General features: G+C 46.6%; 3 protein-coding genes across 10 annotated transcripts; 2 read left to right on the top strand and 1 right to left on the bottom strand.

Annotated features, from left to right (window-relative positions):
• Window positions 1–18,894: 18,894 nt before the first annotated feature.
• LOC8032340 lies at window positions 18,895–69,055 on the bottom strand. Of its 8 annotated transcripts, none has more exons than XM_029984666.3 (15): window positions 68,491–69,055; window positions 67,753–67,888; window positions 58,863–59,006; window positions 57,582–57,642; window positions 53,472–53,597; window positions 52,233–52,362; window positions 49,532–49,871; window positions 39,069–39,165; window positions 36,701–36,953; window positions 32,892–33,022; window positions 30,742–30,950; window positions 28,986–29,297; window positions 23,899–23,987; window positions 22,196–22,374; window positions 18,895–20,530 (listed from the first exon to the last, which is right to left on the bottom strand). In XM_029984666.3, the coding sequence occupies exons 2-15, from the start codon at window positions 67,871–67,873 to the stop codon at window positions 20,395–20,397; spliced, it is 2,328 nt and encodes a 775-aa protein (XP_029840526.2). In that variant the 5' UTR covers window positions 67,874–67,888; window positions 68,491–69,055; the 3' UTR covers window positions 18,895–20,394. The 8 variants fall into 8 exon arrangements, with proteins under 8 accessions (XP_029840526.2, XP_029840529.2, XP_029840528.2 ...); XM_029984669.3 differs by having other exon boundaries at window positions 30,742–30,932; XM_029984668.3 differs by having other exon boundaries at window positions 36,701–36,950.
• Window positions 69,056–75,061: 6,006 nt separating this feature from the next.
• Window positions 75,062–77,312, top strand: LOC120836997 (piggyBac transposable element-derived protein 4-like). The gene is made up of 2 exons (XM_040206156.2): window positions 75,062–75,141; window positions 75,353–77,312. The coding sequence occupies exons 1-2, from the start codon at window positions 75,135–75,137 to the stop codon at window positions 77,149–77,151; spliced, it is 1,806 nt and encodes a 601-aa protein (XP_040062090.1). The 5' UTR covers window positions 75,062–75,134; the 3' UTR covers window positions 77,152–77,312.
• Window positions 77,313–84,708: 7,396 nt separating this feature from the next.
• Window positions 84,709–110,389, top strand: LOC8032342 (parafibromin). Its single transcript, XM_029984672.3, has 15 exons — window positions 84,709–84,873; window positions 85,392–85,497; window positions 86,350–86,388; window positions 86,486–86,567; window positions 87,716–87,771; window positions 88,240–88,325; window positions 88,471–88,681; window positions 91,848–91,946; window positions 95,607–95,682; window positions 96,466–96,642; window positions 99,314–99,401; window positions 100,181–100,318; window positions 103,240–103,331; window positions 108,659–108,800; window positions 109,799–110,389. Exons 1-15 carry the CDS (start codon window positions 84,725–84,727, stop codon window positions 109,845–109,847), a joined length of 1,590 nt encoding a protein of 529 aa, XP_029840532.2. The 5' UTR covers window positions 84,709–84,724; the 3' UTR covers window positions 109,848–110,389.
• The last annotated feature ends 29,894 nt before the right edge of the window (window positions 110,390–140,283 follow it).

The raw sequence follows: 140,283 nt of genomic DNA, 5'->3' as shown, positions 1-140,283 counted from the left end.
TTCAGTAATGTAACTGGTGGTGGCACGACTTTTGCATCACTGGCGAATCGCTGTGTGAATGTGGACTTGTCCATTATAGAAACGGACGATCCCGTATCTAACAAGAACGACAGTGGTGTCCCAAACACTTTGACGCTGATAAAAATACGCGTTTTAGAGGCTCCCGTAATGTGATTCACGAGCTCTGCTTCATCGTCGTCATCGAAATCTGATAGAATTTGTTCAACTTCTTCGTACCGGCGCCGTTGAGAGTAAGCTCTGCGCACGCTTCTGCAAATATCGCCGAAATGACCTCGACGGCCACAGTTGTAGCAGTAAAGGTTCCGTGCTGGGCAGGTGTTATAGCTCCGGCAACGTTCCCAGCCGTGACCGCAATTGGAGCACGTGCGCCCATGACTTCTTGTGTAGTCCCGTCGGGGGGACTGGTGTCTCGCGAAGTCTTGCCGCGAACAAGTTGACGGTTTAAACTGGACCACTCTGCGGTCCGACGACTGTATGAATCCTGAGTGTCCACCTCCATAAGATTGGTCGCGACCGGTACCGCCGCAGGCTGTACAGGACGGAGCAGTCGAGGACTGTCTGTCACGCATGCTGCGGGAGGACGATCTTCGCCTGTCTGCCGGCTGATGCCTGGAAGGACGACTACTGTACCGGCGCTGTGCCTCCCGAGGTGGCTCATTTCTTGAACGGCAGAGACCGTTGCCATGAAAAGTCTTCACTTGCCGGTGATCTTGCTTCAAAGACCCTATTCCTGGTGGTAACCTGACAAGTTGCTTGAGCGTTCGCAGGCGGAGTTGTCAGTGACGCCCATTCTCGCACCTCACGTCGTGAGCGTTAAAGGTTCAGAACTGTCTGGATGACCACGTCAAATGGAAGAGCGGCATCCAGAACCATACGCTCCTGAATTTCGGTCGACGCGACGCCAACCATAAACTGCTTCCGAACCTGCTCTTGGGTTTGGTTTCCGAAGTTGGCCGGAATCGCAAGTGCTCGAAGCGCCGACAGGAACTCTTTGAGCGACTCACCCTCTTCTTGTTTCCGACTGTGGAATTTAAGCTGTTGCAGAGTTACGTTCGTAGGTTCCCAGGTAGAACCAAACATTGTAGTAACGTTATTTTATTGTTGCGTATGTTTAAATAACGTTATGTGTTATACCTGAACATTAATGTAACGTTCAAGTTAAACATATTATGTTTTAGTTGTATTTGAAACATTAGTATAACGTTCCAGTAAAACATGTAATGTTATATGTTGTGTTATTAACGTTAATATAACATCACATATGTAACTGCGAAATAACGTTAAAAATAGAACGTTTAAATAATGATTTTGGAACATTTATTACTAAGGTTATTTCTGTGTTAATATTGAAACGTTAATGTAACATCACATATGTAACTGTGAAATAACGTTAAAAATAGAACGTTCAAATAATGATTTTGGAACATTTATTACTAACGAACATTAATGTAACATCACATATGTAACTGTGAAATAACGTTAAAAATAGAACGTTCAAATAATGATTTTGGAACATTTATTACTAACGTTATTTCTGTGTTAATATTGAAACGTTAATGTAACATCACATATGTAACTGTGAAATAATGTTAAAAATACAACGTTCAAATAATAATTTTGGAACATTTATTACTAACGTTATTTCTGTGTTAATATTGAAACGTTAGTGTAACATCACATATGTAACTCAAATAATGTTAAAAATAGAACTTTAAAATAATGATTTTGGAAGATTTATTACTAACATTACTAACATTATTTCAGTGTTAATAATAAAACGCTAATGTAACTTTATTTGTAGAACAATAAAATAATGTTGAAAATAAAACATTCAAATAACTTTATTTGTAAAACAATAAAATAACGTAAAAAATATATGTTCGCCGGTTCCTTTTTATTTTTGCCCGATTTTTTAAAGGTCTTTCTGAAAAGTACTCTACCTGCCCTGTGATAGTTGCAAGGAGGTGAAGGAAGAGGATTAAGTACGGGAGAAAAGGGAAAGAAGAAAAAAGGAAATTTTTCTCAATTAATTAATTCGAGGCTAGGTGGCGCAAGCTACCGCCCGTTATAAAGGGAACAGCCGGAACAGCCAATATCCATCCATCCGCGTTCCCGCCACTGCAACTGTGGCCCCTGCCACCGCTGGTTTCGCCGGTTCGATTTCTTCGAGCGGACTTCTGGGACAGTTTGAATAGCTTGAACTAGTTTGAACTTTGAGTTACTTTGATTTCCAATTAAGCTACGTCCAGCCGCGTCCACAAGCTCGAGCTTTCGCGCGCGCGGGTTGACGATGGGGACTTTTCTCATAAAACGAGTCTGTAACGTATCGTTTGATGGCGCAAATGCACGTATTTTTCCCGCCGTTTTTTACAGTGTGTAGGCTCAACACTGGGCGCCATGACGAACGGTCACGTTTTGAAGTGCGTGCGCTTGTTTATGCTTTGGTTTGCGCTCTCAACGCTTAGGTACTCTTCGCCTGCGGCGCTCTTTCCACGCAAACACCTCGCGACGCAACATGACCATCGTCAAGCATACTTCGATCGTCTGGAGTGGAGCACAGCGGCGGCACTCACTCGCGGATTTGCTAAGCCTACCCGCTTCGGCCCGAACCCGTCACCGGCGAAAAACCGGACGTACTGCCGCCCGACCTCCGTCCTTCAACCTCATGTGTGCTTGATTCTGCTCTGTGCTGGCGATGTACCGCTCAACCCGGGACCGTGTCCTACTTGTCCTCGCTGCTGCAAGCCGCTCTACGACAGCGTGGCGGCGTTACAATGCGACGGGTGCAACATCTGGGTCCACAGGAAATGTGAGCAGCTCTCACTGCCTACCTATCGGCGTCTGTCGAACTGCACAGAACCATGGTACTGCGGCGTGTGCCAGCTGCCATCGTTCGACGACAGCCTTTTCGAAGCGCCGAAGCAGCCTGCACTAACGACGATCGCATCACCTACCACAGCCGGGGACAGACCAACGGCTCCCGGTACCACGGAAACAAGGAAAACAACCTCCTTCTGGTTCTCCAACCTCAGGTCCGTGAAGAACAAAATGCTGGAGTTCCGGGTGCTCACTGAGTCCCGCCCCAACACCATATTCGCCTTGTGTGAGACTTGGCTGGACAACTCCATTTACGACAGCCAGCTCGTCGACCTGACACGGTTTAAAGTCTACAGGAAAGATCGTAACAGGTCTGGTGGTGGAGTTCTCGTCGCCATACCGTCGTCAATCACATGCACTAGAAGACACGACCTAGACCGGAACGACCTCGAGGCCATTTTTGTGGACCTTCATTCAAAACAGGGCCTTCTACATCTCTGTGTTGCGTACTGTCCCCCCAGCAAGAAAACAGAAAGCTACGATTTGTTACAGTCAGCGCTGTCCTCCGTTACCCTCTCAAAGAAGAAGTACTCCAACGTGCTAGTTGTCGGAGACTTCAATGCGCACATTAATTGGTCAGACTTAAGCTCTCCCAAGCCCACAGGACCATCTGACACTGTCCTCCTCGACTACATAGAAACACTCGGACTTACCCAAGTATGCAGCGAGCCAACTTACGTCACCACCAATAACCAAGTTTCTTTCCTCGACCTCATGTTCGTCTCTAACCCCACACTCGTCTCAAATTGTTTCACAGAACCCAGCCTCACGGGCTCTGACCACAAAGCATTGACTGCGACCACATACCATCATTTGCCTAAATCCGGTCCTCATGCCAGACGCCTCCATAACTTTGCAAGATTGGACACCAACCACCTGAATTCGCTTATACACCTCGCCCCTTGGGGCATGGTGTTCCAAGACAACCATGAAGACCCATATGACATATGGCTCGACTTTATGCACGCCATCGAAGCTGAATGCGTCCCCTCCAGAAAAAGCCGAAACAAACCCCGAGCGCCCTGGATAACAAAGGAGATACTGCTCCAAGCCCGACGGAAGCGTCAGCTGTTCGCACAAGCAAAGCGAAACAGCTGTCCCTTTACACTTGAGGCAGCCCGCACCCTCCAGAGAAACCTGAAAAAACAGATAAGAAAGTCTCACCAAGATTATGCTTTGGACATGGCACAACGGGCTGTAAGGGATCCAAAGATATTTTGGGCCTATGTAAGGCGTAACAAACAGAACACGTCTGCTCTAAACATATGCCAGGACGGCAAGGCTCTGAGCGACTTGGAGACTGCGGAACTTTTTAGCAAGCACTTCGCCGCAGCATGGACACCACCCTGCAGCCTCTCATCACAACCAGAAACTTGCCCATCATCATCGCAGTCGGCCTCCTCGCCCCGCTTAGCCAGTATCCTTATCAACGAGGATGATGTCAAGGGGGCTCTCACCCGACTGAGTCCTTCACAGTCGCCCGGTCCTGACGGCATCCACCCTGCGCTCCTTAAAGCATCTGGTCAACAACTAGCCCCATTACTGGCCCGACTGTTCCAGCAGCTCTTGGACACTGGGTGCGTCCCCGCCCCATGGAAGCAGGCTTATGTCACTCCCATCTACAAAGGGAATGGATCCCCAGCAGACAAGCCAGAATCCTACAGACCAATCTCAACAACATCAGTCGTCTGCCGTACCATGGAGCGAGTGTTAAACTCTGCCCTACACAGATACTTGAACGCCCACACTCTTCTGTCTCCAGCGCAGCATGGCTTTCGCCCTGGTCGAAGCTGTGAAACTGCCCTGCTCACTGCTGTTCACCAGATCAGTGACAGCCTGGACAACTCCACGCCATGCGAACTGGTACAGCTCGATTTTACCAAAGCGTTTGATAAAGTAGACCACCAGCTCCTGATAACCAAACTGGAAAGCACCGGTATCGAGGGTCCCCTCCTTCGCTGGCTATCTAACTTCATCCTGCAGAGACAACAAAGTGTGACATTCCACGGGTCAAGGTCCCAATCCCGAACCGTTCAATCTGGAATCCCCCAAGGCACAGTACTTGGTCCAACCCTCTTTTCAATCTTTATCAACGATATCGTCCAGGTTATAGACTCCGCCACCATCATGTACGCTGATGATCTCACCCTCCTTCAACCGATTCAATCCCAGGAAGACTATAAACAACTGCAACAAGATCTTGATCACATCCAAGCCTGGACGATCAGAAACAAATTACCCCTGAGCGCATCAAAATCTGCTACAATTCACTTCACCACAAAAAGGAAAGCACAGAATCCACCAGTAATTTTAACTGTTAATGGAACTCCATTGGAACAAAAGGAGAACATAACCCTGCTGGGTGTCACCCTTGACAGCAAATTGAGCTTTACTGCACACGTCCACTCCGTCGCCTCACGTGCACGGCGGATGCTGGGATTCGTGCAAACTATCAGTAAGGGTCTGGGGCCTGCTGTGCTGGCGCAGCTGTACACTGCACTGGTCCTGCCCCTATTAGAGTATTGCTCGCCTATCTGGTCGCCACAGGGAGCCTCAGCTCAGGCGACACTAGAGACCATCCAGCGGCGAGCAGCTTACGGCGTCTACTGCCGAACCTGTCCAAGTCCTCGCTTTTTGCCACGGGACATCTCGACAACCCAGCTCTTGAGAGCAGCCAAGTGGAGTACTCTGTCCCGCCGGCGAGATGTAGCCACCCTACGGTTGCTGGCTCAGGTGATTGGTCCTGGGATTTCGCAGGACGACTACCTTCGCTCTGTGCCCCGTCGCAACGAACGAACCGGGCGCATAGACCCTCTCTTCGCTCGGACCCAACGGCACGACAACTCATGTCTCCTCCGGGCTGTGAGACTTTGGAGGTCCCTGCCTGACGCCATCACCAGCTTGCCCATCACAGACAGAGACGAGGTGACACAGTTCTGCAAGGCAGCAGCCAAACACCTCTAAACACCCACGATGTCTTGCATACCTCATCATACGTCACCCACCTCACTTTTCACCTTCTTCACCATCCCATCATCATCGTCCCACACTTCTCAAGCCAAGAAGCCTCGCATCGCCATCATCGTCTAGCTGGCCACATAGGCACATATGTGTACGGGCGGAAACGCCTTCTATGCGACCTGTACTTAAATGTACAAATAAATATCTATCTATCTATCTAACGGTGACTGCTGACTGATAAAGCGGACAACCGAACAGCTTCTGGACGGCGGGACTCGAGAACCGTAAGTAACCACCTTTTTGATAACCACTGTGCACGTGCTTATTTTCTTGAAAACAATCTGACGTAAACTGGTATCCTGTCGTTCTCTTTGTTTCAAAAGTAACAAGAGCGGGAAAAATGAAATGACATAGAAAACCGTTGCATCGTCTGTGCTGCCGGCAAAAAAAAAAAAAAAAGTATTATTGCCGAGAGCGTCCGCGACCATCTTGCAGACATTTTTCCGAACTCAGTTTTTGTGGCGGCGGATAGGGATTTGATGGTCGACAGAGCAGAGGACAGCGACAACGGAGCGAAAGAGGTTTTAAGCAGTGCTACCGAACGGTTTCAGTGATCTTTGCGTGGACACAGATTCAGAGTCGGGTGGTACTGAAATCCGGTCGTAAGGTCTTTTGAGCTTGGCAAGCGAGCTATAGTAGCGACATGGGCTAGGTCATCAGTGCGACGGTGTGCCCAGCAGTTTCTTTGCGATTTTGGAAATTCTTCGTGAAATTTGGGCAAATGCTAGTGAGAGGTCTGGTCCCACATGGAGACACGACTGTTTGTTTTGCCTGTTGCGAAAGCTGAAAATGTCAGTCCCCACAGGTATGCACAATGGCAAAGAGGGCAGGAGAACTTTTCGAGAACCTTGTTTGAAAACAGGTGCAACTCGCACTACTTTTTCAACAAAAATGTTTGCTATTAGTCGACAACTGCCCACATTATCTCTCCGTCATCCCTGCAAATCTTTGACAAAGGACTGAATATTGAACTAAGCGAAGTAAGTTCAGAAGAGCATGCTATGCTTACTTTATAGCACCTTGCTAACAAGTTTAGGTGTTTTGCATTTAGTATTATGTTGTTTTGTTTGCAGGCAAAGAAGTCCTAAGCATCGTGTCCAAAGCAGGAAGTGCTGGTGCGAATCTCAGCTCTAGAAAGACGACATTCTGTGTTTACTTTTATTTTATCCTTTAAAAACAATTTATTCATGAGTATTTGCCACCTGCTCAGTATTACAATAACGAATTTTTGTTTTTTTTGTCTTGCTTTCATCTAGTCATTGGTTGTGGACATTTCTTTTAAAGTCTTTTCCTAATCATGTGTTCCAGGCAGGTTTTTTAAGCTTTTTATAGCTCTATTTTTACTTTTGCAACTTGAACATTTATAGCTGCTCGGTATGAGAATGCGGAGAGCTTAAACTCCTCTGAAACGCCCTCGCGGTTGGAGTAGGATGTGAACGTTTGAGAACATTTAATAAAATTATAATAAAGAGAAACAATTTTGGTATGAAGTGAGTCCACTGTAAAACCGTAAGATGACATTTTAGTTCTTGTAGTAGCATTCATTTTAATGAGAAAGTTTGTGAGCAGGAAAGATAATCATGCTTTCTTTCATGATGGCAAGCTTTTTCCACCAAAATTAGTGCTGGCATTCTCGGTGCTATCTTTTATGTACCGCAAATTAGGCTTAAGATGGACGTCAGCTCATAGAGACTTTTTTTTTTAATCTTTTGATCCATGTAATGTCGTGTTTTCAAACTTTTGCACCCTACTCCAATCGCCAGGGCTACATTCTACCAGAGTTTGAGGTCGTTGTGATGTCTATTTTATTTTTGCGTTAGAGAAACACTGTTGAGTTTTCTCGCTCCTTTCCTTAATTATGTGAGCTTCATGAACATAATTTTGCAGGCCTTCAAGCTTCTTCGAAAGTGTGAATTTTTTTCATAATTCACTTTAATTTTTTTTTTTTTTTTAGAGGGAAAATAATTTTAACTGCATAGTCTAGCAGTATTGTTGCTGCTCATGTACACTTCAATGTTCCGAATTTGGAGAGTCAATAAATGTACTCATAAACATGTACCAAACTGTTTTCTTTTCACAGCAGGGGTGGACTGCAATTAATCACCTGGGAATCATGATGTTCGGCGCAAAAAAAAAACGACGGACATAAGAGAAAACAGACATACAAGTGTCACTCACAACTATATATATTTGAAAAGTTCAGAAAAACAGGAATACATCTATCGTCATCTTCATCACATCCACGCATGCGCTTAGCCATGTGATATACGCCTCATCTAACACATGGCTAAGCGCATGCGTGGACGTGATGAAGATGACAATGTATGTAATCCTTTCTTTCTGAACCTTTCAAGTACAGTTGTGAGTGGCACCTGTATGTCTGTTTTCTCTCTTGTGTCCATTGCTTTTTTGCGCCTTACACTATGATTTCCAACGTTCACCAACTAGCCCAACTACAAGTTCTTCTACAATTAATCACCTGTATGGTAGCTTGTTTGTGCTGTGCTAAATCTGGTGATGGTTGTATCCCACACTTTCTACCAAGGGAACACTTTTTTCTTCAATTAGTGGTGTGTCGAGTGGCATTATGGCTAAGCTGAATAAATGAATTTCCGATTATTCCTCCCCGGGAAAGTGTGAGGCGCACACAACTGTTTATGTTCCGAACAAGTGTCTTTCGATATTTATGCTTACATCTGTTGTCACAAAGAAGCTTTGTGATGGTTTAGTGTTCAATATTTTATATTATGCCTCTCACAAACACACTTTGTTCAATTACTGGGACAACCAGTATATGGCCAAACAGATTTGACAAGTTTGGGAGAATGATAAACATAGATCAACTTTTGTTTGCTTGTTTATCATTCTCTGCTTAGATCTCACTTGAAACCTTGGGTGAAGAGTGCAAAGATATTACAATAATCATAAATTAAAAGGCCATTTGGTGTAGAATCCTTTTCTGACATATATGTACAGACGTGGAAAGATTCAACGAAGCCACAGGAGCGTGCAGCCTCGAGATACTCGCGCACTTCATGACGGCAGCGAAAAGAACTAGTATCGATGGTTGCTGCAGCTAGCTGTGAAATTAGCTGCTGTCAGCATCCGTTTAGATGACCTGCTCTGCCGCCCTGCTACCACACTAACGACCATACGCCTAGAGTGGCACTCTCTACACTGCATCTCGATAAGGCTGGTTATCTGTATCGAATAAGCTGATCGTGTGTACTTGGAATTGCGGAACGCAACAGAATGTCTTTCCTTTTTGTTTTCGCTACAGTTCCAGTGAAACAAAATAAGCTTTGAATCACATCACGACAATTATATTGAACCAAAAGCATGCATCGTTGCAAATAAAGTTCTTGAAAAGCGCATTGTCTGTTCAGCTGACAAAACATTTCAATGTCAGTGTACAGTGCGCCACTTTAGGCAAATGACTGTCAGTACGGCAGCAGTGCAGGTCATATAACTGGGTGTTGATAGTCGCTAATCTCGCAGTCTGCTAGTACTTACAGGGAATAGTTCCCCACGCCACCGGCAGGACGCGCACACATAGTTCGAGGTTGCAGGCTACTGTGGCTTTGTTGTTTTTTTGGATTTTTTTTTTCGATTGTATTAGGAAAAAGCGCACCTAGCTTGGTTAGTCTTCACGAAAAAAAATGCAATTACTTTTATGAAAAAATGTTTGGAGGGACTGTTAAGAGTCACAAAGACAAACCATACATGTCTGTTTTATTTAGTCTTTTCACTGGTGTGGAATATTGAAATGTGTTAATCTGCTGTTTTGAAAAGGTCTAATAATGATTGTGCCTCACATTTTTATGCTCATTGCAAAGCCCCCATCTTCTGAGTAAACGATACTCAATAATAGCTAGGGGGTGTCATTGCTGTGTAGAATTGTTTTGGCCCACCATATATTGTTTCAAGGAGTGTTAATGCTTGTGAAACGGAAGATAACGTTACTGCACTGGTGAAATGTCTGCAAAGTTTGGAGGAACACTTCTGAACCGTAAAGGCATATATATACTGTGTGTAGGGCACATCTGAACTGAGGCTACTTCAAACACTAATTTGACTGTGTTGCAGGGCTTGCACCTTGGTAAGACGACTGAGTTACCGTACGTGACAGGTGTTGCCATGGCAATTCACCGTCTCTCGGCAACAGCCCTGGCAATGCAGTCAAACACAACTGTCTGAACCAGTCTTTTACAGTATATATTTGTCTTCCTGGTTCAGAACACTCCTCCGAACATTTTGCATACATTTTGCTGTAGTCGGTGACAGGTCAAGAACCAAGTGGAAGCTCCTCCCACCTCTTTCCTCTTTAGTAGAGCGAACGCTGGAGAGGAGGCGACCTCCTCTCCAGCGTTTGCTCTGCTCAAGTGGAAAGAGGCGGGAGGAGCTTCTACTTGGTTCTTGACCTGCCACCGAATACAGTGTGGTAATATCATGTTTTACGAATGTTACTATAACGTTTACCAGAACATTATTTTAATGTTTTGTAAACATTATATTTATGTTGTAATAACGCTGCGTAAAGGATTTATTTATGTTGTACAAATGTTACTACAATGTTTACAGTAATGTTATGCTAATGTTTTCCGGACATTGTATTTACGTTGCAAAATTGTTTTCCAAGTGTTCAAATAACGTTTATCAAAACGTTATAAGAATGTTCTGCCAAACGTTCAAATAGCTTTATACAGGCGGACATTAAGAACATTCCTCGAACGTTTGGGACGAACATAAAAATAACATTATTCTAATGTTTTCGTGTTACCTGGGTTGTGTGAACTCTGCTTCCAGAAGCATTACGGTCTCTGAGTAGACGTCTGTCGCAGGTTGACCGACAGCCGCTCCGCCGCTTGCTGTTGCCGACGTTGCTGGCGCCTGTTCAACAGCAAGCTGTGGCATTGGTAGGGAGTCGAATATCTGCTGACCGGCCTGGCCGAGACAGTTGAGCAGCATGGCTTGCCGACGCTCTGGGTCGTAGTCTCGAGCACCAGCGGCCAACAAATATCGCTCGAACATCCGAATCCACTGTTCCCATGGAATGGGCGGAGGACCCGGCTTTGTCAAGAACTCCGGAGGAAGTCGGCCAACGGACGCCATTGTCGAGGTGACTGAATGGAGGCCGTTCTATTCAGCCGCCATCTTGATTGTCGCTGGGACGAAGAAGGCTTGTCCAGCAGGATCACTCGTCGGGGCCCAACCGACGAAATCGGAGACCGAGCCGTTGCTTGCCCAGGTGAACGGTAAGGCTCAGGGACCTCCTCGTCGCCAAAAATGAATGTAGAGTCCCCGGGTGTGGGGACGTGTGTGAAGAACGACCAGTCCAGTCGGAGCTCTCAGGAAGACTGCTTTATGTCACGAGACATTCCCATTATATCCCAGAATGATGATAACATGACAGATAGGACAACACAGAGAAGAAAAGGAAGTGATAACGAAACATGATGAACACAACAACTTGGCCATATTGTGTCTTAAAATCATGGTTGCCAGTTGTCTGAAGCTTTATCTGAAATCACAGGAAACGCCTTTCCGCCCTCCACAAATGTTTAAACAGTTCGTAACAGAGCAAAGCAATATTGCGTGACCTTAACAACGAATCTAAATCTGAGGAAGTCGCACTTTTGAATCATGACGATCGGCAGTTGCGTCTGCTCTGCATACGAGCCAAAATGGCGGCGCCCACAACAATGCCGGGGAACGGAGTGCCGATACTCTAAGCGCAGCTCATTTAGTGACTCTAGTGTCCGCTGGTGTGCGCTAGCCCACTCGGCCCCCGATCCCCCTTACTTTTCTTCCCAACACATGGCGTAGAGTACGAAAGGGGGGGGGGTGGGGGGGGGGGGGGGGGGGGGGGGAGGAGACATCGGGGCTTGTGTTTCTCTGGTGAGATCCAAGGGGGGGCAAAGCCCCCCTGGGCCCGGGCTGTGATCCTTACCGAGACGCTGTTTACGTGCCATGTAACGAGCTTCTAGTAGTGGCATGTAAACAAAATAACGCCCACTTTGCCTTTACTGACAAAATGCATGGGAAATTGAATATCAGCGTGCCTTTCATTAGCTTCAATCCCCAGTTCTAATGAAAAATTAAAGCGCAGCCCCTCCCCCCCCCCCCCCCCCCCCCCCCCCCCCCCCGGGGAAAATGGAAAGTCTACGCTGCTGCCCTAACACACGATGTTTGCAATGGGCGCGTTCAGTAGCGGCCCCGGAGTCAAGGAGTCACTGACTCCTTCCACTGGACGGCCAAAAGTCACTTCCGGTGCACGTAACTCCGGGGCTTCGGAGTCAAGCTCCGAAGCACCGAGTCCGGAGACCAGAGGTCGGCATTTTAGGTCGCCCTCACTCACCCTCACCCTCACAGCCACACTCACCTAAGCCCCTCACTCACCCTCACCCTCACAGCTACACTCACCTTCAGCCCCTCACTCACCCTCACAGTCACACTCACCTTCAGCCCTTCACTCACCCTCACTGAACCTCACGCACTCACCGCCCTCACGGCCCTCACGGCCCTCACCGCCCTCACGGCCCTCACGCCCCTCACTCACTCATGGCCCTCACGCCACTCACCGCCCTCATGGCCCTCACGGCCCTCACCGCCCTCACCGCCCTCACGGCCCTCACGGCCCTCACGCACTCATAGTCCTCACGCCACTCACCGCCCTCACGGCCCTCACCGCCCTCACGCCACTCACCGCCCTCACGCCACTCACCGCCCTCACGCGCCTCACCGCCCTTGCGGCCCTCACACCCCTCACGCCCCTCACGCACTGATGGCCCTCACGCCACTCAGGCCAGCTTCAGATGGGGCAATTTCGCCCAGAAACTTTACGTCGCAACACCAGCAACACGGGCCGCCCGCGATCACACGCAGCAACCAATTGCTGCAATTTGCCATCGTCATCATAAAATTGTATTTTTCTTGCACTATTTAGACACAATTACGCGTTATAAACGTGTTTTATGCATTTAAACCTCGTTAAGAATACTAATGCACCTTTCTGAAACAGTTTATTTCCAAAAAAAAGATCGATTTCAAACCAGAACTAAGTCTTTCGGTGTCATCATCACCGGCACGAGGTATCACGTGAAAATTTTGCGTCCCTGATTGGATGCAGCCGCTTCAAACGCATTCGAATTGCTCCGAGTTGCATGGCCCTCACGGCCCTCACGGCCCTCACAGCCCTCACGGCCCTCACGGCCCTCACCGCCCTCACGGCCCTCACCACCCTCACCACCCTCACGGCCCTCACGGCCCTCACCGCCCTCACGGCCCTCACAGCCCTCACGGCCCTCACCGCCCTCACAGCCCTCACGGCCCTCACGGCCCTCACTCACCCTCACACTCATGAATTTTCCTGGTTCAGAAACTCACTCACCCCCACCTCACCTGTGAAGATGAGGGTGAGTGAGGGTGAGTGAGGGCCCTCATGAGTGAGGTTTGCCGAGGTATGCCGGAGACGGTGCACGTAGAGTCAAAGGAGCTAAAATGACGTCATTTCCTGACTGTTGACGATTTCCGGCGTTAAAAGAGGAAAAAACAAACAATATGGCGGGATAAGCTGCTTCGGTTCTGTTGCGGGTGCGCGGTTTGCTCGCTTTTGTTAATGAAAAGTGCTCAAGGTAAGACGAATAACGCGTTCGAATATCTTTTTGAGGTAAAGCTCTTTCGGAAAATGCATTGGACCGTATTTTGTTTGGTTTGAATATGCTAATAAACAACGTAAACGTTCATTTGACGCCGTGTCTTGATCGCCGTTGCACGGAAACTCGGTCCTATCTGCGCTCAACAGAGCAGAACGGGGTATGAACGCGAGTTTGGAAGCCGGTTGGACACTCACGCAGAGCATGATACTGATTAATGTTTTGTTTGCGTAGCTAAATCGGGGTGCACGTTGGCTGAGGCTCGCTTCGGCCGACAAAACCTTGATCGCCAAGCGCGGCCGAACTTCCCGTGTGTATACGAATACATTTTATAGAAAGTTCGGTACGAAGGGCAGAACAAACTTATGGCCGTATAAAAGTATCGTAACCGGCGGGGTAGATTCGCTGAGCTCTGTATTTTGCGTGTACTGACGACGATTTTTGTCGGCTTTTATAACGGTAGCTACCTTTGCACCGCTAAGCGAAGGGCTCGATCGCGTTGCATCGCTTCGAACAGCAGCGCTGATATGTACAATCACCCGCTTTTTCTTCAACGACCTTGTAAAGACTTCTTCAATACCGGCGTCAAATAAAAGCGATCGTGCTCGCCATCGTCTGCTTCCAGTTTATTCGGGGACCGCCTGGCACAGGGGAGGAAGCGGAAGTTGCGTAGAAGCAGGTTCGGAGCACGGGTTTTTTTTTTTTGCCGTTCAGTAGGCGCTCCGATGACTCCGACTCGAGGCACTCCGTTCGGAGGCAAGGGAGGCTCTACTGAACGCGCCCAATAAGTGCCGTGGTCTGAAGATGCTCGTGCTATAAGAGTATTAAAGCAACACGAGCTTTGATAAAATGAAGGCAAATGCGGAACAGACCGCGGTGCGTGTAAAGGGCATCCAAAGACCATACAACAGCCGAGGACAGCGGGACGAGTGCAAAGCAGGGCGCGACCAAAGCGGGCACTGTGGCACTCGCGGCTGGAGTGGTCCTAAGTAAAATAGAGTTGATCGTGGCTGGGCCATACTTGCGCTATCCATGACTCTTTTACAGTGATGATTATCACGCCCGCCTGCAAATTTGATAGCTGCGCTGTCGCCGCTCTCATGTCATATCACGCTATAATACGTTGCTTTTTCTTTTTGTTGCGGCCGCTATGCAGGTCGTCCGCTGGGACGTTTTATTGCTGTCCTGACAAATTTAACCAGCTCAACTTGACTCGAGGTTGGGAGATTGCACGGAGCACACCACGCTACAGTTCGGTGGGGTCCAGTAGAGTCACTAAATAAAGCTAGGCTCCAGCCCGCCGCAACCAACGGCCGAAATCCATGATTTCCGCAGTTCGGTGACCGTCAAAAATCTGAGAGAATCCTTGATTGATTCCTGTTATCGTAAAACTATGTGTGTTTAATACGCCAAGGGCTTACCGGTAAAAAGTAACCCCCGCTGAACAAAAAGTAACCCCCGCTGAACAGAAAGCCAGTCCAATTGTGGCAGCCGACCAAGCTGCAAGCGCCCATCCCATAGCCGGAGGAAATTAGCGTCCCGGCGACGCCAGGTTTTCGTTTTCTCCGTTGCGATTGCGGCGATTTCCCTGATCGTCCTGTGTACCAGCAGCGGTGTGTCATCTGCTCGTGATCCGCCTACCGCTTGCTTTTCATCTTATGTTGTACCTAGAGTGCCTTCCTGTGCGCTTCGCATAGAGTGATGCCAACTGCCTGTTTCCCTTTCCCACACCCTCTTCCACCGCCATTTTGTTCCCCTCATTGTTTCCCCGGCCGTGCGCCGGAAAGTGGCCTTTGTGTCCATCGGTCATCCCATCCGAGGGGGAAAATGCTAATCCTCCCTCCCTGGGTTCTACAACGCTGCTCCGAACTTCTGAGATAAGGTGCTTGTTTCCGGGAGGGTTATAAGCCCCACGGATCATCGCCGAGGAACAAAATGGCTGCTGGTTTGTCGGCGAGTGGTATTACAAAGGCTGGCATCACCCCAGCAAAGCGCACATGAAGGCTCCCTAGTTGTACCGCAGCGAAGGCTAGAAACACAAGCTCATAGCGTTGGCAGCTGCCCTCGAGAGCTTTTGCCGCCGAGATGCGCCCTAGAGCGAGGAGCTCGCGCTCGTAGCCTTCCCTGCGGTACATCGTAAGGTGAAATAGAGTATAGCCTTCGATCTGATAAAGCCTACCGGACGGAGCGCGCAAGCCTGCAAAGAATCGTTCTACCAAGGGGAGTCCTAATCAAGTGGCCGTGGTTCTACAATCAACCATCCATCTCGCACGTGACATCTCACGCGCACCAATTGCCAGAGACGTTGGCCACAAAATCGTTTAAACTTTTTGACTAGGCTTCACAAATATTGCAACGTGCCCTCCCCTAGTGGGACCGGACATTTCATCGAACGCCGTTTCGTCGAACGCCGTTTCATCGAATGCCGTTTCATCGAACGCCGTTTCATCGAACACCGTTTCGTCGAAGCCGTTTCATCGAATGCCGTTTTATCGAACGCCAGGGTGACATTCCCGCTTCCTGAAGCTGGTCGGAGGTGCCCATCCGGGGTTCTGGAAGTATTTGGCTCGCATCGCCGCAGAACATCAACTGACGGAAGACAAGCTGGACGCGATCCTGAGTTCCCAAGAGCCTCCTCGCCAGAAGATGGCCATAGCGGCAAGGAATGAGAAGGTCCGCCTTTTTTATGAGAACCGAGGGACCATGGCTGTGAGGGACTTTTTGAGAGTAATTGCTCATCATTTGAAACGGTGAATGACTGTCGCACGAACACATGACCCCCTTAAAGTTTTAAAATAAAATTTAAAGTGACGTACTTACTTTTGACTTCATTGAGTATTAAAACTAAAAAAAAAAAATGTATCGTTGTAGTTTTATAAATAGCACCTCAGCTTTAGCTACTGCAAGCTTCGGGCAGTAAAAAAGTATCAATAGCAAGACACGAGAGGCTAGGAGGCTCACATGGCTTAAGTTGTTGCAACTGCACAAAACCTAAGTGTCTTCTGGCCTCCATGAGTTGGAGTGCGCTCTTACCGGGAGTGCGACTTTTTATTCATTTGTTACAACACCCTCAAGGCTCATCGAGTAATACAGAAGGGGTGAACAGAACAATATGCGAAACAAACATAAAAATCGGTACAAATATCCTCATGGGTTACTTGCATCAAAATAAATTGCAACAGCTACAAGTTTGGACATCAAAAAACCTGAAGATGAAATGGGAGAATGACACGAAAATGCACTCGATCCGTGCATAAAAGAGCATCTTTCACATTTTTTATATAAAAGACATTCGATGAAACGGCCGTCAGCGATTCGATGAAACGGCTTTCGATGAAACGGCGTTCGATGAAACGTCCATTTTTTCGATGAAACGGTGTTCGACGAAACGGCGTTCGATGAAATGTCCGGGAACCTTCTCCTAGTATTTATAACCTCCTTGGTTTCATTGTCTTCTGGAGCAGGGTCAACTAAAGCCCCTTCATGTTTCAAAAGTAGCGCAAGGTGCATCGGTGCACGAGGCACGTACAACATGCAGCCCTTGGGAAGATGTAGAGCCACAAAATGAGCTACGCTTAGAGTATCAGCACTCCGTTCCCCGACATTGTTGTGGGCGCCGCCATTTTGGGGCTTGTGCAGAGCAGACGCAACTGCCGTTCGTCTTGATCACGGTGGTCTTGATTCAGAAGTGCGACCTTCTCAGCGTTATATTTGGTGTTAGGAAGCTCTTGTAATATTGATTTTCTCCGTCGCGAACTGTTTAAAACATTTCTGGAAGACGGAAAAGTGTTTCCTGCGATTTCAGATAGAGCTTCAGATAACTGGCAGCCATGATTTTAGGCCACAATATGGCCAAATGTCGCTACTCTGAAGTGTAGCTTATTTAGTGGCCCTAGGAAGATGATGGCGGCACAGCGCAGCACTGAGCTAGATTTCAGACGCAATGTTCTTCCCAAAAGTGGTGCGCGGCACATGTCTCGAACATTTCCACGATGAACGGCGCCACTTTTCTCAGGATAGACAGTCCGCGCCGTTGCGTTTTCGCCCCGACTCCCGGGAGGGTCTTTTAAGATTGTTTAGCCAGCACAGGGAATGGTGGTCACCGAGTATCTATAGACTGACATGCTGTTTACAAACAAGCCCATGTTTGCCCACACCAGGTGTAGGCACTACGCGTGCACAGAAACCAAATTCGCGTGAAGCGAAACGTCTGCGCATGCGCCATGCCATCGGCAGTGCCACCGCAGCTGCGCGACGTCAGGGCCGCGTGTTGGTCTATACAGAAATTCAATTACCCGCTAAATTCAGCGGGAAAGTTCACATCTCGTGACATAGACCTCAATCTAGTTTCCCCACCAAAATTTAGAGGGAAAATATGTCACGCGACCTTTACGTGCGAAACAATCGCACGACAAACGGTGCACGCAAAGTCGTCGTCGTCGTCTGCTTCGCACGCCGGAAAAGCGGCGAGAAAAAAAGCGGTCAGATGTAGCCATGCGACCTCCGGCCACGAGCTTCCGTGCTAGTGTTTCGCTTCAATGACTGCAGCAAAATATCTATTGGATAGTCTACCGAGGCAATAATAAATCGCCTGGAAAAGAATAAAACAATTTTGAGGTGCGTCAGTTTAATACGCAGCCAGATTGCCTCCACCCGTGACGTCACAGCAGGAGCACTACGGCCTTGATTCTAGGTGGTGTTGGTTTGCGTGAAGAATGGCAAGGGAGAGAGCGCTCTCCCTAGTACCCATGTAGGCCCTTGCGTTTGAACATCGCCGTTCTCTGCCGGAGAGGAGCACAAACAGCTACCGCCATAAAATTACAATTCTCTCGCACATATCCGTGGTCCTCAAACTTTTTTGACCTCAAGGAACACCAGTCTTTCTCGACCGACACATTGGCAGTGATGCAGTAAAGCAGTCGAGAAGCCGAGAGACATTGTAAGCAATAATGCATGCACATACTGGGAGTGTTTGGGACACAGTTATGCACCATTGAGTATTTGTCGTCTGCTCAGATAATGGTCAAATTGGAAAGGCACGGCAGAGATGGCCAAGGAAATTGGGCACGTTGGGGAACCTTCGAGTTTCTAGAAACCGTTTGAGAACCCATGTTATACGCCACCGTTTAAATTAAAGCTCGGCTTTGAATTATCCAAACATGTAAAATTTAAATTCCTTTGTGCTTGATGCTGCAAACCTGAACAGACTCCTGCTGGTTTTGTCAGCCCGTTCCCAAAAGATGGAGATTCTCGTTGCAAAAAAACAGCCTTCCTGTCGCCTGTGCAGTCAAAGGGGCAACAAGTCACCACAGGTCCACACTTCTTTTTGCAAGTGTTTTACTAATGCAAAATGCACATGTTCCATACAATTCCAAAGATGTCTGTGGCACAACCTGTTTTCAAACAAAAACTGTTGCACGGAGCTTCATTCTGACAAACAAATGAGTGTAAATGGGAACACCTACAACAAAAAATAAAAGTTGAATTATGCTTAGGACTCCTATGACACTCGGTTCGACCCCGCGGCGACTACGGAGCAAAGGCCACAAGTGCTAGAGCATGCACGTTCCAAGAAGGGAAGTGCTTTTGAAATCCACGAGCTCCAGCTTGTAGCATTTGCCACGTACCCTCCGCAAGCCGAGACGGCATACAGATTCAGAAGACGGGGACAAAAAATATATACCAAATGCATTCCTCTATCTTCAGAAGTAGCGCGAGAATGATTCTGCTCAATGACCCGAGATTCCGCCCACCCCCTAGGCTGGCACGAGCAAAAGCTACACCACACTTGCCAAACCGCAGCTTCCCGTGTACAGACCCAGAAGGTGGTCATGAAGACTTTATCTGGCTTGCGCAGTGACGGGAATGCATTAACAAGTACGAGTCTTCAATACCCGTGTCAGCCAGGGGGTGGGCGGCACATGGAACGGTGCTATGACCCTCTTTCACGGGGATCGTCTCCTTGGCAACTCTTTGCACGCACGCCTCGAGGGCGGCCCTCGCAAAACGTTGACGTACCTTTGCATATCTCGTGATGATGGTAGAGTACGGTAACCTAGCAGCGTGCCTTCGACGCGGCCTACACGAAGGAAGAATCCTAGCTTTATCAAAACGCCTCTCGCTCCCTACAGGCGGGCTCGCCTCGAACGTCTAACGGAGCAAAAACGGGCTCCGTCGTCAAACGAGGCAAATTTGTTTTTCTATAGGTAGTAGACCCTCGCGAAGCCTGTGTGTAAACACCACACAAGCATTTCAAGTATACAACATGCGGCCCTAAATTGAAAAACCGTCCTCCGATCTCTCCGACCCCCAAACTAGTTCCCCGGAAATGCACCTATACTTGGTGCTAAGACGAAAAATAAACCTAGGTCAAAAACAATGGAAAATAAATGAAGATGCTAACAGAAGAAAAACAGAAGCGACCCTTAGCCTCCGGCATTCTCTACGCAGGCCGTCGTTACAACCGGAGAAAAAAGGAGGAGCAATTTATTTTAAAAAATTTTCCAAACTTTGTCTTCTAGAGACAAGAATCAAGCTGGGCGGAGGTACAATGACTGAAGGAAAAAGAAAAAAAAAAAGAGCAGAACACCTTGTTTGACATATCAAGCAACGCATCGTGCCCGGTATAACAGCGGCGAGAACTAGAATACGGGGAAGAAAAAGACAATATAGGAAAATAGAAAAAAAAGTGTGAATAAAACTAAATCAGTTTCTTCCCCGTAGCCATCCTGTGGTAGCGATGGCTCCCGGCAGTCGGTGGTGGCGGAAAGTGGTGGTGGCGGAAGGTCGTGGTGCGGGTGTAAATGGCGGCAGGCAGGAACTAGATCTTGGGCAACTTGGAAGCCTTGACAACCGGGTTGTTCCTCTGCAAGATGTGGCGGCCTTCCGTCTTGTAGTCGTGGGAACAGTGGTGCAGCTCCGCGTAGCGGTGCGCGGCGCAGAAGTTCTTGCCGCACCTGCGACAAAGTGCGAAGCGAAGTTTTGGGGTCTGATACCGCAAAAAAGGTTCTACTGTTCGCTTTGAAACACCCAGCCGAGTGTGCAAAAAAAGCCCTCCAACTGACTCGAGTGCCAAACGTCACAAATTGACGACAGCACCACCCCATGGGGACCTTTCCCACTTTCCCACTAGCTTTGTTTGGATGGCGAAGATTTAAAAAGAAAAATTGTAGAGCCCTTCCATTTTACGTGAAGTTGGAAGATGAGCAAAGTTGTTATTTTTTCGACGTCTAAGACGATGCCTAGAGGACGGCGTCTAGGACGACCTCTAGGACGAACTCAAAAACGACTCCTAGGACAACCTCGAGGACGTCTAGGATGACCTCAAGGACGACTTCTAGGACGATGCCTAGAGGACAACACCTAGGACGACCTCAAGGATGACTTCTAGGATGACCTCAAGGACGACCTAAAGGATGACTTCTAGGATGACCTCAAGGACGACCTAAAGGATGACTTCTAGGATGACCTCAAGGACGACCTCTCAGATGACCTCAAAAACAACCTCGAGGACGACTTCTGGGACGGCCTCGAGGATGACGTCTAGGACAACCTCAAGGACAACTCCTAGGACGACATCGAGGAGGACACCTAGCATGACCTCGAGAACGACTTCTAGGATGACCTTGAGGACGACCTCGAAGACAATGCCTAAAGATGAAAACAAGGGATGGGGACCTCACTATCTAATAATGCCAAGGAAGGCTGACTCATGCTGGTAGCCCCCTCTTTTTATTTTTATTTATGCATACTTGTCACGACTAATGGGAAGTTTTTTTGTGAAAATCTGCGGACGCATTTTTTTCCCACATCCTAGAAGGTAACAGCTTCGCTGTAAAACAGACATTTCATCCATCCGTCCAGTTGAAAGGGCCATGTCGGCAGCACCACACTGGGTCATTCGAGCCAATCTGTCTTTTTTATTATTTTTGCAACAGCTAGGAAAATGAGCAGGTCCTCTTCGCTTCCATTAATGTAAAATATAAGACAATGGCAAAGCCAGCAAACCAGAGCTCCTATAACTCCCTTTCAAGTATTGTGCACAACAGTCCAAGAAATACAAAAGCAGGCACGTTATTTTAGAGCGGGAATTTTCAAACTTTTTAATCTCGAGGAACCCACTTTTGCCCCCAACAACAACCGAGATCCTCTCCTAGTCTAAGCATTGGCCCTATAATGCAGTGGAGAAGCTTAGAGACCTTATAAATGACAATGCACACACTGAGGAGTGCTTGGCCTATAGTTATGCATCAATGGGTGACTGAGGCCTGCTAAAATAGTGCTTGAACAGGAAGAACACTTGCTTCGGAAACGGGCGGCCAGGAAAATTTGGGAGCTCGAGGAACCCACGAGGGTACTCTGGAGAACCTCTGGGGTTCTTGGGACCCAGTCTGAGAACCCACGATTCAAGTTTAGAAGGTGCTGCTTCGCACAAGAGCTTGTGTCACCAAAGACACACTCTCAAACCCACAGCTTAAATAGCACGGCACACAGATTGCCAGGCAGGAGCGTAGTGAGGAGCGTCATTGCAGGAGCAATTTGGTGAGGCTCCCCGACAAACCACGCCTCGTTCGGGACGGCCTGCCCCCTCTGCCGCTGAGCGGCGGTGCAGCCCTCCTCACCTGCAGACGTAGGTGGAGGCCAGGCCCGTCTTGCGGTTGCACCAGGAGCAGCGCTTGGCCAGCTTCTTCTTTCCCTTGAGCGGGGGCAGCTGCGACTGACTAGACTCCTGCGAGCTCTCCCCCGTCTCGCTGTTCTCCTTGGGGCACTCGTCCACGGCGGAGGATACCACCTGCGGTGCCTGCACCACCCGGATCCCCTCAGCATCTCGTCTCACATTCCTTGCATTCTTGCCTTATCCTGATCTTCTCATCTCGCATTCCCTACATCTCATCCGTCACATTAACTGCCTCTCATCTTATCCTGGCATGCATTTCCGCCATCTCATCTCTAGCTTTCCCTGAATCTCATAAAATCTGGAGTTTTTACGTACCAAACCAACGAAGGGCATCTGGCATGCCCCAGTGGAGGACCGAGGATTAATTTCAACCACCTGGGGATCTTTTGGTATTATCAATCAAAATGCCGACTACATGACACCTCTTCCGCAATAAGCCTCCGTCAGATTGCGGGCACCCCGGCCGGGATTCGAAGTTGCCGCCTAGGAATCCATAGGCCGGCGCTTTGCCTCAAGACCACGCTGCACCTTGTCTTACCATTATCCCATATTCCCGAGATTATCCTTATCTTTATCCTGATCAGATATTTCTTTTATCTCCTTGCATGCGTTGCCTACATCTCAATTTCACTACCTTGTTAAGAAAGTACCTACTGCAACAATCAATGCTATGATGCAGCACCAAATGTCAATCGTTAACAATTGCATGCGCCATTTAATGGCTTTTCTTGTAACTCAAAGCACTGCAAATAAAGGACTGGGGGGAAGATAGATGTCACCCATCCCTACTGCAAAGAAGGAGGTAAATTGCTATTCGCCAGGGTTCAATGAGACGGAAAATATTCAAGAAGCGTTGAGTATTTCCCAGAGTGCAAACGAACTAAATTCAGTCTATCTTTTCAGACAAATGCACACAACCGTTCCTTAAGGGCCAACCAACAAGAAACTTTTCAAACAAACTGAGTACCCTCCTCCCCACTTTCTCTCAACCCTCTCCCACTGGTCAGGTGAGAGCAGGGAATCTTTTTTGCGCCGGTTTCAATTGAAGGGTTCGTCAACAATGTCTCCTGCCAGTGAGAGAACAATGAAAGAGGGTGAGAAGGAAGGGGGCTGACGTCTCAAGAAAAGAAAATTTTGCTTTTAACAATAGTAAATGGAAAAGTGGTCTTATCTCAAAAATATATTTTCTCAAGGGGATACCCATCATACAAGGCCGCTCGATTTGTCGTCGTTCAAACTGACCGGCATCGTTTAGTGCGTCTTCTGAACATCCAACAAAAGTTTCATCCACCTTTCAGCACCTTGCAATCATTTTCAAAACTTTTCCAACGGCTGCTCCAAGGAACACAGTATTTACAAAAACAGTCTACTTTCAATGTCCTTATAACGCACGTGGTATGCCACAAAATAAAAAAATATTCCTGAAAAAAAAGAAGTTATGCTACACGCTTATTTTGTCCCTTGCTTAGGTAGTTTCTAAACCTTTTGAAAGTAGCGGGGGGCACTTATTGTGATGGGGGCACGTGCATGGTATTGTACGGTAAATGCAACTCAACGCTCCTGGAATGCGCTCGAGTTTTGTCTCTCATCTGCTAGAAACATTGCATGAAAGCTGGTGGCACCCTGCATCCTGCTAGTGAAACTCACAGGAGCAGACGACTTGGCCCCGGCCGACGGACCCGCGCTGGTGGACTGCCGCTCAGGACTGTTCTCGGAAGGGCCGTTGGACTTGGGCTCTGCAAGACACGCGCACCATAAATAATCATACGCAAACCCACATCTTCAAGTGATCATGTTGTGCACACTATACGAAGCACTCCGGGCTTCCATTTGACTGTAAAAAAATTGCAGCGGCATACAAACCGGCCGATGGAGAGAAAGAACAAGGTTTAACTCGTTCAGTCCTAATTGGGTCACCTTTCTGCTGTTGATTCATCACGCTCATATCCTCTGAGCGGAGGTCCTTAAAAAAGCTTAAACGAGTCGGCGACTTCTGAAAAGCGCAGCAGTTTTTTTGTCGGAGAAACCACTATTCACGTATCTCTATGCTTCTCAGGCAAACTCGGTGCTTTGAATTGAGCTTCGTACCGCAGAACAGAGTTGCGGAATGAGCACCCCCATTCCATTCCCATTCCACAGAATTTAATTTTCCAATAATGCCATTCCTTTGAACTCCTAGGAATGAAAACACTGAGCCCATTCCCACACCTGAAAAGTGGCGCTTGACGGCTACATTAGGTTGCCAAAAAATAACGTCAGCATAAAGCTGACGTTATGAAACGTATAGACAACTGCAAGAATATTGTAAGGGGCAGCAAGGAAGAAGATAACGTGACAGAAATAAGAGGAAAAAGACGAGAATGGACCGATGGATGCTAGGAATAGACAGACTAAAATAGGACAAACCCCATTAACCGCGACATTTGGTGGCAGTGGAGGGATCATCGCCTATGGATACCCGATGGCAAGTGGCTGCCGCAGAGGCAAGTGAGGATGCAACGGATTCTGCAATGACAGACCACGGAGGGGTTGTACCGTTGACTAGCTGAAAGCAATGCAGCCAGTTCCGCCAACCTGCTGGAAGCCTTCGGTGGTCACCTGGCCAGCTGTCTTGCTCAAGTGGAAACCACAGTGGAGCAGCGAGTCACCACCATGAGTCAACAAGTGGATAATACTCTTCAATCAATGGAGTCCAGGGTCCAACGCCTGGAGCTGCATGCTTCCCCTGAGGCACCAAGAGAAGGGTCGAGCAACAACGGAAGTAACGTCCTATACCTTCAAGCTTCGGTTGGGGTCCACAGGCCGTTTGTTTGGGAACATCTTCTACGATATAATCCGACGACCCTGCAATTGTCATCGCCAAACAGCAAGCACTCTCCAGGAACTAGCCAATGCAGTCGAGCGTTTGACAATTAAAGTTTTTGTTTGGTTCCCCGAAACAGTGCTAGGCGAACTGTCAACGTAGGCGTTCACTGATGCGATTAACGATGCCGAGATCTAGCACTTTGTAAGACTTGCACGTCCATGCATGATTCCGTCTGCATTGGCCCATGCACTGGATGTGGACGCCACCAACTCGGCAATCGAGTCTGCACAACCTTCCGATGCTCAAAGGCATGGTTCCCCGTGGTCTACGGAGTTCACGCTCCGGAAACACTCAACGCCGGTGCTTTAACCGAAACCACGAGGAACACATTGCCCAGACTTGCCTCCTGACTCCACATAGCCAGCAGGGAAACTACCGAGCAAGACCGAAGGGGCAGGATCCCACATAGTTCATCGAGTCCTCCATTTTGTCGATATCATCAAACTACTCGAGGGCACCACAACTAAGCGTTTGCCTTCAAGGAATATAGCAAAACATCACCGCCATCATGGATACGGGTGCGGGAGTAACTGTTATCAATGCCGACTTGCTAAAATCTCGTACGGCTCTCCAGGTCTCTCATGACACCTTATTTGTTTTCTGCCAACAGGTCAGCCATCTAACAAGAGGGACAAACTAATTTGACAGTGTAAAACATGAAAACGAGTGTTACTCTTCTATTTGTCGTCGCCCGTAACCTTCAGTGGCCGGATTCTCGGTTGTGATTGGTGCTCTGCTGTCGGCTTGTCTTTCTCATTTTGCCACGATGAACATGATTGCGCTGTTTTGCCGGTGATATCCCAGCCAAAGCCACGCCATATCGACAACGACAGCACCCACGAAATGCAACAAAGAAAGTGATCTCCTCAGGAGTAGGGTGCCTCCATGAGCGCTTTGCTTAAAGGGATACTGAATCGAAACTTAAAATATACAGGAAACACCTAGAGATAAGTCAAATGGAATCAGATAAACCTGTAATTGATAATCGCATGGTCATATTTCAAGCGGATGGCTGTATTTTTCGTTCTAAATGCCTGGATTTCAGCGAGCGCTTCAAAATCAGCCGTCGAAGAGCGCGATGCATCTCGGGAGATCCGGCGCGGTCTTGACGTCATCATGACTCGGAGGGCCAAGCGTACCGTAGTTATGAGTCTTGCCACTTGGTGGCATCAGCGTGTTACAATCTCACATAGTCGAAGTACCCGAGGGCTGTAGTAGCATACTGTGGAGCCGGCGGAGCGGCTTCAAGTGAATGGTCGCCGACCAACGCGACGAGAGCGGTCGGTAGATGACATTAATAAGGACGAAGAAGCCGCCACGCCGCTACATCACCAGGCCATGATGGCCGAGAAGCGATTCTGCCTAGAGTCGTATTTGTACGACCCATCTGTCTTGTCTTCATCGTCCGCATCAGGTAACAGAGCTTATTCACAAAACGATCTTACAGCAAAACCTAAGTACCGTATTTACGAAGCGAAATTATCGCAAGTTTTTCGCACGCTACGATGAGATCCTACGACCACGCCTACGACAGCTACAAAGCTTTACGGACTTTTTGTGATCAAATTTACATCGCCAGCCACATCGCACGCTTACGTCTTCGCGACGACCAACATGCATTTCTATGTGCTCTCTGTGCGCGTCCCAACAAGAGAAAAGAAGAAAAAAAAAGTAATTGAAACTGAACACCGCGGCGGAGACAAACGGAAGAACCACGGATACCTGAAAAAAACTACAACGACAAGGACCCACCGACCAAGCGACCACCGAAGACGCTAGGCTTAGCAAAACACTTCGACGATCCGGGGCAAGACCACCTGCACACGACCGGCTGGCTTGATGAATGGAATACGCCCACGCGACCTTTGTGGACCCTCCTCGTATGAATAGTTTGATCCCTGACCTCTAATTTGGGGTAAGAAGGTCAGTCTCTCCCCCCGTCGTCCCTTCAGATGCAGCGTGACCAATGTTTCGTCGAAAAAGGAGACACTCCTATAAATTCTATTTCCTTTTTTGTGTGTGTGTTATGGAGCTCAAATAAACGCCATATGAATTGCCTTCGCGACATGGGTACGTACACTTTTGTTTAGATGTCCATTTTATTTCGACATGATACGCCAACACATGTCGAGTTAGAGCAGTTTTTGGGAGCGACTCAATGCCGGTCCAATCTTTCTCTGCCGAGCGTCTCGTCAGCATCGAGTTGCGATTGTCTAGAGGCCCAGCAGTTCATAAAATCGGTTGTGAAAGACCGATCCCGAAGCGGCTACCAAGAACGCTGACACTCTTTTACTCCAAACGTATCTTCCTGGACGTTGGCTCTCTCCCTCATCCCCGAAAAGCGCCGCAAATATTTGTTTACATGCGCGCCGCTTTGCAGAGCCGTACGGGCCGTCTCCTTTTAGCAACGATGGTAGTTGTGTTGACTTCTTAGTGATCGAGTTCGTTATCAGTTGCGGTCGACGAAGGCAGCTATTTCGTAATCAGGAAAGGTGGGCATGCGGGCCTGTTTTAAAGGGGTACTCCACCGGTTTTTTCATTGTCTCCGATTTGCTTGAAATTTTGCTAAACTAGCCAACAAACATTGCTAAAATAGTATCCCAAATATTAGGTCAAAATATTGCTTTTTCGCGAAGTTATTGAATTTACTTTTTTGGTCTTCACCATGTTTTTCAAACTGAAAGTCTCTACTGGCAACAACAACAAAGTGACGTCAGTGGAAGGCAGGGGTTAACTTTTTGGACTACAGAAGTTGTTCCCAACGGATTTGAAGCAGTTTCATGGTGTCAAATGAGTGCTTTGGAAGCTCGCTCCCGTATCCGCGCTCCAGCACGGAAGAAATGATTGCCATATTCTATTTTTAGACTACTTGCTCGATTGGCAAGCCTGCCTGCCACTGACGTCACGGCACTGAAAAGTGCGCGAATATTTGAATATTAGTTTTTGCACCATTTTCATTTGCCGATTTCACAATACCTATTATGTATTTCGCGATGCTAAATAGCATACCGGAAAGGCTAAAGGCTGGGGAATCCGGAAATATAGTTAGTTGAGGTAGCTCAAAAAATCGGTGGAGTACCCCTTTAAACAGACAATTCGTAGCGTGAATATTACATTGCACGTACACAATCTCCAAACCAGCCCAAAGAAGCGTTGCCGGAAAGACCGCCCGATACTAAAACGAACGGTGGCCAACTCTGCTGTTGCTTTCTCCATCAAAGCGCCTCGGTACTAAATTCAGGCCTAAGTAATGCCTATGAGTGGCCGTACTTCCCGCTGTGGCGCTGCTCTTACGGGCATGTTGTCGTCACGACATTCCATCGATGCTTCACAGACATCCACGAGGTGGTTTTTGGTTATCGTTTTATTCAGTTTAAAATTTGTTTTCTCGCGTTATCCTACGGAATATTGGTATTGGTGAAGTCCTACTTTAACCCTCTTTATGTTCAAGCAAAGAGATGGGCTCTAGAATTTGGTTTCCGTACCCCTTTAAGGTGATGACACCTTACCTTTTTGTTCCCAACGCTTATTTTTTTGTCACGAAGCGCATGAAAGAGCATGTCCCTGCACGAGCTCAATGCACTGACTGTGCTACGGCGACATTTTCTCTCAACGATTTCTTTGTATTTTCTGTGCGAACTTGGCTGTCGGCATCGAGTAATTCAAAGGATGGCATCTCCCTAAACAGAAGAACACTGAGGCACCCCAAAGGCATTTAGAATGCCTTTGGAAAATGCCAAAGAGACAGCAGACTGTTTCACGGTAAAGAAACGGCAATGACGCAAATCGCCAAGAGGCGCCGAAAAGCCGCAAGAACCAGCGCCATCCTGGACTGTGGCAGCGAAAACTCTGGCCGCCTGGCACTGACCGGCGGGGATGCGGCTCTCCTCGCCCTCGTGGTCTGCCGCCAGGCGCCCCAGCCTCGACAGGTTGCGCCGGAGCTCGTTGCTCGCCTGCAGCAGCTCGCCATGTACCTTGCGGAACAGGGGGATCACCGCCAGGCGTGAAGACGACGACGTCCTCCCGCCCGCCAGAGCCCAGCGGATGCCCTCCGCCCCCGTGCGAGGGCCCAGGGCAGGACTGGGCGGCTGCCTCCGCTGCGCCAATCCCGGCGACGACCGCTCCGCCACGACGCGCGCCAGGCGCCGGTGGAGGGCGTAGCCCTCCGGCCGGTTCCCCGCTACGAGCAAAGAATTGCGAGACATTTATAAAAAAAATAAAGAGGAAGTGGAGTTTCAAGTTTGTAATCGAGTGCTACGTCCGCCCAAGGCTTTAGTACCGCTCTCCACCTGCACAAGCATGAAGCTTCAACGCGTCGCAACGGCGTGCCAGGAGCACCAACCGACCCAAGGAGGCACCTCAGTTCGCTCGACGGGCTCGGAAATTTTGTTCCCCATTATAAGCCTACATTTAGGTATACGACTATAGGTCACGACCTCCAACTTTAGAGCTCTGAGAGAAAACAATGTTGACCTCCATTTAAATTACGGTGCCAGGAACGCGTCCGTGACCGGCATGTCTACCGAGTCCTCCGACGTGGTCCCTCAATTTCCCCCGGACTACGTCGAAAAAGCATTATGCTGTTGCCTGTAGCAATCCTGGCGGTGGCGCGGCAGCAAAGGTTAGTGTGGAAGACGCCCGCTCTCCCGCCCGACAGAAACCAAAGCAGACGCGAGATGGGACAACGGCGGCAACCCTCCCATTCTCTCGCCCTTTTGGCCGGCATCTCTATGACCAACCGCCGGGATCGCGAAGTCTGACGGCACGACTACAGTTGCTCCCGCGACACAATTTGTCGCCCCTTTGGGACCTCTTTCGACACGCGGGCGGGATGCAACGCCAAATGCGCCGGTCGAAGACTTGTTCCGGGCACCGTAGTTCAAATAATTATAGTATCTGCCTGTAGCCCTGAGAGGCCACAAGAAATATGTTGCTGTAGGAGAGCGTCTTCTCGTCTAGTGCGTGGGACCCCGAAAGCGGGTAGCGATTGTTACATTTTTGGTTTGCTACTGTCTTACCGCGGTCCACTAAAAAAATGATACAGGTTCAAACATGCTGACAAAAAAAAACAGGAAGCACAGAATGTGTCCAGCACAAACCACACTCCGCGAGTCATTTGTGCTAGATTTTTTTATCTTTTCACTGTCTATTCTGTCGTTTATTTTTATTTTATTCTCTTATTTTTATACCTTATTTATTTATTGATTTTATTTCTTATCTACTTTAAGTAATTTTTTTATATTTGATTTATGTATTACGAACATAGGCGTAGACTACGGGGGGGGCATCGGGGCTCATGCCTCCCCTGGTGAGATCCGGGGGGGGGGGGGGGGGGGGGGGGGGGGGGGGGGGGGGGGGCAGAGCCCCTTTCCGGGGCCGGGCCATGATCCTTACCGAGACGCTGTTTACGTGCCATGTAACGAGCTTCTAGTAGTGGCATCTAAACAAAATAACGCCCACGTTCCCTTTATTGACAAAATACGTAGAAAATGGAATCCAAGCGTGCTTTCGTTAGCTTCAATCTCCAGTTCTGGCAAAAAGGCAAAAAGGCACTGTGGCACTAGACTAGGTTACGCTTGCCTACCCTACGTCAAAACAAGAGCCGCGTTTGGGGGCGGACGCACCTTCCGAAGAGTGGACGAGCGGACTGGGTGAAGACAGGGGGCCGTCCTCCTTGGCCGAGGGCGGCAGGTCGCCCAGGGAGTCCGTAGAGAGCTCCGCCTCTCCGTCAGACTCTCGGCTCTTCTCCGGGGAGCAGGGCGAGGAGACGGCCGAGGGACGGATCGCAGAGTGCAGCACCGACAGCCGCACAAACCTAATCCGGGGAAAAAAACTGTGAAAAAAAAACAACTGCATACCAGTTCACAAATTGCAGCTCTGCGTTTACTCTTTAACGGTACTGTTTAAAGGAATGCTGAACTGAAATTTTGAGCTCACGAAACAAGGCTTGAGGGGTAGGGGGGACACTGAAAAACCCCAAAACATCTCTCATACAGCGATGTCTCTAACGGATGGCTGTATTTTTTAAAAAGAAGCGCACGATTGAACATGGCTGACGAGGTTGACGAGACATGCGACGTCGAGATTCTCATTCCCTCTCCTCCTCACTTCGTCCCCTCGAGCAGGTGAACGGAAGGAAACAAGAGAGAAGCGAGGCTGCTTCCCCTCAAAACTGTTCTAAGAGAATTGTGACGTCACATTCCTCGCCTGATCACGGCCTTCTTTTCCAGAAAATATGACCATCCGTTTGAGATTTCAATGTATGAGTGATGTTTCGGAGTTATTAGCATCCCGTTCAACACATCTGCAGGCTTATTTTGCGAAATTCAAATTCAGGTTCAGCATCCCTTCAACAAGTCCGCAATCCGGTCTTGGATGCCTCAAGAGCAAGTACCTGCAACACTGTATTGTTGTTTGAAAAATAGAAATAAAAATTTGGCAGATTTCTTTGTTGTCCGATACAATGCTGTGTACCTGTAACTGCGCAAGTCGTGCGTTTTTTGAAGATGGCTGTTCAACACAGAATCGAAGATGGCTGCTGAGCACGGAAGCTGTATATTCAAATGTTCGGAGCTCAAACATGCTACCTTCGATAATCGCAAATGAACCAACAGGGTCAGAGTAACAAACGTCCACAACATAGAATACACGGAATGAAACGGACGAAAAAAAGAGGAAAGGCTGCGGCAGTTGCGGCCCCTACGCTGCGCGATCGGCGCTGTTTAGAGCCATCTGTCAGCGGCTTTGTGCAGATTTTGCCTTCTACCCAGACCTAGTTCCTCAATCTGCCGCAACGACTCGTGTCGCTAGTTTTCTGCTACCACGGTGGAGGCTAGGGCCGCACCAGGCTGGCCACAGTTCATAAATATAGGTAGCTAGATAAGATTAACCTAGCTTAATAGAGGACAGGCAGAAGCTTGGGAAGAACTTTCAATAGTTCAGCTGGACTTTCGTTTTCAAGCACAGTGCAAAGTACAGTGAAAGGCAAAAAAAAAAACAATTTGATATTCAATTCGAAAACATCCAACCAAAACCACTATTCCCACTATTTGCTACCCTTTCACTTCAAACTCAACATTTCCTATCTGCACACGCACCCTACGAAAGCAGGCCCAGTTCACGTCTCTGGCATCTTCTCAGGAACATGCGGTCAGAAAATCCCCAGCAACCAAACGTACGAAGTTCCATTTTCTGCTCATGTCCTTACTCTCCCATTTGCCCACTCGCAATCGTTCCAAAAACCACCGGAATTTTATCTTTAATTTTGCACAGTGGAGAAGTGCCTGGACAGGACAGACACTGATAAACCTCGATTCAATTTCAATATACCGTAAAATACCGCAGAAGTGCCTGCTTCGTTCCCAAGTACCCACTACTATTAACATTTGCCAAGCCAAACTTGAAAATTCTGAAAACATACATTCAGCACCCCATTTGACTGGACAAGCGTCAAACAGTATTACCGTATTTTACGGTAATACTGTAGTCACAATGGGATGAGGACGGCAGGGAGATAATTCAGCCGTCCCGCCTCCGGCGACACTTCGGCATTTTACGAGCCCTGAACATGTACACAAAGTTGAAGCACGACGGAGGGCAACGAGCATGTGCCGGTGGCCGGGCACCCGACAGAGGTGCCCCGCAATTCTTATCCCGTTGGCGGCCACAGCAACAAACTATTTCCGCAACACGACCCCTGCCCGGCGTCTGTGCCTGGCGGCCAGACTCGCGGGAAAGGAACGTGCGGAGAAGGGGGCGGAGAGCGGTACGGTACCTGGCGGGAGCTGTCTGGGGCCTCTGGCAGTCCCAGGCGTCCAGCTGCAGGGGGGGCTCCAGCAGGGGGGCCAGGTCCCCCTCGGGAGCCTCCCGCTCCTTGGGGCCCTGCCGCCCCAGGGGGGGCAGCACCTGGGGAGGGGGCAAAGAAGCTCCGGGCAAACCGCCTGTGCCGGCAACTCCCCAAGCGTGAGGCTGGACGGAGTTGCGCGCTCACACCGGCAGCTTTTTAACCGACGGACGGCCTAACGCAGGATGCGGCGAATCTCTGGCATCTCGTCGTCTCTCTGCGGCCAATGAAGTTACAGCACCAGCCAAACAGAACGCCGGAAAACCAAGTGGAAAGCGTGAACATAAGCCACGCCTCGCATTTAAGTGGTTCGTGACTATACCGTCAAACCCATATGCATTGAATTCAAAGGAGATCGCAAAGTAGATTGGTATATCGGTAATTCCATATGGGTATAAAAGTATGTTAATTTCAGCTCCCAATTGTAATTTCGGCGCGTCTTTGCCTATACTGAAGACCGCAAAAACGGGAGCATACCAAAATGAGCATCCGAGAACCACTAAATAAAGCAGAACCTGGTTAAAACATAGTTGGTAGAAACAACGAACGCCATTGCTCGCGCATGCGCCTCGCCGCGCTTTTGCATGCGCGCGGCCACGACCTCGACAGCTTGGGCCACGGAACGTGAGAATAAAAAATAAAAAAGAAAGCTGAAGTTAGAAAAACAAGCGTGGGACGCGAAAAGAAAAGAAAGCAACTCTTTTCATTTGCAGATAAAAGCCAAACGAGCAAAAACAACAAAAGAATAATTTACATATGAAAGACAAGAGGGAAAAGAAAAGGCAAACCAGAAAATGGCTGCACATTTGGTCATTGTTTTAAAAGTGCTTAAATGCGGTAGCTTTAGGGTGGGTGGTGCTTGCGGTGGTGCCTAGGGCAAAATGACCCTTATGGTAAATTCCACTGGTAGATTCAGAGCGCTTTCCAAAATCCGCGAGGGAGGCAAAATTACACTCTGTGGGACGACCCGCTATAAACTGACGAGGGGAAGATGGACTCGCATTTTTGCAGCTACTCGCCCGAGACAATTGGCCGTCCAAAATGGTCGCTGCTTCAACTTGACAAGCCGACCAATGCCTCAACCGACTTAGCTTTCCGACGACCAGTCACAACGGTCACTGTTCAGCTGCAAAAATAATGGGCGACATAGGCCGGGTGAAAATATCCGTACCACAGAGCCTATGTCACAAATAATGCCGAAGACGTCCGCGTTTGCTCTTGTCACATAGCTTTTGAACGCCTCAAAGTGGTGGGGCACACATAGCGATCGCCATCGGTGAAGTTCAGACTGCTGGTAAGTCTTTAGTAAACACAGAGGTAACATACCATCACTTGCACAGTCGTTGCCTAATCTTTTCTTCTTTTACTTTTCATCGCACGAGAAAACGCCGACGGCACACAGTGTAAAAAGGAAAACAATCAGTGGCCGCAAAATGAACAGGCCTAACCTTACATCTGCCTCCTTCATATTTTCTGTCATTCTTTTCCTCTTTCTTCCCCTCAAGATTACAAATGTCAGAGCTTACAATTTGCCACGCTCCAGTCATGGCTTTGTACCCTTGGTCTACGTGACATAAAAGCATTTGTGCTGTCACGATCCCGCGTAAACAACCGACGGCCCGCCTGGTCCGACGACCTCGCGACCTCGACACGCATGCGCACCGCCGAGTTGAAGAAAACGATGTAGCGCGCTTCTGTCAACTTCTGCCAAGCTCTCTGAAATTCCACGGACCAAGTACGGCGGGATTGGAGGCGTTCCACGGGGCGGGTGCTGCCACAAATCTACGAGTGGAAGATGACCAACCTGAGCCGCATCTGCCAGCAGAATATGCTCGCTCCGAAAGGTGTGCTTTTGGAGTGCTCAGCATCTACGAGTGGAATACACCCTTAGTCTTTCAGTGCCTGAGATGGATGGTGCTCTTACTTCAGGAGGCACCTACAGCAGGGTTTTGCATGGAAACAGACTATGCCGCACCACTGTCACTTTGTGAGCTGCACGTGCTTCCCTTCAGCACCACTTGGATACAAAGTCCTTGCACTGAATTTTCTAAGTCACCGAAAAAGAAGCGTGCTTTCTTGCCCATTCCACTCCTCTTGGTTCCGCACGCTCTTTCTACACCACCTGCCCCTGCTCCTCCTGTTCCTGCGTGCCAGGTTCGTACCGTAGTCAGCTGCGCACTCGGCTTCCCCGTTGGTGGCCGGGGTTCGATCCCTGTTACCCGTTGCCATTTTTTTTCAAGATTGTTTAGTGGTTATGAACTGACCGACCTACACATTTCATATTTATGTGGCTCCTGACGTTGGTTAGCCCTATAAAGCTACCGCTTTAATACTACAAAATAAAAGGATATTTTTGCACAACCATTGCTGACATGCTCAACCAGCTCAATGCTTTTTTTTTCTTTTTCCTTTTAACACAGATTGTGTTTTAGACAGCCTTTCTCATGAAAAAATTGTCATGAACGAGCATCGCAACGACCGCCATAGCAAGCATCATGAACAAGTGACACGCTGGGGAAGCGTTAGGGACATTAAGGTTTTATACAAAGTTCATAAATAAAGCTTGAGTCTTTACAGGAAATGAACCTGGGTCGGTCCGGTGGCAGTCGGATATCATAGGAGCTAGCTATTAGCACAGCTGGTCTGAAAGGACAAATGATCTTTATTTATTTGCCAATGTCCCGGCAAGAGTAGCAGGTTTGGGGTGAAAATAATAAAGAAAAGAACCGAAAATACATAACAAGAAATAAACAAATCAATAAAGAAAAAAAAGAATAAGTAAAAGAAAATATATAAATACGAAAATAAAAATTGAGCAGTCCTGTGTTAATCCATGGTACAGTCACAGCGATAGCTGCAACACGTCACGGCAAAGTCATTGCACGTCGGCGTCGCGTTCACACACCGTGGGGTGCGTGATCTTTTACGCGGGTTTGGCAACGTCGACGACGGACGCCCTACGTCGCCAACAACGAAAGCAACCCCGACTGCTACGTCAACAACGGGTGTCACTTCCAGTGGTGGGAGGAGCCCGCAACAGCTATCGCCGTGAAACCTAACACAAACCAGACGCGGAGTGTGGTTTGTGCGGGACACAGTCTGCGCTCCCCGGACTTTGTCCGCACCTTCGAGCCTGTATCATTTTTTATTTGGGGCCACAGACAGTCCGAGGGGAGTGTCTTTTTCCCCCCGCCTTTTTACCCCCTTTCGCTGCCCGCAGCCCAAGCTGGAGGCACTACGGGTTCGCCCTACGATTCGCCTTGCACAGCCTCAGAGCACGCAAACCGGTCAAGGGAGCAACAATGGCGGCATTCGGGTGTTCGATGCATCGAATGTCAGGGGTGATGCAGTTTGATACAGACACACGAGGCTCCTGGATATTCAAGGGGATGTCTGGACTGTTCGAAATAGACAATAATTAAAAATACCCGGATTCTATGTAAGTGGGCTCTACTATACACAATGGACCATAGTACTGGATTTTCCACGTCGTGATGTTTCACATGTCCACGCCATGCAGTGTCATGGTGGGGACCAGTTATTTTAAGTCTTAACATGCCTTCAGCCTCATCATTCGTTGAGCTACCTACGTAGATTGGAGCAATTGGCTCCCCTAAACACTTTGCAGGAATGTAAACTACTTGCTGGATTATTTTATAGTGTTTAAAACGAGGCAAACGCTCGGTTGTTTGTTCCTTATCAGGACAGAGGAAAAAAGACTGTGTGTGTCCTAAGCCCACCTTGTAGAAGCGTCCCACGTCGATGCCCGAACCGTCTTCCGCACCGTCTCCCTTGCACTGAGGCGATGACGGTCCAACGGAGGTGGTAACGATGAGCACCTTGCGACAGCGGCCACGAAAGGCCCTGCCCGCCGCCCCCCTGGTGGCCATCTTGGTGGTCCCGGGTTCGGGAAGCCTCTTGGGAAGCGCCCCGCCGACGGCGCCCCTCGTCTGCGCGTCGCTCCCTCGTGGAAACGACACCTGGGCCGCACTGCTGGCGGAACAACCCCCGAGGACACGTACGGTGAAAAACGGCACTAAAAAGCCAGAGTTAACAGGAACATGCAACACAGACCGGGATGCACGTCTCCTTCTACCCGTTTACAGCACAGTTTTAACGCAGAATGCGTCATTATTCTGCTGGTCTTGGGTTTTCGTGCTGCTTTAATGCAGAATCTGTTTTACAATTGGTTTAGTCTGGAGCATCACCAAACCCCCGATTCCTTAATCTGACGCTCTACCTTTGCACCAGCAGAGGGGCTCAGACGAGTACCCTCGAGGCCCATTCGCGTTTGCGACTGAGCAGACGCACGACTAGCAGGCAACGAAGCTCTCAGGAGCCGCCATCGATTCCGTCCATCTCACCACAATACGGGTTTGCATTTTGCTGCTCACATCTTTTTTTACAGCGGAGCTGTTAGGGCTAGTTTCTCCAGGATCGTGTCCGGTACCAAAGAAATGTCGACACCCGTGGTCGACACGACACTCTGGTTGCCGCCGTCGCTCATAGGTGGCGGTAGCTGTTCAGAGTGTTGTGTTTGCCGATTGTCTGTTTGCCGCCGTCGCTCATAAATCGTGGCAACCTTTCCAGCCACGGCAACCAGACAACTGGTTGCTGCCGTCGCTCATAGATGGCGGCAACATTTCTTCTGAGGAAGAAGAGCGGGAACGGAAGGAGCAGCGAATTGCGCGCGCATGGTTCCGCAACCGCCGCGAAGCCGCTATCGCCTAAAGTTCCACTGCGTCGAGAGCTTCAGATTCTCTTGCAAACGAAGAGCAGATTGCTTGCCTGGAAAGCCACTGCCGAGAACAGAAGCTACAGCTCTGCTGCTCTTCTTTCTTCACCAGAGTGGAAAGGCTGAAAGTTTTGTCGCACGGCTACTCACTCGTTTCATTGGCCGTAAGAAATAACTGGCGTTTTGGACCGAATGCTTTGGAACCGTACAAAGAAGGCACAATAGCTGCATCGACATGCACTCGCATGAGCTTGCGTAGCTGTTGGTCAAAAGTGGCACAGATATGCTGCCAGGCCAAGGTCTTTTCCAGGCGCTCGTTCAAATATTGTGTTGCTTGTCACGAAGAAATGGGTACTCTTTAACAGCGCTGACCAGAGCTTCAAATGCAGAGACTTCTGTGGCCGCTACCACAAGCCGGGGTCTTGGGCAGCACGTTGGTGACATCTCCCAGAAATACACCGCAATGCCGGGTGTAAACAAACCCAACGTGCCAAGCGTCACAAATGAGGCATTACCGACTTGCTCGGCCACTCGGCGACTGGGCAACCAGTCTGAAATTGATTGGCCAGCCACTGCTCCAAACTGGTCGCTTGTACCGTCGTACAAACCATCGTAAAATGCTCACGCACGATTGCTGTGACTTGCAAGTGTGAACGCTCATTTACGGCGGCTATGTACACACCGCAAGTCTTTCAGCACAAACATGCCAACGCCTTTTTTTCTGTTTTTCTCTCAGTATTGAAGGACTGTAATCGAAACTACTATAATTATGAAAAATGCTCACCTGGAAAACTAACCTCAGTGTAAGTTTTGATACCTGCCAGTACCCTTTCAAACTAAAATGCAAGAAAGTGCCGAAGTTGTGTTCGCACTAACAGTGTTTTGCAAAGTACTTGTATTGCCGTTAAAACATCTGTCAATTCAATGTCGGGACTGGTCACGTGGCGCAACGTGATCATAATCACTATAGGTTACATGAAGTCAAGTGACGTGATGCCGTGCTGTCATGCAACGCCATTCAACATTAACACTGAATGAAAGACGAAGCTGCGGAGAGAGAGCTTAACTACTGTCGTAACCACTGTAGCCCAGATTCATTAATTTTGACACACTTTCATCAACGAGATGGGTCAAACTCGTGCCGTTCTTTCACAAACCGCAGCGGCACACCACGAGGTAGAAGAAAAGAAGGACTCTCGTCCCATGTTTTTAAAAATAAAACAGTTCACAAGAGGATGCCCAACCCACCAGATGTCTATGTACAACCACCTCTACTGCACCCACCCCACCCCGCTTCCAAACCCTCGAAAGTCCCAACGCAGCCAGGCGACCACCCGAGTGGCCGGTCCAGCATCAGCCATAAAGGTGCTCACCCTTGCCTGTGTCTCCAGAGCCTCGAAGCCTCCTTCTGGCTGGTGCCGGACGAGGGGGACACCAGGAGCTGGGGAAGCGTCCGGCCCACCTTCTCTCCTGCGGACACGTGGAAAGGGGCCCTCCAGTCAGACGAGCAGACCGTTTGAGCATTGGAAACTTGTTCATCAACAAAAATAGGGCAAGGCCTCTATATAGAAGTAGCTGGAGCCACGCAAAAGGCTACGCTTCAGAGCACAGGTTCCGAAAATTTTCGGTATTGAGGAGCACCCATCTTTCTTAAAATTGACCGCAGGGGAACCCCTCCCTCACTCTTGTCATTGATGCAATAAAGTGGTACAGAAGCCCACAAAACTTGTAAAACAATAGTAGAAATCACTAGGGAGTGTTCGATGGACAGTAGTCGATTGATGGACGGCTCGGATTGGCTAAAGTCTCGCTTCAACTGGAAGAATGTTTTACTTGGGGGCAGGGACGGTTGAGAAAATCTGGGAGCTTGGTGAACCCTCGAGGGTACTCTACGCTAAAGTCACTGGATCTTGGGAAAGTAGCACCAAGCTCCTCGTTTGGTTGCCACTTTGGTTCGTGGAACGAACAGTTTCTTCTTGGCCAGTTCATTCTTGGTGAGCCGATCTAAATTAGTTGCAAGAAGTTGCTTTAGAACGGTATGTATTAAAATTGTGTTATCCACACACCGGCAGAAAAAGCGCACATTTTCGCACTGCCACCACAAGCTTGACGGCATTGAAAAATAATTTTTAAAGCGATAGGTTTACAGGCAACACTATGCAGAGATTTCGACTACGTGGGCTGTCGTCGCCGCACGCACGAAGGGAAAAATATTTTTTTTTCCTTTTGGCACAAGGAGGGAAATCGAGTCTTCCCATCGGCCGTGTCGCTCGAACAGAGCGGAGAGGGCAGCCCTGGCGTCCCGCCAAGAATGGCGCGATGGAGGGAAAATCTTCGTGTCGTCTGCTTCAAAGTTCAAACAGTTTTCTCCAAACATTCCCCCCGTTATGCGAAATCCCACTTTGGCGGTGTCCAGTTGCTTCGCGTAATGTTGGATGGTTCTAGAAACTTCCACCATGCTCACCGACTTACTTCACGGATCACTGGTGGCAGTCGTCAGTGGCATTCATGACGGCTATGAGAATTAACCACGTCGCACCTACATACTCGAGTATGTGGCAACACCCCTCCACCCGTATGGCCTGACTATGCTACAGCTATGGCTTTCATCTCTTCGCACAATATGGGCAAAAAATATTACTTTTGTTTTTAAATATGCAAGAGGGAAAATATCACTGTAAGAGATCCGAGAAGATAAGCTTGATTGATAAGTTGACTGCGTGCCCGGTGCCAAGGACACTTTTATTGGCAAGGAACACTTTCAGCACAATCTTCACGTTACTGGTTCAGGACGGCCTTTTCGAAGATTTTAAAGAACCTAAATGGTGATTGCCATGACTACAGAGACGGTTAGCCAATCAAGGTTTTGGTCGTCTGTATGTTAGTATCTGTTTGTGTCCTGCCAGAAAGCAGAGAAGGCAATGGCACTACTTTCCCAGGATCCAGTGATCTTACTCTGAGCAACCCCCGGGTTCCTAGGAGCCCACTTTGAGAACCCATGCATCCTTAACAAAGAGCAACAACACTCGTTTTCCTCCCTGTTTAAGGGGCAACGCGGGTCTTCGGAGCCAAAAACTGCAGTCTTTTGAAAATGGCGATGGCTGTTCTTCTGAATCTACCAGACTTCTAATTTCATAGATGAATAATTGAGCTGTAAATCAATTTATAATGTCTATGCGGGCTGAATGTAATGTGCGTTGAAGCTGACTCTAAAACACTGTTTTCACAAAATAATTTTTGGACTTGTCGAAAATTTGCAGGAGGGATATCCCAGCATCTAGAGCAGATGGAAATATAGCCTCTACTGAAATGTGTAGCTAAATATGTGAAGCATACAATGTTGCAGGCATGTAGCCAGGGGGGAGGCCCATGGGGCCTGGGCCCCCCCAGAATCTTCTATGTTGCTGGGACCTTCTCTCCCCTTCTCCCTCATACAGTGTTTTGTCATAAGCGGGCCCCCCCCCGAAACAAAATCCTGGCTACGTGCCTGCAATGTTGAGAGCAGATTTTTTTAATACAAGTCTAGAAAATTTTCTATTTGATCTTTTGTTTTATTACTTGTTAGCCACGCATTGAGCACTGAACTTCAATGTGAGGTAAAATCACTAATATTGGGTTTATCTTAAAAATACTTCCAACATTCTATTCTCTACACTTCATAGTATCCAGCCATCTGTTAAAAAGGATATTCTGTAGAGCAGTTTTTTCCCTATCGTTCCTCCAAACAAAGGCAGGCAAGTTTTAATTATCTTGAGGACAATTCTGCTGACTGAGAAAATTACCAGATATATGAAATCGGCACGAAAAAACTCAACAGGCTTGTGCAGTTTCATTCGGTTTGGTCATAAGATAAGAAAAAAAAGCTCCAAGACCAGTGTTCCCCCTTAAGCCGCCACAATGTCCATTCGTCCATTCACATCATGCGTCATTTATGTGCCAGCAGCTAGTGGGCTTTAGGTGCCCACAGCCCCACTGGCACCCTTTGTGACAGTTACCGTTCTGAAATTAGAATTTTTGGTGGCACATTCGACGTTAGGAGATTGTCGCAGTACTGCTTGCTCTGCAGCGAACAGTTTGAGAAAGGACGACGAAAAGCGCTTCTTGTGTCTTCCGTCGGGCACGTCGACAAAGGCTGGCGACTAATAGCAACACCGACTATAAGCGCCAACATGGCTGAGGTGCTCTTACTCCAAAGCACAGATTTCAATTAGTGACTCTAAAAGTAGCTAAGTCCCCCAACTAAGCAATGCTTCAAAGTAACAACACTTCAGCCATCTTGCAGCCAGTTATCTGATGATGAATCTGAAATCGCGGCAGGCACTTTTCCGTCCTTCTGAAAGGGCGAAGCAATCCACGATGAAGCAAAACAATATCGCACGAGCTTTCCAACACCGCGCCTAGAGCCAAAAAAATCATATTTTCAGATTGCGACCGTCGCCAATTGTGCCTGCTCTGTGCGAGACAACAAAATGGCACCACCCAGTTGACAATCAGGGAATGAAGCACTCGCACTCTAGCCGTAGATTATTCAGTGGCTCCAGAAGTAGTCATCAGAGTCAACTATCATTAATCTGGGAAGTGCTTTCCATGGCTAGAGCCTAGAACTCTTCCTCTTCATTTCTTCTTCTTCCAGACAGTTGTCAAAAGAGCTAGAATGGCCGACAGCTTGCCGACGTGCCCGATGCTATTGCAGCAGAGCAGCAGTGTCGTGACTTGTTAGAAATGGAGATGCATCGCCATCTCCATTTCACACTGTCGCTGGCTGCGGATACCGCCGTGTTAGTGTGCCACCAAAAACGGTCAACTCCCGTTTGCTAATGCCGCTCAAATGAATAGCCACTGTCACAGCCACCAATGCAATAGTTAAGACCCTCAATGTAATAGTTGAGATTTGTTTTTGTATGAGGAAAGGCCTCCTCAATTGCTAAAAAAAATGTCACAAAATATAGAATAAAGTAATTTTACTAGTATTGTGGGAATATCTGAGTTGTTATAGTAGTCTCATCTACAATGTTATTCGATATTCGCTTCAAAACAAGCTGCAACATTTATATTTTTCGACATGTTGATCCCAGCAAGATAGCCCCGTAGAGCGAACTTCCCACCGAGCACCGGTGCACCGCGGGGAAGCAACACCCACGGAGCTCTCCTCCGCGGGTGTGGCTTCTTCGCAGTACACCGGTGCTCTGCAAGAAGCGCACTCAACGGGGCTGATTCGTCGCAATTAACACTTCGAAAAGTACAAACATTGCAGCCGCATGCTTAGGAGGAAAGCTCATTTCCAAAGTGGGGTGGATACACGCACACGCCCGATGTATTTAAAAAAAAAACAGAAACTTAGTGAATGTTAATATCTACTTTGCAGTAAAATTTTCAATATTAAACTGGCATGCATGCCTGACAACGTGTGTTAATCCTTTGACTGAAGAAAATATATAGGAAAACTATATAGTATATAGGAAAACTAATGTCTACATTCTCTTAATTAGGTATAGCTGGGCATCTCTTTAGGTTTAATTTTATGTCAATTGTGTTGTTTACTTGCCATCCCAATGTAAATAAGCACTGGACTTTTGGGGCACACAGTTAATAAATACAGTTAGATTAAATTTAACTTATCTTAGAAATGAACAAGTTGAAGCTTGGCAATACCTTCACAAGTTGAGCTGGGCTTCAGTTTAAGCATGTTGAAATAGTCAAAGGCTTACAGAAACTATTCGATATTCAATTCAAAAAGGCTCGAGGTACACGTAAGCAATTCTTACAAGTTGTGAATGCGAAAGCATGCACGTCATTCTTCCGCTACCTTATTTCGTCTGCAGTGTATTTGCACCGACGGCAGAGCATGCCCTCTCCTCGCCGCTCTGACCTTGGACATTGTGTTATCGGCGCACTGACAGACACGCAGTGCCATGAAGTGGCGGTTGTTGAAACTGATGAGCAGCGGCCAATGCGAGCCTTGTCGACGCACGCCAGCCAATGGGACCTAAGCCGAAATCCATCAGCTTTACTCTGCTCCTTTGGGATCAGGGAAACTAGGTGCCGTTTGGCTAGGCTTTTCGTGTGGTTTCATAGCAAGGAGCTGGCTTCACTAGAAGAAAGAATTTAAGATGCTGTTTGGCATGGCTTCAAAGCTGGTGACGTTGGATCGCTCCATGGGACCAGGTAATGCTTTCGTATTAAAATATTTGTCCGAAACCACTATTCGCTTTGAATTCGCTACAAACTCAAAATCCATTATTTGCACATGCCTAAATTTTACAGAAATATGCTCAACAGGACAAACTGCATAGAAAAAAGATCTCGTCTGGTTTCCACATTCAATATCCTACTACTTAAAAGAGCTAGGTAATATCTGATCTAGCTTCACACCTCCAATCCAATGTTTGAATTAAACCACAGACATGTGCACTGGCTTTCACCTCTTAAAATATATGCATCTCTTTTCCCAGACAGCCACTATTTTGTACCTATAGCTAGTTACATACGCTCTCCATTTGCCTCTGGCTTAAAGTGAGAGAAAACAAAAATCTAGCCCTTAATCACTTTCTTGCTCCTATTCATACTCAAACTTGTTGGAGTGCTCGTTGAAACAAGTTTGAGCAAATTCGAGATAAAACTCAATCGAACACACTCATACTAAAACAAGTATGAGCATGTTTGAGCTTAAATAAAAACCTTTCAAGTACAGTGTAGACCGCATATAACGTATGTCGCGGGAGTCGCGAAAATCCGCACTATAAGCGGTACCGCGTAATAACCAAAACATAAATTTTTCAGGCCAAAATACATGCCATGAGACAACTTACCTTTTTAGAAGAATTTATTTTATGTTAGATGAAAAATAAAGCTTAGTTTGAGGAAAGTCTTTATTTTACCAGACTAGTACACTTCTCTCTCAAGTGTGTCACACATTTCTGAAGAAATTAGCGACTTTTGCCTGCCGCAGCCTTTTAACGGCGTCGCGGGTTGCGGACGGACGTTGCGAGCGTTCAGGACTGCTAACCCTAATCACTTTTCTCCGGTGATGAAAACGTATTAAACTTCGCATCCTTTATACGGTACGCGCCAGTAATACCTTCAACTTGAGCACAGGCATGAAATGTTCAAAATAAGAAATCCGGGCGATGTTCGAAAACACAAATGCTTAGAAAGCACCACTGTAGTCCAAGTAAACAAACACGACGACACGGGCGTTTCTGCCGTCTTGAGAGTGCCGCCACAACATCGCCGCACGAGTAGGTGGATCTTCTCTTCTAGTACGTGCTGGGTTATCATAGCGACACACAACGAAAATTCAGTCAAGGATAGCGCTTTTACGCGGAAAGATGAGCATCCACCACGCCGTTAAAGTGAACTAGAACGCCGTCTACGTCAACGATCACAACCAACGCCATGTTTGCGGATAGAAGCAGCCGACCCGCGACCGGCATGCAACGCGCGCGAACACTTCTCCTCGACCTGCGATAGGTCTGTCGTTGCGGTTGTTTTCAACGACACGTGCGTACGTCCCTCCTTCGCTATGGCAACTGAAGCCTCTCTCTTCGCTTCTCCCAGCTTCTTCGAGCAACCTCCTTGCCCCGAGAGTGCCGCTTGCGGCTCGCGCCGTTATCTAGTGTCGCACAGGGAAGCGTGCTCGCTGCCCCGGTTGTTCCGGAAGCCGCACTATAACCGGTATTTCCCTTCGCGTGCCTACATTTTAAGCGGTATGTAATTACATGGAGTTCTATGGAAGGCAAACCGGTGGTTTAAAAAAGCCGCGTTATACCCGCTCCTGCACTATAAGCGGTTACGTTGTAAGTGGTCTACACTGTATTAACTTTTATTAACCCAAAAACTGATCATGAGATTCTAATGGAAATTAATGCTAATATCCAAATACTGCTACAGCGCACTAATGGTTTAGAGGAAAAGTTGGAAAACTTGACCACGAGGGTGACGTCGAGTGAAGACCGTATGACGGCCCGGGCTGAGGAACTTCAAACGCATATTCAAGCCCTGGAGAACAAGATAGATGAACTGAAAAATAGAGAACAAAGGAACAACTTGGTGATACATGGTCTGACGGAGAGTCCGCAGGAAAGTTTGTCCTCGTTAAATACTACGGTAGTCAAGGAAATATTCGAAAAACATTTGGAGGTATCGATAACAAGTATAGAGCGGATCCACCGTCTCGTAAAGCACAAAGAAGGTTCATGACGCCCCGTCATACTTAGACTTATGGACTACCGGGAAAAAGAGCTGATACTTCAAAATGCTAAAAAATTAAAAGGCACAAATATATACATTGGTGAAGATTTTTCATACCGTGTTCGCTCAGTCAGGAGACTTCTTTGGAACAGCTCACGAGCCAACAGGGAAAGGAGGGAAAAGGTGTATTTGTCATATGATAAGCTGAAGATAAATGGTGAAGTGTACATATGGGATGACCAGAAAAATGACAAAGTGAAACAAGTACAAACTTCCAGCCGGCGCCTTACTCCCTGCGCATGACACAAAGAGGAAGAAAAGAAGAACTAAGACTGGTATCCCTAAATGCACGAAGCTTAGTTAACAAAACTGACCAACTAGAAGCTTTAATTTATTGCTATGACCCGCATGTTTTTCTGATAACCGAAACCTGGCTTAATGATAATATTCTTGATAACGAAGTCGTACCGCCAAACTATAGGTTACTTCGCAGGGATAGGTGCGGCAGAGGTGGAGGAGTAGCTATAGCAATAAAAGACAACTTGGTGTTTCAATCCATGGAGCATGTTGGTGACAGTGAAAGTGTGTGGTGCAAGTTGGATTTCTTCGGAACTTGGATAACTGTTGGAACGGTATATAAAAAGGCAGGATCATCCTCTGAGGACTTAGATAAAATCTTGGATTACTTGATCACAAACACTAATAGTCGAAGTAAATTGATAATTGGAGGAGATTTTAACGCTCCGGACGTCATTTGGTCGGATGATGGTGTGGCTGTCCAGGGCACGAGGATGTCCGACTCGCTTCTACAATTGGCTTTCAGTCGCGGTCTACGTCAAGTTGTTACGGAACCTACGCGTGTTACTGACACTACATGTTCGCTACTCAATCTTTTGTTTGTTAGTAATCATTTCGATGGTTGTGAGGTTTCTGTTCATGACGGAATATCTGACCATAAGTTAGTATTTTTAAAATGTGATATTTCTGTTACTAAGTCTAAACACTATGAAAAGAAGATGTACTATGATTTTGGTAGGGCAAATGATGAATCCGTTATTGACTATCTTGAGCAGTGCCTCGATAACTTCAATCAGCGGACTGAGGTAAATGAAATGTAACTAAGCTTCAAGTGTATAGTGGGCCATTGTCTTGCTTATTTTATTCCAAAAAAGACAAAAAAGATAAAACGCCGAAACCCGTGGATAACACGGGAAATTCTGCACGTCAAACGGAAGCTGAAAAGGCTTCGGAAGCGTCGATCTGATTATGTAAATCAGCAGGCGAGGCAACTAAAAAGCTTAATAAAATTGGCTAAAGAAACATACCATACAAGGACGTTACCTGAATGTTAGCTATCTAACCCCGAAAAGTTCTGGCGTCACCTATCTCCTACAAAAAGTGGTATTAAACAGATATCTATTGACGGCAGCCTGGTGAGTGACAAGGCAATAATAGCAGTTAAGTTCAATCAGTTTTTCCAGTCTGTATTTACAAGAGAATCATGTAAGAACATCATTATTCCTCCCGCAGATGACATGACCAGTTTTATATCTGAGGAGGGTGTTGTTGCACTACTACTTTCACTCAATGAAAAAAAATCCCCGGGACCAGATGCTTTGCCGAATGCCTTCTTTAAAAGATATGTAGAATGGGTGGCCAAATACCTTGTACGAATATTTTCTGTATCAATCAAGGATGCTGCATTACCGAATGACTGGCTAGTCGCTAGGGTTGTCCCTATAAAGAAATCTGGCAGAAGTGACTCAATTGATAATTACCGTCCTATCTCCATGACTTGCACGGCCTGTAAATTACTATAACATATCATAACCAAACAACTCGTTTCTTTCTTAGAAATGCATAATGTTCTAAACCCCAACCAACATGGTTTCCGCAGTGGCCTGTCAACGGTAACCCAGTTGATTGAATTTTACCATGAATTAGCCACTTACGTTAACAACCGTACGCAGGTTGATGCAGTTTTCATCGACCTGTCGAAGGCGTTCGACCGGGTACCTCACCGCAGACTGATTAAGAGATTAATAGACCTCGGAGTTCCCTTTTCTTTGACTAGGTGGATCAATGCATATCTTTCAAACCGTCAACAATTTGTGGATATAAATGGTAGTTACTCAGGGCTGTTAGATGTTCATTCTGGGGTGCCCCAAGGTTCTGTCTTAGGGCCCCTACTTTTTTTAACTTACGTTAACAGTTTGTTCCCATCCAATGAAGGTGTCCCAATTAACCTAAGAATGTTTGCCGACGACTGCGTCATTTACAGTCCCTTTGTTGAAATACAAGACCAGATAAAAGTGAGTGAAGCGCTGGCTAACATTGCGTCTTGGTGTCGTGAAAATAACATGAAGATTAATATTAGCAAAACTCAGTACATGCATATAACAACAAAAAGAACTGTCTTAAACTTTAGCTATGAGGTTGCTGGCGTAGTATTGACTGAAGTAGACAGTTACAAATATTTAGGAGTGATTTTGTCTTCTGACCTCGGGTGGAAAAAGCATGTGGAGTATGTTAAAAAGCGGGCAACTAACAAATTGTGGTACCTGAAGAGAACGCTGGGTAAAACTCCCCCTTCCGTTAAAATTCTTGCGTATAAGACAATTATTAGACCTGTGTTAGAATACGCGTCTGCAGTGTGGAGCCCATGGCAGAGCTCTCTGGTCAGAGAACTCTAAGATATTCAATCGCTAGCTGTACGTATAGTTTTTTCAGATTTCAGACGAACTACGTCTGTGACCGAACTTAAAAGGGAAGCCAATATAAGCCCTCTGTCAAACAGAAGAGAGAGCCAACGGTTGAAGCTGTTCTTTCAGATTTTCAAGAACTGTATAAAAATTGATGGCTCCCTTTACTTAAAACCAAAATGTTTTTACTCTGAACGCTTGCATCACTCAAAGACCGTAGCCCCTATTAAAGCTTGAATAAATAGCTATAAACAATCTTTTTTTGTGCATACAATTGATTTGTGGAACAGCCTTCCCGGTGATGTCGATATTGATGCACTCTGTTCTTTCGAAAAAGCCGTAGATAATATTTTTCAGTGCTAAGATTGCTTTTATTGCTCTTAAGATATTATTTTTACTGTCTTTATTTTTTATTACTGCTGTTACATTTACTGATATACTGTTATTGTTATTACTAGTATTACATTTGGTTACTGTATTAATTCTCTTCTTTCGAATATGTCGTAGATATTATTTTTCGGTGCTAAGATTGCTTTTTGTTTAGAACTGTTGTGTTTATAATGTGCATGTGTGACACTGTATCACCCCACTCCTGCCTTGGCCCTATATTGGGCTGGCAGTATTGATAAATAAATAAATAACTAAATAAATAACTTGTACTCGTACAAGCATTCTCGAACAAATCTCAAGCCGAGCAGAAAGTGAAAAAGTCTTGACCGTACCAGATAGAATCCGAATTGTGGCTCCAGCAAAGGACCACAAGTCAGATTCGGAATGAGTATGAGTGGTTCCGACCGATATAAAAGTGCAATTAAACCCCTCGTAGTCAAAACGATTACGGGCAAGTTCGAACTCAAACCTGCTCAAGTATACTCTCCCCCCCTCGACGAATATCCTCACACTCATACTCCGTCAAGTGGAAGTTGAAAAGATCCGGACCGTACCGGACAGAATCCGGCTCGTGGCTCCGGCAGACGGCCTGTGGGGCAGCACCGTCTCTGGCTCCGGATCAATCCAGCAGTTGCCGCAGGGTTCGCGCCAGAGCTGCCTTCTCGTAGTTGGGACGGACTCCAGGGACGGCAGGAGTTCACGTACCTCCCCTCTGGCCGCATCTCCGGCCGCCAAGGGTTCGGGCCTGAACTCGAGTTCCGGCACTTCTTTGAGCTGGGGATCCGGTAGCACCGGCCCAGTGTCTAATAGGGGTTCGGGTTCAGAAACCGGCTCCGGCGCTGGGACGGAGCTCACTTCCGGCTCTGGTTTCTCGGGCGACTCGGCTCGGCCCTCCTGCGAGCGAATCAAGGCACCGGTTAAAGGGGCAGTCAAGTGGTTTTTGAGTTCGTGTTTTGATAATGACAGCTGAATTTAGACGCCTTAAGTATCCCTAAAAACCAAAAAGTATAGTCATACGGTGATTATTTCTTTAATAAAAATGTAATTGAAGGCCGCCAAACCTCGGATCCATCCGAAAACGAAACCACTCTCATTGGTCGTCGCACGCTTATCAAAAGGATCTCGGGCCAATGGCGTTGGACGACGTTCCGTCGCGCAGTGATCCCGAGGTAGCCGCATCGGCCGAACCTCTTTGTCATTCGAGCTTCGATCATGGCGGAGTTCTATACGCTCGAGGACCTGACGCCGTTAGAGGTTGAAGTTCTTCGGCGGACAGCCGACCTGGGGATGATTTCCTATGACGCCACTCCGACGTGCGATGTGGACGATAGCAGCGCTTCGGAGTCATGTGCGGGTTCCGAGGACGACGAAACGCAGACCTTTTCGGGCGTTCTTCGATTTGCGGTTGGGGCAAGTCGTAACCAAACCAACATTTGACATCGCAGCGTTACCTCTGGTACGTGATGTCAAACGATGTCGCCACGTTGACTTTCGCCTCGGGAGAACGGGGGGAAGGCTGGTTCAGACATGTGCAACGAGAGCGTACCTACGACTGCGTCCGTTGCAACCGGAACGACCGCACTCCGCCGCGCGTACACACACCTGCAACCACTACAACAAGCGCAGCGGGTCGTCAGCACGGCGACCGCTTCTGTACGCCGCCGTCAGCAGTGTCAGCGGCCCCTCTAAAAAAGGGGACGCACTGCTACTCAATGCCGTAACAGAATATAGACAGACAGTTTTCTAGTCTAAAGCTTTATTATTTTTTCTTGATAGGCTTGCAGGGTACAGCGAATGAAAAAAATAAAATAAAAAGATGCAGCGCCGTCTTGGACGATCACGACTCTAATACACGACATTGCAATAGAACAAATATCGCCACACGCCTTTTCTACGATTATAAAAGACAATGTAATCTTAGCAGCGATATAGCAACGTAGAAATATGATTTCGTGATCAGATAGACGTTGCGAGCGTTCAGGATTGCTAACCCTAATCATTTTTCTCCGGTGATGAAAACGCGTGAAAATTCGTATCCTTTATACGGTACGCGCCAGTAATACCTTGAACTTGAGCACACGCATGAAATGCGCCAAATCAGAAATCCGGGCGATGTTCGAGGACAGAAATGCTTAGAAAGCACCACTGTAGTCGAAGTAAACAAACACGACGGCACGGGCGTTTCTGCTATCTTGAGAGTGCCGCCACGACATCGCCGCACGAGTAGGTGGATGCTCCCTTCTAGTACGTGCTGGGTTATCATAGCCAAACACGACGAAAATTCACAGTCAAGGATAGCGCTTTTACGCGGAACGATGAGCTTTCACCAGGCCGTCCATTCCGACGATCACCACCGACGCCACGTTTGCGGATAGAAGGAGCCGGCCGGCCTGCAACGCGCGGAGATACGTGCGCTTCCGCGCATCCCTGGGGAACGGGAAATTCACCTCCCGCGGAGGAAGGCAAATAGAAAACGTAGTCCCTTGTTTGTGAAACGATAATTGCGCTATCGCGTATTCTAAACTAGAAATATTTTACGTCTTGTGAAATTATCATGCACAACATATTTAAATGAACTGAAAATTGTTTTTTTAGCGAAACTTTAAAAAGACCGCCAAAATTTTCAAACATACGATAATTTCATTGGTCCTCGCAAGTACAGAAAAGAGTCCGCACGTATTTTATTCCTGCGTGATTAATAGGCGTTTCTGCCTTCTAAAACTGAAGATACTCATTCACTGACACTTCCTTAACACCATCGCACCAAAAAGTAGCTTCTCCAAAAACCGCTTGAGTGTCCCTTTAAGGGAACATTGACAAGGCACCTCAAAGTAATTGTGCTGTGTGCATGCTTGGATGGTGGGAACTTAGCCCTAATTAGCACCTTTTGTCTCGACTGTAGATGAGGAGTTTAGACGGTGCAGTAGCACCGCTAGCATAACGCTATAGTTTTACACTACAAGACGCCAGTATAACGCTCATCCAGATCGAATCGGGCAAAGGCAGGGATTGAACCCGGAATCCCCGGGTCCTGCCATTCAAGCTTTCGCTCCCCGTGCCACACGCTGCAGCACATGAACGCACTTCCCCTGACATGGCACCTGTGCGTGCTCATATTTTCACAGACACAGACGCTAGAACAAGCGCCTCTCCATCGACTTACTTTTCCCACAAAATGCTTTATGTCGCATAAAAGGACGGCGCACAAAAGCACCCAACGCAGAGGGAGGGAGAGAGATACGAGACTTTTCCCACCTTCCTGAGCCGACAGGACCTGAGCTTCTGCTGCAGCAGCTCGACCTTGTGCCTCGTCACCAGGTTCTCCCGGTGGCGCCGGCTCTCCGATGCGCTGTCCTCGTCACTCATCTCCCGCGTAGAGTGGGCACTGCTTGCCCGGAAACCAAGACGGAAAGGAACGAAGGTTTCTAAGATGATCAGAGTCGTTTGTGCGAGTGCAAGGGTGTCATAAAAAGAAAAAAAAACTGTGACGGCGATGGCTGTTATTGCGCGTAGTAACACCCAATTTTATGCATATCCACTCTTTACTCGCTCGATCACACACAACACAACCTTGCAGTCACCAAAGCATGTAAGAAAGGGAGCGTGCCACACACGTACGAGTCAATGTTCCTGCCCGAGACTAAATCGAGACCGTTAGTTACCATTTCAAGTGCTGCATTGCTTTACAACTGAAAATACAAGCAAATAGAGTTTTATGGCAAGGAAGGTGTAGCGGCATCCCCCAGCGACCGTAAAAGTAAAGGACACTACCACCTGGCAAGAGCCTCATGGGATGGTGCACGCGCGGGCACACATGAAACAGAGTTTACTGTCCGGCGCAATGCCGACGTTTCAAATGCAGCTGGGAAGTTCCAGTGACAGCTCGCTGTAAAAACTACGCCTTCTCTCTGACTGCCTTTAAAGGAGACGTAATGCATTAGTATTTTGATGCATACGTTGGTGAATTTATTATTTGTTTATTCAACTTTGGTAATGGCATGGGCCCTCTCTGTGCACTCTTCAGCGTGCCCCGAGTTGAGCTCACGTTAGTGCAACGTCGCGTGACCTCGCGTTGCGATGTTGGGGTCACGTGACACAACGTCACGCCGCGTTGCATCAATTACACACCCATTCGGGTCTTCCCGCTAAATTCGGCCATAGAGCCGACAGAGAGCAAGCCTATGGACAACGGAGGCTCGCCTGCAACAGCGAATGTTAGAACAGTAGGCTTAAGAAGTTGTATGCACATTACTCACACACACGGTGCAGAAAAGGCCACAAAAAGCTTCATCCCACATTACTTCACAGTCCATCCATTCTCTACTCAGGCGTTCCAAAATCTTGTAACTATCCCTAGTCTGTGCCAACAACTGTTTGATACTAGAGCAAATTAAGGGACACCCCGAAAACAATGTTCTGAAATCAATGTTCACTTTCTACCCTCGTAAAGAACCGATGCATTCCCCTCTCGTTTTTGCAAGCATCTGGACCCACCTGAGTGATCCCGTGGAAGACCTGGAGCCTCCATCCACCAGCGTGTACAGGTGCACCTGGTCGCCGTCTCGCATCACCACCATCCGCACAGCTCTCAGCCGGGGAGCATTAAGGCCAAGCTCTTCCCTGTATGCACAACGCCTCCATTACAACTCCAAACCCCAAGCCCGCTGCAACTTTTCCTTGTGCCAAGTTTCCTCGTCCATGGTCAAGTTTAAATTTCTTCAAATTGGGGGGTAGGGGGGGGGGGGGGGGGTCATTTCTTCAAAGATTAATTTTTTCACGCAGATTTGGTGTTTCCTGGCACCGATTCTCAGCGTCCGACAAAAGAAACGGTGCGCTTATTGGGGTGTACGTTGCAAACGGGACACGGGCACTCAGCCCCCACAGAACACGTGTGTGAACTAAATACTTGAACAAATGCGTAGCAAACTGCTGGGCAATTGCATCACACGTGAAACATGAGGCGTCTGCACTCTCAGAGCTCTTCATCGGTTAGTTTAGAGACTCACTCAATAATGCGTGGCGTGTACACCCTACAGCGATTCCTGGAATTTAGGTACCGGAGCTGACCCTGGTTTTAAAAACATGTGACAGGGCGTCGAGTTGGCATGTACTGAATGCAGGGCGGATGTCCCGCAAGGTTTGTCCATCAAACAGCACCTCAACCCACGACAATCTGTCGCAACATGCTGAAAAGATGCTTGCTTAGTAATCTAAATGGCTGGGTTCAATTCCCGCCTGGTGCTAACGCTTTTTACTGCAATGGCCTCTTCCCCCTACTCAAGATGGTGGCCGCATCCGAAATAGGCGGTGCGACGTCATAACCTGGCTCGGCCAATCGGCTAAGTTAATTGGCAGCTTCGCTTTTTGCTTCAAAAATTTCTATACCCTCCCCCGACGAGAAAAAGCACATTTCACGTGGAAACATCTTGGTACCAACAACCAAACGACTTAAAGGGTGCGGTTCCCGAAGTGAAAAGGCAGCCTTGCAGGCAGCTTACTGCAGGCAGTGCTTTGGGTTAAGAAAAAAACAAAGCTGTAGCTAAAGATATCTTCCCGTGAAGCATGCGTTTTTCTTTAAGGACAACTCTAATTAAGGGCTTTTCAGCCTTCCCCAAGTTTGACGAAACTTGAAACAAGGGTTCACTTTTGGGGCTCATCGGTGTACACCTAAAACGAGGAACTCCAGTCGTAGCAATAACAGAAACAACTTTGCGAGGCTGCAGTGGGACCACGGCCAATTCCTATTGAGGGGAGACCCTAATCTTGAAACGCAAAATTGCAAAAAATATATATATATTTTTGAAAATTTTTTTTTTTTTATTTATAACTTACAAACCACATGTATTGTAAGTGCTACACACAGAAAGTGCACACTATATAGTTACATTGAATCAAAGTTTCAATTTGAAAGCATGTTTTGAAAAGCTTTTCCGTTTTCATCAGAATTCACTTTTTTGTCACAACACAAAGTTTTGCCGTAATGAAAGGTCGAGACATACCACTTACCGAGCAGATTTTTCCGCTGAAGAAAGGCGGGGGCACAATACAGCAGTGGCGTCAGCGCGGTGACGATGGGCACTCGTCGACCAATCGCAAGCTGCCTATTGTGGAGAGGCGACTTGTGATTGGCCGACGTGCTTGGAGAGGCGGCTCGTGATTGGCCGATGAGCGCCCATTGTCACCACGCTGACATCGCTGCTGGGTTCAGAAAGTGGTGTGTCCCGACCTTTCATCATGCTTTTAATAAAGAAATCGGCCCCGCACGATTGTAATTCTTGGATTTTTAGGATGCTTAGGGCCTGTAGAATCAGATACGACAAAGAACAGACGATCGCAAAATCCACTTTAGTGCACCCTTTAATGCAAACGACAACACGAGGAGACCACCTCACACAGCAATGCCCGCCTCCGTAAAGCCTGCTAGCAAGATGGTGGCTGCACCGGCCAATGTTTGCTATAGTCGGGTATGAATAACCACAGCCCGACTACCGCCAGCCAGTGTTCCTCCGCAATGAACAAATAGACCGGTACCAGGATGCACGTCCTGCTGAAGTGGGGATCGATGCGTACTGCTTGCCCGCAAGGACAAGACAGGCTGGGCACAAAAAATCCCTCACTTGTTGTAATAGGCCTAGAAATAGAGTGATCGCCCCTGCGTGCCCTAGGCCATGCCAACCTCTTTCTTTTTCACAAGCCCATGAGGGATGCAACTCGTCATGGCTACTGCCTTTCCTGGTTGGTCCGCAAAGCGAATTAACGCCGTGGCTAGTACAGAATGATGTTTATTTGACACATTCTTAACTTGTATCCAACTATAGCAGAGCACAAGGTGAGGGCGTGGTTCAATGAGCACACAGCTCGTCCTCGGCACACATTAAATATTTTATGCAGCATTCAGAAGGTGGCACCGATAGGTCTGCGAGCCAAGTGTCTTCCCAGCAATGTCCCTACAGCATTATTAACCAGTCGCTCCATTTCACTCAATGTTTCATGTAGCCATGACTGATGTGGATGTAAAAACACTGCAACAATGTAAGAACACGACGGTCTCAAAACACAGGCCCAACTCGAAAAAGCAAACCTACGGTTTTCACCAGCCAACACCCAATGCAGCTAGTTCTGGCAAAAAGCATTTACATATCAATCTTTACCCTCTGTCGTAAATTAAAATATAATTAAGATGTGGTCCTGCTGCTGGGTGCTGCAGGGTTGGCTCAACAAGTCCCCGTCTTGTGCCAGACCTTTGCGAATATGTATCTATTATTTCACCACCACAGAAAGTTCCCTTTCCCGTACACAAGCTTAACAATGAATGCGAGTTGAAAGCCATTTTTTGCAGAAGAGAAATTTGCACACATGAACTGTTTTAGTCTGACGAAGTTGCGACCACCGTAAAAGTCCGTAAGGATGCCCTTCCCAGAGAGATCGCCCATCCCGTTTTTCTGGCTAAATATTTGTAACATGAAAATTCAGAACATTGCCTACCCTCCGATTTCCGTCAAACGTCCCGAAATGTCCGACAGGAATCGCATCAACAGGATTCCCGCGTTTTTGTCTGCAATCCGTGCGCGTTATACGTTGTATCAATTCCCGTAACACGAGAGTTGTTCCCGCGGGTATATTTCATCGTGAAATGCGCTTCTGCTGCATCTGCTCTTTGCGGTATTTGTTCCCATGACACGCCAGTTTGTAGCGGATTTCCGCTTTTTTGTCCATGATCTGCGCACACGTTGTCGGTTCCCATGACAGGCAAACTTGTAGCGGGTTCCCGCACGTTTATTGCACCATGAAACTTGAATCTGCTGCATCCGCTACCTGCGGTATGCGTTTCCGTGAGGTCCGAGTTTTCTCACCGTGAAACAAAAATCTGCTGCGTCCGTAAACTGCAGTATCCCTTCCCGTGACAGAGGAGTTCGTAGCGAATTCCCGCGTGTTTATCGCATTGTGAAACGAGAATTTGCCGTGTCCGCGCTCCGCGGTTTCAGTTCCCGTGTCACGTGGTTTGTAGAGGGTGCTCTGGCGTTTATCAAAAAGTTTTTATGAAGTTTTGTTGTCATATTCCATAGAGATAGCCCACCACATGTTTTTCACCATTTCTCTCTTCATTTTGGGTGGGCGTGCTTACAGAATTGTACGGTAGACTTGCGAGCTCTGCGACACGTTCAAGTCAAAGCATCCCCGTCACCATTTAGATCTATGCCTCTGTAATCTCGTTCACGTTTTTGTTGTACTGAAGATTTTAGACAGTCATAGTGGTGGTTCTTATCAATATTGCAAAGCAGGTCTTGGGGCTACATTTAAGTGCTGCATGGGCAGTGCCCCTTTTAGCATTTTCCCAATACTTTCCCTTCAATTGTGCAGGCACTAACAACGAGGCTAGGGATGCCCTCTCCTTCCATCATTCTCGCAAGATCTATTCGCACGCCATATGTGGAAGAAGCAAGAGAAGACATTGGAGTCAACAACGAGGCAGCTCGTGACGATGAAGTTTTGAATTTGAATGCACGAAAGAGTCTGGGCAGAACAGAAACCAGATCCTTTGAGGCAAAAGTGTCGCTCCAGGCAGCATAGTGACAGAGGCCAGAGAAAGACAGGCATGCTTACTGTTTGGCATCTAGGTACTTGGCGACATCGAAGAGTGAGGGCCGCTCCTCTGCCGAGGCTGCTTAATAAAAGAGGGAGAAAAAGGGCATCTTCAAATGACAGTTCTGTATCTACAGCAACCGACGGCTTAAGAAACGTCGGGTGTGGCTGTTCCTGCCGCTTGCTTAGTGACTTGCTCTTGGTCATTCTTATCGGCCGTGACCTCACTGGCTGAGGAGCAATAACGAGATGATCAGGAAAGGCCACGCCCTGCATTTGTTAAGTCGCGAGTGACTATAGTCATGGTAGGACGACGCTGCTTCTATGAGGTGTGCTCAAGATGTTATCTACCGATACACGAGAGGCAGTCTTGAAAGGAAAGATGTCCCGCTGTGCGATTTACTATGAACTCAACTTCCCCATTCATGGACCGCAAATTCCTTCTCTGGCAATAACTCTGCTTTTGAGTTTCTGGTTGAAAAAGGACATATGTATTCAATTTAGTCACCAGAGAATCACTTTCACGGAAGGATAAAAAAATTGTCTCGATTGACGTGGTTTTCTGCTTATCAGGTGCCGTATATATTACCATTGCGAGTTTAAGGGGAAGGCATAAAGTTCACGTTGTGCCTGAACAAACTCCTGCTTTGGAACGTGCAAATTCTGGAGTTGGAACACTGCTCAAGCTGCATTCACGCAGCTTTTTCTCTGGCCTCCCATTCACCACATGTATCTGTGGTGAAGAATAAAGTTATTATTATTATTAAAGAATATAAACTAGCTTTTCCCTCCGAGCTTAGTAGCATTTGGGGTAAAGAACACATCAAACACTTTTTGCATCTCAGGTATTCATACATCTCTTCATTTAATTTAAATTGCATGCATTTCAATAACTCCCCTTTCACATATTATACAGTCCAAAACTTAGTGGACACGTAAATTCACACTGTGCACTTGGACGGCGCCGTTAAGACAACACGTGACCCTGACTGCAGCTCTTCCATAATGAGCATGTATTAAAGCACTTGGAAAATACTTTTACAAAAAATGCACGACTGCGAGCAGTTCTTTTTTTTTTTTAATAAGTTTTTTTGTTACCCGTTGGAGTACGGCAGGCACATAAAATTTAAACGTGTAACACACGCATGTAACATGTGTCCAATCAGCATGATGCACGGCGGCCCTCTCATGTAGGTGGTGTCACCACGACAGAGTGAATGACAATGAGCACAAGAGAGTGAGAATTAGAGGGAGAGAGAGAGAGTGAAAGAAGCGAGAGAGAGGAAGAGAGAGACGACGCACCTTTGCGAGTGTTGATGGGGCCTCCCCGCATGCCTAGGACCAGCTTGAGGGTCGCACCATCCGTGATATTGCAGTCGTGCAGGGAGGATTCGTCCGGTAGTTCCTGGCACTGCCAGATCAGGTGCTGCTGGGACACCGGGATGCCTGGCGGAAGAAACGCCACCGTGCAGCGACTCAAGATCTGTCGAGCCACGTCTCCGCATCTCGGCCAAAGCACGGCACATTTCCAAATTGTTGTCATCGTTCGACGTACTCCCTACGAAAAATGGTACTCCCGAGACGAGTTGGGCACGAATTCAACAAACTGCTCGAGTACATGAAACTGCATAGAATGTTGCATGTGTTTCAAGGCTTTTTTTTTAATTATGATTGTGTAGCAATTGTATAATATTTATTTATTTGAATAAATAAAACAATGCTACCATAAATATATTGCCTCACTTTGTTGTATTGAACTGTGTTTTGCCTGTATGCATTTCTTTTCTGTAAATATCCTTTCACATAAATTTGTCTTTGTTTTGTTATCTATGCCACTGCTACCAAATGTAAGGATGGGAAGGCCGAGGGCTCGTCAAGCTGCATCATGCAGCTTTTTTCCTCCTTCTCCCTCCGTCATAGACTTTTTGACAAAAAATAAAAACAAATTCTTATTATTAAAATGTTGCAAAACTAACCACAATGCAGCTTTTGGAACCTTTCACGGAATCAACATTTTGCAACTGGAAGTGAACAGCTCCTAGGGCTTCCATGTCTCCTAATTTCATCGAGTTTGCACAATTGCTTTTTATGCAGAAGGTTTGCGTAAATGAAGTCACCAAGAAACACAAGACGTTTAAGCGTATAGCACACCGGGCAAGCAGCAATGGCACAATTCATCTCTTCGACTCAAGTATTCAGTGGCTAAGTTGCTCACATCATCGTAATTTCTTTGAACAACAGTACCGAACCAAAGACTCAAATGTTTATGCAGTGGGGAACAGTGACATGGTGCATGATATCACCACCAGGGGTGCTGCAACTGATGCCCTGCTCTTCAGTTTCCAATGGAACAGAAGATATTGGTTCAACCCAGGGCCGTACCCAGAAAAACATTTCGGGGGGGGTTTTCGGGGACAACGGCGGCCATTTTGAAAGTGTCTATTGTCTTATTTTCGCCTATGAATCATGTGCATCGGTGGCATATAATGGAGAGTTACAGCAAACCGGAGAACCGGTCCCAGTTTGGTACCTGGTAGCCGACCGGCACCACTGCGCGTGCGCAGAGATTAAGATTAAAATCGGCTGGCTGCCAGTGCACTGACCAGGGCCGTACCCAGAAAAAAATTTCGGGGGGGGTCATAACCCCCTAACCCCCCCCCTGGTTACGACCCTGGTTCAACCCCATATTGATTCGACACAACACTAGCAATGCATTTTAAACCAATGACACGAGTGAGTGGTACTTATGGGAAAAACGTAGCACGGACATGCATATTTTTAATGTCGCGTCTAAAGTGCCGTCCGACGAAGTTCCCACAGAGCGTTCAATTGTCGTCCGACGACGTGCCTACCAACTGTTCAAGCGTCGTTCCTTTAAAAAGAATGCCATGCTTTTGGAATATTGTGGCCAAAATTAGTATGTCTCCTTTCTCTGCACCTTTTTTGTGTTAAAACACCGCAGTTTTGAGTATACTCGGTTATAAATATTTGATAAAAGTTCAATTATGGAAATTAGTCTCTTTTTACCTCTCCTTTCGTTGCACTGTATATGCCCTCGTATGCGTGATTCTCTACCAAACATCACCAATTCTTTACAAAAAAAAAAAAAATGTCAACTCCTCTCACATTTCCTCTTGAATCAATGATCAGTTCAAAGATAAAGGTTACTATGCAAGCAAGCTCGTGATTACAATCGTAGTGAAAAAAACCTTAAGACTAGGGACAAAAATTGGGACAATGTAACACCATCTCAAAAAGACAGTGTTGGGTAGTCCTAATTTTTGTCCCTAGTCTCAAGGTTGTTTTTTAGGGGTGAAGCTCCTTAGGGCTAGCCATGTCCGTATGTCCGTCCAGCGTGCCCCTGCTCGTGATTTCAGCAGCGAGAGCAAGAAAAAAAATGAAAAAAAGAAAAAGAAGAAAAAAAATAGGGGGTTCTAAAATGTCATCCTATCTGTCTTCTTAAAAAAAAGAAAAGGAAGAAAAACACACATTCTCCTACTGCATGAATGAAAATGGCACCATCAGCACTACCTATGACCAAAATCAGTATCAAGAAAAAAAAGAGTAGGGGGTTTTGAGTTGCCATCCCACCTGTCTTCTTGCAAAAAGAAAAAGAAGAAAACCCCACATTCTTCTACTGAAAAAACGGCACCATCAGCACTACCTATGACCAAAATCAGTATCATCAGCACCACCCGAGCTTCGCCCCAATCAACATCATTCACCACGTAAAGATGCGGTAATTTTTTTTTTTTCACTATGACCAGTTCAAAGCTGGCATTCCATATTGTCAAACGTCAGCCTATGATTCCTTCATATCTAGAACAATGTGAGAGTGGATCCACCTGCCCGAATCCCCCCCCCCCATTAGTGTCAATACCCTCAAAATTTGTTTTAAAACCGCCGTTAATAATTACTTTTGTGCAAGTGTCCTGTAACTGTGTTTTACTAATATTTTGCCTAATTCAATGTGTTAGTTACCTACTCCCCTCCTTAATGCCCTCTCGCCCAAATAAAGAACTAGAATCTGAATAACAAAATATTGTACTTCTAACTCGCTTCGATAGTGCAACGGGTAGTTTGAGCTTCGTCGAATATCAATGCATCTTGGATACCATGTGTCTTGGACAAATCTTTTCTTGCTTTTTTTTTTTTTCCTCTTTTGGTATCTCTGGCCACCCCTGGGAAAACGCAAGATCCAAACTCAACTTTATTTGAAGTCGCACAATAGTAACCTTTGAGAACATGCCACTTTGGCAGACGCATAGAGACCGCATGCCTGTAAAGCATAGGCAAGAAAGCACGCTGCTAGAGCTCCTGTGGCATTTGCCTCGCTCACACTTTACGACAAAACCTATCAACACGCATTAGAATACAGGTAGACAGTGAGGAAGAGGAAGACAGGAGTGGACGTCAAGACACCGAAATCCGGTTGGAATGATTAATGGGTGAACACAAATCTCGCTGCTTTTGTTTCTACTCGCTGTTCGAAAGCAGACGCCAAGTGTCGGACGTTGATCTTCAAACATGTTCGAACAGCGAGTGGAGACAAAGGTTGCTAGCTTTTCGTCTACCCGCTAACCATTCCAACCAGCGCTCGCCAAAACCCAATGCCCCTGTGCGCTCTCAGCTCCTTCTCTCTCTCAGTTTCCGTTTAAGTGTGTGCCGTGTGTTTAACCCCTTTGCATGGCACTCGAATGCGTGCCTGGACTGCCGTTGAACGGCACTGAATGCTTAGATACAAAAATCAATTGCAAAACTAATAACCGTCACATAAAAAAAAAAAAAAACTTGCACCAACATTTTTAGGGACGCATTTTTTTGCGGAAGAGTCTCATATTGGCCGAGAAAAGCAGAGTCAAACTGAGGTCCAGAGTGGGGCACTACGACATCATAGTGAACGGACTGAACGTGCTCCAAGTTTCTAGAAATCAATGTGTTCCTGGTGTTTCAGTGGCCACGAAAATTACACTTTGCGGAATCTATTCATTTCAATCCTAATAATGTGCCTCAGCTTTGAAAATATTTCGTGCTCATGTTGTCCCGCACGTGACCGTGAACGCGCCATTCTCGAGCACATAAAAAGCTTGATTTTAAGTCGCAATATTTTTTTTTTTTTGAAAGTTGGCCCCTCGCAGATTGTGCTTGACTTACCTAGCCAGCATCCCTCCAGGTAATAGACTGGATTGCATTTAATATATGGTGAAACGGAAGTAACATGCAATGCTCACAGCAAAACTATAAAACGGTGAAATGATACACTCGCTTCGTTTGAGCGAAGAAAAAATAAGTAGCCGGTCACAAGTTGCTTTTGTGAAAAAGCAAACGTATTGAAGCAAGTAAGGACCGCACAAACAGCACAGCACTCGGCATGAACAAGCAATTTGCAGTTTTTACCGTTTTTCCCTTAAAATTCAAAATCTGCCACCGAAACGACTACCGGGTGGCAAAAAGACCTCATTCATACCAGTAACTTAAATGGCCGAATTTGTTGATTTGTTGCCCATCAATACTGCCGAGTAAAATTCAGAAAAGCGCCAAAGTCGGTTACTGGCTTCATACACAGTACCTGGTTAGCTCAGTTGGTAGAGCACTCCACTGGAAATGGAGAGGTCCCTGGCTCGATACCACGACCAAGCGGATTTTTTCAGTCGTGCACCAGTCACCTACCCATGTTTGGAGACTTGTGTTTGTCCTTTGTCCCCCCTTGTTCCCCCTATCCAGGGATTATTATTGTTAATCTTGTCCAGCTCACAGAACCTTAGCATTAATTGCATTAACGTCATAGTCTTCTCTGGTTTTGTATTTTGGCATCATGACCTTGCAATTCTGAGTTTTCCAGATAAATTCTAATTGTCGAAACGTTTTTCAGCGAGTGTGTCTATCGGATTTATCCAAGAACACGAACCCCTCCCTATCTATAAGTCAAACAATGTATATTGTAAGTACCACACTCAGGGAGTACACATTTATATAGTTACATAGATTCAAAGTTTTTTATCCAGGCTGTTTGTAAGCATGCAGGGATGGGCAAAATACATGCAAATATGTATTGAAATACAAATTCAAAATACTTCGCCAAAAATGTATTTAATTACAAATCTAATTACATTTCCAAGAAAAACATTTAAGTACAAGATGCAAATACAACCAAATGTATTTGGTCTCCTCCAAATACTTTTCCAAATACATTCCTCGAAAGTTGTGTCACTGACTTCAGGGCACCTGCAACGGGTTTCTGGGTATCTTGTTTTAATTTTGCATCGCACACTCGGGAGTTAGTGTGCGAGGCTCTAGTAACGTAATATAATTATAATCACAAAAAAAAAAAAGTAATCAGCTTGGACGTAATAGGTGAAAAAAGTACAGAGCTTCAAGCAGCTTTTTTTGTTGATAACATTTTGGTATTATAGACCAACAAAGAACCGAGACGACCAAGACGCGCAGCGTTAGCTAGAGAATTTTTTATTGTTGCAACTTGCACCAGTTACGTAAATCTGGACGACCCGCGCATTTACAATGTTCCAGGCAAAAATATTGATGGAAATCAGGCTGGAAAGCATCACAAGTTGTCACAGGCACTTATTTAGCCAGTCTGCCTGTGAGCGTCGATTTCGTCACTATTCTTGCCCTGAACTAGCACCGTAATCACAAAGTCACTAAACGCTTGTGCTTAATTGAGAGACACTGCATTGGGTGCAGAACGTAGTTTTCTTCCTGCTCTGGACAGTGACAATAAATTTGAGGGATGTATTTTCGCTCACAAAATTGTACTTAATTACAATTGTATTTGAAATACCCACGTTTTAGCATTTAAATACACACGTCAAATACATTACCCAATTTGTAATTAAATATAAATGCAAAATACACGAAGTATTTGAAATACATATTTCAAATACTTGTATTTGATATACTGCCCATCCCTGTAAGCATGTATTGAAAAGCTTTTCCCATTTTCTCAAAATTCATTTTTTCATTGCAACAGAAAGTTTTACCCGCATTATCTTTGAATATAGAACTTGAACCTGAATACTCTTTTCAGGGTTTTATACCTCATAAATCAAAGAGTGCAACAGGACTACTATTACAAGAAAATGATAACTATAAAAAAATGTATAATTGGAAAAGACGAATAACTAGCTTCTAATTATCAGCCAAAACATTTCAGCTTGTGATAACTTTTTCTAGAATGATGCTAAAATGATAACAATGGCTTTGCTGCACTCTCCATTGCCTGTAGAACATGCTGGCATGGTTGTGCTATATTTTTTTTTATGTGGGTATTGTAAATAAAGTATGACAGAAACATTTGTGATAAGGTATATGTTGAAAACTATGATGGGAAAAATTTAGCTTATGTTGCTTAGCACAAGGACCTAAGTATATCTTTAAATTTAATATAAATTAGATGAGAAATGACAGAGAAATGTTCAGGACCAGTGTCTCCCAAGCATGTTTAAAAGCTAAAATCTTACACACACCAAACTACACTAAGATTTTTTTTTTTAATACTTAATTATGACGAGACAGATTTTGTGAATGACCGGTTAAGTTAATGATGATTTCTACATGATGAAAGGTCCTTTGTGAGCTAATAGAGCAGGTGTTTCTTAAAGCGAGCTGGTATGAGAATTTGTTTTACATGCATACTGTGCACCGTACACAGACTATCTAAGGAAAAATGTCGTACTCGGCCAAGATTTGCCCCTGTAGACTATGCACCGATGGCAGACTTTAGTTTAGAAAGTGTGGTCATGAACCAAGTCAAAAGCCACTTAAAAAAGGCAGTCAAGTACAGTAACAAATTTTACTCCAACTTAAGAAGAATCTAACTAAATTGAAAATAAATTTATACAATTCAAGTACTAGTAATCATTTGTTTAAAAGCTCATGTGAACAGGATATAGCCAAACTCCCTACTTGCCCAAGACATCAAGGTTTCTAGCTGGTTGAGTAGTAGTAGTATCAGCAATAGTAGTATTACTAAAATTAGTAGTAGCAACAATAGTCAGAACTATGACTGACACTAAAAAGCTCCCTAGGCATCCGTCAAATCCTTAGGTTAGAGTCTATACTTACACCTTGCGAAAATTGTGTGCGACTGCCATAATAGACGGACCGGCTTTTATGATTATGTGCATCTGTTAGACGTGCCTGGTCTTTCACTTTTTCCAATAGACGACTAGATTGCGATATGGTGTTCCTCTATAAGGTGCTCAAATCTCGTCATTGATTCCCCCCGGTTACTAAGTAGAATCTCGCTCCCAATGGCTAAATAGGTCTACGATTTTTTTCCATCCTCGTGACTAAGAATTTGGTTTTCCATTGACAAACATGTAGCTTATATATGGCAAGCCAAATAAACAGCTCCGACTTTTTATCTTGCTTTCTGAAAAGTTCAAGACAAGTGATTACTTGTTAGTCATAATTCTTTTTTATCTCGCGTATGTATTTGGGACAGAATAAAACATGAAGTGAATTGAAGCTGTTTCACGGCATTTTTTGCCTGGCCTCACCTTCATCCATTGGACGAGAAATAAAAGTAACTGCATGGTCTCGCAATAGGCTGTAGACCTTTCGGTTTATTCAAAAAAGAATGAGCACCCAAATCGCAAAATGAGTTCAAGCTGGAACAGTTAAATTATGCTCCAGCTCCGCGATTTGCTCAAGAGATAGCACCACAAAATAAATACATACATATGACCCATAAGCGTTTTTCTGCGGAAGTGTGTGATGTGCTTGATATTACAGATGTCAACTGGCCATAGAAGCATTAAATTGAGTAACCTATTGAAAACAAATTAATCCAAAATAAACCATTGAATGAAAAAGGTTTCCAGGCCTTAGCGTGAAAGGACGTCAAAAAATGGGCTGCAATTATTCACGAAGCCCGCTTCCAGGAGCGACATTCGCCTACTTGTTTGCAAAACAGACACTGTGATGCAATTTCGACTAAATTACATTTTCTTTATCAGGGAACCTTGATTCATCCCCTATCTAGGGACACAAAAACGAAGCGAACTTTATTTATTCTAATACAGAATTGCAACACTATCACCAAGGCAAAAAATGTTGATCGCTGGGAGGCATGCATGCATGCATGGTATCCGATATTCCACAGAAGAGAGCAACTGCCCATTTTCCAGAGACCAGGGGGGCTATGTTCGACAAATGCTTTGTTTCTCCTGAAAAGAATGGGAAGTGACGGAACTGACAATATCACATCCGATTGGTCAGAGGCTCAAATGATGAAAGAGGCAACTTTCGTCATTTGAGCCTCGAATCAATCAGACGTGAGATCGTAAGTTCCGTCACTTTTGTTTCTTTTTAGGAGAAACGAAACTTTCGTCGAACATAGCCCCCCTGGTGACAAAGATGGCAGTATGCAGAAGAATTGGAACAGTCTGTACAAAGCAAACATAGCATGCAAGCTGGAGCTCAAATATTTCCTTCGTGACCACAATGCTCAAAAAAAGAATGAATAAATGATGTGATATTTTTGTGAAAGACATTCATGTGCTCGATTTAGGATACCATGGGATTGTTATCACACGCACTGAAGTTTTGTAAGAAGATTGTCCATTACGAAAACCCTTTGCAACCATAAAAAAGCCGCGTTTTATAACGGTTAATACTATTAGGTAATGCCTCATCCGCCACTTCAGAATTCAACACCCTAAAGTGCCAAACCGTCGAGAAAATTGGCACTTCCGTTGCGCGGCGCAGGTTTTTTTTTCAACGAGACTTTCGAAGCAAGCGCGTGCTTGTCGCCGGCCACGAAAGACCACGTCCAAACGCGCCCGTCCGTCCACCCTTCCCCTCCCACTCCGACTGACAGCCCGGAGTCGGGGTTTAACGCCGTAAAACAATTTACGGGCACCCGCAGCCAGAAAGGGGTTCGGACACGACGAGACAACAGGTTTTTCGAGGGATCGTCACCGAAAACAAGATAAGCGCCGCGCAGAAGGAAAAAAACTACGTAAAACAAGACAACAAAAAAAAAAGAAAAAAAAGAATCGGATGTTAGCACGAGGTGAATGGTCGTGGCACATGAGTCACGTCGTCCGTGTAAACACCACCAGAGCGTTCTCGGCATGGCTTCACGAAACCCAGCCAACAGGGCCCCGAAAACAAGCTCGGATCGCGAACGCTGGAAACAACCACAACACAACAACAGGATGTAACTCACCTTCTAGCCTCGATATCCTCGTCTTGATGGAAACAACCGTGTCCGCTGGAGAGACCAGCAGCTCGAAAGCGGTGCCGTGCAAGGTCTCGATGAATACTTCGATCACGTTACTACTGGCCATCGCCGAACGTAGTACCTGCGAAAGCGTTCCGCCCGCCCCACCACTCAAGTTCGCACCGTTCAACCGGACAGCCCGGCACAAGATCGAACGGGTCGTCGCAAAAACAATGCATACGTTTTCGAAAGTCTCCTCCGCCGCCACCAGCCAGCGCGTCTAATCTTAGCCCCGCTGTGCAGTTCAGCGTTCCGGCTTTTATGTTCGTCGTTCTCGAGTATCGCTTGGCGACGACGCGCGTCCACCCAAATCGGCGTCCGCGGCTTGACATGAATATGGTCAGGGCAAACCAAACGCACAAAGGCCGGCTTCCTTGGCCCGCAAAAAGCGCTCGCTTTACACCTGCGAGGCGGCGAGCGATTCGCTAAATATTACGAGGTGCAACGACGAGCTGACACCGTTTTCCAAGAGGAGGTGGCTTCGCCCCGGTTTGCGGTGCACGGCCGCTCGGCTCTGAATCTCACAGCCTAAACGCGTTAACGAAACGAGCAGATTCCACTTAACACCGCAGCCCCAAAACTAAAAGAAAAACGAAGAAACGCGATTGGAAGACAAAAAATTATGCATATTAACCGGGACGGAAAAACCGATAACAAAAAAAATAAAAAGGAAAAGACGCTTACTTGAAGTGGGCAGCACCACGGGAGCACTACGCCTTCTTCGGTGTAGAACTTGCTGTTCGGCGCGTTCCAAACCGAAGGGCACCACACACATGGAGCGAATAAATGGGGAATAGAGCGGGTCAATGTGGTACACGAGTCTATGTCCTAGAGGTTCTTTTGGGGGGACGCTAGATCCCGGGCGGCGCACATTCCACGACGGCTCGAAGCGGTCCGCTGTCATCGGACGGGAAGCACCCGCCGCCGCGCTGCGAGTGCCGACGGTCGGGCCGTGCGCGTCGGGGGCCCATGGCACTGGCTCCGGGGCTCGCCGGTGATCCTCTTTGCTGCTTCGGTCACCCGCAATCGAATCCTCCTGCCGAAGCTGGTCCTGGTAAAAGGTGGCGGCGGCGAAGCGCTGTGTTCCACGTTTGAGAAACTGTGTTCTTTATTAAACTCCGTCACTACCCTCGGGAAATAAAAGAGACCTCTCTCCCCCCACGAAAGAGACGACGGTTGCCCGCGCAGCAACTGGAATTTTGCCCGCGCCACCGACGACGCCCGCTGACGCCCCTCTTCAGAGAAAATATGCCGCGGCTTCCGCTGCCGCACCCTGGGCGGGTAGGTCCGCTTCTAGGGTCCGTTCAATGGAAATCTGAAGCAGATTACTTGATGGACTGAATAAAATAAAACGTAATTTAGTCGCGTGCACGCTTCCGTCGTGCGTGTGGGTTTCTCTAGCCGTGCGAATGTGCAAACAAAAAGAAAAAAAAAGTACTCAGTTTGCATTGAATTTTTTTTAAGTGTATTTTCTGGAGAAAATATATATGATATTGCCATGCAAAAAAGAACTGGAGCCTTTCGTCTGACTTATCAAGCAATGTGGTACGCTCTCTAAAAATAGCGAATCCGCATATCACATGTTGGCAACGTTTTATGCCACAGAGGCGCCAATTTCAAACATCTCGTTTGCAGTTAGGAACTACCGAGGTCTGTACTTGGCTTCTATTAACTTAGTACCGATTGTTAGCGCTTTTCAGCAAGTCACAACTGGTCTGTAGTCGGGGAGAAGGAAAGGAAAATTTGACTTGAGTAGAAGCGAGGGAGTATTCACTGGCGTTCATAGCTGTGTGCACCACTGCTGAGCACGTGCTGATGGCGAGCTTCCACAGTTCTCTTGCAGCATGCATTCCACACCATCAAGAGTGCCGGCCTTAGCAGCCTATTAATGTAAGCTTGTTCTGAGCATGCGCTAAGAACATCACCCTCAAATATGGCGTCCAGTCAATACCCCCTATAGCTAAGCAAAAAAAACAAAATTCATAGTTTTTGTTTTAGTGCTGTTAGCTGTTCGTAAATTTTCTACTTATTCCTGTAGTTTATGTACTTAATTTTTCATTGTTATATTCCTGCTACGTATGTATCTCTATGGTATTGTAAACATTTCGATTATACTGTTGTTGCTTAAAGGGCCCATGAAACGATTTTTGGGTTGGGATAAATCATTTTAGATTGGGATTTTACTAATAGCACATTGTTCAGTGGACCAAAAGAAAAAAGGTAGAAAGTCAAAAGCCTGACTTTCAGTGCGAAAATTTGAAAACAGAGCGGACTATTTCGTACCTCCTCCCCTTCGCGACCTCTCTGTCTTTTCACTGTGATACATCCGCGGTCCCAAAAGCGCATCATCGGGTCCAAACTGACGTCACACGCAACCGGACCTCACTTATTCCCTTCACCCCTAAGCTGACATTGTGGTGGAAGCTACACGCTTGCCGGACCAATCAGCCGCCTCCCTTTCATCACCTGACTTCATTCTCTGCAGCCACATTTGCCACGCTCACGTGGCAAGCGTGGCTGGCCCAACGATTACGTAGCTTCAACAGCACTGTCAGCTTCGGAATGAACGGGGTGGGGAAAGCAACTTTTGTCTGAATTTTGAGTGACGGGCTAATCTTCTAGGGGGAGAATGGATGTGTCCGGATTACACAAACGACAGTGCGAGAAAGAGGGGTCTCCCCTTTTTCGTCTTGTTTAACTCTTTTTTTGGAATGCGCGATTTATGAGTTGAGGAGGAAAGCTAAACAGGAAAAAGTTGGAAAAGCGTTTCATGACCCCTTTAAAACTTTAGCTGTTTGTATTTTTCCTGACATTTATACCTTTGCGTAAACTGTAATGAAACAGTGCTCGTCAAGTTTTTTACATTTTTGTACTGGCTTTTCTTTCAGGATCTGCCAGAAAGAAAACAAAACGAAATAAAAATAAAACCGGCTGAAAGCGCTAAAAAAAGGGGGTCTCACCTGTTTGTTTAGCCCCGCACACTACTGAGTAGACAAATGAAACACTGTAAATATAAATTATTATTATTATTATTATCACCATCATCATGGTGGCGGCACTGGCTCGCGCACTGATCTCTTTGACGATTGCTGGATCGCGCATCCTTGCTTGTTCGCTGCAGCGCGAGTAGTTCACTGTAGCGCGAGTGCAGCCACCGGACGGCCATCTTGCATGAAGTTTTCTTTTCGTTTTCTTAGCATCGCAGAAGCCGGCGGCAGCGTGCTAAATACGCGTTTTCTACTCGATCGCCGTCATTCACCGAAGACGTTTTTTTAAGATCCTGTGTGAGCCGTGATACTTGCCATTGAGAACACGGGGAAATTTTTACGAAAGTGCGGCACTGCAGGAAAAAGGCACAACTCGTTGAAAGCAAGTTTCGCCGGTCTAGCGGCGTGTTTAAAGCTTCCTTGGCACGCCGAAGTGCTGTCCCGCACGAAAATGTCAGATACAGGCCGGAATGAAAAATGCCGGTTTCTCCTGGACCCAAAATTGGGGCACCAGTTTGTATCCAGCCTGGAACCGCGCAGTTCCAGACGGGATACAAACTGGTGCCCCAATTTTAGATCCAGGCGGAACTGGCTGGATCCAGTGGTTCTGCGGAGCCACTGGTACCGCGCGGTACCAACCGGTGCCTCAGTTTCAGACCCAGGCGGTTTGCCGCCGGAATTCCCGTTGCGCTCACCACTGGACTCTACAAAAGTATTTCCCGCGGTGCCCTTAGCCGTTACAAACGAGAGATCGTCGCGATTTCAGACCCAGGCGGAACAACCTGGGTCTGAAATCGCGACCATCTCTCTCTAAGGGCATCGGGCGAAATCCTTTTGTAGAGTCCAGTGGTGAGCGCAGCGGGAATTCCGGCGGCGCACACGGTCGCCCAGGCGCCGTCACCAAACACGGTGCACAGAACACACACACGGCACGCACAAGCGGTATCCGAGTTGTCCAAGTATTGTCACCAATCACACCAGCGCCAAGCGCATCCAGATACCGAGCCAAAGTGCAATGGGTCGGCAGCTTCACACTATATGAAGATTCAAAGCCGAGGTCACTGGGTATCCATCCAGGGAACGATGGCTGCGTCAATATCCGTGTGCCCACAGCGCGAACGCCGCCGCCGGGCGGGCGCCGACCGACAGCCCGACGAGAACGGAGAACCTAAACTCTCAGAGTGTTGTACGCGTTCCTCAAAAAAGAAACGAAAGGTCGTTCCTCGTTCCTTGTGATTTTTGGAACGCGTTCCCGTTACAAGTTACATCTGTGAAAAAGGACGTTACAGTTTAAAAAATGGAACGTATCGTTACATATACGTTACATTTGTATTTTGCTAATTACTATATTCAATTTCATCAAGCAGAGTTTTTTTTTTTTATCGATCCCATTAGTAGTCAACATACGAGTTTGTATGTCGTTATGGAAGGGCAACATGAGAAGAAAACAAGTGGAAGCAGGGTTTCATTTGTTGATATGTTCAAGTTAAAAATCTAAGCTTTTAACCATATTCATGTTTGTAGCGAACGATTCAGACGAGCCGAATGTACTTTTACCCAACATTGTACCAGCGTAGCAACCTCACACGTTTCAATTGAGTAGAGCCCCTTCTTCGAACTTAACAAGAGTTGCTTCTCGATGCTGCTGTCCGCAAGACGAGCAAGTCGAAGAGAGGGTAGGGCTTTTGGAAGGATTCCGAGTCAAGAGGTCCAACGAGTCAAAAGATCCAGTATTGGACCTTTGGACTCGTTGGATCTTTTGAGTACTCGTTGGATCTCTTGACCAGAAGCGTTTTGGAAGGTCAGTCTTAAAAACTACAAATACTTCTTTGTAAGATTGGCTTTGTTGTTCATTTGAAGGTGGGGGACAAGAGAAGAAATAAATTTTTTTTGTTTGTATCTTTTAAGTGACCAATGTTCGGAATACAAGGGTGCATTCGATATCTGGCAATCTGTGATCTCGTTGTAACTGTAGGTCTCGTTATGGAAGTTCACAAGTGGCTGTAGTCGGCCTTAGATTTCTGGGTGCATGAGGATTCGTGAAACCAAAGAAAGTAGCTGAGCTTGAAACAACCCTCTTTCTTTGTCTTTTCCTACGACTAAAAGCCTTGCTTTTTGTACCGCAGTTTCGGGCACTCAAAAAAGAATCAATGTCCACCAGCTCCTGCACCCTAAAGTGTTAGCAAGCGAGGACCACACAAAAGAGTAGCCAAAAAGGTAACTAGATCCAGCACTTCGTGGAGATATTGCTTTGGTACTTTAAAAATTCCCTGTTCGAAACAAAATAAAATTTACCCCACTGGACAAAAAAAGGAACGCCGTTACTCTTTCCGTTCCAGTAAAAATGTAACGCGTTCTCGTTTCAGTTCCAGAGATGCAAAATGGAACGGCGGCGTTCCTTCGTTCCTTCTAAAAGGAACGCGTTCCAGGAACGCCGTTCCGTACAACACTGCTCTCGGAGCGCTGCCGCCGACTGCAACAGACAAAGCGAGGCGCGCGCGCGCAGAGAACGCCCGCTCTATGGTGTACTAGAAGTACACCATACCCGCTCGCAGCGCCTGCGCATCCGCTAGGGATGCGCCTGTCCCTAACACGTGACCCGTGAGAGACGGCGGGACTTCCCTTGGATAAAGTGAACTACCTTGGACTTCCCCGCCAACCCACCCCCCCCCCTCTTTTCCCTCTCTCTCTCCCTCCTCCAGTCACGCATATGCGCGCCCGCTGGCTGGGAGCAGACCCTGCTGGAAGCAAGGGGAGCGGATCGGATCCACCTCAGAGCCTCCACCCATTACCGTGCGGTTCCAGCGCCTCGCGTCTCATTGGATCCGACTGGTTACACCCAGAACCGCACGGTGCCAGATCGGATTCGCGCGGATCTGAACTGTCCAGAAGTTTAGAACCACACGGCCCCGCGCGGATCGTAACTGGAACCACTCCGATCTGACATTTTCGTACGGGGTGCCTCTGTGCCTTCGCACGCTTGGATACCGATCAAGAATCGACGCCACGCCGTGTGGATGTGTTTTACTTGACGATTCCTTGACTAAAATCAAGGAATCATCAAGCAGATGAAGGTGGTGGTTGGTTGTCTTGCTGCATACCCAACCCGGAGGAATGCGGAGGGCAAGTTCGTCTGCTTCTTGAGCAGGGGGTAGCGGTGACGTCAGAACGCTGAGCCCTGATTGGCTGATCGCGACCCCCTCTCTGAGCGTCGTCTGCTCCTCTGCAACGTCGTCTGCTCGCGACGTCGTCCCGTCTGTCTTACCTTTTCTGAGACTTTCGGAAGGGCAGAGGCCAGATTTACGAAACGATCTTACGCCAAAAATGTACGTAGGACAAAACTTAAGAACAAATTCGTATTCACGAAACGAAATTTTTGTAAGTTTTGCGCAGGTTACGACAAAATCCTACCGCAGCTCCGAAGCTGTCTTGCGCACTTCTTACGACCAAATCAGCATGGCCGACAGCGTCGCGGTCGCGACGACCCACGGACGTTTATTTTTCTACCTGCGCTTCTGACGCGTCCCGACCTCTTGTTATCTCCGTGCTTCCCGCGGCAACGGTGACTCTCGCCGGTGAAAAAGCGGTGAATCCGACAGACGCAGGAAAGGTAAAGCAGCCATCGCTGTGACTAGCAGACGTGAAGCAGACGACGTTAACTGCACCAACCCGCCGACGCCGTTAAAGAGTGAGGGGTCTCGCCGTACACGAATGGAGGGAAAAAGTATTTGGGAGGGAACTTGCGGACACTAACACGCTCACTCTCGGTTCTTCGCAAACAACTAAAAGAGTAGCGAATGTGGAAGCATGCGTGTCTAGTTTGGACGAGATACGCAAAGATGCAGAAAGCACAAAAATATCTTTAAAAAGCATGACAGAACAAATTCATACTTTGGAATCACGGTGTGAGGACGCGGAGAATAGAATGCGACGTTCCAATCTTGTGTTCTATGGTCACGCTGACAAACAAAATGAAACGTGGGCCCAATCAGAAAAACTGGTTCTTGACATGTGCTCTCGCAACCTGGGTTTTTCGCTACAATCTAGTTCCATAGAAAGAGCGCACAGGCTAGGTCGCTTTAACCCTTTATGAGACAGTGGGACGCATACGTCCCACTTTTCCGATTTCTAAAACAGCCCCACTCGGGGTTCGTGGGACTGCTATTGTCCCACATTTTCTTGTCGCGCCACCTGTTAGGAGCATCAGCAACCTCTCAGCACAGTTGTTTTAACATCTAAACGGTAGGTGGCTCCACATCCGTACAAACAAAGCAGTGGTCTTGGCGCGTTCAGCGGTCGCTTTGGACAGCCTGATTCAACGTGGTCCTTCTTGAATTTGGGATGTCGGGTGAGTTTGGCATTGTTATTTCTTGTAAAGTGACACACGTTTGTTGTACATCTCGGGTTATAGTGTTGTTGACTGCGAAATATCCGAGAAAACTTGTGCAACGTAAAACTCGAGATCTTCACCCCATGCTCCCGCTAACCCTACGCAGCTAGTTTATATGAGCCTTGCTCCTCGCCTTTGACTGACTCGCATAGTTTTTTTTTAATCTTAGGGAGGAAGTTGCTGACGTCCGAAGAGGCGGTAGAACTCTTCTTCAGTCTCCCAGACGATCCGACCCAAAGCGATGCGGATGGCGATTCATCCAGCGACGAAGACGTCATTCCTGAGCTAGCTCCTGTCGAAAACACCGTAGCGGAAGGGGACGAAGATGCAGCAGGGCCGTCTACAGGTGCTACATCGAAGAAAAGAAAAACCTATGAAAGGAAGAAGCCCAAAAAACGGCGACGACGCACATTGGAGGTCGACAGCTTTGCCGAGGCACAACACGAGGAAGATGAAGTGGATGCAACCGGCTCTTCTTGGTGTACAGACTTACCTAGCGAGATTGTGAAGGACCCACCAGATCGAGATCCTCGGTACTCCGAAAAGCTTACCGAGGCATCAGGTGTCGCTGACGTATTTGGATTGTATTTTGATGAAGAAGTTCTTGACACAATCGTGCTAGAGACGAATCGTTATGCGCATCAGAAACGCCGAGCGGGGTGGAAAAACCTCACTACAGATGAGCTCAAAGCGTATTTGGGCATGCTTTTTCTGATGAGTGTGCACCCAGTGCATCACGTGTACTTGTACTGGAGCACAGACAAGTTCTTCAACGTTTCCGAGATCTCAAACGTCATGACTTTCAAACGATTTCAGGCGATTATGAACAGCCTTCATCTCAATAACAACGAACTTGAGAAGAAGCGCGGAGAAGACGGCTTTGATAAGCTGGCAAAAGTGAGGCCCCTCGTCACTGCCTTGAGCGAAAGGTTCCTGAGAGAATATGCGCCGTCAACGCATCAGTCCATCGATGAGAGTATGATACCGTTCAAAGGACGGTCTTCACTAAAACAGTACATGCCAATGAAACCGATCAAACGAGGCTATAAAGTTTGGTGTAGGGCTGACTCCGAGACTGGCTACCTCCTAGAGTTCCAGATATACGAGGGAAAGGATGCCAAGCGACCCCCCGATCTGTCCTTGGGCGAACACGTCGTTTTATCCCTTTCACATGGCATAGAAGAGAACAGTCAGTTGTTTTTTGACAACTACTTTACATCTACAAAGCTGATGGAGAAGCTCAGGGAGCAGAGAGTGCTAGCTGCAGGCACATTCAGACCGACACGCAAGGACCTACCAATCGAGCTAAACAAGGAGTGCAAGCTTCAGAAAGGCCAGCACCTGTGGTGGTCCAAAGGATGTGTCACAGCCACACAGTGGCGCGACAACAAGAATGTACACGCGATGTCCAACTACCATGACCCACAAGAAATCGTAGAAGTCACGCGGAAGCTTGCCAGTGGTGCCAAAGTTGGTGTGTCCTGTCCGAAAGTGCTTTCAGACTATAACAAGTGGATGGGGGGTGTTGACCGCTTTGATCAGAAGAGGAACACTTACCCAGCAGACCGCAAGTCAAAAAAGTGGTGGTGTCGAATTTTTTACTACCTGCTTGACGCTGCTGCTGTTAACGCCTTTATTCAGTACAAGTCACTGAAGGAAGTCGACTACATGCAGTTTCGATTAATGTTGGGACGCCAGCTCATCTCCCGTCAAACATTCAGGGAGAAACGCACAGTAGCGGCTTTCATGCACAAGAAAAGAGGCAAGCGAAGTGGACAAGCAATGGTTGGAGTGCCCAGTGAGCTTCGCTTTCAAGGGAGTGGTCATCATGCACAAAAAATTAGCAAAAGGCGAAGGTGTAGATGGTGCTCCACCAGGACCAAAGAATCCAGGACCCAGTACATCTGCAAATCATGCGCTGTACCACTCTGCGTCGAGTGCTTCGCACCTTTTCACTCCGAACAGTGAACGCCGCAAAGGCATTTACATAGGAAAGCGCGGAAGGGGCTCCCTCAAGACTAGGCGGTGTTTGCCATGCAACATTCCCAGAACAATTATAGCTGAACTGTTTGCCGAGTGTTTTTCACAATTTAATGGTGTTGAGTTAATAAACAAGAATATTTTTTGTAGTTGTTCGTTCTAGTCGGCCTTGAACATGCCCGTGGGACACAGGCGTCCCACTTCTCGTTGTTGGTTCGGCAGGCGGTGGGACATATATGTCCCACTTTTTTTATAAAAACTATATGTAGTTGCACATTCATTTTTTAGGAGGCACTTCTCGAGGTCATCACAAATCAGATAGTACACTAATAACACACTTGATTTAAGTATATTTTTCGCGCCTCATAAAGGGTTAACGATAATAAAACACGCCCTATCATTGTCAAGCTTTCTTCTACCAAGCATAAAGATAGTATCTTGAGTGCGTGTTACAAACTAAAAAATACCGGTTTTGCCGTCAGTGAGGATTTTTCACCAGCAGTTCGCGAGGCACGGCGAAAACTGATTGAGTTTGCGAAACAACAAGGAAAGCAGTACAAGCTGCGCTCGAACAGATTAGTCATTGATAACAAAACATTTTGCTTCGACTCTGCAAAAAAACAGTATATGTGAAGAAAAAAAGCCATAGGAGATGTGTACACGCCGCCGCCCACCCCAGTCTTCCCGAGTACGCAGAAACACCAAGTCATGTTCGGTCGTTTTTACAAATATAAGAAGTGTTTTAACAAACCGCGACGACCTATTATCACTAATTGAATCATGCACTGCCGACCTCGTCATTCTGACAGAAACGTGGCTGAAACCCGAAATTGCTGACTCAGAAGTGTTCCCCCCCAATATGAATTATACCTTACACAGATGCGACAGACTAAGAAAGAGGGGTGGCGGTGTCCTAATCGCTATCCGCAATCATATTAGTGCGTCACAAGTTAATGTTCCAGGTAACCTCGAGATGGTATGGCTTCAACTTCACTCTCAGTGTTCCGATATCTTAATTGGTGTGTGTTACAGAGCACCCGATCATCACGCTAGTTTCATTAGCGAACTTCATGACTCCCTCTCGTCCATCTTTAATACCCTTAAACCAAATGCGTCGGTCATCCTCTTTGGCGACTTTAACTTTCCGAATATCGATTGGAACTCCCTTTCATCAGGTCATCAGTTTGATAATGAGTTCATCGACCTAACTCTTACGTTTAACCTCTCCCAAATGATAACTAAACCAACAAGAGTTAGCCATCACTCTAGCAACATTCTTGATCTGTGCCTTACTACTGACCCCTCACATGTGAATAACATCACTCATCTTCCCGCTATTAGTGACCACAATGTTATACACTTAAACCTGCAGTTTGACGTCGTCATCAGATCGTGCCATTATAAATTTATTAAAGACTACAATAAAGCTGACTATGATACAATTAATAGAAATCTTCAACAGTTTTATGATACTTTTCATATCAACTTTTATCAAAGAACAGTTGAGGAAAATTGGAATCTTTTTAAAAACAAGGTAACAACTCTGACTGACACGTACGTTCCAACCATCAGAATTAAAACAAACAATGCAAAGCCTTGGTACAACAAGAAAATCTCTAAATTAAGTGCTCGAAAGAAACGACATTTCAAGCAAGCTAAAGAAAAGGACAATACTATTGCATGGGATAATTACAACGCGTCTGCTAAAGAATATAAAAGAGAAGTGAAAAATGCAAAGAACAAATTTTTTAACTTCGACCTTCTTAACATTTTGAAGAATAAGCCTAATAAGTTCTGGGAGATCATTCATCCTAAAGAGCATAAATCCATCCACCTGACTAATATGAATGGAACTCCCGCATCTGATTGCGAAAGCGCCTCACTAATAAATGCCTACTTTAGCTCAGTATTTACACTAGAAAACAATGACAATATTCCTCTCCTAAATCACCTCTCTCATTCTGCTATGCCTTCTATCGAAATAACATATTTGGGTATAGTGAAAGCAATAGAAAATCTCAAAAATTCTGCCAGCTCCGGTGATGACCAAATAAATTCTAAATTGCTGAAAAACACAAAACATATCTCATCCAAATTTTTAACCCTTATTTTTCAACAGTCACTTGATGTCGGCAAGCTTCCGTTTGATTGGAAAATTGGTAGAGTCATCCCTATTTTTAAAAGTGGGGATCGTAATGTTGTATCGAACTATCGCCCAATATCTCTCACCAGCATCTCATGTAAATTACTAGAGCACGTCATTTTCTCTTCTATCATGAAATATCTGGAAAATTACGATCTGCTTTTTAAAAATCAACATGGTTTTCGTAAGACATATTCGTGTGATACCCAGCTAATACATTTCATTCATGAGCTTCACAGTAACCTTGACAAGAGATTACAGACCGATGTCATTTTCATAGACTTTTCTAAAGCATTCGATAAAGTTCCCCACCAACGTCTGCTACAAAAACTAACCCAACTGCGTATTCATAATTCAGTAATCACTTGGATAAAACATTTCCTAACCGATCGTACACAATATACTGTTGTAAACGAATCCCGTTCACCTCTTTCTCGTGTAACGTCCGGCGTACCCCAAGGTAGTGTTCTTGGCCCCTTGCTGTTTTTAATATACATTAACGACCTTCCTGCTAACTTAACATCTGAAATTCGCCTCTTTGCTGACGATTGTGCTCTATACAGACCGATAAATAATAATAATGATCACCTACACTTACAGGCTGACTTACTAATAATAGAAGAATGGTGTCAAACATGGCAAATGACAGTTAATGCAAATAAAACGAAACTAGTGTCTTTCACCAGGTCACAGTCCCCATCACTCTTTTCATATCAACTCAACGACACGATAATTGACCCCTGTACATCTTATAAATACCTCGGCGTTCATTTAACCTGTGATCTATCTTGGGCAACTCACATTAATTTTATTTTATCTAAGGCTAATTCATCATTAGGATATCTTCGGCGCAACCTCAAACTGGCCTCACCTGAAATTAAACAATTATCATACATAACATTTGTTAGATCTCGTCTAGAGTATGCGTCTTCTGTATGGTCCCCATGGCAGCATTACCTAGTTATGAAATTAGAGGCAATTCAAAACCGAGCTTTAAGGTTCATTTTCTCAGACTACTCTCGTTTCACTAGCGTAACAGGCCTAAGAAGCAACGCTAACCTTCACGCACTCTCATTCAGGCGCATTCTTTCTCGACTAGCCCTGTTTCATAAATTATACTATAACAATGCCTCTATTAGAACATCCCTCTTCCTTCCACCCCACAGCATATCTCTCCGCCATGATAACTCCCGCAAAGTTCGCCCGATTTTTAGTTCAACTGTATCATTTTATAATTCTTATCTGCCCATGACAATCAAGGACTGGAATAAATTACCCGATAGCGTAGTAACCGAAACTAACTCTGATAGATTTGCCGAAGAACTGATCAATTACCTGGAACTTACAAACATGTCTATCTGCTAATTTTTTTTCTTCCTTTTTACTGTTTACAGTGCATATACCGTTAAAATATTAATAATATTGTGTAATGTTGATAACTACTTGTATTTGTTGTTCTTTGATTCATCTGTATTGCTGACTTCCTCTCTGTGAGTGTTAATTTATTTTAATCTATGATTATTAGTGTGTTATTGACCCCCCTTGTATAATGCCCTAACGGGCCCTCAAGGAATAATAAATGAATGAATGAATGAATGAATGAATGAAACCTCGGCGCCCCGGCACACCTCGCCAGTGAGTCCTTTGACTTCCCCGCTTGATGCGCGTCTGCTAGTTGTTAGACAAAAACAACGTACCGCTCGAGTTATTTCGTCTGCCCTCTCTTAAAGGCGAAGTCGAGTTCGCTCCGAAAGTCGCAGGAAAGATAAGACAGACGCAGACGACGTTGCGAGCAGACAACGTTGCAAAGGAGCAGACGACGCTCAGATAGGCGGTCGCGATCAGCCAATCACAGCTCGGCGTTCTGACGTTACCGCTACTTCCTTTCTCATGCGCAGAAGACGAAAATGAGCCCACTTGCGAGGCGTATAACACACAGCCAACGGTGTCAACAAGAAACTACATTTAATTGGACATGGACGAGACTAACAGAAAACCAACGAGCACCCACGGTGCTTGAGTCCAGCCAACAACTGCCTGCGCGCCGCCCCTGATCCGCCTTATCAAGGCGGCGCGCGCGATGTGCTCGTGGCCGGCTTGACTCCGCTGCCACGCAGAAAAGTTCGCCCCCTGTGTCTCGTAGTCAGGCAACTGGGCTGGGGAGCCGCCAGGGTGCCCACAAGATGTACACGTGTTAGGCTGAACACGAACAGAAAGCAGTTTTGGTCTGGACAAATCGGAGCATTTAGCTTTCCACGTCGTTCATTAGTTGCGTAACGTCCTATAAACGTTCGCGGCGTAATGCCACGCTATGCATTGCGGGAATCAGTGGGAAACAAAATTGATACGCTCTCCGCTCCTGGCCTACAGGTTCCCAAAACAACGCGCGCGGCAAATCAGAACGCGAATGACGCAGAAACTTGTAGTAAAGCCATGTCGTATTGTAAGCAAAGTAAACCGTGAAAGGAAGCCGAATAAAGCTTCTAGCCAACTAAACCAAATTAAGCGGTTTTTGTTCTAAAATGACGGGTTTACATTAAAAAAAAAAAGTTAATTAAGCTGATGATTATAATACAATTATTGCAAAGATGCAAGCGAGCTGGACAAGAATGACAGTTGTCCCTTTTGTTCCCCTTTTCCAGGGATTATTATTGTCAAGCTGTACCTTAAATTTACAGTAATTCTTTATTCCGCATTGTTATCAGTGATCCTACGGATTCAGCAATCAATCCGCCATGTTTAGAAATACTTGTAGCTGTAAAGGATCACTATTTTTCTAGCTACAGTAATTTAAATCAAGTATATAAAGTGTATTTATTAAAAACATATTCTTTTGCTTTGCAAGCAATAATTAAATAAATAAACAATACTCCCTCTGTGTGCGTACCTGCCCTCTACCTGCTCTACCTCGTTAATACCCTGACAAGTTTTTTTTTATTTTTTTTAAATATCAGTTTGCTTGCTCGGATGGATAAATGGTAATAACTATACCCTTTGTAACGGGCGGCACCTTGCGCCACCTAGCCTAACATTTCATCATCCTTTTTTTTTTAATTTGTATGAATTTTGTTATAACAGACCCCCCACTCTTTTAAATTGAATTATTGCTTATTTTTATCTGTATTTTTTTTTCCTTCCCTAGATCTCTTCCACCAATCTTCCATTCTCCTCTTAGTTACCGCGATTCTTTCCCTACCCATTCGTCCATCCATGTCCGGAAAACCCAGTGCCCCCTCCGAATCCGCATCCCCCCCCCCCCCCCCCGCCCCCCCCCCCCCCCCCCCCCCCCCCCCAAGAGGGTGGGACGACGCCCCGTGGACGTTAAAATTACATGTTCTATAGTTTCCCTTTCGCGGTTGCATACGTCGCACAGAGTGTCTACTCCTTGGAATTTAGCCCTATACGTTTTCGTTCGTAGCACCCTCGTTCTAGCTTCAAAGAACCAAAGAGCTCCCCACTGAATTATCATGCAGCTGTTCCTTCTTTATTTCTTGTTTTTGTGCCCTGTATATTGTTGAAGCTGATTTCCCCTGCATTCTCTCTTCCCACAATTTCGTCTATGTTTACTTTACTCCCTTTTCTACTGATATGCTCTGATCGGCTCCATCTCGTTGAAAGTGTTTAAATCTCAGCTTGCGGGTTCGGTTTGTCCACTTAGTGTTTAGACTTTTCATATATATACTTGTATACTTTGGCTGCCCATCGTGTATCCTCAATTTCAGCTAGTCTTTGTTCAAATTTTACTTTACTGATCGCTTCTCTACTCTCGAAAGATGCCCAACCCATATCCCCCTGTACTCCCTTATTTGTATTCCCATGTGCTCCCAATGCCAACCTACCCACACTACTTTGCTGTATCTCTAAACCTGCAGCAAAGTAGAAATTTGGGCTAGTTGGTTCATGATCAGTATGTACAGCGCCAAAAAACGACAGGACAACGAGGAGAGTAAACAGGACGTGTGAAGGTTCTGGCGAAATATAAAGATAAAATATGCCGAGAAGTGCACGAGGCGTTTGAGATTAGAGCAAAGGGAGATGAATGCGTTAGCGAGCCTTCCCTTGCCCTATCAGGGAAAGAGTTTGATTTTATCAAGAGGTCTTCTGGATTGATGAGATGAATAGGCGTTTTTAAAGGCCTCTATATTATGTGTTCTTTTCCTAAATAAACTTTATTTGCGAGTGCGCCTCGTCCTGTTTACTCTCCTCGTTGTCCTGTCGTTTTTTGGCGCTGTACATACTGATCTCTAAACCTGCCTCGATTTCTGACCTCATACGCAATACCGCATTTCCAAATGACAGTCCTGGCACCATGACTCCCTTCCATACACCCCTAACGACTTCATATTTATTATAGTTCCATAGTGCCCTGTGTTTCATGATAACTGAATCTCCGTTTCCCCTTCTTCATTACAATATCTTCATGGTCTTTTAGATACTGTCTTCCTTCACTTAACCATACTCCCAGATATTTGTACTTTTCTACGTGTTCTATAAATGTGTCCTGTATTTCCAGGGGCTCCCCCTTCTCGTCGTTGAAACCTATTATACCAGACTTGTCCCTACTAAATTTTAGTCCTAAATTGTCCCCTTCCCTGCTGCAAATCCTAATCAGTTCCTGTATTGTCTCACGACTTTCTGATACGAGTATAATGTCGTCTGCATACATTAACCCTGGCAATACTGGCAAAACGCTCGATAATTTTTATTTGAGTGTTGCTTGCCTGACAAATGCTGGGGAACTATTTTTTCTATTTTAAATATTCGACAATCTTTCGGTTTTTTCTTTTTGCAGCTGCGTTTTTGTTTTTTTTAAAGGCCAAAACACATCTATTAAAAATCTTTTCGCACATGTGCATATCGAAACCGGTAGGGTACATGTACGTTCCACGTTCTCCGAGCTGCCATTCTCGCCGCGCACGTGCATGCAGAATTAACATAAAGCACAATGAAATAATGCAGTTTTATTAAAACGACACTTTCCATTTTCTTTTTTTTTTTTTGTTAACTGTAGGAGAGGTGTGAATTCCAGGTACGTATGATCAATATGAAGAAAGCTGACTGGTGAACAAACTATGTTTTTAATAATTTACGTTGATTTTCTAGTCACGTCGTTTAAAGCGTTAGTTAACCTTAACAATTAATTTTTGTCATGTGTACTTAAAAAAAAAAAAAAAAAAAAAATCTGGGGAACCCTAATCCGCCGTTTTTCGAACGCGAATCTTGCACTTCACCAAACTACTGAAGAAAGCCTATGATGACAGTGACAGTGAACATTTTATGGAGAAATGTCCTGAACGTCCTCGTGACAAATTCAGTTGAACTCGCAACGCCGACGAAAGGGCAGACCACGAGCAGACAGCCGCCCGCTCGTGTCGTCTGCTAACCATACCGGAACCGGAAGCGGCTAAGATCGCGCGCATGCGTTATTGTGCAAACATGGCGGACCCGTTGAGCTTGTTGCGACAGTTCAATGTCAACAAAAAAGATATTACGGAGAAGAATGCGCAGATTATTTTCGACGAATACTCCTGGCCGAAGACAGTGAAGACCAACTACCTCGTCTGGGGGTGAGTGCTTCCTCCGATCGCCAAGACGCGAGCTTGGTTCGCAAATGTTGTCGGTCTAGGCCTAGGTCGTGCGGCCGCGTCGGAGGTCCGAACGCGACATTTGTTTATGCAGTCCGTTTTCCACGTGCATTTCCAAAGTCTACCTCGCGTCCGATTTCCATCTGGATATCCCACACGACAAAGTTCCGCAAGGACGCTTCGACAGAAGTGTCGGGTTCAACCGCGCGCTTTGCCGCACGGTGTGAACAGTGGGTAACTTTTTTTTTTTTCTTTTTTTTTAAGCCGCCGACTACCGTTGCGCAGAGGCGGTATTTTATGCGCACGAACTCACCAAACGAAGTACCAAAAGTGTTACGACGTTTTTACAAACGAATCGACCGAGCTCGAGTCTGTTGCTAAAGCTGTGGCGTCGCGTGCGTCGAGAACTTCGTGCGGCGTTCGAACTTGTGGCATTCGTATTCCGCAAGTTTACAGCTGCTCCCGTGCCAAAAATCTTTTCTTCTTTCTCATTATTGTAGGTCCGGTAAAGATGGGACCCCGAGGGAGTACTACACTCTGCAGTGTCTGCTGTTTCTCCTCAAGAATGTCCATCTCTCGCATCCAGTCTACGTCAGACAAGCTGCCGTAAGTTTTGTCAAGCGTTCTGTCTCGTGTCCATCTTCGAGACGCGCTCTCTTTTTTAATTCTGTCGCGTCGTGCGTAAGCCCACAGATCTCAATTCAACTTCAGCACCCTTGTCTCTTGTAATGTCAGCACTCCTAACATCTACACGATAACCTGTCGCCGTTGGTTTGATTGAATGTTTTTTGGGCAGGTAGAATAACGCCAAGTGCGAGTTTCGTTTGATGTAAATTTCATCGTCAAATGTTTAACTTTACCGTTGTCATTGAATGTACCAACGAGGTTTTCAAGGTTTAATGCATAAATATTAGAGGTGTGTGAGTACTAGTGGTTTGAATTGAACTGGTACTGTGTCATTCGTACGACATGTCAGCTTTCTCTACAGTAATGAAACCAGAGGCTCGGAGCTGACAGGCAGTAGCACACCCCTAATGTGTATTTATATTTGACAAGATAGCCACCTCGGTGGCTCTGAGGCGAGAGCGCCGGCCTACGGATACCCATGTGGCGGGTTCGAATCCCGGCTGGGGTGCCCGTAATCTGACGGAGGCTTATTGCGGACGTGCAACGCAGCTTTCGGTTGCACGTCAAAAGATCCCCAGGTGGTCTAAATTAATCCTCAGTCCTCCGCTGGGGCGTGCCAGATGCCTGTCGTTGGTTTGGCACGTGAAACCCCCAAATTTGATATCTGACGAGATTAATAACGCATATTTGTGAATAACTACTCACTATATTTTATGAATTCTAGTCTATGAACTCTACATGACTGGCATAAACACTGACTGGTGACAACGTACACACTGCTTGTCTGGTCAAGACTATTTGGCCCGTTTTTAAACCGACGTTCATTCGCAGGCGGAGAACATACCCGTGGTCAGGCGTCCCGACAGAAAGGTCTGTTTGTTTCGCTCGCCTAATGTTTCTCTCTCAGTGTGCCTTGCTCGTGTTTCTTGGGCATCTCTCTGAGGCCCTCCCTTTTGCGCGGATGCAGGACATTTTGGCCTACCTCAATGGGGAGACTGCAACCTCGGCCAACATCGACAGGAGTGCACCCATGGAGATTCCGACCCAGGGTGAGCGCTGTTGCATGCCTCGCCTAGTACTGGGTCCACATTGGGAAGGAAGACTCGTTCTGACGAGAAAGACATTGTTGCCAGTCTGCCATGGATTGTGCCCGTCCTCTTAAAGAGAGGCCCAAGAACTCGGAATGTGCGCCTCGACCGAGCAACCTTCTCTTTGCCTTCTTTATGTGTTTAAAATGCTTTCGCATTTTGCGTGCCTCGTGCCTGGCAGTTTACGTAAAAAGTCCGCTCTTATCTCTCACACTGTTCTAATCCTGCTTTCCCTAAAAAGAGGTTTTTGCATTCATGGTAAGGCGCTCATTATTTGCTCAAAGTTTTCTCCGCTGCTTCTTGCTTGTCGAACAAAAACACACTCAGTTTTCCTTCGCTGTATGATAGCTTTGTCTTCATAGTGCCAGTTCTTGACTTTAGGCTCTAATCCACATCCACCTTATCCTTAAAACAGAAGCTAATAGAGCTTGCTAGTCTGGCAGCAGTAGTTCATAACTACCTAGTCTTTTTCAGTGTTACACTAGCAGGATAAGCTCCTCTCCCCAAGTTCTTTACTGTTCATAATTGGTGGTTTTCTCCTCTTCAGCACTCGCTCGGTTGAAGTGAAAATTGTGGAGGGCTTCGTGGGATGAGCTGGTCCCGCCACTCTTAACCTGCAACAGACTATGCGGAGAGTGAGTCGTCTGCTTCATGCGCGAGGGTTGTGTTGATGCCAGAATGACGCCGAGTTCTGGTTGGCTTCGATTGGAAGGATAGTGAGTAGACCTCAATGCTAGAAGCGTTGAGGTCCACCCACTATTTTTTCAATCAGCCACATAGAGCTCAATGTTCTGACATTGTCGCAACCCCTGTGCAAGAAGCGGACAAACTTGCGCTCCCCATAGCCATCATACTGTGAGACAGTTAGCAGTATATAGTTATAGTTATATAGACAAAGATAACGCAATATGAGTCTCTCTTTGGCAGTGAGTGAAATGAAGCCTTACAGTCCCACACGGTAGAATTTATGCACGAAGAAAAAAAACAACTAGGAAAGTGCAGCCATTACTGTATTGTAATTGTGCAGACTCTTGACTCATGCCATTCATGTGTTAGTGTTGAAAAGCTACAGTGAGTGAATGCAAGACTCACGGGCCTCATTCTTGCAGTCAAAAGGACAGCTGAGGACCCCCAGACAGACGCGGTCAAGAAGCCACGTCTCGAGGTGAGCGTCACTTTCCGGCCTCGCTGTGACAGGCTGGTTGGTAGGCAGCCGAAAACTTTCACAATATGGTTCGTCATTACTCTTGCAATAGACCACTTTTAAAATTTCTGTGCCAATCATTAGAAGACCTGACCCACTGCACAGTAGCAGAACAGCAACACTGTGGAATGTGCAAGTAGCACGAGCGGGTGGCTTCGGCTTGTGCTCCCACTGACTGGGGGTTCGAGCGGCCAAGGTCCTGTCGGAGGAAATGAGCTCGCACTTGTGTCTGCCATTGTTCAGGGATTCCAGAGCCGCTAACGGAGGGCATACCTTCCGAAGAGATCCAGACGACATCGTTGGGTTAAATCGGAACGGTTTCCTCGTGGTGCGGCGGGCACCCAGTGGACGAGCCGAGCGTATAAAGAGGGGGTCGACGACCTTTGAGCACACTCTTGCCGTAGCTTTCTTTCCGTCGTTTCTATACAGGAAACCCAGATGCAGAGGGCCAAGGAACAGTTTTCCGCTCGTCTGGACGCTCCAAAGGAGGCGCCTGTGGTCACAGAGCAGATCAGGTGAGGTCCTCCGTTTTTTCTACTATGGCAGACGCATATGTTCGAACCTGCCCTTTGAGATGTGTGGGGATGTTTCCACAGTCTCTTAACTTGAAATGAATGCTCGTGCGGGTGGGTAGACGTTCACCGAGTGCTGTCTGGGCAGGTCTCTCTCGGAGGCCATGTCGGTGGAGAAAATTGCGGCCATCAAGGCCAAGCGCCTGGCCAAGAAGCGGGCCACCATCAAGGGCGATGACGACCTTGGCCTGCCAGACATACAGGGCATTCTGGAGTATGACGTGGACGTCACCCGGGACATCCTCAGCCGGGAGCGCCAGTGGCGCACCAGGGCCACCGTGCTGCAAAGCACGGGCAAGGTGGGTGGGTTATACCCTTTAAAGGGTCGTCCGTGCCCCTGGGCCACCGAAAGGGCCTTTCGGGTTGTCTGTACCCTAGGGCTACTGAAAGGTCTTCTGGGCTATCCGTATCCAGGTGCCTCTGAAGAGCTTTCTGGGTTGTCTGTAAAGGCACACTGAAGGGTTTCTCGCGTTGTCTGTACCCAGGACCACTGAAGGATTTTCTGGGTTGTCCATATTCTGAAGGCACACTGAAGGGTTTAACTCTTGCATTGTCTGTGCCCTAGGACCTTTGAAGGGCTTCCTGGGTTGTCCGTATTCTAGAGCCATACTAAGCGTCATCTCAAGTTTTCTATGCACTAGCCTCTGAAGGGTCTTCCGTGTTGTCCATAACCTACAGCCACTGAAGGGCCTCGCAAGTTGTCCATACCCTAGGCCCATTAAAGGGTCTTCCCTGAAAGGTCTACATCGTTTGTATTTTAGAGCCACTGAAGGGCGTCCTGTTTTGTCCACACGTTAAAGAGGGGGGTTCTCAATCTTTTTGATCTCAAGGAACACCTCTCTTGATAGACAGCCGAGGAAGTCCTCCCGGTCTCGTCACTGATGCAATTAAGCGGTCCAGAATCCTATAGACTTGTAAAAAATAATGCACATACTTGGGAGTGTTTGGCACACCTATTAATGCAGTGTTTGGATCTTCTAAAATGGTGCTTAAATATAAAGAAGGCTTTCCTTAGGGTTTAGGGACAGCCAAGGAAGTTTGGGATATCTGGGAACCCCTGAGGGTTTCCTAGGGAACCCCTGGATATGAGAACTCATGCCCTAGAGGCTCACTGGAAGGCCTCTTGGTTTGTCCATACTTTAATGCCACTCAAGGGCCTTTTGACATGTCTGCACCCTAGAGCCACTGTAGAGCCTCCTGGGTTGTCTTTACCTTAGGAACAGACTGGAGTGTGTCTTGAGTTGCCCTCACCCTAGGGCAACTAAAGGGTCTTCCGGGTTGTCCATACCCTGGAACTGCCAAAAGGCTCACTGCGGGTAGGTCTCTGACAACCTCCAAAGAGTCATTTATCTTGTGTGCAAAGTGCCAGTTGGAGTCACCAACGAAAAGAAATGTTTGCTCCAGAGACATGTATTTACTAGAAAAAACAAGCAGCCGAAGCAAAACCAGAGGAGCAGTGGTGAGGAATGCGAACGTTCAAGACACTGACCATGGCACTTTTTACGTTTCGTGGATTTTGGTGTTTTAATTATGGAGACATGTCTCCGAAAGCTTATTGCTTTTCTGGCATTCCAAAACGAGAGTGGTTGGATGTTCGCAGTAGCTGGTCCCCTACAAGCCATGTTTGCGCAAAAACGGTAGAACTTTAAGTTAGAGGTGCACTCCCTTTTGGGCTGGACCTTCGCAAGCACATTGGCGTGCATAAACGTCTTGTCAGAGGCCCTGTAAAAGTGATGCAACTCTGGGCATGTTGTCGTGCAAGGCAAGTGTGGCCAGTTGTTGCCGGTTTTTGTTTACCCGCGAAGTTGCCAATGTATGAATGAGCGCACACGTCGATCAAAGCTTTGTTCTTCATTGGCTTTTCGTGGGGCTACAGCTTCTGCTTGGAACTTTCTTTTGGCGCTGAACGGAGCTGCAACGGCTGGAAACAGCTGTGCGCGCAGCTTTGTAACTTCAGTGAGCCTTAATACCATAGGCACTTGTTCAGAATCAGCATATATTTCTTCTTCACCAGGGAAACATCCTTCTGAATGTAAGTACAAACCCTCCAGTTTCTTCAGGCTTTGGCATATTGGCCGACCGTTGTTACCTTAACGTTACGCACCTCGGTTTAACCAAATTTGCAACATGGCAAAATTGTTTTATAGACCGACATGCTGTTGACAAAGAAGCCCACGTTTGCCCACGCGAGGTGTGGGCACTGTGCGTGCGCAAAAACCGAATTCGCGTAAAGTGAAGCGTCTGCGCATGCGCATGCGCATGCCGTGTGTTGGTCTATCGTCTACTTCTATTTAGTGTAGGAGCGTTGAACAACTACACCGCACTGCGCCACTTTGCTCTCTTCAAAGTTGGCATTGTGTCAGACTGGCCGTCAAAATATTTTGTGGAGTATGTAGCAAAATTATAAACCTAGGTTTCACCAGCATCTTGCACATAGATGGGTTAGAATGTACGTTAGCAGATGCGCATTAATGTACACTAACATGCACCTTTCTATAATTGTGCATTGTTAGTGACAAGGTTTATCTTTACCTGATTCTGTGTGCGAACAAGTAGTGCCCACCCTAGTCGCCGACAAGACGAGGACAGCCGGGCGCCTCCTTAGGCACATCATAGAGCGTAGAAATCTTATGCTAGAGGCGGGACAAGAAGGGCCTCCCCGCTGTTCTAGCGCTGTCGGGGACCATGGCTTCCCCAAAAGATGGCACGGCAGGGAGGACGGACCCCGGTAACAAAAATCGTGGTCGGTTCCCCCACTGTTGCTCTTACTTAAGTGCTTCCTGCAACAATGACCGACGATTGTCTGGGGACGTGCAAAGGTTGTTTAGGCGGGGTTTTGATTGGAAAGGAAAAGGGTTTGGGGGAGCGTCGGCAGTCGTCAGAGTTGCGACTGCGTTTGGGAGCTCAGGATTATTGCATCTACGTGTGAAGTGGCAGGATGTGTGGGATTGGTCGTCGGGCTTCCCTCTGTCTGGAGAAAGTGGTGTACGCGAGTGGCAAGGGGGAAAGCTACTTAACATGTGGTTGGCAAATAAAACTTAGCCGTGTTTGGGACCCTGTGTGTAGTTCCCCCTTTTTACAGTGGAACTGTTAAGGGCTAGTTTCCCCAGGATCGTCTACGTCGGCAAACAAATGATGATACTGAACTCTGGACAGCTACCGCCATCTATGAGTGACGGCGGCAGCCTTTCCACTCTGGCTTGCTGACTTGCAGCCGGCCATTACTTCATTCCCACCATAGCACAGCTTCGCTGGTCTTCCTTCTTCACCAGAGTGGAAAGGCTGAAAGTTTTTTGTTTTTTTTTTCACTTTCCTCGGTCTCAAAGGGGAGGGGGGGGGAGGGTTGAGGATGAATTGTCACCAGCTCGCCTGTTGTTTTAGTATTTTATTGGCGGAGACCCTCCGGTCTCCCGCGCAACCATGGATGCCTTTGACGGATGTCTTGGCTCTGCTTGTCCGTTGCAGAACTTTGCCAAGTCCATCTTCCCCATTCTCCAGTCCATCAAGGTGAGGGAGGAGGGAGGCACCAAGCAGCCCCCGCCAGAGCCTGCCCAAGCGCCCAGGGTGAGTGCAGCCTTCAAGCATCGTTGCACGGCCGTTCGGGAGTTTAGTGGGAGTTTTGTGGACTGTCCTAAAATACCGATCACCTGCCCGCGTTCCAAAATGTACCCAGCCCCTTGTTTTTAAACCTTTTAAGTATAGGCATTGGAGACAAACTCAGGTGTAATTGAGAGTGTTCAACATAGTTAAAATTAACTGTTGGGCTAGTTGGTTAAACATCTTAATTACAAAAGCGCAAAGGACAAGGACAGGACAAAGAATGGACAGGACAAGCGCTTACTAACAACTGATTGTTTAATGCATAATAAGAGAAAGACGAAAATGAGAGGAGATTTGATAAATTAAGACCCCAATTGTTTTCCAACTTAAAATTATTAAAAATTATTTGAGAAAAATTAGGACTGATAGAAAAATAAAATTAAAGAAAAGCATCCAGATTAAGAAAAAAGGTTGAGGTACCCTATCTCTTTCTCAGACAGTGAAATCGATGGTGTGCTAATGCACGTGTCTCCTTTTTCAATTATAGTTTTTGCCTCGAAAATCTCTCTGGCTCTCTTGCTCCGAAAGCGTTTGAGTATTTGCGTTTGATTGAAAAGGGGAGTGCACTTATGGTCTCTGGCATGTATGGCCAAGTGTCCAGACGGTGACGCATGCAGGGAAAGCTCATGCTCTCGTAGTCGCACATTTACGCAGCGCCCAGATTGACCGACGTACACTCTCCCACATGTGCACGGAATTTCGTAAACGATGTTGACGTTGCAGTTGATATATTTATGTGTGTGCTGGACTGAGCAGTGTTCTTGTCTTTCGTTCTGGGAGTTGATTTTTGGACACAGTTTTTTAAGTTTGTCAGGAGCTGATGTTACAACCTGTACGTCATATTTTGACGCTATTCGTTTCAAGTTGTGTGATACTTTGTGTTGGTAGGGTATCACTGCCGGGCGCCGTGTCTTATCTCTTCTTCTTCTTTCATTGTGAGTGGTCAGGCTCTCTGCTACATCGAACATTAAAAAACTGTTATACCCAGATTCCTGTAGTTTTTGAACTTGTGCCTCAAAACTCTGCTTGGCTGTGTGCTCGCATGATTTTTGCAAGGCTGCTATGAAGCAGCTTTTTACAATTCCTCTCTTGATTATTTTAGAATGGGCCGAATCAAATGGTAGAAGTGATTTTTTGGACCGTGGTTTGTATGTCCAGCAAGTATGGTTGTCTTCAAAGGACAGCTGAAGATCTAGGAACTGAAGCTTGCTTTCGTCTGGAAGCTCGTGGGTAAAGCTTAGTCCCTGAGATTGAGTAAGGAACGTGGTGCAGATATTGTTTACAGTTGAGTCATTTTGTTCAGGTCGTTCATGCAGTAGGACCAGATAATCATCAACATATCTGAACACCCGTGATACCAGGTTTGCTGGGAGCTTCTGGGCTATGTTCTTGTCACATTGGGCTAAGAAGATGTTACATAGAACTGGTGCCACGCATGAGCCAATGCATATTCCTTTTTTCTGGATATATGTGCTGTTGTTGACGTTCAACAACAGCACATATATCCAGAAAAAAAAAAAAAGGAATATGCATTGGCTCATGCGTGGCACCAGTTCTATGTAACATCTTCTTAGCCCAATGTGACAAGAACATAGCCCAGAAGCTCCCAGCAAACCTGGTATCACGGGTGTTCAGATATGTTGATGATTATCTGGTCCTACTGCATGAACGACCTGAACAAAATGACTCAACTGTAAACAATATCTGCACCACGTTCCTTACTCAATCTCAGGGACTAAGCTTTACCCACGAGCTTCCAGACGAAAGCAAGCTTCAGTTCCTAGATCTTCAGCTGTCCTTTGAAGACAACCATACTTGCTGGACATACAAACCACGGTCCAAAAAATCACTTCTACCATTTGATTCGGCCCATTCTAAAATAATCAAGAGAGGAATTGTAAAAAGCTGCTTCATAGCAGCCTTGCAAAAATCATGCGAGCACACAGCCAAGCAGAGTTTTGAGGCACAAGTTCAAAAACTACAGGAATCTGGGTATAACAGTTTTTTAATGTTCGATGTAGCAGAGAGCCTGACCACTCACAATGAAAGAAGAAGAAGAGATAAGACACGGCGCCCGGCAGTGATACCCTACCAACACAAAGTATCACACAACTTGAAACGAATAGCGTCAAAATATGACGTACAGGTTGTAACATCAGCTCCTGACAAACTTAAAAAACTGTGTCCAAAAATCAACTCCCAGAACGAAAGACAAGAACACTGCTCAGTCCAGCACACACATAAATATATCAACTGCAACGTCAACATCGTTTACGAAATTCCGTGCACATGTGGGAGAGTGTACGTCGGTCAATCTGGGCGCTGCGTAAATGTGCGACTACGAGAGCATGAGCTTTCCCTGCATGCGTCACCGTCTGGACACTTGGCCATACATGCCAGAGACCATAAGTGCACTCCCCTTTTCAATCAAACGCAAATACTCAAACGCTTTCGGAGCAAGAGAGCCAGAGAGATTTTCGAGGCAAAAACTATAATTGAAAAAGGAGACACGTGCATTAGCACACCATCGATTTCACTGTCTGAGAAAGAGATAGGGTACCTCAACCTTTTTTCTTAATCTGGATGCTTTTCTTTAATTTTATTTTTCTATCAGTCCTAATTTTTCTCAAATAATTTTTAATAATTTTAAGTTGGAAAACAATTGGGGTCTTAATTTATCAAATCTCCTCTCATTTTCGTCTTTCTCTTATTATGCATTAAACAATCAGTTGTTAGTAAGCGCTTGTCCTGTCCATTCTTTGTCCTGTCCTTGTCCTTTGCGCTTTTGTAATTAAGATGTTCAACATAGGTTCATTCGTGTTTTGTTTGATCGTTATTCTCAACCGAATTATTTCTATAGTTATGAGAGGAATTGTGAACTCGTAAAGTTAGGCTCGTTGCACAACAGGAGAACAATTTGTGAACTGACATATTTGTATAAGAATGTAAATGATATAATTGATTCCCCAGAGCTACTTAGTCACGTCTACTTGCACGTTCCTCGTAAGTCTTGTAGACTTTATACTTTGTTTTAGCCTACCGACTTTGACCATGCTGCACCCGTGACACGCCTACAACTGACTTATAACCATTTAGAACAGATTTGTGCGAATGCTAGCCTCGATATTTTTGATGAAAAGCGCAAATTTCGAAAGTGTGTTGAGGCTATTGTTTTTTCCTAACGTTTCGCTTTTATCCTGTTCAACATTCTACTACTCATTGATAAGTGCACCACTAAGGAGGCGTTAAGCTGTTAGTGGGTCACTGAAAATAAGACTAAATAAATAAATAGGCAGTGGACGTATCAATCACCCACCCCAGCCAACTTCCGAGCCCACCGAGCCGAGGCAGGTGCTCTTCTGCGTTGGCTGCCTCTGCAAGAAACCAGTGCGAGGCAGTAAAACCTTATCCGCACTTGTGGATGCAAAGCGGTAAAGCTCGATGCAAGAGTGTTGGCAGAAAGGAAGCTGCAAGCTTGACGAGAGTCAAACTTGCAGCTTGATTCTCGTCAAACATTTCTCAGCATTTCTCGCATTAAAAAAAGAGAGACAGGTTCTGTTTTGTGGGGGTTCGAGAAGTTTTTACGCAAGCCCACTGTTAAAGCCTCCTTTCCCACTTGCTCAGGCAACACCGGTGCGAGCAGCTCCCCAACCGGCTGTGTACAACCGGTACGATCAGGAGCGCTTCCGAGGGAAAGAAGGTGAGCCCTGCGTGTCTTTCCCTGCATTTTGGCCATGACAGAGTTCACGAGTGCACGAAGAACTTAGCTGTTAGATCCGCCCAAATAAAACCTCTTTTTGCCACGCTGTTTCAAGAGAGATGCAGCTACATTTGACTTTAAGGGCAGAGTCGCACACTTGCAACCACCTCCGACACAACCTGTTTTTAAGCCTCTGGCGAGTGCTTACGACAGGCAGTGCAGCAGCCGGGATGGCGGTCGTAAGTGGCTTAAAAGCCGGTTGTGTCGGTCGCAACGAAGCTAGTAAGAACTAGCTTTAATGTCAAAGAACATCTTGTTGCACGCAACCCATTAGTGCAGAAGCTACACCCACAGCCATAGCCAATGTATTTGAGACCGCGTGGTAATAAGTCCAAGCTTTCCAAGCTGCTCTTCTGTTTTGTTTTCTAGAAAAGTGTTAACTTTTTTTTTCCCTTAAACTTAGAAAACGTCTGGGAGACAGGTTTGCCCAGCTTTGCAGTTCTTTGAGGCTGCGGGGAATCAATTACCCCAATTCGACTCACATTTCTTCCCGTCGATTCGCAAAAGTCGAGGTTGCGTGAAGTGGAAAATTTCGTTGTGCCATCGCTGCCGCCAGTACGGGAATTTTCGGGGTTTCCACGGCAGTCACCGAATGGCTCCGACTTTTTAAGAGGGTACACCAAGACTCCTTTTCATCCAATAGTTTTCAGCGGCATCTCTCCTTAAGCCATCTCGTTTTACGGCGAGTTCACTGCGTCACCCGGAGCACTCTCGCCCGTGCAGAGACGGAGGGCTTCAAGATCGACACGATGGGCACATACCACGGCATGAACCTCAAGTCGGTGACGGAGGGCACCCAGCCCAAGCGGCCCGTGGCCCCGGCTCCGGCCCCGGTCCCCGTGCCCGCCGCCCCCTCTTCCACCGCGGCGGCCCCCGCTCCGCGCCCCGTCCCCAAGAGAGGTGAGCGGCTCTTTGTTCGGATTCGTGGTGTTGCCTCAAATCGACGTCGCCATAGTCGCCGACAGAGTGAGGATGGTGGGGCACGTCTTTCGAACAGCCAACCTCTGGCTCGGGCTCCGTGTCTTTCGCTTGAGATGCACGAGACGTCGAAGCGTAGTCGAATGTTGTAAGCTCGCGCAGGAAGCAGGACGACCGAAGCCCCTTCCTGTCGTTCTCGCACTGTCGGCGACCGTAGATCCATTCGTTTGTGGAGCTTCTTATAGCCACCCTACAACGGGGAGTGTTTGAAGTCATGTCCAAATTTTAGCAGCTGCGGTGCATTTTGACCACTTCAGCTGCTAGCCGTAGGATCGGGACGAAGACCACTTAACGTCGACTCGGTGCTTTGGACCGAGGTGGAACGTGCAAAGATTTTCTCGCTGGCGACTCGTTGAATCTGGGCGAATCCATCGTAAAATGCGTAGAACGAGCGGAAACGCTTCTCTTGGCAACTTCTGCGGGCGATGGTTTTGAACCAGTTTCGACACCCACTGCGATGTCGCGGAGTAATGTGTTACAGTAGATTCTCATTAAGTCAAACTCCAGGAAGCCGCAAGTTTTGTTGGAATTGGCAGAAGTTTGATTTGTCAGAAATTCCTCTAAACATGATCCGAGATAAAATTATGATTCACTATATGAATGGCCGGACAGACGAGATATTTGATGATTTCCTCTATATAGGCCTACTGATCATGAGGTGTGCCACAAATGAAACATCTGTGAAATGTATGACGCAAATTTATTCATTCCTGGAACGTGAGCTTAATCGTGGACTGTTATGACAACACATGACAACTCGAAACAAAATTAAGTTTGTTCATCGGACCAAGAAGTTGTTTGAAGTGAACTGCGAAGCGGGGGACACGCGAGTGATGAAAACAGAAACTGCACGGCAGTTTTCGCGGCAACTTGTGCAAACGCCGTAACAGGAACCTACGCTATCCTGCCATGTCACAGATTCCGCGCAGGTTGCTGTAGAAATTTCGCATGGTGCCTGTTTTCATAGCTCGTGTGCCCCGCTTGAGCCCCATTGAGTGCGCCTCTCACCGAGCACCAGTGCACTGTGGAGAAGCAACACCTGTGGAAGCAAGCTCTGCAGGTGTTGCCTCTCTGCAAGGCACCGGTGCTCGGAAAGAAGCACACTGAATGGGACGACGGGAATAAAAATGATAAATTATACGAAAACGGCGTTCCAATTAGGTGGCTTATGAATACGGTAAAAACGCAGTGGGACAAGCAAAATTTTAAAATTTGTTTGAATTAACCAGAAGTATGAAATATCCGAGTTTGAATTATCGTGAGCCTGCTGTATTAACAAAGAGAGCAGTTTTTTTTAAGACATTACGAAGTTAGCCATTACTCGAGATTAAAACGTTTAGGAGTCCCTGGTTTAGCACTTACGTGGTTTTAAAATAAATTTTTGCCTACCTCGTCAGTCAAGTACTACGGTGATGCCAAAGTGGGAATATTTTAGAAGTTACGTCAGCTATCTGGAGCATAGCTTCAATAATAAAAATTATAAAATCCATAAAAAAATTTTTTGATCATGACAGAAGCACTTGAAACGTATTCTTCTAAAAAAATTATAAATAAGGCCCGGTTTGCAATGCTCTCACATGTCTTCCATTTCAGTGTTTTAGAGACATTATAAGTGTGGAATTAACAGCACAAATACGAGAAGGAAGGATAGAGCGTTCTATCCCGTCTCCCTCGTCCATCCTTCCTTCTCATATTTGCACTGTTAATTCCACATAATGATCAACCAACTAGCCCACCAGATGATCATGAGACATTATTAAGCATGATGCCAGAATAAAAAAGTTTGATGAACATTGGGCTGTTGATTGACGAGCGCCCTATTTGCCGAGGCAATCGATGCGCCGTTTGCAAGGAAGGCCCGTGCACCCACTTCCCTGCAGAGCTCACGGATGGCCGATCATCACATTTTCACGTCGACAGAGATGACGCCCTCATGCCAAGATATTGTTTGTGCAGGTCACCTTGTTATTTGCCATGTATCTTGCGTAAAATAGACCGATTGGCACTCTGCGAAAAGGTAGGTGCTCGGGCCTCTTTGACACACGGTGCGTCAATTATTGAGGGAACGTGGTACGGGACAGATGTTGCGGTTGTACTCGTCTGACTCCTAGCAAGCCGACGGTCCATTAATAACCGATACTTTAATGCAAGCAGAGAGGGGAGTGAAGGGCATTTTGAATAAATGCTCGAGGAAGACGAAGGCCGCAGTCAAAGGAGCCACTTGGTACCTCATTCTTCACACTGTTTGCACCAGGTGTGCTTAACCGAGTATAACGACCGACTAGAGGAGAATGGCAGTGAAGCGCTTTGGTCATTCCGTCTCTTGCCCTGAGGCTTCCTGTGTTCATTGATACCTGCGCATCTTGTAAGGTTAGAGCGTGCACGTACGGCCAAAGTGCGGCAAAGAGCAACGACTGCTCGCCGGAAACTGTGCGTCTAAAAGGAACGCTGTTCTCGTCTTGTCAGTGAGCGGACGAGAAGGTTTTGTTTCGCTGTTAATGGAATTGTGCGGCGCCGAAGGGCGGCACAAATGGTGGGGACGCGTTCTTCGAGGCAGCGTTGAGGAAACGCGTCGGTGTCTCTCGTGTTGCAGTGTCCCGGACGCCCATCATCATCATCCCGGCGGCCACCACCTCCCTCATCACCATGTACAACGCGAAGGACATCCTGCAAGACCTCAGGTGGGCAGGGCCGACAAGCGTGGTAGCGGGGGGGCTGTCAATGAAGAAGGTTTCGAGATGCGCGAGCCGCAAGGCGTCGTCATGTGCCGCTTAGCTGAACTTGGAGCGTAGAAGTCGGAAGCGCACGACAAGGAGGGAGAAGCACGTCTCGGGTCTTGACCGGACTTCCGGGAGTCAATGCCTCGCTCGTTCTTTCGCGTCACACGTCGCATCTTTTGTGGCATTGCAAATGCCGCGATGACGTTGCGGAAACGACGGGTATCGACCTTCAAAGAAAAGTCGAATGTTCGTTGCAAGGTTTTAAACCGACGCAGTCCGTCTTTGGATAATGCGTTTTAGCTTTGAGTTCCCACGACAATCATACAGCTTCTGCCGTGTAAGTTTGGTTGAAACTGGGGCCTCTCTCTTTTGGGCTTCCCCCATATACCGGAAGCTGGCTTTGCCCCTTGGCCGTTGTTTTAAAGCGATAGGTTGGTTGCTTGCTTTGATCACACCATGGCAAGGGCAAGGGTGTTGGCAACTGAGCGCACGTGCAGCTGTTGGTCCGACATCGCGATGTGCGCAGCCAGTGACCTGAAGCCGTATTAAGCGAGGGGGGGGGGGGGGGGGGCATCGGTAAGGAAGGGAAAGGGTTAGTGCACCGTGCATCATTAATTCCACCTTTTGCACAGCGGTGGGGTAGGAACTACAGTAGTGCCATCGCACATTCGTTGCGTCTGACGGAATGTCTGAGCCGGGCGAATTTTTCTTGCGCGTCGGTGCACTCTCTCCTTTTGCAGGTTTGTGAGCACGGCCGAGAAGAAGAGCCAGGGCTGCAAGCGGGAGAATGCGGTGCTCATTCAGCGGCGGCGGAACGGAGGCACGACCGTGTCCTACCGAGTCATCGACAACCCCACCAACCTAGCTTCTGAGGACTGGTACGTGCCACGGCCTGCTTCATTTGTCTCCTTACCTGGACGGCTTCTTGAGCCTCGCTTTCGTTTTCTTTTCAGTTTTTATCTGGGGTGGTACGGTACATACTCTGTTTTGGAACAGATAGCACATTGTCATCTCTAGTTTCGACGGTGTTTGAAGAGGCAGTATGTCATGTCGGTCTCTCATGCTGTGAAGGCTATGAATGATGCGGTGCTATTTAATTCAAACCACTTATTGCACACCCATAGTATTAATCTTGAAATGTTGCTCCTGCCATCCTATAGATGCTGTTCATCTCTGAATTATTTATGTGTATTCTTCATTCTTTTTATTTTAGCCTGACCAACATAAGTTGCCCTTCATCTGTGCATTTACAGTAAAGCCCGCTTATATCGAACAGCGCGAGGATCGCAAAATAGTTTGATATAGCAAAAATTCGATATAGAAAGTGGAAAAATAAAAAACCTATGTAAGAGCAATTTAGCTGACATAGTGACGAGCTAACTCTCAGCTCTTACCAGCCTGCACTTCACCATTGATCGGACACTTTCTCGAAAAGAAAACAATCATTTATTGGGGCGAAAAAAGCTGCTTTAGTGTAGCCTGTTTCTTTGAGCTCATCGCGTACCTAGTAATGGCCCGCTCCACGGTATCCAAACAGTTGACAAGCGCAAGACCTCTGCCGTCAATGGCACTGCAGTATTGGCGTAGCAGGGCCACGGCAGCGACGGCTTCGCTCGAGCTCGGAAGAGGTACGGAGTCCTCGGCGTCAGTGGGACTGGGCTGACTGCTTGCGGCAGGCCGCTCCCGAACAACCTCGGCAGCGATCTCGATGTCGGTCAGCTCCTCGGTGGTTCCCGTGACGTCGTCGTCGCCTACAAAATCCTCCATTATCAATGTCTCGGGCTCACCACCGACGAACTGGGAGAATTCGTTCCACGTCTCGTCGAGCTCGCAGAGATCAGGCAGATCCACACCTTCACTGCAACCATCTTGCTCAGCTGATTCCTCGATGTTGGCGACAAAACTACCGTGCCGAAAGCAATTTGTGATGGTCTCCGGCTTCACATTTTCCCAGGCGCGCCCAAGACGTCAATCTTAAGGTCCTGGTTCAGTCGAAGCTTGATGAGCATCCTTTCGATCAGTCGTCGTTTGTAGATGGACTTAAACGTCCAGATTATGCCTTGGTCTAGGGGCTGGAGCCTCGATGTCGTGTTGGGTGGCAGGAACTTCAGCTCGATGTTGCTGAGCGGCACGTCCGTGTGGTGTGCAGTACAGTTATCAACGAGCAGGCACACACTGCGGCCCTCATCCGCAAGCTGAGCATCCTAGTCCGTCAGCTATTTTCCGAACAGGTCTCGAGTCATCCAGGCCTTTTTCCATTCGTACGTCACAGGAGTGTTGGGGCAGTTCTTCATGCACCGCGGTGTTTTAACTTTCCCAATGTCAAAGGGGCGCAGTTTCGTCGAGCCATCCATGTTGGCGGTCAGGAGCACTGTAATGCGGGCCTTGTTTTGTTTGCCGCCATGGCACTTGTTACCGCGGGTGTCGAGAGTCTGCCTGGGCAGCATTTGCCAGAGAAGGCCCATTTCGTCAGCAATAAAAAAAAAACCTCGGCTCGTACTTGGCAAGGATCTGGGGCCACTCTTCTTTGAGCCACTTCCTTATGCTATCGATGTTCGCATCTTCGCTCTTTCCCGAGATGGCTTTCCCGACGATGTCGTAGCGGCCCTTGAAGCGCTGTAGCCATCTGCCACTTGCTGTGAAGTTCTTGACGCCGAGAAGAAATGCAAAGTCCTTGGCCTTGGCTTGCAACATTGGTCCGGACACGGGAATATTGCGCACTCTGACGTCCGTGAATCACTTGTGAAGTGCCTTTTCGACGTCTTCGAAGGCCGGGTTTCGAACACGTTGCGCATCAGAATGCCTGCTTTGTCCCGCTTTCGCCTTGATGTCTGCCTTGTTTTTGAGAAGAGTGCTCAAGGTGCTTCGAGGAATCTTGTACGTCTCGGCGACACTAGACTTCTTTTCTCCCTTCTCTACCAGCCTAATGATTTCCAGTTTCGTTGCGAACGTCAGCGTCACCCGTTTCTTTACGCTGGCAGCGGCAGCCATCACGATCGGGATTCAGGAGAAGACAAGCAAAATTGAAGCGATCCGACCAAGTGCGGTGGCGTGGACTTGGGGATCGGCAACACCGCAGTGCCCTACGTGGCGCTTTCGGCACCAACGGCATGCAGAGTGTAGTGCTGGTCAAGCACTCTACAATCGCAAGTGTCTGCCGCGCCACCGCTGTGTGCGCGGCAAGTTTCCTCGCATGCGGCAGGCTTCCTCGCAATACACCGGCGTATTGCGAGGAAGCCTGCTGCATACCTTAGGAGCGCGCCAAATCCGGCGCGGAAAGTTCGATATATCCATTATGAGCAAGATCGCGTTCATATAAAAAGATTAAAATAGCATGGAATTTTTATCAGAATTCTACAAGGATTCGATAAAGGCAATAATTCGATATGCCCGTGTTCGATATAAGCGGGCTTTACTGTAGTTAGAACTACAGTAGCACTTTTTCGTAGTAAATACGAAAGGAAAGACATAGATATAGTGAAGCAAAGCTAAAGTACACCTGTAATAGTGGCATAGGTGTTAACATACTTAGGCTGCAGATACTAATGTATCCAAGCATTCCTCCCCCCCTCCCCCCCTTGAAAAAAAAAAAAGAAGTTTACTGCCATAGCAAGTTTTTACTGCTAGTATTTAGATGAATGTGGCAGTGTGATCCGCTTGTCAACTTTCTTGCTCGTTTTGGTGTTATTCTTTCCCCACTCATGTCGTCATCTCTGTTTTCATTTCTTTGTGTTGACTTTAGCATTGCGCACTAGTCGGAGGCAGTGTTTTTGCTGATGGGCCTCTGCGACCGTTGCAGGGAGCGAGTGGTGGCCGTGTTTGTGCAAGGCCCTGCGTGGCAGTTCAAGGGCTGGCCCTGGGGAGGAAACCCCATCGAAATATTCTCCAGAAGTGAGTCGCCCCCCGTTTCCTCACTCCACCGCTCGCGGCAGACTTTGAGGACGGCTCGTAAGTGGGGTTTCGCGTTTTCGCTGAATACCGACAGACTTCAAAAAGTAACCCCCGAGCTGTTTTGATCTAAATCGAGGGAAACCCGAAAAACCCCGAATTGGAGCCATCCTCAAATAAGAAAAACTCAAGTTACAGGGGCAGAAACTCCTCATTTGCAGTTGCATATTGCGTTAACCCGGAATAGAACCCTCACTGAACTGTCCGTGAGTCTGAAGTCTTGGTAATCACAGCCGTCATCTCATTTCCTTTTCTTATCGGGTCACGCGCATGTTCCCTGGGTGTTGACATAAGCCCTGACGAACCCTGATTTTTTGTTTGACACCAAAAATCAAAGCTACAAAAAAATAAAATAAAAGTGCTTTCAAATTTGCAGCAAAAAAATGTTTTCAAAGGTTTATTTGTAAGTGGGATTTGTTTCTTCAGGGTTAATTCCCCTCAAAATTCGAGGGTTTTTTAGGGGGGCTTATTTCCCCTGGAATTCAGGGGCGTATTTTGTGGGTTTATTGCCCCTGGAATTTGGGGGTGTATTCTTGGGTTTATTTCTCCTGGAATCAGGGGGTGTATTTTTCTGGGTTTTTTTTCTCTTAAAATTTGGGGGTGTTTTTTCGGATTTCTTTCTCCTGGAATTTCTGGGAGTGTTTTCTCAGAGTTCATTTCCTTTGGAATTCAGGCTTTTTTCTTTTTTTGTGTTGGTTTATTTTTTCTGAAAATCGAGGGGGGGGGGATTATTTCCCTTGGACTTCGGGGGTGATTTTAGGGGTTTATTTCCCTTGGAATTCGGGGTTGTTTTGTCAAGGTTTATTTCCTTTGGAATTGGGGGAGGTTTATTTCCTCTGGAATTCGGGGGTGTTTTTTTTTTTTTTTTTTTGGGGGGTGTGGGGGAGGTATTTTCTCTGAAATTTTGGGTGTTTTTTGGGGGTTTATTTCCCTTTGAATTCGGGAGGGTGTTTTCTGGGTTTATCTCTCTTGGATCGAAAAATAAAACCTCGAATTCCGCTGGAATTCGAGGCTTTATTTTTTTTTAAATTCGGGGTTGTTTTTTGCAAGGGTTTCTTTCCCCTGGAATTTGGGGATGTTTTTTTGTGGGTCTACTTTCCTTGGATTTGGGAGGGCTTTTGCTGGGTTTATTTCCCTTGTCGGAATTCGGGGCTGCTTTTTGGAGTTGTTTTCCTTGGAATTCGAATGTGTTTTTTTCGGGATTTCTTTTTTCCGGCAGGAGCTGTGTTTTTCAACCTAAATACTTGGTGCCAATATAAAAAATTTGTGCTTATTGGGGCTTACATTGAAGAAAACTGAAGACAGACTTGGGATTCTCCGACTTCGAGGGAATGTGTGCGTGATCCGAGCATACTTGAAAAACTTTCCGATTCCGGTAAAAGAAGGAAGAAGGACGATGTGCGCAGTTCTCGAAGAAAGCCTCGCAGACAGTTCAGTGGGGGTTCCGGATCAAAGCAAAACAAACGTGTAGTTAAAAGTTTTTTTCCTCGAGACTTGGGTTTTTCTCGTTCGAGGACAGCTCTGGTTCGGGGTTTTTCCTGATTTAGGTAAAACAGGCTTGGGGTAGTAATTTTGGGGGGGTTATCAGTGTTCTCCGAAAACACAGAACCCAACTTGCAACGTCTGGTCTGCAAGTTATCTAACGGCTTCATAAAAAAAAATATTGGAAGCAACCTTTATCTTCAAAGTCTTATAATGCATGAAATGTGTCATCTAAAAAGCAATTTTTAGATGACACATTTCGAAACAAGCAAATTTGTTTCGAATACATTAAAGGGTTGTTTCAGTGAGTGGAGAAGAACACATTGTTTATTAACTTTTTTCTTGCTGCACTTATTTAAATCTTTCAATTTGATTGATGGATTTCAAGTCCCTATTTCGATGCATTCGGCACAGTTTTTTGACACACTATGCCAGGGGTGGCCAAGCTGCGTCTCGTAAGCCGCATGCGGCTCTTCGCGTGTCGAAGTGCGGCTTGCGGCTCCCTCCCCTACCCCCCCCCCCCTTCCCACTTTCCCGCATCCCTCCCGCTCACATGAGCATTTCCCCAAAAAGAGAAATGGAACATGTTTTAAATCAAAAACAGGTTGCAGTTTGCTAGTGTTGTGCTACTGCTACCTTATATACAGTGGACTGTTTTTGACTTGGATAGATTGAAAGTAGTCCAAGTTTTGTTTATTGCTTTGAACGAAAGTTTGCTTCCCCCCCCCCTCCTCTCCATACGGCTCTTGGAAGTTTCAAGGTTTTGTTTGCGGCTCTTAGGCCGGGCCAGCCTGGCCACCCCTGCACCATGCCATCCAAGATATTACAGGGAAATTCTACTGTGAGTCTTGGTTTTTGCTTTTCCGCAAAAGGTAAATTTTTCGCGTGACTTTAAAGCTCGGAGGTCGTGAGCAATCGAATCAAGCACGGCATCCTCGTCGCAAGCCGACGCTTCTCAAAAACATCGTCCAACTTGCGATTCTGGTGCAAATGCAATCAAATTTTTTGGATGAGAGAGGCAGCAGTGAGTCAGAAGACGACATTCATTCGTTCTATTTTAGTTTCGACTGTGGCAGTGGGTCGAACTAGAGTCGCTGAATGTTCCCTGGGTACCAAAACTTCCTGGCTCGAGGCGCCAAGACGGCGGCTCAATCTTTTTCTTAACTGTGGTTACAATGAGCATTTAGAAAGCATGTTTTCGCATAAGAACAAACGGGAAAAACTCTTTTTCTAGGAACTTTTGTTGGAGATTAGTACAGCGTAACAGGAGCATGATGTCATCATAAACGTTTAGCTTACAAGGTTTTGCAGCACGATTAATATTGTTTTTATACAACCACATCTCACCGGTGATTTCAGATAGCGCGTTCCGACCTTGGTACGTCCTATATTCGCTGGTAATCCGGGGCGCGTTCGCTTGGGAGACGGGGGTTGCCAGCCCTGAAGCACCTTCTACCATACATTTTTCGGCACCAAAATGGCCAATCAAAGCTATGTAAAACTGAACAGTAACAGTGGACATTATCGAATGCGATACTCTGGCAACATACGGTGACTCTAGGTTGAACCAGCCGGGATGATCCTGGGTGCCCATCGGTATGTTTTATTTTGTGTACTGAGCGCATTTATTGCCTCTGTGAGCTTCTGTGGACTTACTGGGCATGTTCCAAATGCATTATTTTTCGTCTGCAGGGTGTCAACTCTATATAGACTTGATTTTATGCCATCGCCAGCAGTACAAAGGGAGTATTCTTCGAAAAGGCGGCGGCCCGGTCCACCAATCGCGGCATGACGCTGCGAAGTAGCACGAAACACTTCGGTCGGTGCTTCAGGGAACGGTACACTTATCACGGGAGCTAACTTTCGTTTCTGCGGAACAGAAAGCTATGCACGAATGTTTTTCAAACTTGCGGGATTTGTTTCAGAAGAATTACGTACAATATGTAAATTTTTAATAGTTTTTTACTCCTTCTAATACTTTGTAAAGCACATTGGATTAAAATATAAACATCCCTGTTACATAGAATTTTACGTTGCATTATTTGTTCTTGCGCATATAATAGATACCTTGTTTGACATCTACATTTTTGATAAGAGAATTCCTTTAGCTATATTTTGGTATGCTTTGGAGCACCTAGGTAGTAGCAAACTTTGCGGCTTAAATTTTTTTTTTTTTTTTAAGGCCTATTAACTTTTTTTTTTTGCAGTAAGAAAGGAGTTCATTGCTGTCACCCTCCAACGACATCACCACTCACCATAAAGGGTGTCGGCAGGCGGTGACTGTAGTACAGTCGTGTCTCTTAAATTAGGCGCTTCATTCTCCCCCCAAAAATTGTCCATAATGTGTCTTCCATAATAATAAGACAGGAATGCATGTATTCATTCAGTTTGTGCCCTAAGGTTTTGTCTGTATAGCAAGGTATTATCAGTATTAGCAATGTCCATGTTAATGAGGCTCAACTGTAGAATGCTCGGGCATACACATTAGCTGGTGCACATTAAAAGTTGTTCCGCTTTTGCAAAGCTCGAGAGGTCCTAGGCGCAACCCCTGTGGGGGGAGGAGGGTAGTAGACATTGTTTGAATTCTGAGGAGGGCTTGTGTACATTGTTTTGCTTATCTTGCCGTGGTAACCTAACGGGTTGTGCTGGCACACCCTGCCACCTTACACTGCAGGAACGGGAGGGGGGGCAATGTTGCACAGACAAATAGATGAACAAATTTCTGGAAGCGGAGGGTTCCGTTAAAATGCATTTTGTACATCTTACACCCCGTACACATAGTAATAATGAAAAGCAGAGTTTAAATTATAAAATACCTAATTAGTAACACACCTCACATAAACTAATGCAATGCACTAATGCATTTATAAAAACTAGGAGAATTGCTAGTTGGCAATGATATGAAGTTTCAGTAAACATCTGAACCACACTTCATTAAGAACAAAAAGTGATTTATGGCTTTCCTTTTCTTTGTTTTGCAGCTGTTGGCTGTTGTCATTGTCTGTTTTCATTCCCGTGTTTTATGTACTTAAATTTCGATAGTTGTATTTTTTTCGCTCGTTACCATGAAGATTAGGATCATTTTGTTTTTGGTTGGAAATTTCGGCAGCAGACATTTTTCCCGCCATTTATGTATTTACGGAAACTGTAAGGGGCCAGTGCGTCGTTGGACTTTTTAGCCTTTTGCACTGACCCTTCTTTCGAACCGTGTCAAGAAAATAATTTTTAAATAAAAAAACTTTTGGCAGAAATACTTAAGACTGCGAAAGCATTTCTACACGCAGCGCATTCCTACAAGCAGCACGTCACGTCTTCCTGCCACACACGGCGCTGCGGCAGTGACATCACGTTCCCCCACTGCACAAGCGCGACGAACCTTGCCGGCTTTACGGCAGGTTCCGTGGCGAAGCATTGCGTTGCTGTGCTTTTTTTTTTTTTTTGTGCTCTATTTTTTGAGCGCGTCCGCTTTGACCTTGAGCGCACCCGCCGTCTTCTGTGACGAGGCATCTGTGTTGCTGTGCTTTTCTTTGTGTTTTATTTCTAATGTGCGTCTGCTTTGACCTCGAACGGCCGCGCCGGCTTCCGTGACAAAGCATCTGATATGGCGCGTCGCAGCCAATTTAGGTGTCGTTTTTCGCGGTTACTGTTTTTTAGGTGCCGTTTTTCGCTTTACAGACGCCGCTGGCTCCACTCCATAGGACAGTTAATGCTTTTGCATTAATTATAAAAAAAGAAACTGGTTACCCATTGGGCTTTCCTAACAACTCGTGCTTGTGCCCTGTGTGCAGTCAAGGCATTCCACCTCAAGTGGGATGAGATCACCCTGGACAGCAACGTGGCCAAGTGGGCTGTGCACGTGATCCAGCTGAGCAAGCAGAAGCGCCACCTGGACAGGGCCAACCTCCTCAACTTCTGGGAAGTGCTGGACAGGTCAGGAGCAACCCTCATCCCCAACTGTGGCCTTCTCTTTTTGCCACAATGAATTTAACCTGAGACTGGGACAGAAGGAGAAAATAATTTCTGAAAGCGGTAGAAAAAAATAGCGTAAACAGACGTCGCCTGTCTCTACTACCGTCAGTAACATTTTCCACCTTCTGCCCCAGTCTTGGGTTAAATTTACTGTGGTAAACTCACAGTCTGCGTGTGCACCGACTTTATTTTCTCTTTTCTTGGTTTTTTCTCTTTTTGCACGACTGGTTCTGGTGTGCGGGTTCCCTTTCGGAAAGCAGTGACAAAGCCCATTGAGTGCTATGCAACTAGGAGCGAACATGCAAGAGCCAGTTACACTTTTGAATGATATGCAAAAATGAAGGGTGGTGCTCAGGTTTTGCATGTCTGTTTGAAGGCATGGTCATGGACAAACACTTAACGAAGCTGCAGGAGCGTGTGAGCTTGCACAAGTGCACATCCTGCCGGCCGTGAGAGTAGCAACCATTTGACCCTGCAGTTCTTGACGGCATTGACTGTCGGTTGGTCTGGCTCCTCTCTCCGCCGGCATAATGCGTGCATGTAGTGCGAGGCTGCGACTTCCTCTAACTTTGGTGGCTTTGCCTATGACTGTTAACCTTTGTTAAGGTTGACATTCATAGCCTTTTAGTGCATCCTCGCAATACCTTAGGTACACAGCACTCTCAGTTGTCACCGGGCTGGCTAAATCGCAATCGGCCATGGTGTCATGGCGGCGCTTGGTATCGTTGAGTCACCGACAACATTCGGGTTCTTCTGAACTCACTTATCTCAGTTGAATAGGTTGGATTTTGCTAACCGAGTTCAAGTTTATTCTCCTAATGGCTCGTGCCAGTAATTCCCGTGTCCGGCAGCTGAATTGTCACGAGTTTGCTTCCGGGAGCTCAAAATGCGAATGCGCTCGACCGGTGGTAAAAGCGAGCTACATCTTTAATCGAGGACCGGATTCACGTTTCACGCAGGGTCGAATTCCAGAGATCCTGGACTCACGACGCCGTGAGGAATGCGTAGCGAGCCTGCAGGCCATGCACGCTCGAAGAAACCTCGCGCGTTAAGGCAAAGAAAAGCATTTGTAAGCGGGGGGACACCACCACCACCACCACCACCTACAGGCACCGTAGAGCCACTTCGCAGCAGCTCGCCGGAGGCATCCGCACCATGCTTCCCGGCAGCCCACATCCATCGTCCTCCGTGCCGCTTCGTCCAGACCGTGCGAGGTGGTTGTACAAAAGATGGACTCTGCCCGTTCCCCAAACTTCGCTGTCGGCGACGCGCCGGAACCCGAATGTCGAGATCGACGGAGTCGACGACATTTCCGCACTTCGCCGTCTTGCACGAGGCGGACACACCCAGAAGATGTAATTCGTTTGTTCCCGTCTTCATTGCCATTTTGCTCCAACCAAGTCTCCCCAGCCGATGTCGGAATCCGTGCCGGCTTGTCACGAACTTTCCGACATGGTCCCACTGTCTGTCGGTGGGAGTATAGTGGGGGGGGGGTAAAACTGTATAATAGTGTGCTGTGTAAGAAAAAAAGAAAAGCAGTTATGAACGCATTTTGCCTACTTGTTGTCTTTTTTTTTCGTGTGTTTTGAAGGAGTGAAGTGGGGCTTGTGTGTGATTTAGCTTTTCCGCCGTGCCATTTGACTGCTACACAGCTAAAATCCTTGGGCAGTTTAATAGCCTCGATTCGACTTGAGTTGCAATGCCACACAAGGATTTTGGGCCCTAGGTTCATGACCAAAGGATTAGGTAAGAAAGAATGCTTATTTGTAGATTTGTTCTTAGTGGATGGCTTTCTTTGTTTTAAGTACTTAGGAGTATAGGACAAAAGTAAAATGTTGCAGAACCTAACAGGTCAAAACTAATGAACTGGCCAATGCTGGGACTTTATAGTAACAAAACAATGCAAGCATACTGGCTGACACTCATTTTGAGAAAGTCAAAGGTTTGTGCTGATTCCTTGGAAACGTGTCTCTTGCAAGTTGAGATGACCCTCCAAACTATGCTAAAATCTTATGCACAATGAGGAAGGAGCAGGCTAACTTCAATCCTCTAAATTCACCATTTTCTTAGTTTCCCTTCTCCGAGAATATTTGGCAGAAAGCAAGAAGTGTGTAGGAGCATGTGTTACAATACCAAGCTAGATCCTGTTGGCTTCTGGCTTCATTTAACTGCATAGATCTAGATTTAGTTCCACAGACTCCGTCTGCCGTAGGCCGTGACAGTGTGTTTTTAGCCTGTGTGTATATATTTGCGTTGCATGTCTTTCAGCCTTTGACTGCGCTCTGACTCAGGTATAGGAAGGCCGTATGCTATCTTGGGTAAAACCAGTCGGCGCTACAGTTGACGCGCAGGTGTAAAAAAGGAAAACTTAAAGATAAAAGGTGTGCGCGTCTCAGGAGGAGGGAGAAGATGTCGCTACCTCTTTTATTCAGGGGCATTCGGTGACTCGCCGCGATCCCTACCCCCCCCCCCCCCCCCCCCCCGTCCCCCCCCTTTCCGTCTACCCCAGCTCTCGTGACCCGCTGCAGTGACCCCCCCCCCAGTGACGCCACTTCTCGGAAGCTTCGCGATATTTTTCATTGTTCGTGGTCTGTTCGGGCAGTAATGTGGCTTCGTTGAGTGCGCTTCTCACCACGCACCGGCGCAGTGCGCATAAGCTACATCAGGGATGGGCAAAATACATGCCAAAATGTATCGAAATACAAATACAAAATACTTCGTCAAAAATGTATGTAGTTACAACTGTAGTTGCATTTCCAAAAAAAAAACAAAAAAACATTTAAGTACAAGATACAAATACAACCCAGTGTATTTGGTCTCCTCCAAATACTTTTCGAAATACATTCCTCATAATTTGCGTCAGCGACTTCAGGGCACCTGCAACGGGTTTCTGTGTTTCTCATTTTAGTTTTGCATCGCACACTCGGGAGTTAGTGTGCGATAGTAACGTAATAGAAATATAAACACAAAAAATGTAATCAGCTTGGACGTAATAGGTTAAAAAAGTACAGAGCTTCAAGCAACTTTTTTTGTCGATTACATTTTGGTATTCGCGACTCCAGCGACCTACAGGGGGCGCCACCACCAAACAAACATGGCGGCTGAGTCCAGGTGGTCCAGGTTAAACCTGGATAAAGTTCACTTTATCCAGGTCGCGTCGGCTCGGCCGGGCGGGCCGCCTGAACAGGTGGCGCGTTCAATTTAACATATTTTCTTCTGTTTAATGCCCAATTTTATAGGTATTTTAACTGAGACGGTTAAGTGTAGCCGGTGCACATAAACTTGCAAAGCATAGTTTTGTTTTCCTGGTGTTTTTTTGTTCTTTTCATATCAAACTTTCGTTTCGGAGATTTCGTTCAAAACCGAAACTATGGGCTCCGGAGAGACGGTAATTTACTAATCAGTTTTGATCATCTAAGGAAAGCGGCGATGACTGCAGAATTGTTCCACCGAGAGTAATTTTCAGCTAACTCGCATGCCTCGACCATGCGACTTATTTTTCCGCGAAATCGAGCTTTTTTGCGTATCCGTGTTCAAGAAACAGCTCCAGTCGTCTGCTCGGTCAACAACACAGGCTGCAGGAAAATTACAAAAATTAAGCAAGCGCTTCTTGAGCCAAAGAGTATGTTAACCCGCTGGCGCCCCACTAAGTAGCTGATACTCGTATTTCAATATAGGTTTTAGTAGCAATCGAGAAGTCATTTTGACGAGCGGGTTATGTATTATATTATGTACTATGGTCCCACTAAAACGATATTAGTATATTCTTCGGGTTGAAATATGAGCTTAGTTCACTACCTATTAGGCGAACTGCTGAACAAAAGTATATTTGACAGACAGAGAGGCTACTTAAACTTAGCTAAATGGTTCTAGCCGGCAGCACGGAGACAAACTGAACAGACCCTTCATTGGAGATTCACGCAGAACCTCTCTGCATTGAATTTTTCGTCGAATCTTGAACGGAGAAAATTAGTATTTTTTGTGGCCGGTCAATCTGAGGAATGCAGACGTATATTGCTGCTGGCTTCGATGGGGGTATAATGTAAATATTGGAGGCGCGATAGATCAAAATGCCGTCACAGCTTCTAACGTTGCGAGACCCGTCCCCCACCTTTTGAAAACAGATAATTTCCCTTATTCATCATTTTCAGCGAGCAGGTTTTCCTGAATCAAGTAATTGCGAAATCAGCCAAACTCTTTCAGTGTGGTCCAGAGGCTTTTTCGGCGAAAAACAGTCAAGATGAATAGCCAACGCACCGACCGGCGTGGGTGGCTCAAACTTGAAGCTAACCGAATACAACCAAACTAAAAAAAAAGCAGCTATCGAACCTTCCCATTCACTTGACTGCAACATTGGTGTTCCCTCCAGTGAAATACCTCGTCTGTCGTCCTCAGTCCACTGTTCTACATCCTTATAAAGAAACCACTCATCAGTTACCAACTAGTCGTCACTTTCAATGTGGTTCGAGACAGGCAAGAAATCAAAACGTTTTTCCGTGATTCCCTCCCATCCAAGAAATCGAAAGCACGCGACCGTGTGCTTCGAACGGGTTTTCAAACACGTGATGGAAGGAAGCAATCTACCGAGGCTTCACCACACTAATGAGCTCTCGGACCAATTAGTCAATATTCATTGTCCGCCACCGCGCCGACAACACGTGTCCGCGAAAGCCACCGGAGACTCGGGAGGGGCGCGGAGCGACCTGGACCGGCGGGTTCCCGGTTTTCCCGCTTGGCGGCGTCCGTTTTGCTGGAGTCGCGAATAGACCAGGGGTGGCCAAACCGCGGCTCGCGAGCCGCATGCGGCTCTTTGGTGGTCCAAGTGCGGCTCGCGGATCCCTCGTAAGGAACCCCCTCCCCCCCCCTTCCCTCCCCGCCCCTTTCCGCTTTTCTTCAGGAAAAAAAGAAGGGATTTCAGGTAGAATAAAGTATGACTCGCGGGTTGGCAACTTTATTTCGTATATTTATTGCGTATAAGTGCACAAGGCTGTACTGTCGTACAACCTTGTGCACTCATACGTACAGTCAGACTCTGAACAAAATTTAAATTTGCCGCCCCCCCCTCCCCCTCTCCCTCCCTCCTCCCCCCTCCCTCCCCCCCCCCCCCCCCCCCCCCCCCCCCCCGCCGCGGCTCTTCAGAAGTTTCGTGGTTTCGTTTGCGGCTCTTAGGCCGGGTCAGCCTGGCCGCCCCTGGTATAGACCAACAAAGAACCGAGACGACCAAGACACGCAGCACTAGCTAGAGACTTTTTATTGTTGCAACTCACACCAGTTACGAAAATCTGGACGACCCCCGCATTTAGAATGTTCCAGGCAAAAATTTGGATGGATATCAGGCTGGAAATCATCAGAAGTTGTTGCACTTATTTAGCCAGTCTTCCTGTGAATGTCAATTTCGTCACTATTCTCGCCCTGGACTAGCACCGAAATCACAAAGTCACTAAACGCTTGTGCCTGATTGAGAGACACTGCATTCGGTGCAGAACATAGTTTTCTTCCTGCTCTGGACAGTGACAATAAATTTGAGGGATGTATTTTTGCCCACAAAATTGTATTTAACTACAATTGCATTTGAAATACCCACATTTTAGTATTTAAATGCAGACGTCAAATACATTACCCAATTTGTAATTAAAAAGAAATGCAAAATACACAAAGTATTTGAAATACGTATTTCGAATACTTGTATTTGAAATACTGCCCATCCCTGAGCTACATCCCCAAAAACATACAGATGATTAGAAAGATGGATGCTAATTCCTGTACCCCTTATAACGTGCGGTAGCTTGCGCTATATAGCCTAGAAACCAAAAGCAGGATTCCTCCTCTCGACCTTCTAAGCCAATTCGCTTCCCCTCTGCATTTTTGTAACTATCACCAGGCAATGTGAGATATGGGATGGGGCGATGTAGGGTCGGGCAAGAAAACTAGAAACATCACCCTTCCCCCTTTTCCCCCCGGCAAGGGAGTCGCCGATTTCCCTCTGGTCAAACCTATTTGGCGTTCCACCAATACCGGACACAGTGAGGGACGGGGTTAAGACCTGGGGCCGGAGCCACGCGGGAGGGAGTCCCAATTTTTCTCTGTCCCAGCCATCCGGAGCTGTGCTAGTTAGTTTTGCTTAATTCAATTTTCCCTGGATAATTTCCAAAAATCTTCTGACCTCCTTTATGTGACTGTAATCCCATTCTCCTCCATTCTCCTATTTTCGCCATTAAAACCCAGCGCCCCCGCCAGATCTGTTACCCCGTCAGTAAGGGCAGGGAGAAGCCCCGCACACGTTAAAACCAAATATGCTAGCTCACTATGGCATACGGCACATAATGTGCAGCAAAGAACTTCCACATAAATAACCACATTCTCCTTGCAATTTTCCTCGCGGTTCCGACTTTGTGTATGTCGCTTCGCCGCAGCACTCTCTCCTGTTAAGGGCAAAAACATCTCTCCGGAGCAAAATGTTTCACAAATGCTCGTCAGATACAAAAAAAAAAAAAAAAAAAAAAAAAAAAAAAAAATAAATAAATAAAAAAAAAATTTAAATGTTTATAGGACAACTCTTTCTGTCATGATTTAAAGCATGACATGCTTTTAACGCTACCTCCAATCCCAAACTTTTGTCCGTCCGTCCGTACGTGCATTTTCCATTTTTTTTTTATTTATGTATTTACAATATTTTACAGACTCTTTTTGAGAGCATTGCATAAGGGGGGTTTCAAATACATAAATTCAAAAGAAAAAAAAATAGAAACAAGCGCGCATACAGTTTTACACAAAATCATCGCTTAGGCAAAAGATAACAAACAATAAACGCATGGAACTGATATAGAAGGTTGCCATATTACACACGAACAGAAATAACCGGCAGCGCAGAGGTTTGGAAATAGGATTAGAGTTGTAAACGGAACAATGCACTCTTGCTAATGGTGAATATGGATTCGGGAAGGTCGTTCCACATGCGGATGCCAGGTCGTACGACTGAATTAATGGATGGGTTGGTTGACCCAGTGAAGTGTTGAAAACTTTTACTGTTAGTGGTACGATAAGATGACCTATTAGAGGGTTTAAGGAAAGTTACGCTTGAAAAACAGTGGCTATAATCGAACTTGTGAATTAGACACAAAGTAGAAATGGTTCGACGTAGTTCGAGCAATGGTGTTTTTGATCTTTTATGAGAGATGTTTTATGAGAGATGTTCTATGAGAGATGTTCTATGAGGGAGTAAGCATGAGAGATGTTTTATGTTAATAATGAATAAGGGCCTTAGTAGCTTTTTGATTTCATATATTCATAAACGACTACATCGGCGCGTGAGTACGAACAGGGAGTGGCTTGAAGGGGAAAAACGTTATAATTTTAATCCCTGCGAATAAATATGAGTTACTGTATCAATCTCGTTATTCAATTAATAGACAAATCTCGTACGTCAGCAGTGCAATGAAAGCTTAGGCCGTTAGGGAAACACGCTTAATAAGGGGCTGGCGGTCTCAGCAGTTAGCATCGTGTACTTCTTTTCATAGCCAGCGCTGCGTGAGACCAATCATATACAATGCCAAAAGCACACCAACATGGTGTTGTTCGTCATGTTTCTGTTCGTGTTATATCATCGCTGAACCAACCATACACAGAGAAGACCCAGTGACTAACACTTTTGACACTGTCCCATCAGTTCGTAGTGTCAGCTGCGGATAGTACAACGAAATTTCGGAGCTTATTTTTTGGTCTATAAGTGTTCAAAGGAGCGGTATCACATCCGACACACCGATATCTTGTTAAAAAAGACATGAAAATAAATTTTTAAACGAATTAAACGATTATCAAAAGGCACCTGGTGGATGTCGCTAAATCCTCGTTTTGTAATGCCCGCTTAGGAAGCTTGACAGGTAGTGACGATAGCTGCCTCGCCTAGAACTATGCATGCTTCAAACCAGACGTCATCCCGACAGCTATATGGGGAGGAACTCCCCACCCAACGGGACTTCATTTTGTGTGTCTCAGACGTCGCTATTGTCCCTCGACAAGATTCTAGAAGATTAACCCGTCACTCAAAATTCATACAAAAGCAGCTTTGCGATTAGTTGCGGCGGCCCGATCACTTCGGTGGCTGGAACGGTTAGAGCATCCCGACGACGTCAGCCTCGCGGCAGCTTTGTTTATCTCGAGACAGACGACGTCACGATTGCGCCTGATGTGACGTGCTCTCCGCTGGCTGCTCTTCGAGCGCTGGTCAGAGTGGGCCGTTTATAACGAAAATTACAGCCATCAGGCTCAAAATACAAACGTGCGATTGCCATTTGCTGATATTGTGGATCATATTCACCCTACTTCTGAACATGACGAGTATATTTCAAATTTCGTTTTACAAGTACATTTTACGAACAAGTATACAAACCAGTTTAGAGGCAACATCTACCACCACATACAACTGTCACATATGCACAGAGGCCATAAACGCAGGCGCAGTGAAGCACGACTGAGGCCGCTACCATGAGCATATTAACTGCTCTTCCGCCTTATATGCTGAACCATAGAGAAATACTCCTTCGCAGGGGAGCGCCTTTACAATTTCGAAGGTTACAACTGGGTGTCTTCGGCCTCGTGATTCTTCACGTATACATATAATATCTCCAGTTCATGGAATGTATCCCAAAGTCAAAGGCGCTGGAACAGGCAATAATTATTCAATGTGGTCGCTAAAACACCCTACTACGCTAAAACTGTCCTAATTCACAGCAACCACAACACATTTTTCCCCACCCTGTTAACAGCCTGAAGGGTGCCGCGCCGCAGCACCTCCTTTTGCGATTAAAAAAGGGCTTTTATACGATATGAGGTTTCTGAAAGGGTGAGCTATGGTTGTAAGCATCTGGCACACACTATTAATACATAAAAAAGCTTTTTAACCCTACTCCCAATCCCAAAACGTTGTCTGTCCGTCCGTCCGTTCGTGTATTTCCCGTTAAATTTAGCGGGGCGAGAAGATTAATGCCACGTGACCTGACGTCACGGAACCTGCAAACCAATTTAGCTTCCCCGGTAAATTTAGCGGCACAATTTACGTCACTCGACCTATTAACCAATTTAGCTTCCCACCTAAATTTGGCGGGAAACTTGATGCCACGTGATTTGGCATCACTTGAACTATACATCGATTAAGTTTTCCCGCTATATTTAGTGGGGAAATTGATGTCCCATGACCTGCCGCACGCGAACTATACACCAATATAGTTTCCCCGCTAAATTCAGTGTAAAAAAATTGTCACCTGACCTGACGTCACGTGACCTATACACCAATTCAGTTTCCCCGCTAAATTTGGCGGGGAAATTGATGTATCGTAACCTGACGCCACTTGGACTATACGACAATTTAGTTTCCCCGCTATATCTAGCCGGAAAATTGTAGGCACGTAACCCGACATCATTTGACCCATACTTTATGCCTCGCAGGAAGCTCAAATTTCATGAGAATGTGAAGCTAGCGGTTGGGATAGAACGCGAAAGTTTGAAAATAGGACGTTGCCTGCAGATTACAAGATAGTTGAGAAAAACGAAATTTCTTTATGAACCGACGTCCACCTAAGGCCCCCTTCAGACCTTCATTTAGGATCTAGGTAAAACTAGGGAACAACTCGCCAGCAACAATGATGATTGCCAGGAAAGTTGCCCTATCCGAAGTGGGCCTAAGCCTAACATCGTCAAACTAGGAAATGATATTGTGAACGCTCGATCGTGGGATTTATATCAGTGAAACGTTTGGAGACCACTTGTCAGCAATAAAGAGAACATCGTTTTCTTTCTCGCTATCAAGTTTGTTTCACTGAAATAGATGCTACAGGCGCCCACAATACCATTTTTTGTTTTGACGAAATTAGGCTTCGATAGACATCGGCTCATAAAGAAATCTCGTTTTTCTCAATTATCTTTTGATTCAGGTAACGTCATGTTCTCCAACTTCCGCATTTTAAATCTCAACCGCTCGTCACATTCTCACGGCGTTTAAGCATTCTTTTTTACCCGGGTCCGAAAACACGGTTCTCTTTTCTCGGGAACTCCTTATACCCTAAGTCTTAAATAACGGCCAGACTCTTTAAATCGACCGCACAAATCGGCCTCTTAACCTAACGCGCGACGATTTTGTGCAGCGTTGCCCCCAGGTGGTGCATTTTTTTCTATAAAATTGGCAAAGATTGAACTTACCCGAGGAAAAAGTAAAAAATAAAAAGGCTTAACTCTTATGAAACCGCAGCAAAGCCACCGGAGGGGGGGCGGGGGGAGGGGGGGGTTGAACCTCCCCCCCCCCCCTCTTTCTACCTACGCCATTGCCTTTACCTGAGGACCTTACCTTTACCTAAGGTCACCATATATACTAGTATAGAGTGACCTTACCTTTACCAACTCCAGCGCGTGGCTATGGTTAATGTTGGCGGCGTAGGATAGGCACCAGGTCACGTGGCCGCTTGCTCCGAGCTGAGGAGGTGAACAATGCTCCTATTTCTCGATTTTTTTTTTGGCGACTGCCATTGTTTAAAGAGAACAACTAAGGCAGGTTTATTCAGTTATTAACGTTAGGAAGTGATTTTAAGTGGCATTTAGCGAAAGTAAAAAAAATCGTTTCATGACTTCTTTAATAGGGAGTTTTAGTATATCGTTCTGATACCGTCCCCAGTTAGAGTACGCCTCATCTGTCTGGAATCCCCATCAGTTATTTCTAGAAGATATGTTAGAAGCAGTCCAAAACCGCGCAGCACGGTTTATTCATCGAAATTATACCTTCCCTACTAGTATCACCACTCTTAAAGCTCAATTTGGTCTTCCCTCTCTCAAAACGCGTAGGACGGTATCTCCTTCATAAATTTTACTACCATCTTCCTTTCCAGAAAACTTTGTACTGTATACCCGCTCCTCATATCTCCCGTCGCTTAGATAATTCCTGCAAACTATTTTTATCCACTCCCAGGACCAATACCTTTAAATTTTCTCCCCTGCAGCTTTCCGTTACCAATTGGAATAAACTGCCTGATCCGATAGTAACCATATCGGACACTTCAAGATTTAGAGAAGCACTTGCCACCTTTTACGGCACGTAACTGACGTTTTTGCTATCTTTTGTTTGTTTTTCTTTTTTGTACCGGTGTACTTAAATCTCCGAAATATTGCCCGCCCCCCTTATGTAAAGCACCACGTGGGCATTTAAGGGATAAATAAATGAAATGAAATGAAACCCCCGAGACTGTGGAAAATACGAAGTACGACACGACACAGATTGTCTCAAACTCACCAGCTCTTTGGAGCCCTAACTTTTTGTTCGTTATATCGGGGTTACCGAAGTTATTGGAACGATCTACTAAAACTCCCTCTCACTATTGCGTGATGCACGTTAAAGACTAGGCTAGCGGTTATACTGCACTGGCTAAATTTCTTATCCACAGCTGGGAGACTCGTCGCCTGTTGAGGCAGACCAAGTTCTAGGCTGTATAAACACACACACCCCAATTAATTTATTATCTAAAGAGTATTTCTTTCTAGTACGGGGGGGGGGGGGGGGGGGAGGAGGGTTGTGCTACATTGGTCCTATGCGGAGCGCAAGTTCGTCTGTTTCTTGCACACGGGGTATCGATGATGTCAGAAAGCCGAGCTCTTATTGGCTGATTAAAAAATAGTGGGTAGATTTCGAGGCATCTAGCATTGAGCTCTACCCACTATCCTTCCGATCAAAACCAATCAGAACTTGTCGTCGCTCTGACGTCACCGCAACCCCTGCGCAAGAAGCAGACGACTTGCTCTTCTATTCCTAATATAAACAACGCGACTGACAAGGACGAAGAAAGACTGGACGACACGAGCGCTGACTGACAACTGAGGGTTTTATTTTCATAAAACCAAGAAAAAAAATGACCCTGTACTCAAGAAGCAATCGCGATCGCTCATCACAAATTCTTTTTTTGGCGCCTTCCCAGAATTTTGTTTAATCAGTGACGTAGAGCACACCTGTTAAAGGAGCGATGCAACAATTTTTGTACTGTGCACAAATACCGCTTAAAACGGATCCCTGACGTTAATTACCTATGAAACACGCGTTCGTTTTTCACCCCACGCAATAGAAGACCCAGAAAAAATTTAAGAGAAACGAGCAGCGTTCACCCCCTCAACTCGCAGCCAGAACAAGCGGCCACGTGATCTGGAGCCGATTATATGCCGCCAGTGTTGATCATAGCCACGCGCTGGGGTTGGCAAAGCGCAGGACACGCGCTGTGTTCCAGACATTGTTATAGTTCGGCTGTTGTCGTCGTTGCAGCGATTGGACACGGGTCACAACCCGAATGCTTCTCGAGCTAGCAATTGTCACGAGCCCAAGTCGAGTGCCCACGCAATGCTCGGGTCCAATCTATGAACCGCATTGAAATACCGTCACTTGGGTGTACTGCGATCCCCGAGTTACGTCATCAAATTTTTCAAAGGAGAGATTGAATGAAAATGATCGCTTTTGTCCTTGAAATTACACCGCAACAAAGGAGTTTCTTGGCAAATGGCGTTGCGTGTGAGTATCCTTGAGTCCCAGGTGTGCCAGTAAGCTCGTATAGAGAGAAAAACATTCCGATTGAATATCGTTGCACAGCTCCTTTAAGTAACGAAAAATTTTGTTTGAAATAAGTAAAATTTGTTTTAGAAAAGTCTATCTTTCTACAGTTGCGTCGGCTTTGTATTTTTTATCCGCCTATGTTTGTGTCCACATTTTTGGGCGTTTGCTCGCAGACCCGCAGCAGGGGGTGAGAGCATGAACGGGGAGTCGTCTTGTTCTCTCACGCGCGGGGGGCTTCAAGCAGCCGCGAAGCTCGGTCATGGAGAAGAGTCGGACCCCTGTCGTTAACAAACGAATTGGGTTTCAGTTTGGGGCCCCGGAACACCGCTTCTGTCCGCACTTGTGGCTTTTAAGCGGGTGTGCGTGTGCCCGGTGTATTTTGCCGCTTAGTGTAAAACTTCGCTTTAGTTAACTTAACTGGGTGGCGCCAGCCAGACGGCGAAGAAAGGTTGTAGTGACTCTACAAGGAATTTGGGTTTGACCGTTGAGGTGTCGGAGGAGGGTCACGTTGACAGCTCGCTGATCACTCTGTAAGTGTGTACCACGTGACAATGGGCAAATTTGAAGTGATTGGTCCGTCTCTGGAGGGAAGGAGTCCCGTACGAGTCTAGAAAAAGGGTGCCGAGAGGATTCTCGGGGGATTCGGCTTTGGAGATCAGGGAGAATTCGGCTCTTGAGACTGGAGACTAAAGTATGGGTTTTTATTTTGGAAGTTTTGTATATTACCATTGACTTGTTGTTTTGTTTTGAAATAAACGTGGCCACACTGGCCATCGTAAACCAACCAACGTCGTAATGTGTCCAGCGGGATCGAACAATCTTTAGTTTTTTTCTTTTCGGGGCCCCGGGGGACTTGCATCGGGCGAACATCATCATTGGTCGTCACCATCCTGACCGCCCCCCTCCCATCGAAAAGTTAACTACACACCCTCACCCCGATCTAAAAATTCTATCTCGCTATCTAAGAGCGCCAAGGATGCCTCACTCACGCAGGTTGGGCCTGCCTTTCTTATATTGAGAGGCTCGATCGACAATCTCCCGTGCCTTTTGGTCTTTGGAACTAAACAACACGACGGCCTTCTCCACTACAGGTTGGCAAGAGCAGTCTCTGCAATTCAATGCGAAGTGGGAGCACGCTCTCCCTGCTAAAAAGCTACGATGCTTACGCAGGCGTACGTTAAGGCACCGGCCCGCCTGGCCGATGTATACCTTTCCGCAAGATAAAGGAATCTGGTAAACTACCCCCTTGGTGCAAGACACGAACTCAACGCGCTGCCTTACGCCACAACCTCCATTCTCTGGTTTCTTTCCCCCTTTCACGCGCTTTTCCATTGCGGAGAAAATCCCACTCAACTTTCGTGCCGAGAACACCACATCTACCCCGTGTCTCGAAGCGGCCCTTTTGAACCCGTGCGACACGCGATGTACACTCTCCGGCAATATGAAAGACCCACTGGGAGCGCGTGGCCGAGGCGGTGGCTGGCGGGGGCGCTGCGAGCGCTCCGGGCAATTCCATTCTGCTTTGAGGGGAGGACGCTCACTCGGGCTCAGATAAAGCGAGACGCGCGCTTATCAGTTTGTGCCGAGTGCCGAGTGAGCGTCCTCCCCTCGAAGCAGAATGGAACTGCCCGGAGCGCTTGCAGCGCCCCCGCCAGCCACCGCCTCGGCCACGCGCTCCCAGTGGGTCTTTCATATCGCCGGAGACTGTACATATGGGATGACTGCGACTTTTTTCTTGACCTTATCGGTTACCTTCCCCAGGGTCTCCCCTCGTATGCATTTTACTAGTTTTTCCGCGGCGGAGGCGATTACCGACTTTAGAAACCCCGGGTTTTTTAGTATCCCGACCTGGGCGAGAAGGTTTCCTTTTGCTCTGTGAAAGCGGGACTTAGTCACCGCCGGCCGAATGCAAGACTCTGCAATGCCTTTCCTAACGGGCTTTGAATGCCCTGATCTAAAGTCTAGGAGGCTCTTAGTAGATCTAGGATGGTGCCACCAACACACGTGCCTATTGCTGACATCCACTCAAATATCCCAAAACTGAATTGACTGCTCCTTAGGAGTCTCAAACGTGAACTTCTGACCCAGGCCCTGCTCCCTGAACGACTCAAGCCCGACACCTCGAGGGTCCGATTGAAGTCTGTCTTTTCAATTAAAACTGAATAATCATTTGCGTATCTAAAAAAAGTTCACACATTTTTTCGTGCCCTGTCAACCTTGGACAGGAAGATGTTACTTAGTGATGAAAATATTTTATATTTTCATCATTATTGTCCAGCTCGCTTGCCCCTTAGCATTTAATTGCATTATAATTATGTTACTTAGTGCAGGTGCTACCCTAACTCCATGCACAGCCCGGACTTCTGCACGAACACCTTGTCTTGCCACCCAATAAAAGTGGACGTAAACCGACAACACTTCAAGAAAGCCCTCGACAAAAGTCTCGCACTGCGACCCAAAACGCCACTTCATCATTAAGGTCCAAAATGCACCCTGTTACGCTAAGCATGAATTCGTCCTGCGGCAAATAGTAGTACAGATCTTCAACGCCTACATTGAAGGCGGTGCATCCTTCCGGGTTGCTCTCCCTGAGGTAAGTAACAACGGCAGAGAAGCTCGGGATACCAAATGGGTCACCGTTCCAGCGTGTTCAAGTGCTTTCGCAGGTACCCCGACATCACCCGTAGCCACGTGCCCCGCTCAGACAGAATAGTGAGGAACGGAATTTTCACTTTGTGCGTCTTGGCCGCGAAGTACACCCCCAAGGTAAGGTTCTTCTCCTTCTTCACCCCTGCAGACACCTGCCTAAGGTTCAGTCTGTCGAGAAACTCCAGGGCGGGTTGCTTAATTTTTTCCGCTGGTGGCGAGGAACTTTATTCCCGATTTCAAACTTCTACTCCTCCTTGGGTTCCCCTCTGCCCTTGACAGAACATCCACGGACTCAGCATCGCATCTCAGCTTGTCCTCTTCTGGGACCCCGCAGGACACATACCTTGACAGAACCAGCTTGTCCACTGGTTGGAGCGCCGGCTCAAAATAGAGCTTTGGACCAAATTTCAGGACCTCGTTGTGTTGTTTTGGAAGTGGTCGATCGCCGAGGACGACCACTGTGCCTTCCTTGACGTGCTGTTTTTTCTTCGTAAGCAGAGTTGGGTGAATCTGGTTTCACAGGAACTCGGTGAGCTGGCTGGAGACTCGTGACCACTCTTGAAACCGGTGGGTGGTTCCCTGTTGTCGCGGCGTACGGTGACAAGCTCCCCATAGGCAATCCTTGAAACAACGCACTTGCTGCCACCACTCGGAGCGGAGTATGCGGCACATCCTTCTCAAGTGCTCAGACGCAGGAGCAGGGCCGGATTAAGTTCTTTGACACGCCAGCTGCCCCGAGAGCTAAAGGGAGTGGCCCCCTTCCCCCCCCCCCCCCCCCTCCTTCAGGTGTGTCCCTGGGTCTCCAGCCTCCCTGCCCCCCCCCCCCCCCCCCCCCCCTTTAATCCAGGGCTGCACAGGGGCCATCCAACCGAAGATGGCCTGAAGCTCGCTTTGTTTATATTATGACTAGTACCAACTAGCCCAGATAAACTATCTGGAGAGATGTTCGAACGTACGTATGGTCCGAAGCAAACATGCTACGGACATGCTTGAGGCTCGGTGTTCCAGCGCAGACAGTTTCAGGCTTAATCATAGCTTCAGCCTCGTGATTGGTCGAGCTCTCCCTATGTGCTGCAGCCTCTCCCAAGTGCTTTGCGGGAAAGCAGACGCTCCAGATTTCTTAGAGTGTACCAGTGTTTTATGAAACGGTGTTCCAAGGAACGACCGTTCCCGGAACGGGTTTTCCTTTTAGGACGAACGGAAGAACGCCACAGTTCCATCTTGTGTCGGTGGAACTGGAACGGGAACGCGTCACGTCTTCGAGAAAACGGCAAGCAAAACAGCGTTCCTCTTTCCGTTTTTTTTCCCCCCTATATATCTTTAATTTTACCCAAATTTTGTAAGCATTTAGGCCTTTTCATTAGCGACCATTTTGACCTCTGGCTTCGAGGGATAAGAAAATGTCCGAGAGATAATCGAGAAAGAAAAAAAGTTTAACAAATATGATTGTTGTGACACGACACGCATATAGTCCAATGTGGATATTTTCACTAGCTCACTTTATTTTATCTTGGAATTATTCGGAGCAATATTTAATTAAACGACGCAAATGGAACGTTTGTTGGATCGCAAATGGATCGTTTATTATCCCCGAAAAATTAGCTGACCACTATTTCATTGCTATTCAGATTAATTCCAGTGAACATGGGAAAACGCCTATTCGTGTGTCAAGAATATTTAACTTCCTTAAACGCTCCTCTTTTAAGGATCTTGTTTCTTCCTATGATTGGGAGTCTCTCCTACGTGAAGCAGACCCCTCTCAACTCTATCCTAAAGTAGTCTCGCGTATTAAAACATATAATGATGTTTTAATAAGCACAGTAACTGCTAAATGCAAAAAAAAAAAAACCGTAGATCGGGCAAGTACGGCTTAATGACAACATTCTTCAGGCTATCTGCTATCATATATAAAGAACTTCTATGGAAGCTTCGCCGGCGTGCACCCAGGAATGAGGAGTTGCGAGGGATATACAAGGCATCTCGGAACCATGTAAATGCGCTAATACACACTGGTAGACGTAATCATTATACACGAAATCTTTACAACGAGCGTTTCAACTCTAGGGAAACGTGGTCCCTAATTAACGGGCTTCGCGGTGTCTCTCGAGAAAGTGCCTCTGACCTGTTGGAAAAGAGCTTTGGAACCAATTTAGTCACCACAGCTACTTCTTTTGCTCAACATTTTGCCTCTTCCATTTGTAGTAGCACAGGGAACGATGCGCCCAATGCTTATGATATAAATATAGTCTCGTCATCTGAGTTTCTTCCTGCAATCTCAAGGGCCGAGTTACTTTCCATTCTATTTTCCTTCAAAAGAAATAAATCACCAGGAATCGATGGTATATCTATCATAGACCTCTGTGATAATTTTGATATGCTTGCAGAAGCTCTAGTAGCCATGATAAATGGGTTTATATGTTCTGGCTGTTTGCCTGCAGATCTAAAAACAGCAATCGTAGTACCTGTCTACAAAGGTGGCCCTCGTAACTTGCTGACATCGTATCGGCCCATTTCCATACTGCCGTGCATATCGCAAATTTTTTGAAAAAAAAAAAAAAAACACGTATTAGTTTCCATGCATGGTTTTCTTGATAAGCATTGTATTCCTTCATTCGTCTTTCGATAACAACTCTTGTGTACGCGCTCTTTTCCTTGATGTTAAAAACAAAAAAAAAAAACAAAAAAAAAACATTTGATTCTGTTAATTATACAATTTTACTTAAGAAATTGTACCGTGTACGCTTAGAGGTCCTTTCTTCGCTCTGCTGCAATATTACTTACGATCTCGTTCACAGTTGGTGTCTTTGGGTAATGTTCGAAGTAGCAAAGTTCCTCTCGTCTCTGGAGTGCCACTGGTTTCCATACTCCACGATCTTCCGGCTGTTGTCCCTAGTAATATGCTACAACATGCGGATGACACTCTGTTATTTACCAGTCACACAAACGGATGCTGTCGCAGTTATGGATTGGTTTAAAGGAAACAGAATAACTGTGAATTCTTTAAAAACTAAGCTCGTCTGTTTTCGCAGCCCTTGGAAAAAGCTCACTGTCTTCCCGATCTTATTTTTGCATGGCTCTAACTGTGTTCCTTGTTGCTGCACTTCTGTCCAGTACGTTAATTCTGTTAAATATCTTGGTATTTTTTTTTTTTTTCGATTTATCATGGAATACGCATACGACTTTAGTCGCGAAGCGCCTCCGAAATGTTTCATGCCAGCTTCACAATTTCAAAATGTTTCTTCCTTTCACAGTGAGAAAGTTTATAATACATTCCCTGGCCTATATTGTGCCCAGATACGGCATTACTCTCTTTTTTAATTGTTCCCTGCAATGGCACGATAGAATCGATTGTATTTTGAAGGGGATGTTGAAAAAAGTGTCCTACAATTTATCGCTATGTTCAAGTGACAATATCTTCGCCTCGCTTCAGCTACCTTGTCTTTATTCATTTTTTTTTTTTACAAACTGTCGTTCAGCACTACTTTTAGAAAAGGGATCTTATCATTCAAAGAATCGCACCACGTATAGCAAGGTGTAATACTCGCTTTGAAGTCCCACGTATATATAGTCGCTATGGGGAAGCATTAGGGCATTTTATGTTCCCAAAATATTCAACACGTTACCTGACTCTATATTTCTTTCCAAATGAAATCATCACCTTAAAAATAATGTCAAGAGACTGTTTAATGATAGAAATAAGCATTTTAAATTTTGAGTAGCAGTCGCTGATTAGTGTTGCATTTTTTGTGTAAAGAATGTGCTTCCATTGCCGTGTCGCGCCACACAAGCCCTAACCGGCTTCAGCAGACCTGACATTTTGTGCTGTCGATTTTGATTATTATTATTATTATTATTATTAGCGTATACGCACAAGTTCCAATCTTAAAAAAAAAAAACGGAAACGCGTGCCTTTCGGACCTCTGCGACTTGTAACGGGAACTTGTTCCAAGATAGAGAAGAATCGAGAAAGGAGGTTTCGTTCCTCTTTCAGAGAAACCGTTACGATATTGACTAGGGTGTAAAAGCTTTTAGCATGTTTCGGTGTACCGTCCCCAACTGTTGCTCCGCCACTCAAATCAAAGCCCCAAGCTTGACACTTTTGACATCTGCGTCACTGTTGTCCGAAGGAGGAAACTCGAGTGGAACCTTTATATTTGACACAATCGTGCCGGTCGTATTCGCGGCTACGTATACTTATATAGGGTTCTTCGTTTTCGGGTAAAACCCGATTTTACCCGATTTTTCATTCCGAACATGTTTCAGGAGAATCGGGTTAAACCCGATTTCTCTCCCAATTCCTAAACCACACAACCAACCTACTTATTTTCACGCTGCACTAAGTTTGCGGTTCACACACACTAGCTACCCCACCTCACCGATGTTAGTTTGCAAAGAAGCTCGCTGCTGCCTTCTACTGGTGGACCCCTGCGCGCTTTCGGTTTTCCTCTTCTTTCCTTTGTTTTTCATCATTTTGTTATTTCTACTACATCATACAATGCGCGCAAGTCCTTACGAGCGCATGACAGATACTTCTGCGAGAGCAAAGCTTTTTACCCAATCGCTGTGCGTTGGTGGAGAACAAATAAATACACCACCGGATGTCTACTGGAGCACCTAATTCTGTGGCGCCCTCGTGGTGTTAAACTCACGCCGATTTCGGTGAATAGTTCATTTCACAAGCTGCGTGCAGCACTGTGGACACTACACGGCTCTCAACCAACCGCCCAGCAAGCGCGCCTAAAGCCTGATTCACATGGTGCGATTTTCTTCTGCGAAATCGGTGAAGCGATGAACCGCACATGCGAAATTTCGCGTTTCCTTTCACATTGATTGAGAACATATGCGATTTTCCGCACTTGCGAAGCACATGGTTGGAACCCTTGAATTCGTTTGACGATACTAATTTCGATATTTAACAAAATTATAAAATTTTCAGTTATTTATTAGCTTCTTGTAAAAAGTACGCGGTATACTTATATTTAGGGCCGATTCAGACGTTTGCATCGACTCCATTCGCATCAACGAAAACGACGAAAACAACGAGTACGACGAATGCGACAAGGACACCGGGAGAGCCACAGCTCATAACTGCTTGAGCAAGCTATTTGTTGCGTTGCTTGGCATGTCGCGCAAGGCGAACAGTTGTCCCGGTGGCTACGTCACGTGGACGATGTTCCACATTGAAAGAGGGCAAGTAGCAGCGCGTCTTGACTTTCATAGAGCATGGTGGCCGCTACTCTAGATGACCGACGAGTTCAGACTGCTCTGTAAAAAGGAACACCTACTTCTGCGAAAAAAAACTGCTGCTCCTAGACGGAAGCCCGCGGTGATGGCGGGTCAGGCCGTGCTAGCAAAACAGAGCCAAAGGATCGGAGTTTTACTCATTGGTAAGTCGACTTTTGCTTTTCTGCGAGCAGGTTTCTGGAATACTTTTTCTCTGCAGACCCTCTTTATGCTGCACAGGGACCCGGAGCAGTTTCGAAGATATTACCGGATAATGCCGAACGCCTTTGAAAGACTACACGCTTGCCTGGAAACAAAGCTTACGAAGCAATATGTCGTCAGAGAGCACATGTCGTCGCGGGTGCGGCTTGCTATCACTTTGAGGTAAAATGGTATTCTCTTTAAACTGCACTGTTTGGAGTTAACACGAGGTGCAATTAAACTGGTTTATATGGCGAACTCATTACTAGTTTCTCGGCTTCCAGACATTAATGTACAAAGCAATGTTTTGTTTTTATTCAGGTACCTGTCATCGGCAACGTCAATGCAGGATCTCGCACTGCAATTCAAGGTTGGATTGTCAACAGGGGCATCCATCGTGCATGAGAGATGTCCGCATATATGGAAGGTGCTTCGCCCAAAACACATGAAGGCAAGCAAAGAAATATGATTTCATTTTTGGTAACTTGTGGAAAAGGGGACGGTTTCACATGGAGCGATTTTAGTTGCGATTTCGCAGTTGCGACGGCGCTGTTGCGGCAAACAGGCAGGTTCAATGCGATTATGAAATAATCGGAGCTGCGTCAATTGCCAAACATCTTTCGAGACGTCACCAGCGCCGCTGCGACGGTACAAAAAGACAGCCAATAAAAACGCGCCTCATCCAAAACCAACCATATTCTTAGTGTCACATGCATGCTGTGAAAGAGTCGCTGGCGTCTCGTAATGAAAAAAACACTTGAAAATGGAGGTGGTATTCCAGTCGTGTGGTATTCACTGGGGGCCATAGCTTGCGCCGGTTGCTGTTGAGAGCACGTGCTGTTAGTGAATTTGCACAACGCTTCTGCAACGTATATTTCACACCGTCAAGATTGTTTATCTTTGCCAGCAGTACCTAGCAGTTCTTTTTGAGCTCTAGCTGCGAACAATGCGCGCCAATACGGCGTCCACTAAATACCGCCTTTAAAGATGTAGATCATTACGAACAACAAGACTCACTGTGGTGGTGTTGAGAAATTGATGAATTCAAGTTCCCCCCCCCCCCCCCCCCCCCCTGCCCCGGTGTACTCTTTCTACACACTACCAAACCACGGAATCATCCAGAATTCAAAATCAGGGGGTGTTGCAATTATTCGAGGGGGGTGGGGGGTGCTGTTGGGAGGGGGTGGCCTTAGGTCTAGATGCATTGGTCAAGAAATTCTGTGGGGTGTCGCCCCCAACCTGGAGATAAATAGGGGGGTGTTGGAAGGGGCTGGCTTTACGTTTATATACATTGCTTAAGACATTCTGGGGGGGGGGGGGGGGGGGTGTCACACCCCACCTGGAGATAATTATGGGAGTCGGGTGTACAAATCACTGCAGCAAACTCGTCGTTTGCAGCTGCTCCTAACTATTCGCAGCCGAAATATCTAAATGAATCATGTTGAAAGCTGTACTGTCAAAAATGGTTTCTCAAAAAGTTTACACAACAGAGAGCCATTGATCTATGATTATAGGGACGAACTTGGGGAAGAGAGCGCTGCAGACCTGAGGATGTTGAGGGCCCCAATGCTATTACTGCGCCACCTTCGAAAGACGGGGTCACACATTACGCATCCTACGAATACAGTTTGCAGACAAATAGTGATTCGAGGCACCGCAGCATCCCTGCTTTGTATGTCGTACGGCAACCAATGAAAGGAGCAGCCTGGCAGGCGGCTTATGAAACACGGATGCGTCAGTGAGTCGCGTTCGATCGATGTCTGCAGACTGTTTTTTTTTTTGTCTTTTGTATAAGCAGTCTGACACCGGCCTGACTTGGGCTTAATATGATAGCTTACAAAAGTAAGTGGTAAGTGCCTGGAGCTGGGCTAGTTGGCTAAACATGCTTCTGAAAGTTTAAGCTGAACTTAGAAAAAACGGAGCGAGGGAGAAAAAAAAACAAGCAGACACACAACTTTTCAGATTCAGTTACAAAAGTATTCGCAATTGTTAAGCGTCAACAAGTATTTCTCATATTTGAGGATGCATTTATTACCAGTACTACTATAGGTAAAGTAAGATTACATGAACGGCTTTTAAATAACAGCGTAAAACCATGTGTGAACTTTGTGCTGTACTTCTAGCTCCCATCAAGAATCACAGACTAAGGGAAATTGCCAAGGGCTTTGAGACAGGGCGGAATTTTCCTCATTGTGTGGGGAGCGTTGACGGAAAACACGGGCATATCGAAGCCCTTGCCGATTCTGGAAGCCTGTACTATAACTACGAGGTGCTGTATATGGGTTTACAAATTTACTTTAACACATATCATGTTTTGCAAGAGCGCATGAAGTAAGGTAACATTAGGCTTTTCAGGGTAACCTACTCTATAGTGCTGATGGCCGTCGTGGACAGCAAGTCGAGGTTTATGGCCACAGACGCTGGAGCGTATGGCCACCAAAGTGATGGTGGCGTCGTCAAGGCATCAAGGATAGGACAGTGCCTCAGTCAAGCTGCCTCGAATTGTCCACCATCAAATCTGCTGCCACCTTCCCATGTTATCGCCGCGTCCGTCTTCGTTGGAGACGAGGCATTTCAACTGAGGTCGGACTTTCTGAGGCACTGTCCTGGTTGATACCTCAGCGATTATCTAAAAATATTCAACTATCGACTGTGTAGAGCGAGGTAACCTTTAGAATTGTTGCACTTGCATTATAATAACAAAAATCACAGTGTTGTCTTTGTCCCATTTCCAGATGGTGCGTCCAGAACGCATTCGAAATTTTGGCTACTAGATTTTGCATCTTCCGCAGGCCAATCGACCTCCTCCCAGACCACGCCACTGGAGTCGTCCGAGCAGCTTGTGTACTGCACAACTACCTACAAGACGACAAGTTGCCCATGCTAAATGCCAATGCTGATTGAAGTCGACCACTTCGGCAACATCGTTGATGGCCAGTGGCGCAAGGAGGTCTCTCAACAGACAAACGCGTTCCTCCACCTACCGAGGCTGAGATCGCGGCACGTCGACCAATCTGCCCGAAAATGCAACACAGTGGCCACCGCAGTGAGAGACCTGTACTGCAGGTACATACTTTGTAAAGGAAGCTGCAGTGTCATGGCAAAGGAACCGCGCTGGATTGAAATCCTAAGTAGTGTCAGGGGTATGGTGACAAATCACGAAGTTTTCAAGTTTTTGTGTGTGAGGATCGTCTGACCTATTTGCTGTGGAACAGGGAGCTGAGGCCACCATTAAAACAATATTCTGCCGCTGCTAGTTAGCTACTTTTGAACGGGCGCTCTGGTGAGAGACGGCTTCCGTGTGAGGCCCACTAGGACTTTGAACAGAGAAAGTGAAACATCTGTATTGTACCAAGACCAGTGCTACTGGAGGGGGATGAAATTAGGGACTCTCCCTGTTCATGTACGCTATTAATGTGCTTAACTAGGAGTGGACGTAATTTATACTCTACCGCCCGTGGAGGAGTGACACAGTCCTCTCAGATCCTTGGTTGGATAAGTGGGACAAGTGTTTTCAGTGCACGTTCTGCAAGATCCTGAACTGAGGCGCAGTCCTTAAAGGGAAGCCAGAACACTTCTTTAAAAAAGAATGAGATAGAGCTTGATTCTAGCGTAGTTTTATCCCGTGGATATGAATATCGCGTTCATTTTCCCCGAAGATGTAACTAAACTCGAGAAAACACGAAAAACACCCGACCCGACGTGGCTTCATAAAAGGGCCTTTCGGCCGCAAAGCTCGTGTCGCTCGAGGGCCGCGTATGCAATCCCTAGCTTGCCAGGTGTATTCCCCCGTACTGGCACAAGTGTTAACATCTTTTTCTGCCCTTCTTAAAAAAAATAGCAAGAGTACGCGTGCATAGCTTTGGTGGACGCTGCTGGAAGGAAGATTCCGAAAACTCCTTTTGTGGCGACACGCTCCTGGAAGGACGACCTTCGGCGGTACTTTGAAAATGATTTTCTGCAACCTCCATGAACCAAATTATAAAATAAATAATTTCTATATTCAAGATCCTGGAGGTGATATGAAGACAATTTAAGTGTGTTTCCTCAAATACAAAACCGCTTCAGATTCCCTTTAACTTGGTGTGTGAGAGTTATTTGAGTAGTCTCCGAAATATGTGCATTTAAGTGGTTCAGGTAGATCTGCAACGTGCTGGAGGTAGTGTAGTGTTCAGAGGGAGTGTGTTTGTACACGCCGAAGAAGCGTAGCATCTGCCCTCTTTGCAGTGTGGGGTAGGCTGTAGGGGGTTATGTGGTTACGACGAAACTACAACAGAAGGCACGGCGAGTTTCCTTCTCGTCGTGCCTTGCGTTGTAGCTTCCGGGTCACGTAGGGGTCAATTTCGTCTGGCCATTGACAAGGGGTACTCGGATCGTCGGCGGCGTGCGTAGATGAGCGGGCGGCCTTGCAACACCGGCGCACCATTTGTGGGGATTGTGATCCCTCAACATTCTGTCGTGTCAGCGTTTTGGCGCGCCGTGGCGGCCGCGCTGGCGTAGCGAGAGGTGGCGCTACTTACCACTGTGAGTGGTAAGTAGCGCCACCTCTCGCATCAACGCAAGCTAGACAGAGGTTCATACTCTCGCATCAGGGAGATCAATTAGAGGGAGATGATGCGATACAATATATAGGAGCAGTGATGGAGGAGAAATTTCGGGAACGGTTACATGTGGAAGATAGGAGAACCGAAGGAAGTAGCAGTCCAGTTTGTGACATCGCGGATTTTGGACAAAGAGAATGGGAAAAGGCGGAACGAAGAGTCCCTAGTGGCACGTCGACAGGCACAGATGGTATCCCTATCAAGCTGGTGAAGAATTTGGGTCCTAAATCTAAGGCAAAACTAAGGGAGGTAGTGAATACCATGATAACAAAAGGAAATATTCCAGATGAATGGAGGCTTAGTAGGATGAGTATGATATATAAGGGAAAGAGAGATAAGTCTGATATTAGGAATTATCGTCCTATAACCGTGACACCGGTTATTTACAGGTTGGTAATGCAGATTATAAAGAACAGACTGGAGGAATGGGTAGATTGCGAAGGCATACTGGGCGAGTTACAGAACGGGTTTCGAAAACAAAGAAGGTTGGAGGACAATTTATTTTCTCTAACACAGTGTATAGAAATAGCGCAAAAAGAAAAAAGACAGCTCTGGCTGGCATTTCTGGATATCAAGGGTGCCTATGACAATGTGAACCAAAGAAACCTGTGGGACATAATGGAGAACTTAAACCTAGATGAAGGACTAACAGCACTATTAAGGAACATTTACAAAGATAACAAGGTGATTATAACATGGGAAGGAAAGGCGACAGGGAAAATAGAGATAAGACGAGGCCTTAGGCAGGGGTGCCCGTTATCGCCTTTGCTGTTTATGTTGTATCTGAGAGGATTGGAGGATAGACTAGAGAAGAGTGGGCTTGGGTTCAACCTTTCTTACAGTAAGCTAGGCCAAAAAATTCAGCAATCCTTACCGGGATTGATGTATGCGGATGATATTGTACTAATGGCTAACAACAGGACAGAGTTGCAGGAATTAATGAGCATCTGTGGTAGGGAAGGAGAGGAATTAGGTTTAGAATTCAGTAGCGAAAAATCGGCAGTCATGATTTTTAACGAGGATGAAGTTGAGAGGCTGAAGATACAGAATATTACAGTTGAGAGAGCTAGTAAATACAAGTATCTAGGAGTATGGATATGTGATGGTGCAGAATATCTCAGAGACCATGAAAAGTATATAATAGGTAAGGGCAACAGAAATGCAGCTGTAATGAAAAATAGAGCACTTTGGAATTACAACAGGTATGAGGTGGTGAGAGAGATTTGGAAAGGGGTCATGGTGCCTGGCTTGACTTTTGGAAACGCAGTGCTATGCATGAAATCCGATGTGCATGCGAGACTAGAAATAAAACAGCGCGGAGTAGGTAGACTGGCTTTGGGGCCACATTGCAAAACGCCAAACCAGGAAGTACAAGGAGACATGGGATGGGCATCATTTGAAAGCAGGGAAGCGGTGAGCAAGGTAGAATTTGAGGATAGGTTGAGGCAAATGGACGGGGAGCAATGGGCACGAAAGGTTTTCAGCTATTTATACATGATGAGTGTAGACACAAAGTGGAGACAGCGCACTAGGAAATTAAGAGGAAAGTTTTTGGGCTATAGCGAAGATACGGAAGAGCAAGTCTCAGTTAAGAAGAAAGTTAAGGCCACAGAAAGAGATCGGTGGCTAGAGGGAATGCAGACAAAGACGGCTCTGGAAAGCTATAGATTAAACAAAAGAGTTATTGCCAAAGAAAGCATTTATGACAATTCTAGGGGAAGCTCATTGCTGTTTGAGGCAAGAACGGGTGTTCTGCGAACCAGAACATACAGAGTGAAGTACCAGGAAATTGATACAGTGTGCACTGCTTGTGGAGAGGAGGACGAGACGACTGAGCACTTGATACTCTACGGTAAAGGGCTTCACCCCATGCCTACCGAAGACAGCATAGATTTAATAAAGTCATTGGGTTTTAGAGACAGCGAAGGGAGAGTGGATTTCAAGACTGTAGAGATTACCAAGCAAAGATTAAGTGAATGGTGGCAGAAATCAAGAGAAAACTAGGTATTTTCTTATTCATTGATGGCAAGGGGGTTTCATAGCCTCACTTTCTTTGCACTGCGGAGTGAATATAGATTTCACATTTAAATATTCTAAGCTTAAATGGTAAAACAAAATGGCTAGGTGGCGTAAGCTACCGCCCGATCCAAAGGGCTCAGCCGTATTCATCCATCCATCCATCCAGTGGCTTCCCCCTCTCCCCCTTTGGGGCGATTTCCGTAACGAACCCCCGCACAAAGGAGATCGACGTGTCGCTCCTTGATTGGCCACTTCGCCCCCGCCGTTATCTTAAAACCAGCGGACAACAGTTCTCCGCTCTCTTCTTCCTGGGATTCGGCGGCGGCGACAACCGGGAACCTTCCAGCGCACCGATGAGCGTTTACCCCGTCCTTTGTACATTTGTGAACGACCGTTCGGCCGTGGGCGATCTCCACACCGACGGCGTTCACCAGCTTATAGCCGCTGTGTTGTTGTTATTTTGTTTCATTGTAAATAAACAGTTTATCACCGTTACCAACGTGACTGGTGTCTGTTTGCGCTCAACGAGCAGCATGCCACGCGAGTACGAACCCGCTTCGCGGTAGAGCGTCTCGCCGCGAACGTGGTACTCCCAAAGGCGGTGGCCCCAAGGAGAACCACACATTCAAATATTTGCCTTTTGGCGCCGGTGCACCCCATGACTCCAGCAACGTGTTATGTTCCTCTTTATTCATATTTGATGTCTGCCAAAAAGGTGAGCCTGTACTTGATTTTTTTCTTTCTTTTGTAATTGCATCTTTTTTGTCTTTTGTTAGTTGTTATCTTTCAACATTTAAAGCCAGCAATAAAAAAATTATTCCTGGATCACCCCTGCCTCATGTCATCTCTCTAGTTCATTTCCACCCCGGACCTGTTGCCTGCAAATCAGTAAATTTTTTTGTAGAAAATGGGTTGTGGTCTTTGCCTCTTTTACGGACAAACTGGCGGAAACTTTTTGAGGCAGGTATAGCCCAAATTAGATCGACAGAGTACTGGTTGATTCCCCACAGGGTGAGGTGCTATTTTACTGTTTTCGTTGGACCTACGCTGCCCAATCGGGTCTTTACTTAACACAGAATGCGTTTTATCAGCCGACTTTCATGAAATGAACGACACGCTGGACGTGCAAAACACATTCTGTACTTCCTCAGTGTATGTCAGCATGAACAAACTAACGTAAATGTTTAGCTTTTTTTTTTAATTCAAAACAATATTAGCGATTACGAACATGACAAAAACACTGAAGATAAAGGAAACGGCATAAATAAAAAAAAAAATCAGGTTTTCAGATGCAAAAAAAGCCAAAACAATCATGTTGGTGAAATAATCGCAAACTATGCACGAAACCAAATTGTCGCAGGATTTCTATGACAAATGTCATGCGTGGCACGTGTGACGTTTGCGTAGGGGACTCATTGAATAGTAGAAAGACCCTTTCTTGAAATCTGTTTGGGGATCTGACACGAACGTCTGTCCAGAAACCGAGAATCGCTGATCGGCACCTTGTAATTAAAGCCATTTTACACGCGTGTCGCTCGCGTAGCACGCGTCCAGCGCGTTTACATATCAATAGTTGTTGTCACTATACGTAAAAATGTGAAGCTCGATTTTTATCAAATGGCTTTAATAACAAGGTGCTGTTCAGCGTTTCTCGGTTTCTAGACAGACCTTCGCGTCATCTGCAAACAGATTTGAAGAAAGGATCTTTCAACTATGCCACGAGTCCCTTACGCAAAGTGATCGAACAGAAGAGTCAATTGTTATCGCCTGCAATTTTACAAAGGAAGCAACCACAACCCTCGCGTGGTACGCAAACGCCAGTTCGTTTTAATGCCGAGCTGAAGCTTACATCCCCCGGCGAAAAATATTCACATGGAAGAAGCACATCCGCCGCCCCACCCCCGCAGCGAATTTCGAAGACGACGACGTAGGTGACGCATTTTTCGTATTTTTGACTCCCACGTTGCTATGACCACCGTGACGTCTTTCACGAGCCGCGTTTGATTGGCTGTCCGTCCCCTTCGCAAGAGCGGCCGTTCGCAAGGAAAGTTTGGCAAAATACGGAGTTGCGAATTAGTCGAATTCGCACCGCAACTGCGTTGTGCCGCAAGAACGGCGTCGCAATTGCGAAATCGTAGGCAAATTCGCACCATGTGAATCAGGCATAACACACCGTGACATTCTACGGAGGCCGGCGGGACACTTCCGTCCCGCCGCTGTGCATGCGGAACCGCCTCGACACGCCACGTAGCTTCGGCCCTGCTGCATGCAGCTTGTGAAATGCACTATCAAATCCCCCTTCGACCGCTGCGGTGTCGACGTCCAGCAGGGTCTCTCGGGTAGCATGGCCATCTCGCTGGCGTCCAACCTTTCTCACGAATAACGTCCGAGACAGTCATTCGGGTAAACATATCGGGAAAACTTAACAGGTTTATTGCATAGCGGAATATCTGATCAAAGGCGATCGTCCCTCGAACGGTTGGGGTTCTTGTTGACACGTGAGGGAGAGGAGGATTCCGTGGGCGATGCTTCACTTGAAGCGACCGACGGCAATCGGAGCTGGAAAACCCTGATGTCCTCCCGATTACCAGCTTGAAGCAGATCCCTATTTTTAACGCGTTAGCGTTGAAAAGCTAGTAATACACTCCAATAAAAAAAAAAAAAAAAACTGATGTATTACAGAATACATTTGTAAATTTAACCCGAAAAAAAACCCAAATTCAAAAAGTTTCCTCAGAAAGCCCGATTTCTCCTCGATATCAGCTTGAAAATTAGCACCCGATTTTTAGCCCTCATAATATTATATATATATATATATATATATATATAGATATATATATATATATATATATATAGCACCCGTATGATTATAATGCAATTAAATGCAAGGTGCAAGCGAGCTGGATAGGAATGACGAAAATCATCCCTGGAGAAGGGGAACAAAAGGACAAACACAAATCTCCAAACACAGCTAGGTGACTGGTAAGCGACCGAAAAAGTCCGCCTGGTCCGGGTATCGAACCCGGGACCTCCCCAGTTGATAAAACCTGTTTGCGCTATACTGACGCCTAACCCCTGGTTAGCTCAGTTGGTAGAGCCCTCCACTGGAAATGGAGAGGTCCCGGGTTCGATACCCGGGCCAGGCAGATTTTTTTCGGTCGCGCACCAGTCACCTAGCTGTGCTTGGAGATTTGTATTTGTCCTTTGTCCCTCCTGTTCCCCTTCTCCAGGGTTTATTTTCGTCATTCCTGTACAGCTCGCTTGCACCTTGCATTTAATTGCTTTATAGCCTTTCACCCTTGTTGGTGTTAGACTGGTGGCAGCTGATAAAACATGTTTGCTCTATTGACGTCTAACCCCTAATTAGCTCAGTTGGTAGAGCGCTCCACTGGAAATGGAGAGGTTCCGGGTTCTCCAAGCACCTAGCTGTGCTTGGAGATTTGTATTTGTCCTTTGTCCCTCCTGTTCCCCCTCTCCATGGATTATTTTTGTCATAAAACCCGAAAGCGAACAACCCTACGTATACTACATCATATTGCCGCGCGCAGGGGTCACGGACTTCTAGAACTTTCTCATTTATTCTTGCTCCGGACATAACTTCTATCGTTTATCCCCGCTTATGTTGTTCTAGAAAGTGCGTGTTCATTCTCGCCCCGAGCGCGCTACGCCCGAACCTTTTCCGCCGAATCTTCGAGATAGTGACCTACTCTAGATAAGACGCCGCTCGCGACCTTGTCGAGTCAGTTTCACCCCAGCGTTCGACTGTGCTGCTACGCCGACTTCGACGCCCGCGACGCTCTCTTATTATCTTTTGTACCCTTTTAATTTTGGCACAAGTTCGCCACATTAAACGTTTATTTCTTCCTGTTTATTTCCTGTTCTTTTTGGTCACCACCCGTGACAATATTCGGGAAGATTCGAAAGAAATTGATGGGTTTTTTGAAGATTGTTCAATCAACCTTCGGAAACCTTATAATCCCTGGGACTAGTGCCGGTTACCGACATGGCCGCAGTGTCGGCGCGTTAGCACGGCAACAAAGAGGTCGTTTTGTTGGCGTACCCTGTTTTGCCTCGTGTCTTTGTTTCTGGCGTAAGCCCGGAACTAAATTTCTCATTCCATTTAGCGCTCTCTGGGCGGCACCATTTTGTTCGACAGCAGCGCCCTTTTCATACA

This window comes from Ixodes scapularis, unplaced genomic scaffold, assembly GCF_016920785.2.
Source record: "Ixodes scapularis isolate PalLabHiFi unplaced genomic scaffold, ASM1692078v2 PGA_scaffold3__209_contigs__length_174095766, whole genome shotgun sequence".
NCBI lineage: Eukaryota > Metazoa > Arthropoda > Arachnida > Ixodida > Ixodidae > Ixodes > Ixodes scapularis.
This window is presented reverse-complemented; position numbering and strand designations above follow the sequence as displayed.

Excerpts from the sequence above, each read along its gene's own strand:
- LOC8032340 (XM_029984666.3), bottom strand. The coding sequence starts at position 67,873 with ATGGCCAGTAGTAACGTGATCGAAGTATTCATCGAGACCTTGCACGGC. Across the intron at positions 59,007-67,752 it reads GAGGATATCGAGGCTAGAAG|GCATCCCGGTGTCCCAGCAG; the intron begins GTGAGTTACATC and ends TTCTTCCGCCAG. Across the intron at positions 20,531-22,195 it reads GCCTCCACCTACGTCTGCAG|GTGCGGCAAGAACTTCTGCG; the intron begins GTGAGGAGGGCT and ends ACTTTGTCGCAG.
- LOC8032342 (XM_029984672.3), top strand. The coding sequence starts at position 84,725 with ATGCGTTATTGTGCAAACATGGCGGACCCGTTGAGCTTGTTGCGACAG. Across the intron at positions 86,568-87,715 it reads CATGGAGATTCCGACCCAGG|TCAAAAGGACAGCTGAGGAC; the intron begins GTGAGCGCTGTT and ends TCATTCTTGCAG. Across the intron at positions 87,772-88,239 it reads TCAAGAAGCCACGTCTCGAG|GAAACCCAGATGCAGAGGGC; the intron begins GTGAGCGTCACT and ends GTTTCTATACAG.